General features: G+C 47.5%; 1 protein-coding gene across 2 annotated transcripts; it reads left to right on the forward strand.

Moving 5' to 3' along the window:
* The first annotated feature begins 50,943 nt into the window (after nt 1-50,943).
* Nucleotides 50,944-108,048, forward strand: LOC146197716 (3-hydroxyanthranilate 3,4-dioxygenase-like). Of its 2 annotated transcripts, none has more exons than XM_084599631.1 (5): nt 50,944-51,052; nt 97,697-98,481; nt 100,736-100,986; nt 102,434-102,691; nt 106,937-108,048. In XM_084599631.1, the coding sequence occupies exons 2-5, from the start codon at nt 98,182-98,184 to the stop codon at nt 107,184-107,186; spliced, it is 1,059 nt and encodes a 352-aa protein (XP_084455757.1). In that variant the 5' UTR covers nt 50,944-51,052; nt 97,697-98,181; the 3' UTR covers nt 107,187-108,048. The 2 variants fall into 2 exon arrangements, with proteins under 2 accessions (XP_084455757.1, XP_084455756.1); XM_084599630.1 differs by lacking the exon at nt 50,944-51,052 and adding an exon at nt 85,338-85,460.
* Nucleotides 108,049-144,179: the final 36,131 nt, after the last annotated feature.

Consider the following 144,179-nt stretch of genomic DNA (forward strand, 5'->3'; position numbering starts at 1 on the left):
ATGTCCTATAATTGGTCTTTCTAAATTTGTAGTCACGTGAGTTTCGTCATATTTCACCAGTTTGTTGAAATTTATGGTTGTCATTAAAATTATTACCAGTTACTTCAGGCGTTCCACAAGGAAGTGTACTAGGGCCGTTGTTATTTCTCATATATATAAATACTATTGTTACTGTCATATCCGAACCAGTCCAAATCAGACTCTTTGCTGATAATTGCATTTTGTTCAACGAAATAAATAGCCCTAAAGATGAAATTCTCCTCACCTTCGACCTCCTGAAAATTCACACATGGTGCAGTAATTAGGATTTGCAGCTTAATGCCGCAAAATCTGTTTTTATGAAAATAACCAACAAAAAACTACTACATTCATTTCCATACATCCTCCCATCGCATCCTCTTGTAGAAGTTACAGAATATAAATAACTTGGTGTTACTATTACTAACAATCCAAGTTGGAACAGTCATATTGCCAATACATGCTCATCCTCCTACAGAAAATGTGGCCTTCTTCGCCACAAACTTAAAAATGTTCCTTCCAAGGTAAATCAGTTAGCATACTGCAGCCTGATTATAGACCCAAACTAGAGTATGCTTGCAAAGTCTGGAACTCTTACACCAAGAAGAATATTGTGGCATTGGAGACTATCTAGCGGAAAGCCGTACGCTTCATGTTTTCAAAATACCGCACATCTGACTCTTCCTCCATTTGAATGAATGAAAACTCCATCCCACATTTGCAAATGCGAAGAAAAATTCAGAGGCTAAAATATCTATTTTTGCTAAAAAACAGCAAACTTTCTATGAGCCCAGAACCGTACCTTACGCCCCTTGCAACACGTCCAACAAGACATCATCATGCACAATCTGTAACTCCGTATCAAGCCAAAATCAATGCATTTAAGTATTCTTTTTTCCCTCGTACTGTTGAAGAATGGAACAAGCTGCCTTCTGATGTAATAATGTCCATTGAATCTACTGATACATTGCTGGCGTTTTAACCATAGTCGTGGTTTATATTTGTGTATATTTTCTTGTTATTGTTGAACATATCTCATTGTAATTTTCTTGTTACTTCTGCTTGGTATGTTACTTTTGATGAATACATATTTTACTGCATTGTATACTTTTCGCCCCTCCTGCTAGGGCCCAGTTAGGGCCTGCAGTATTTGGTAAATAAATAAAAATAGAGGTTTTGATGAAAGGCCGGGACTGGAGGAATGTATTCATAGCCAGACCAAAGAGTTTGTACGGTAAGCAGGAAGACGTGCAAATTGATCTCGGGTGGATTTCTACTGCTGCTCGGCGTGAGAAGTGAAGGACCGGGCAAGCTGGCGGCATTCTTCAGCACAAGTTTGCAGCTTGTGAAACAGTCTTGAATTCGGAAGAATCCGGTCTGTATGGGAGAATGGTGTTCACGGTACAAGAGGGCTCAGGCCGTACAGGAGGAAGTATGGCGAGAATCCTGTGGTTGCTTGACTGGCAGAATTATAAGAAAATGTGACGAATGGAAGAACGCGGTTCCCTATTGAAGTGGTCGGAGGCAATATACATTGCCAACATATCGTCCATGTTGCGGTTGAAACGCTGAACCATTCCATTTGTTCGCGGATGGTACGTGGAGGTGGCGCCGTGAACGATTTTGCATTCTCGAAGGACAGCTTCGGCAACTTCAGAAATTATAGCGGGACCACTGTCTTTATATGTATATGTTTATATGTACATATAGCTGTATATGGGGGGGAGGGGGGGGGGGGTAAATACGTTATTCAGCATCTTTACTAACCCCCCACAAATACGTCAAAAGAGGCATATCCTTCTCACTTTCCCGAGTAATCTGCATGCTGACTGCCTCAGGACCACAATCCAGTTACTCTAGTCCAGAAATGCATCCGTGGCAGCGCAATTTCTTGGATTCTGCAATGAATGGTGGGAAAATGCGGCGCGCACTCGGAAAGCTATAGGTTAAATGCGACTAGAGCCGGCATCCATGCTTCCGCAGCTATTAATGCTCGCGTTTTGTGATTTGCACGAAATGAGTATGGGACCACAGAGCGCGTAACTTTTACTCGCAAGTAGTGGGATCGCGTGCACAGCAGAGTGTTTTCATCCATCTTCGTTTGAGAGTTTAATTTTCTGCGCTGCCTCAGGGAACGGTCCGGGGACATACAATCCCGACACAGCCGGGTCTATCGACTGCGCATTTCTTATAATAAAAGCTAATGGATCGCAGGCCATAACCATAATAGGGCGTGATCCACTAACGTCTAGTTTTTGACGGCAAAGTGCAGACTCTGCGCGCTATAACGTGCTCGATGTTGTATGCAGTGCACGGCGCGGGTGCTCAAGTAGGACAATGCTCGGTGCGAGCAATTAATTAGGGGCGGTTCGTTTGCACGCCTGACTGTTAATCAGGACCTGTTTGCTACGTGCGGCCAATAAAAAGAGCTCGCGATCGCCTGCACAGTGGAAAACACACTGGAGCCAAGTAAGGGGATCGTTCACATCGCTCGTTAGGCGGTCGTCGTGCGATGCCGCTTGAAACGTGCGCGGTTCCGAAACAGCCCGACTGATGCCTTCTACGACACACAGCTGAAAACAAGATAATAAGATGAAAGTTCTTTATATAAGAAAGAAAAAAGGATGGACGGCTTGGTGATTTTTCTTTATAGCCGCGGCTTTGTTATATCAAGTCAAGCCAAGTCAGGCCTTCTTTCCCGTATTAAAAGAAGGATTCAGGACAAAAAGCTGTAGAATACAGCCTGATGGGGCACTAGCCACCTTGAATACAATAGCATACGAGCGGTAAGGAAACCGTGAACATTAATCACACGTGCAATAGGCGCATAGAACACGACAAAAAAGAACATCCTACATAACAGCTCGCAGAATTTAGAAATGAACAAAAATATAGTAATATATGTTTAGCAGAAATATAACAGAAAGCCAGATGAGAATTAACAATGTACAGCTGAAACATAAAATCACATTTCAACAAATTATTTCCGAAGCTCAGCTTTGTTATATCCGATTGTGTTTTTATGCATGTGGGTGAGAGGCTGCTAGGCAAACTTTGCTCTTTTCACTGTATAATGAAAGGAAGGGGGTAATGATTTATCGTCTGAATAGAAAAGAAAGAGATGTAGCTAAGACATAGTGCTGTAATACAGTGTCAGTCAATGGGATCTGTCCTCGTAGGCCTTGGTTTGATTCCCATTGACACCCGAGAAGCTTTTCATGTTATTTCATTTCAGGTAAAACAGCTGTTAGCCACATAGACTGACTGAAGAGGGCAATTACAATACGAACTGTGTAAGAGAAGTAACACAATTAAGATCATTTGCTTGCGATGGTTCCTGAAGCATATATGGTTTGTTTTCTGTCTATTTAAAAATGTTGAGTTCCGTGCCAGTTAGTTTATGACCCTGAAGATATTTTGCTGGAATATTTTACGCCCTGAGTAAAAGCCTGAGATATCTGTAGCCACCGTGTCATCTACATATTGGAAGATTATTGATGGAGGTCTCAAAAATCACAGAAAAGACTTAAATACTGAATATCAATGGTGTCAGTGTACTTTCTTGCGGAACAACGAATTTTACAAATTTAAATTCGCTGTATTTTTGTTCTCTGCTAACGCACTGCATTTTCTCCATAAAATACCCGTGAAACCGAAAATGAAACTGTCATTTGGAACCAAAATATTTTAACTCTTCCAACATTATATTCAGATATAATGAATATATCATTATATCTGAAAGGAAGACAGTGTCAATATTCCCTTGGGAAAGAAGAGGAAGAATAGAAGAAGAGGAAGAAGAGATTGGTCACCGCCATGTTTGGACAAGGTTAAGGTCTGCGAGGAAGTGAGTGCCATTTTCCCCCTGGGCAAAGAAGAGGAAAATGAGAAGAAGAGGAAGTTGAGACGTGCCTGAGTGTTGAAGAGGAAGTGTTTTCCGATTCTTCTTACAGTTGGTAGTGTGCGCGTGTGCTGTGTATCTTCTCCTGCGTTTGTGTTTATTTGCGCCACATATCTGAATACGATGATGCACCAACTTGCCCCTCAAGCCGTTATTTTGAGATACCTTCCAACATTAGTTTATTCAGAATCATGTCAAAAGTTTTTAAGTCTCTGAACGGTGCCAGTACAAGGTGCTTATTTCCGGTTGCACATACACGCACAATACTTAAACAAAACTGTAAAACAGTGTACAGTAAGATGGAAGGGAGCTTGCATGCGGCCAAGACCTGACGACTGCTCGGGTTTCTGCTAGATTCCGAAGTAAGCAAGCTGGCCAACAGCCAACAATATATAGGACCTAACGCACAGTTACGACGGCTCGGAGGAAGGTCTCCTGAGCGACCTCAAACAGCGGTACGTTGGTGAGGCAGAAAGGAAATTTCTCCAGCATTATCAGGGGCAGGAAACCCAGGCTCAGATAGCCTGATAAAGCCTGCAGCAGTCAGGGCAGAGATTAAGAAGCTGAAGACAAATTCGGTCATGGGATTGGACATTGTGAGCAACAAGAAGCCCAGAAATGTAGACGAGAGATCAACAGCTGACCTGACAGAATACCTGCAGCAATGCTGGGTAGCGGGCTCAATACCCGAAGAATGGAAGGCAGCGCAGATAAGATTATTCCAAAGCCAGAAAAAAAAAAAACATGTGAACAACCTACGGGCCATCTCATTGACATTCTGCGTGGACCAAAGATGCGAAAGTGATCCTAGGGCTAAAGGTTACCAAAGCATTCGACAAAGGCATGTACACAGCGATTCTGAACAACTGTAAAACCTAATTGTAACGAGAATGTATGAATGCATAAGACATTTCCTAACAGGCCGCTCCGCGGATATCGGCTTTGGACAGAAAGATCTCAAACCAATCATCTTTGGCAACAAAGGAACAACGCAAGGGGCAGAACTATATATCACCGTCGCTATTCAACATCGCCATGTTACGGCTTCCTCAAAGCTTGGAGAAAAAAGAAAATCTCAACCACAAAATCTTCATCCTTAGTATAACGAGAGGAACCGACGTGCAAATTGAAGGCGTGCTGCAAGAGGCTGCGCACGAGATAGAAGACTATCTCAAGGGCGTAAAAAACTATCCAGAAAAATCTGAGCTCTTTATACTGAAGGGAAGCAAACAGACAAGATTTGCATCTTGGTCATGTGGCGGCAAGACAACAGAGGGAACAACGAATCGATCAACAGGTTGGAGGAGACCGCGCAGCCGACAAAACTGATTCGGCGGGTCGGGCATGAGAGTGGCGAGCTTCCTCAGGCTTATCCACGCCTTCGTCATCAGCAAGGTCCCGTACTGCGCCCCACACCAGCGCCTTACCAAATGCGAGAAAGAGGAGCTCGACGGCATCAACAGACAAGTACCCGAATCGCGCTCACTCATGCGGTCTGTACGTTCACGGACAGGCCACTAAAGCTAGGCGTCTCCATAAAATTGGAAGAGATGCCACAAAGATGACGGAATACGGAAGGCTAATGAGGAATATTGCCGCAGACCGCTCAATTTTTAGTGCGTAGCACTACTAGCCACTGTCACGGATTTCGCCGATATCTGTCCGAAGCCGCTCCCTCTCTCTCTCTTTATCTTCGTGAACTTGAAGTGGAGAAAGAGAAGGTGGCGACGCGCGCGTCACGCGGCTCAGCATTGATGACACGGAGCGGCCGCATAGCTGCAGCAGAAGCTGCGCTTTCTCTCTCTGTCCATCCGTCTCTCCGTGAGCTTGAAGAGAAGGAAGCGAAAGTGGCGACGTCCGCATCACGCGACTTAATACTGAGGGAGCGGAGCGTCCGCATGGATGTACCCAGTGAGAGAGTAAGACAGCGAGAGAGGGGCGTGTCAGTTGCAGACGTGGCGGCCATCACTGGGCAGCGTTTCACAATTGTTACTCCGGAGTGAGCAATTGTGTGTCTCTCGTGCGTCCTCAACTTCAGCCTCTCTCCCTTCGCAGCAGTCACTCCTCAGCCTTCACGGACAGCAGGCGATGCACGCGCGGTGCTTCCTGGACCTCGGCTCCGAGCAGCTTGCCGCGCCGTGAAATTGCTTGTGCTTACCTCCGCGCCTTAACTGGCGTTCGCCTTCAAGCGTGTTTCCTTCTCTTTTCTCTCTTTCTCTCCCCCTATGATCCCACCCCAGTCCTTTCGGCATCAGAGCAGTACATTGTAAACAGGTACATTGTGCCTGTTTTCGTTTTCTGAAGGTGGTGTCGGAAAGCTGAGGACGCGGCTGCGCCGCGCGTTTGCTTCGCGTGGCATGGATGAAACCGGGACGTCAGGCACTGCGGCGCTTATTCGCCGTGCTTGACATGCTGAAGTACAACGGTTAATCAGTGCTACGCACCTACTTTGCATTTGATTAACTATGCAAATGGGCCGTATTTTTTGTTTTTCAACAACCGTTAACATGCGGTCTTGTCCTGTGATTGTGGCACATGAACCGACTTTGGACTCTTTGTTCGTTCTCAGTATCGCGAAACGCGCCTTTATCGTTTTCTTTGTCGCGAGAGATTCGCCGAGATTAGACAGGAATGATCGCAGGCGAGCACTACTGTTTCGGCATTATTTCTAATTTTTGCAGTACCCCTTCGCTGGTTGATCTATAGATGTTTCTGCGCCGACGTTACACAGGGCCGAATGCAACGGCCATTCGTACTTCGAAGTCCTATGAGCACGCTCTTATCGCCGAGTTGGTTATTGCTTTTGCGGGCGCAAGCCAGCCCAAATAAATACTTAATTGAAGTACAACAGCAGTCTCGTCATTCGCTGCCTTCGGCATTGTCACGAATACGTGACTACGGGATATTATAAACGCAATCGGCATTAGAACCGAAAGTTGAGCTGATCCAAGGGAAGTGGGGAGGTGTTGTGACCGGGGTTCCGGCCGAGGTACGCGCAGACTCCAGCAGCTGAAAACGGAGGCGTTCCTAGCGGACGCCGGCCAGCGACCGCCGCTAAAGGCAGCGAGGCGGTGGCGACGACGGCGGAGTGACCCTTTGTTTCCGGCTGCGGCGGCCAACCCTCCCCGCCTTCCCTCCTTCGGGACGGAGACGGACTGCCTTTCGGGGCTACCCTTGGCGCCCACGGCTGCGACAGCAGGCAACCGATCCTTGTGCTGAATAGACCAGAGGCACATTGCCAAGCATCATTGACCCCGCTCACCAAATTCTCGAGGCAAGCGGGTGACCTCCTTGGAATTACGCGGGGAAATGACCCCTGCCAACGGGCGACTTCTCGAGCTGTTTCGCCTTGGTACAGAAACTCCATCGCCCGCACAAAATCGTCATGGACATCGAAGAAGTCTGCCTTCGCCGCCGGAAGATGTGTGAGGAGGTTCGAGCACCACCCTCGGCAGTGGGAAGACACCACGAGTGATCACTTGCCCCCACTGATTGTATTATACAGATAAGCTTTGTTTCCCCAGGTAGGGAACTGGGGATAACCAACCATATTGAACTGACGGATTTTGTTTCCTCAGATAGCTCCGTTTTCCTCTTATGACTTCTACCTTCTTCACTATGTAGAAAGTGTTTATAACCGTTCCTTATTGCCTCTCCTCCCTGGCTTTCTTCTGCCTCGATGCATCGTCGCCTCCTGACCCCGCTGCAGTGAAGCTCGCCCCCTGAGCACGACCCACATCAGAGGACATTCCGGTCCACAGTTGGAATAAAATCAACATTCCTCCACCACAGGAAAACATACATCATGCTCATCGCGAAGAAAGGAGAACGGACATGGCTGAAGCATTCGGTGAATATTCGAAGGATGAAAAAACGTACTCTCATCCGGCGCTGCTGAATAAGGGAGGAAAAAAGATAAGGTATAGGCGGCATCCTACGAGGACAAGCAAGTATTACCGTGCAGCACGGTCGGTAATAGCTCCATAGTGACGGCAGAACAAATGCTCTGCATCCACCGTGGTCAGAGTAAGGGACTCAAAGAGCGCAGTAAACAATTGGAACTGTGGCCGAGTCTTTGAGGAGGTAGCAAAAATACTGGAGAAAAACCAAATCGAGGGCCAGATTCTCCTTATCTGGGCCCTCATGAACTACGCTTTGGCAGGGAATGAAGAGCAAACGAGCGGTTCCGAGGTATGACTTTCTGAGCCGGCTCATGTGCCCATTCTAACCCCCACAACTCGGAGAAAGTTAGGCTGTTAGGATAGAACAAGACAGTTCAACAATATAGACTAAGACAGAAGCTATATCCTTAGGCTGATCGAAAACCGAACAAAAAGGAGGAGTTAATTTGTAGGGGGTTACAGACGTGAACATAGACGAATCATAAAATATTAAGCAAAGGCATCGGCGGTAATACTATGGGAAAGGCAAACAATGTAAGGGACATCTAAACATGATATACATGATATGGACATGTATACATTTGAAAAAAAAAACATTCAGAGAGGAACAGAACTTAAGATCCATCGGATGCTCTGATTCCCAGCTCGGACCCGGATAAACAAAAATAAATTATCATTGAAGCCCTGGCAGACACCAGGTCCCAAGGGATTTTGACAGACTCCTAGTCTTGGAGATTAAAACCTCCTCGAATTTGATTGGCGGAATAAAGTTTCTTTTTATCTCTCTCTTTGTGTTGCGCAGCTGACGTAATTTGAAAATTATGAAGACACAGTTGTGTTTCTTCGCTTAACGAAGCCATAATGTGCTCGATTATTTAGGGAGTCTTGTTCGCAAAACGACTGCATGAAAGGTGGACGGACGTGTTTTCCCGAAATGTACGCAAGTGCAGATGTGATAAATATCGGTCTCTAGTTTTCACCCTTTTCGTTCCTTTTTGCATGCAAGTCTTACTACTGTAGTTTTTAGTTCCTATGGAATTGTTTTAGTAACCTTCCTTAGTGGAAAAAAAGAATCTGAGTCCCATTAACATCATGCTGCTTTTCTCATACCAAACTTATACAAATGTCTAAAATCTGATATATTTCTCATTCGTTTAATGATACTTGCATGAGGTGATATGAGATTTGTATGAGGTAGGAACAGCCACATATGAGTTTATTGACATCTCATTCTTTTTCAATAGGGCTCATTTGTATGTTTAGAACAACGCCTAGCAACGGACCAGGACGAATTTTTCTTTACTACGCCGTTTATGAGAAAGTTTTTCTTTGTAGCCGTAAGGCTGCGATTCTGTAGATGTCAGTGAGTAATCCTTATTATGCCTTTTAAAGAGTTGTATTAGAGGTCACTCTTTGGATCTTATTAAATTATGGCTTCATTCTGCATGCTTCTTGGCGCCTGGCAGTCGCGAGCTGTTTTGATTTTATTAGATGCGCCGTCCAGGCAGGAAGAGCAGTTCTAAGCGGCTGACTCCACCGTGGGAAGCAGGGCTCTGATGTGTCCCACCGGCGAATTTTCAGTTCGGAAAGAAGATACCTTTTTGTCCTTTCCGTTCGTCCTACTGAAGGGCAAGCGACCTTCCATGACATCGTTGCCGCCGCTCAGGTGGCCCATCCGATTACTTTGGAGAGCGCAGTATTCCCGGGGAGCTAGTGAAGCCCTATCCACTCCGCATCACAGACTTAAGAGAACGTATACGCCTTTGTCGGCACCGGAAGCGCCCACCACGGCGGCGCCTCTGGAGCTTCTCCTGTTTAAGTCAATGAACGCGCGGAATGCGAAGCAGAGGAACCTTCGCGTCATTCGAGCTTTGTGCATTGCTTAATTATGGAGGACGCTCAATGTTCTTGAACTCAAAACAGAAGGAATGACTGTGAAAAGCTACTGAATAGATTTGGATTTGAAGAGTCATTTTCCGTACCTAGGCCGCCTGAAAGATAAAATAAACCATACTGAAGTGCTCCAATCGCGACAAGGATCTTCAGGGAAGAAGAAACGACAAATACAATGTCACCCGGCCCATGAAACTGAGATAGTCTTTGATACTTCTGTTAACAGGTCTTTCATGACTGCTTGCACTGTTTTGCACGGTGTGCCTTTAAGTTATTTGTGCTGTTCGCTGTGCTCAAATTGTGGATTTGATTTTGAGTGTATTGCAGACCCTCCATTCGCATAAACTTCATTCTAGAAGGAAAAAAAAAAAGGATACCATTAGGACACCGAAAAGAAAGAATTCGAGAAAAGTCTACTGGATCTCGTAGCCGATGGCGTGATGCCGCTTAGCGTTGTCGAAGGCATCGTTTCAAACAGGTTTATTGACAAGCAAATATCTAGAACGCTTCAACCAAATCTCCAGGGGGACAATAACCTGTCGATTGGGTGTGGATGTTATATGGTCATGATGCGACATTATAAAGGGGAATTTTTCAACTGTGTACAAACTTTTATTTTAAAAAGTACGAGATATACGTTTGCAGGCTCTGTGCAGGTGGATTGCAGAGCGAAGTAGACCTCATGTTGAAGACCTCGCCTTCAGAAAGGGATTCGTGAGCCATGGTCTTTCCCGACGAGTGACAATTAATTCCAGTCTCTTTTAAAAAACACCGGTTTATTTCCAGATAAACGCAAAACATTCAATAAAAGGGACATCCAACAAAAGAAACGCCACTGCACTAGAGACATGCTGACGCGCACGACAGTACACTGACAAGGATAAAACCTAACGAGGGTCAGGGCTTTACCGCGGCAAACACAACACACTGAGGCGCGAACAGGGCGAACGACAGGGCCAATGCACTAGCTGCGGCACAACAGATATTGCTCCTCGCGTGGCAGCCACTCACGCGAATACGCCTAGGCCGTTTCTGCAGGCACTCCTTCCATCTTTGTGTCGCCGGCCTTCTTTCCGTCGGCCGTGCACACCCCGTTGTCCCGTGACGCTGGCAGGCAGCTCCGCGGTGGCCTCCCCGCCGGGACGAAAGGCCTCGCGCCTTGCTTCCGACGCACTTAGGTACCATCGTCTCTTCGCTGATAACATCCCGCCCCCAAGATTAGCTGCTCGCTCATGCGCACGCGCGCTGCCCAAGCAAACACAATACAAATAGGAAAACGCGCGCGTTGGTTAAAACACTTAACGGGGCTCTGGAACCCTACAATGTATATGAATAGTCATTGATGAGTGGCGAATTATTTAGCCATAAATAAATAATTTTTATATTGGATATTATGGAGCAATAATACAATGTGGCATTGTATGCGTTAACAGCAAATGTGAAACCCGTTTTTATATTTTTTATTCAGCAGGGTGACTCGAAATAACGAAGGTTAGAGCTACGCATTTGAAAGCTTGTTGAGGTGTCTTTCTGGAGTAGCGAAAAGAAAATAGCGATCTCTGATTCCAAACGCCGCTGCCTAATGGTTTTCGTCGCTCCCTCTGCGCTGCACTGTACTGCGTTGCGTTGGGGCTGCGCTGCTCCGTTGTTTTCCTGATTTTTTTTTTTTTTGGTTTCGTGGGCTGTTTTGTCACTGTGCTGTTTTTTACCTGTTCTGTTATGTCGTCATGCTGATTTTTCCCCTGTGCTGTGTTGTCACTGCGCTATTTTGTGTGCTGGTTCTACGCATGCTGTTTTCTCGCTTGCTGCTATTTCATGACACCCGGCTATAAGAACTGTTATAGCTGTGGCAAATGTTTTTCAGGCGTAGCATGACATTACGAGCAATGCACACCACGAGCTGTGGCATCCATCAGTGTGCCGTGTTCCCACAGATAATAACCGAGCGGGTTACGCGCAGCGATTTCGGTCATTCGTCTTGAAGTGTTGGGCACCGTTACAGATCAGCATACTGAGCGCGATATGCTCAGTGGGGGTCATTGGGCAGATCGTATAAGTACCCTCATTGCGGACCCGTTTATTTTGCTCTGCGAAAGTTCTGATGGAAGAACTATGGCAGCTTCGTTATTTATCATTATAGGACAATTTTGCTTGGTAAAAAAAGAAACCAGAAATGTTATACGTCGGCTTCTACTGGCGCTTTAATGTACACTGCTACACCCTCGATATAACCGTTTCGTCTCATCTTTATGGTGACGTTTGCCTGCAATGCTGAAATTGGAGAGTCGCAATAATCCACAATACAGATTTTGGCGCCTTAAGCAAATGTGAACAGTTGCTACCAGAACTGGGCTAGGTGCCAAGCTCATATCACCCTACGCAGACCACAATACGAGGCAGCATAAAACCGCATGGTATCTTAACTGCATGACGTATTTCGAAGCCGGAGTGGCGCCCAGTGTCTGCTTCAACGGTCTGATTCAAAGCGCCCTTGTGTTGGCATGAAACAACTCAGGTGAGACCGGCTGAAACTGGTGCGGTTATCGCTGCACGGAAAATGTGGTCGGGCTTCCACTTCCTTTGTGACTCCCGCTGCCTCATATGACAGAGGGCAATGAACAAAAAACCTCATTGTATTGTGTTCCGAGCAAAAACTTCACATTACTTGATTACCGGTAAGTCACTCGAGCCAAGTATTTATTCAGGATTTTGAATTGGAAATTTCGAAAGCAGGTGTAAATCTGTCTATAGTTTTCACCAACTAAATAGTTTTCTTGTCATAGGTCCCATGAATGATGAATTTCAGTATTTTATATGCATTACACAGTGCTTCCTGAATGGGTGAACGCTAAAACTTAAAAAGCAGACTGTTTACAGAGCGCTCAAGGTAGCTAACTCAAAAATGAGTTTTTGTTTGCCCGCCCTGTCCGTCAATGAAACAACTGCAGAGACATACGCAGCAGGAAAGAGCTGGACAAAATTCCGGTTCATCTGAAAGTGCGTGAAGCGACACAGATGACCACCGTGCTTAGGGTTTCCGCAAGGAAACGTGTACAGAGGTGGAATGGAGCCTCAGCACGTGTACCGGTGATCATCATTCAACTCTGACAGAGGCAGGGCCAGAAAAAAAAAAGGAATCATGCATACGCTGCTGCAGGTGCGGGCCATGCACGAGCAGTCTGAACCGCGCCTTTCAGGAATTAAGTTATTTCCTCCTGGTAGGATTATTAGCATGCGAAGTTGTTGTGATGCACGCTGTTACGACCGTGCATCATCCGCACTTGCGCGCTCTATTGTTCGCCTGTGGGCATGGATAAGTGCTGTGGATATGTGCTGTTGGTACAAGGGCGCTAAGCGAGCCTGTTTCCAGGAATCCTTTTGTGTAAGCCTGTTTTGCTTTGTGGACACCCTGCAAATGCCAAATTGACCCTGTCAAGAGAACGTCTAGAAAAACACAAAGAAATGTCCCCCTGCGGGAAATAGCCGGAAGTGCTTTCGTTCAATTGTTCACCCTTCCCGTCGAGAAGTGCTATCGTTCAGTGAGGAATGCCTACTGTCCAAAGGAGACTACAGAGTGACACGTCCGCTGACGTACAGGACAAGAAAGGAGCAAGGTGATTACGGCCATTAGAGGATTTCCTGGGAATGCAGGAAAGATTTGCAATTGTTGGAAAGGGACAATGCTGGGAGCCGTATGCGGCGCGCACGTGCACTTGGGTTTCTGAGAAGTAAATCCACTTGCCGGAACCAGCCTATCGATTCTTGGCTGAAGAATAGAAATGTACCTCCTCGCCGTTCCCAAGCTTTTCCCGCCAACAAGTGACCAGGCACAACGAAACAATGCCGGGCCAGTCAGTGCTTCAGACCATCAGTGCAGTGATGTGTTCGATTGGATGCCGATATCTGAGGGGCGTGCCCTGGATTTGGTTGGTCAGCATCTTCAGAGAGGGGCTGGACATAGGGGGTTTTAAGGACGCTGCAGAGCACGAAATGTCGCTCTGAGCCCTGGGTAAACGGCTCATCCAGTCGCTTCTCGCTATGAACTCTTAACGCTTGTCATTTTGCTTATGTACCCTTCTTTTTCGTGTAAATAATCATGTAAATAAGTTTTCTCAAAGTGCCATTAAATCTGCTTGTATATATTTTACCAACTTCGAAGATTCAGTCCTTCTTCAACCCCGAGTCTCTGCACGCTACCAAGTGAAGGCCGGGTCGACTTAGCCCCAGCGTCACGACAACGCCCGACAGGTTTAGAAAGAGAGAGAAAAACTACAGCATTAAAATGCTTGGTCTGTCTTCGAATTAGGCAGTTCTTTTGAGGCTGCAGTTTAGGTGGTATGGTGACAGCCTTACAAATTTTATTTTCTTTCTTTTACTTCGTTGTACTTTATCTGTTTCCCTTTCGAAGTGAGTACTTTATTATGAAATTCCTATTGGTGATCTTCTGTCCATTACGAGCTAAAATATCAGCTCAGTTTTCTCGAGGGCTTTTCATGCAACACTCATTAGCCTGACTACGTAGGGATTTTCACCATCGATCCATGCTGGTTATCGAATCGGGGCCATTTTTTTTTTCAGTTTTCCCCAAGAAATTGATTTGGTCTCTCATAAAAGACTCTTACTCAAGCTCAGTTGAGAATTTACCCTGCTGTACGCTATTACTTTGGTTAAGGAACTTCTGCCTGCTAGACACAAGGGTAAGTTAAAATAATACAACTACAACTCACATACATACATACAATACATACAATACATACATACATACATACATACATACATACATACATACATACATACATACATACATACATACATACATACATACATACATACATACATACATACATACATACATACATACATACATACATACATACATACATACATACATACATACATACATACATACATACATACATACATACATACATACATACATACATACATACATACATACATACATACATACATACATACATACATGTATGTGAGTTGTAGTTGTATTATTTTAACTTACCCTTGTGTCTAGCAGGCAGAAGTTCCTTAACCAAAGTAATAGCGTACAGCAGGGTAAATTCTCAACTGAGCTTGAGTAAGAGTCTTTTATGAGAGACCAAATCAATTTCTTGGGGAAAACTGAAAAAAAAATGGCCCCGATTCGATAACCAGCATGGATCGATGGTGAAAATCTCTACGTAGTCAGGCTAATGAGTGTTGCATGAAAAGCCCTCGACAAAACTGAGCTGATATTTTAGCTCGTAATGGACAGAAGATCACCAATAGGAATTTCATAATAAAGTACTCACTTCGAAAGGGAAACAGATAAGGAACAACGAAGTAAAAGAAAGAAAAGAAAATTTGTAAAGCTGTCACCATACCACCTAAACTGCAGCCTCAAAAGAACTGCCTAATTCGAAGACAGACCAAGGATTTTAATGCTGTAGTTTTTCTCTCTCTTAAGTCATTGAGATGCATTAAATAAAATGGAGACAATATTGCCTGCTCTTCTGCGGTACTCCGTATGTGAGTTGTCAGTTCAGTCGTTCAGTCGTGTCCGACTCTTTGTGACCCTATTGACCATGTCACGCCACGCTTCCAGGTCTCTCACTATCTTCCTAACATCAGATAACTTCATCTGCAGTGCCTCGAGAATGCCATCTAACCATCGCGTTCGCTGCCTACCCCTTCTCCGGCGACCCTCAACCTTTCCCAACATCAAATCTTTCTCCAGCAACTCCTGTCTTCTCATCAGATGTATGGATGCGATAGTTGGACTGTGAAAAAGGCTGACCGCCGAAGAATTGACGCGTTTGAATTGTGGTGCTGGCGAAGACTCTTGAGAGTTCCTTGGACTGCCAGAAGATCAAATAAGTCAATATTGTCGACCATAAACCCTGACTGCTCATTGGAGGGTCAAATTCTAAAGTTAAAGCTCAGCTACTTTGGTCATCTGATGAGAAGAGAGGAGTCGCTGGAGAAAGATTTGATGTTGGGAAAGGTTGAGGGTCGCCGGAGAAGGGGTAGGCAGCGAACGCGATGGTTAGATGGCATTCTCGAGGCACTGCAGATGAAGTTATCTGATGTTAGGAAGATAGTGAGAGACCGGGAAGCGTGACGCGACATGGTCAATAGGGTCACGAAGAGTCGGACACGACTGAACGACTGAACTGACAACTCACATACGGAGTACCGCAGAAGAGCAGGCAATATTGTCTCCATTTTATTTAATGCATCTCAATGACTTATGCAACTCTGTGCCTCCTCAAGTTAGGTTATTTGCTAATGACTGCGTAATATACAGTGTCACTAAGAGAGAAATTTTGTTGCTATGAAGACTGGTCTAGAAGTCTGCTGTCGTTGGGACCCCTACTACAGGCCTCCTGTGGCGCCTGCTGCCCTATGGACCTTGTCGGTTAACCATAGCTGCTATTTTAGGTGCGAGATCGACAGCGCGACTTCCTACTGCACCGGAAGGGGGGGGGGGGGGGAGTTTGATATTAATACTGCTATAGCACTAAAGGTCTCACTCTCCAAAAAAAAACAGATCCGTTCGTGTCACAAAAAATGACAGTTAGTTTACTCTGGGAAAAGGGGAAAATGTGCGGGATGCCTGTTGCCTTTGAGAAGTGTAACAAGTCTCCCATCACTACGCGTCGACTGCAAGAAACGTAGAACACAAAGGCAAGAGAGCAGGCGGGCACTTTTAACAAAGTCGAGTTGCTTTAATATGCGTATAATTAAGAGAAAGCATACGCAAGATGATTCGCGCAATACATTATACTGGACTGAACACTTCCTTTCTCTACATGAGAAGGTTATTCAGAAATATAGCCCTATTCGCCATAAAATCGATCCATATGACGCATGCCGTCACCCAGTTCCAAATGATCGTTTATTCGACTTTGCATCAGTACGCGTTAGCAACATTCGGTCTGGATACAGGATAAAACTTGCACCGCGTCGGCATAACGGGGTTGCCGAAGGATAAACGTAGAGAATGCAAAGTAAAAGGACTCCGCCTGTGTATATATGGCACAGTTTGTGGCTAGTGAAAGGCTCTGCATGGAACTAAATGAATGATTGAAATCACTTCAACGGGTTGGCGGACTGAGTCGGCTTAAGGGGTGTATCGTTGTCAACTCCTATTATGAGACCACGCTTAACACGACCGCCCTCTTAGTAGGAACGCATGCAGCCCAACGTCAAAGCTGCAGCAAGAGAACAAAGTAGTTCTTGTTGAGACATGCCAGATATGGCTTTCATTTTTTGAACCCCCCTTAAAAATAGCCAGCAGCGTTCAACAAATAACTGATGCAGTGGGGCCGCTGTTTCTACAACTCGGATCTATGCTCGCTTTTTTTGGTACGCGGGTCACGAGGTATGCATGTGATGACGAACCGACAAAGCAGCCTTAACATAAGTCTTTTACTTTCGTTTATTTTAGTGCACGGGCCGCGAAAGGCGCACCTCGGCTGCAGCTTATGTGAAGGCGCTACGCAGCGGTGGGAAACATGAGATGCACGCTGGCACGATATGGTAGGCTCTCCCGCACGGAGGTGCAATGCTCGCATAGAGCACCTGTATCTGGATTATACGGCCAGTACACTCATGGACCTTGAAATACGCCGAGCTGAACAGTCATGTTCTTTTACAAAGTTTGACTTAGTACAATAGTGTGTGGAGCGTTGCATTGGCGAAGTCACTCCTGAGGGGTCAGGAGCAACATAAAAACTTCTGCAGACGCGCCTGCATAAGGCTCGATGAAGTTACTTCTACTACGTCGAGAATTTGAGACAGTAGTATTTCTAAATAATTAAATCTTATAGCCCGCTTGTCTAGAAGTAATGCCCTGCGGCAATCTAATTCCAAGAACTTCGGCAACAAAAATTGCCGCATAATCCTGGACCAGACTGCCTGTCTACAATTTTTAACTCGCCTTCCTATTCCTTTCCTATTGAAATTACTGCTTCCGATCTCCTCTTCCTATACTCACTTCAACAGTATGGATAATAATGCTTCTACGTACCACAACCCTCGAAACATTATGCATCATTAAACATGTGCTCTTCATATCCAAGTGAGGTGTAGCTGTGGGTTCGGATGGAGTTGAATGGATTGATCGATCAAGACCCCACTAATACGGATGTGCCGCTTAGGCCGCCACATTTTACTGCTGTTCACAGCTGCCAACCAAATGTCTACGTTTGGCTACATGTGGGTGATAAACACTACATTACCCTCCTTGGGGAAAAGTTAAATATATGAACAGACATTGATTAGGGAAAAACGGAAAACAGTTCACTGCTGAATGCCTCAACAGTCATAAACTCAGTGCAAGAAGTAAGAAAGTTGATTCGGAGGCTTTCTGTTCATCTTTGGGTAGCGTCGATTCTCTGGAGAACTCGGGTGCAAGGCAGGTGGTGCAAGATCTGGCACTGAAGTATGGCTATCTAGATCAGGTGACGGATGAATATCATCACAATAGAGTGATTGCGGTGTTCTGGCTGGTCCTTACGTAAATCAGGAAGCATCTTTGAAAACACTTGACTAGCACGTTATTACTTTATCTCCTCTCGGTGCCTTGATTTGGGATCCATAAACGCTGACAATAGTGTAAGGGTTTGGGTCATAGTACGGAGTAAATTTGTCATGCTTGTCTTGCTTGCACAATGCTCTTTGACCGATAAAGAAGCAATGAGGTTGAGTATGCATCTGTGCATCAGCGGGACATTTATTGTACGCCTTTTTTCTCGAGCATGGTTGATTTCAACCCTGTTAAGTATTTTGCTTCTGAAGGAACCTCAGCGTAACGTGGCCGATTTCTCATTGGTCTACCGAACAATAGTTCATATGGTGATCTTCTTGCTGTCAGGTGTTTTGCAGACCTGTAGGACATCAGAAAAGTGTCGAGTTCTGATTTCCAATCACAGTTATCAAGTTTACTCTTATGAACATGCTTCTTCAACGTTCTCATGAACAGTTCAGCTTCACAATTAGCTTGATGCCATAAAGGTGTGATGCGATGGTGCTGAAGTCCCAATCCTTTTTAGAATGAAGCAAACTCTGCCTTGGAATGGTGGCCCGTTGTCAGTCTTTACCTGTGCAGGATTCCGAACTTGAAAACCAGTGGTCGTAGGGAGGTGAGTACAGAGTTCGCACTTGTGGACTATGACTTGTACCACTGGGTATCGTGAGAATTGTCATCTGCTACCACCATAACGTATTTTACATCTGGGAAAGGATCGCAAAGTCAGCTGACACTTCCTCCCAGGGACAATTGGGTGGTTCAGTGATGATGAATGGTTCTTGCTAGGCTTGGGGAACAGCTGCTTGGCATGGTAGGCACCTTAAAGCTGAAAAAAAAAAATGTTTACAATGTTCTTCATGCCTGAAAACTACCCCTTTACTCTGAATTTTTTTTTTTTTACGATCCCTTGATTACCTTTGTGAGCGAGCAGCCCTGCTTGCTTTTGCAGGTTCGTGGGAAGAACTAGGGAGGTTCCACGAAGGACGATGCCCTCAGGTGTTGTTGTCAGTTCCGTCTTTATTGATGCAAATGGCTTCAGTTCAGCTGACGTCCAGCTGTTGAATTTGGGGTGCTGGATAGTTCTTATATCTAGCTGTAGCTGTTGGTCTGCTTTAGTTTCGTCAGCGACTTCTTGAATCAAGCCTTCTTTGGAATGTTGTGGCGCTCAAGAAAGCTAACACACTTATTTGGCACTTTGTCGATGTGGGCATGCATTTTCATTTCAAGAACTGGATGTCTGGAAAGGTAATCAGAATTGTTGCTATTTCCTGCGGTGTGCTGTACGTCAAACTTGTACTGCTGAATGCGTAGAGCTAAGCGCTAGATGCGGGCAATTGGGGATGGTCTCTGGTTTCCCAGTATGCTCACGGCTTGTGATCAGTCAGCAAAAGGAAGTGAACTCCACAAAGGTAAAGACGAAAGTGTTCCATAGCCCACACAGCTGCGACCATGTCTCGTTTTATTTGGGAGTAGCGGTTTTCGACTGGTGTAAGTGCTCTTCTTGCATAAGGATCACTGCAACGTATTTACTTACAAGCTGTATGGGGATAGCACCCAGTTCATATGAACTTGCATCTACCACCAGTTTTGTTGGTTTAGATGGGTCAAAGTAAGCAAGGGTGGAGGTGTCGGACCATGACTTGCTTTAAGCTCTCAAAAGCATTCTGTTGTCGTTCTGTCCATTCCCATTCAGCATTCTTCAATGTCAGTTCACGTAAAGGTTGCGTGAGGTAAAATTTTTCAGAAATGTTCCCGAGTAGTTGATCATTCCTAGCAAGCTCTTCGTTTCTTGAGGGGACTCTAGTGCTTTTATTAGTAGGAAGGCTGCAATTTTCTTGGGATCAGGACCAACTTCATCTGCTAAAAAAATGAGACCGAAGAAATTCAGTTCTCGTTGATCAAAGTGACACTTCTTTTCATAGAGTGTCAATCTTAGTTCTTGGAGTCGCTGCAGAGCTGCTTTCAAGGATGTGTCATACTCCTGTTTTGTTTGACCGAAGACAAGAATGTCATCACTAACATTCAGGACATTGAGAATGCCTTTGAGCACTTTGCAGATGGTGTTCTGAAATATTTCGGATGCACTATGCCAAAGTCTAGATGTTTGTAACGAAACAAGCCAACACGTGTCGAGAACGTTGTGAGTTGTCTCGAAGCAGGGTCAAGCTCCAACTGGCGATATCCATTCTTCAGGTCAAGGTTGGAGAATACTGTTGCTGCATTCAAGGCAATAATGATGTCACGTGCTGTTGAACACAAATGTTCACGTTGAATGGCAGTATTCACAACACGCATGTTAATGCAGATTCAAATTTGATCCGGCTGATGTGATTTAGGCACAATACACATAGGGGACATCCACGTCGTAGGTCATACGGCTGGCTAATGTGACGTCACGGAAAGCAAACGAGATACTCCTGGGTAGTTGTGTAACAGGGGAGCCAGTGTCGTCCACAAAGAGGTGAATTTGCTGGTCTTTGAGTTTCCAACTCCAATGAACAAATTTGGGAATGTTTCCACAATTTACTTGTCAGCTCGATGCTCATAAACTGGGTGTGTGATTTCGACAAACCCCAGGCTCGACGCTGGTGTGAAGCCTAACAATTTAATCTGCTGAAGAAATGTGTCCGAAGAAATTCAGTTCTCGTTGATGAAAGCGACACTTCTTTTCATCGAGTGCCAACCTAGCTCCTTGGAGTCGCTGCAGAACTGCTTCCAAGGATGCGTCATGCTCCTGTTTTGTTTGACCGACGACAAGAATGTCATCACTAACATTCAGGACATGAGGGTGGTGCACAGTTTCCTGGAATGCCAAAGATGTCTTCTTCGATGCACTTCGCTTTTTATTTCATTGTGATAAAGACTTTGCTAGAAGTTCAAGTAGAGATGTTTCTTTGTATAGGAACACTGATGGATGTTTTCTAGAGACTCACATTTAGGCAGAAGCTCTTGAAGTCATGCTCGCTAACAATGGACCCGGTTGCACCTGGGTCGATTACGGAAGCGACAGATTGTTGACGGTGACAACAACTTTTGGACATGAGCTAGTTTGAGGGGAACTCAAGGCAACAGAAATGTACTCTTCGCTGCTCGAGCTAGAGTCGGTGTCTGCATGCTCTCTAGTACTTCAGCTTTTCCTACAGCACACTGTCTGTGAATTCCTGTTGGGACCACTGGTGTAATCCACGTACGGTTCAGACAATTCTCTTCGTTGACCGCAGAATGGTGCAAAGTGACCAACCTTGTTACATGCAAGGCATGGTTTGAACCATGCAACACAACTTGATCGTCCGCCTTATGAGGACACTTGCCGCCGCAGCTACGACAATCTTCTGATGAGACACGAAGTCGTTGCGGTTCGGAGATCTGTTGTGGCACTGATCGTCCACTTCTTTGGTGTTGGTCATGGTGCTATCCTTCCTCGGGGACTGCGAGTACTGTCGCGTCGCTTTCGTTCTCAGACACATCACCTTCGGCGTCCTCGGGAATTTTTCGCTTGAGTAAGTCCGGTAAAGTAATGGAATGAAGCATGGCATATTTTCGGCGGAGAGATGATGTTGTGGCAAAGATGCTTTGATTTTTTACTTCAAGGTAGACGTTTTCAAAGTTGCAGTGGCGAGATAGCTGCCGGAGGCGCGCGTAGAAGGCGTCCAGTAACCCACCAACGTTTTGCTGAGCTTGACAAAATGTGTAGAATTTGTAGATTGAAAATGTTGAGTTCACTCGCAGAGCAAAATGAGCATCTAGTTTCACTCGTGCGCCATCGTATAGCGGCGTCGATGCGCTCTGTGCAGTTTGGGTTGTGCTTGTGGCCGTTGCAGCTGCAGCTTGCGTAGAGCTGTCAGGGAGTGAGCGAAAGAAGTCGTAGACTTCTTCACCTGCGTAGTTCAGAAGAAAAGCTTCCTTTTGTATATCTGCCTGATATCACAAGCCAAGGAAAAGTTCTCGAACCGTTTTATCCACTTGGTCAATTCGTGACCACATTGTTGTCGCCAGTAGCGCCGAGGTCAAAACTTGGTAACGGTGGGAGCACATGTGTCATTCTTGGGATTGCTAGCTGCCGCTTTCTGCTGAAGAACGATACGACCGATTGACTATTCGCTTGGTACTCACAGATGAGGAAAAGCACTCTTAACTCCATTGTTGTGTTGCTGTTGGTTCGGATGGCGTTGTATTGGTTGATTGAGCAAGACTCCCCTCATACGGATCCATCGCTAAGGTCGCCATGTTTTATTGCTGTTCATAGCCGCCAACGAAATAACTACATTTGGATACATGTGGGTTATAATTACTACACCCGGTAAGCGTTGTCTTGTACAGCGAAGTTTATCCCGCGCAAGACCAAGAACGTAATTCTGCCTGAAAAACACAGGTATAAAACTTAGTGTGAACGACCGTATGTAAGACACTGACGCCGGTCGGCTGAACCATTTCACTGCCTGGTTATCCGACGCTCGAGAAGGGAATGACTCTTGCACAGGCAGCCACAGGTGACAGGCGGCTTCTAAGCCTCGGCTTTCGCTCGACCGGATATCAGTATTCCACACTCAGGAATTGGGCCGTCTGATGGTTCTGGCTGAGAAGACATTCGAAAAGAGCTGCACACACTGTGCCGAGCACAACACAGTATTTTCCAACTGTTTGTGCACTGGTTTCTTCTTGAATATTTACTGCATGCATCGAGGGGCGTGCTTATTCCGTCTGCGCGGCGGACTTAATTATATGTGTGTCCCTTTTACAAGCTAGTTCGTGTTTTGCGACGCGATCACTGAACGCCTCGAATGGCTGTTTGCTTGTTCCTTAATCAGTTCTTTTCTGCGCATTCGAGTTGTCTTTTGACTATACTGGCCTGCTTAGTCCCTAAGTGACTTTTTGTTTTGTATATCCTTGCGAGCATAGTGTAATGTTGGTTTCGTTTACTCTTCGTTGTCATGCCTCATAAAACCCTGTATAACTGACTATAAGAGCGATTGTTTTGTACGTGTTCAAAACTTTAAAACAGTGGTAGTGCTGCGTTTGTGGGACCAGCGAAATGAATAGACGACACCTACCAGTCCTCGAGATTTTCGCTCTTTCCGTTATGTCAGACTTATATGAAATAACCCACATTGGCATCGCGTTACAATTCAGGCATCTTCTTCCCCCCCCCCCCCCCCCCCCCCCCTCCGTCGCGCGTCGAGGGCGAGCATCCAGGTACCCTACTACTCATGAAACCGTGCTGCCATCTTTCGACGCGCGGAAGAAATAAAGAGCCCTAGTTGATGGCCTCCAAGATGGATGTATTCAAGCAGGCCTCTGACGCAGATAAGACGCAGGTCTATGAGGCTGGATTTAAAAGGGCACCGGCGCCAAGATTAAAGCACTTAATGTTCCTCCGTTCCATCAGCTGATAGCCGAAAGAGAGAGAAACAGGGAGATAAACTTTTTTTTATTGAGAATCTGAAATGGTGAGGAGGATAAGATGTGGGGGTGGGTCTTCAATCGGGGCTCTAGAGCCTTTGGCTGCTTTGGCAGCTTCTTTGACTGCATGTGCTCATCAGCTGATTTCTAAGAGGCCAGAATCGACCAGCAGACAGCCCACTGCTTCCGTGAAGCCCATCCCTCACTAGCATATTTAACCTCACATTCCCACGTGCAACGGGTTAGTGAAGGCAGCGATAAAGAAATGGGAGAAAAACACACAAAAAAATTGTGGGGTTTAAGCATGGCTTGAACCTAGTGATAGAGTGAAAACTATTAGTGTTGCAGGTGAATTTTTCTGCGGACACCTGGATTAATGTGCCTCCGTCACAACATTCGAACGAACCTTCTGTCCTAGCGACTCGCTGTTGTCGTTCGCCTCTACCAACTACCGAGTTATCTGACCTCTCATTTTTCTTTTTCTTCTTCCTTTCTCCAACTCCTGGCCCAGCTCTCGGTCTACACCACGTGACAGTGGCTAGGCAACACGGTATACGGCCCATGGTACCACTCCGGTGGCTTGAAAACCTAGCACAGTGTAGCTTTCACTACAAAATTGTCTTGAGCCAAGTTCTCTAGTCGCCTGTTTTACACGGGGATAAAGGTGAAAATTGCAATCACGATGGCTGATGGTGAGTATGTACATATAGGCTAAGTGTGTAATATACTGTAAGGTACGGTACGGTACGGTACGGTACGGTACGGTACGGTATGGTATGGTATGGTATGGTATGGTATGGTATGGTATGGTATGGTATGGTATGGTATGGTGCGGTACGGTACGGCATGGTAGAGTATGGGCTATGATGAGCGCTGCAGGGGAGGGCTTTGGATTTATTGAGACCGGCTTGGGTTTCTTAATGCGTAATAACAACGCACAGCATGGTTGTTCTTATCAAATCATAAATTATCGCTGCTAAAAGGTGTTACAAGATCGAAAAGCGTGGCTACGAAAACATCCCTTAGATAGCAGTAGTCGCTTGTCGCCAGACACGTCTACTCCACACAAGGCTTAGAACGACATGGTGTGCGAGTGATCTAGCGTTAAAAGGTAATATAAACTGAAAAGGCAAAATAAACTCCTGGACTTTTCAATCTCTCACGACAAAGACAAGTGATATCGATAGCTGCACCGCATCTCCTTAACGATGAAACTACCCAGATCTCACTCTCTTCCGAAAATAACAACTGATATCGATATCCGACTACTGTGCCGGAGTACCCGGGTTCAATCCCGACCGCCGGCGACTACATTTATGGAGGCGAAACGAAGTGACGTCCGTGTGCTGTGCAATGTCAGGCACGTTAAAGATCCCCAGGTGGTCGAAATTACTCCAGAGCTCTCCACTACGCCACCCCTTTCTCTCTTTTCGCTTTCACTCACCTTCCGCCTTTCCCTTACGGCGCGGTTCAGGTGTCCACAGAATAAGTGTGACAGATAATGCTTCTTTCCTTTCCTGTGAAGCAGTTATTATATCATTATTATTATTATTATGGCATCAAAAGCTCCACCACACCGCCTTTAACAACTAAACTTGCGCATTAGCAGCGTGTTCAAGCAAATCTATTCGACCCGATTGTGACCTCTCACAACTCTGTACAGAAAGGGCAAGTTGAAAGAAACGATGCTGCCGACCTAATAGCGCAGCATGAACAAGCTGCGCAAAAAAAAGAATTTATTGCATTTTTTTAAGAATTCTCATAGTCGCCGACCCTTAGTGTGAACAAAAGCTTTCATACTCACCCTAAGTGGCCCCGCCGGGGTGGTGCAGTGGTAAGACGCCCGACTACTGTGCCGGAGTTCCCGGGATCGAATCCCGGCCTCGGCGGCTGCGTTTCGATGGAGGCGAAACGAAGTGGCGTCCGTGTGCTGTGCGATGTCAGCGCACGTTAAAGATCCCCAGGTGATCGAAATTACTGCGTAGCCCTCCACTACGGTCCCCCTTTCTCTCTATCCACTTTCACTCCCACCTTCATCCCTTCCCTTACGGCGTGGTTCAGGTGTCCACAGAGCAAGTGTGACAGATACTGCGCCTTTCCCTTCCTATGAACCAACCAACTCACCCTAAGTGTGGACGACCCTTTAAGAAGGACAGACTGGGTTATCGGATCTTGAGTTATAATAAATTATATTAGAGCTGATCACTTTTTCATCATCAGAATATTGAAGACGCGATGGGAAAAAAAACTGCGATGCTTGTTTTTGCGGTATAACTTTAGATGGCAAGCCACTGTAAACAATAACCAGTATACCTGATGCAACAAATTAGGCAGATGCACACGTGTAATTCCAGTCGTTTCTACGCGAAATAATTTTCGTCTCTGCTTTCAGTAAAGCGACGAAATTTGATGAAAAGATGAAGCAAATTGAATACATTCTTGTATATCTGAGTACTTTCCTAATAATCGGCGCAGAGTTTGAGTAAGCAGACCGCATTTTCCTCCTATAAATTCCCCCAAAGCATTCTCTCTCCCGTAACTTAGAATAGACTTAAGCATGAAGTAGTTTTATTACCGGTGTATTACATTGTGCTGCCCAGTCAGCATCTGGCGCTGTGTACCCATCGTAATCGCGCACTCAGCGATTACGATGGGTATCTACAAGAAAGAAGGATGAAGATGAAGCAGCACGTGCACCCGTGTTAAAGATGAAGCACCATACAGGGCTCACAATATTGTTACGGGCGAAGGAAGAAGAAGAGGAAAGTGGCACGGCAGGAGCGCTCGCGCTAGGCCCGCCAACGATTCATTAAACGTCATCTCACGGTCATCAAACATCTTCTGTCTGTCCTCTGTTCTCCTGCTTTCATCGGCTTGCCGCTTCGTAACATTTGGTGGAGGTGCGGGATTCTTCATCATCACCCCCTCATCTTGAACCTAGTGTTTCGGTGCCCTGCGACTTCTTTCGCCGTCGGCTGAAGGTCAGGAGGCATCGCATGATTGTTCCCCAGCCTGACAGACCCAGCAAGACATTGCCGTTCCTCCGCCCCGTCCCCCCGACCCGACCACAAAACACGACAAGAAGAGACTGCCCCGAGACGCCACACATGACCACAAGCCACAAGAAGAGACCTGAACGACCCTACGTGACCCCATTGACCATATGTGCCGACAAAGGAGCCCAAGACACTCTACACTTCAAGACATCCTCCCCTGCCTATGCCATGCGGCGCGTGCCTTGGCCTCCGCCATCGAGTCGTGGCAACGCGTGGCCCGAGAATGTCCTGGGACAAGGTTAATCGGTAATCATCGTGCCGGCAAGCCGTTCTATTCTTCCTTCTTCCTCTTCTTCTTCAAGCATCCAGACACGCCAATCATCATACCATGGAACAATATGTTTCTTGAGAGCGTCATACAATTTTAGCCTTCGTTGTCTTACTGACTTATATGCATGATTTCAAGCGTGAATCTCCAAGCACCGGCGTTCCACTCTCAGGTAACATGGTCTCACTGGGTTGTTTTGGTTGATCCACTCCAAGGGATTTGATGATGAATCGAAGAAAGTCCCAAGAAAAGATTATTACACTGATTGATTTGAGGTAAATTAGGTGCTCAGAGCAGGGCATTGTTATTCTACTTATATTTCGCATTTGGTGTTGTTTGCTTTCTCTAAGCTTTCTTTAGGGAGGGGGAGTTACATTGTTAGACTGTATTTGACAAAAAGTTATTTCCTTTTCTCTCTCTCTATACTCAGAGTTTAATGATTTTATCGCTTTTCAGCTAGTAATTTATGTTAACTTTGTAAAATTACACTTATATTGTGCTGCCAGATGCTCAATGTTAGTGTGCTGGGTGGTTCTATATTACATTGTACCATTATGTGATGAACTTGCCCCCTTGTTTGTATTTTTCAGCTGTCTAACGATGCGATATTTCCTATTTTTAATTCTCGTTTCTCCTTTTCCTGGAAATTCAGCACTTCCGCATTCCTTTTTCGACAATTAAACACAATAAGACATGATTCTGGGGGTTTCATCCCTGAAGGTTTTTGAAAAATAAACCCTGAAAGGGGGATTGCAAGGCTTGCAGTTCAGTTTTCATTTTTGTTCGGCACGAAGGGAGCTTTTCCTTCCTGAATCGATATGCTGAACTCGAAAGCAGCGCTATAGTTTTCAGTAGCTGCTCAGCCTTAAAGAAGTTGTCAGTATGCAGTGCTCGGACAGAAAGGGAACTACTAATGTGGTTACTCAACCCGTAAGGCAGCCGTTGTGTGATTCGCTGGACCCAGAGGGTGCCAGAGAGAAGTTTACTCTGCCTGTAGGCAGCCATCCCTTTCCGAGTAGCTTGGAAGGTCCTTTTCGCCGAAAGTTACGCGGGATAGCATGATAGCACTCGCAGTTATCAGCGGTTGTTTGCACTGTACAATAGTATTTACTTTCTTTTCTAAGTTGTGATGTGATGTTGTTCTATGTTGTGATGTGAGTAAATATCTCACTGCTTGGATAAAATAGCGGTAAGTGTGTGGAATCTTGAGACCCTGAACTGTTTAAAGCTTATCAGAATGTATTTAATAATGAAAAGACGCCTTTTTTTGTTTAAATGTATTTATTAATTTCTACAACTGCCATGATTTCTGCTATGAAATTGTTTGAATATAGTGGCAACTTATTTTGCATTTCCTGTTTGATCAAGCCCCATGTAGGCTGGTCCTAGTGTGTTTGCAGGAGCAGATCCATCTGTGAAGTTTTTAATGTCACAGGTTTTAAGGTTAAAATCAGATATTTTATTGGTAATTCTTGATCTTTTCGCTGAATGTGCAGTCCATCTATTTTTTTAGCCTTTCCGTTTGCTGTGTGCCAATTTCTTGGACATTATTAATGATGTCAAAGGGTTCATTTTTTTTTTTTCATTGTATATATGTACGTGTTTTGTCGATAAAAATAAACAGTTCTAAGCTTGCGCTTCATTCTTGTGTCGTCTTTCACCTGTCTCTGTCTATCAAGTAGCGCAGTATTCCCCAGTATGATGAACCAACTAGCCCCCGTGTTTGCATTGCTTGTTCTTGCAATTTTCCTCAGGGCACGATCTTTCATCCTGAGCTGAGAGAGGTGCCTAGCGTTGATACTGAATCGTTTGGCATTCTCACCGTTTTTCATGCGCATCCTTCAATGTTACGAACGTTCATCAACATAACGCCAAGACATCATCTACACGTATCCTTCACACAATCCGGACATTCCTCACATCTGCACTGCTGTATTCACGGACATTCGCCGCTCAACATTCAATGCCGCCTCCATCCACTGCACTAGCATCGCCGAGGCCGAATGCTTGGCCATTACACTCGCAATTGCACACATCAGTCAGTTGCAGACTCAGCACACCACAATATGCACAGACTCCCAAACAGCATACAGATATCTACTGCGAGGAGCCCTCCCACACTCATCTGCTAAAATATTATCTACTCTACCTACCCCCCCCCCCCCCCCCCCCCCTCCGATACCATCACCATCACATGGGTTCCTGGGCATGAGGACATCCTCGGAAATGAGCGCGCTCATGCGTTTGCCCGAGAACTAAGCTTCCGGGCGCCGGTGGATGTCCTCCCCAAACCTTCATTATACGTCACCATCGAACCTCTTGACTACACTACAATTGTTCAGTACTATCGTCGCTGCCGTGCCACGTTCCCGCCACCACATCCCACGCTTTCTCACATCGACAGCACGTACTGGCGACAACTCCAAACACATTCGTTTCCATCTCCTCAATTTGCCCACATATTTCACCCCACGGACTTCCCACCGTACTGCACCACATGCAACGCCACCCCACCCACCCTCTACCATTACTTACGGGAATGCCCACATCCAATCCGCGTTCCCCCCGTCAAACACCCCACCCCCTCCTCCTGGGAGGCTTCCCTTCTAGCCACGCAACCTGCAGATCAGTTACGGCTGGTCGAGCGGGCTAAGCTAGAAGGAACAGCCAAAGGGCTCCTGGACTAAGAGGTCCTCCTGGGAGTGTTTGCATTTTTTTAATAAAGTTTTTTCCTCCTCCTCCTCCTCCTCAATGGACCCCTCTGGCGAGGGGAGAAGATATGCTGTCCTTGCAACACCACCCTTTCTTCGCACTTTACTCGACCCTGGCAGGACAGTAAACCCCTGCACTTTCCTTTATGCGCAAGAGGTGATGGCACTTCACTCATGCATCGCTTCTCACAGCCTCAATCAGCACCGTACGTAGGCAGCCATGTCCGCCATGCTTTTTAGGCATAAGACCACTTCTATATGATCAATCAGGAGATATTTCTGAATGAACTAATCGCCTACGTAGCGCATACGTACGCACTTATCCGGGTTCGATGGAATCGGCCGATCGCGCAAATGGTTACGGCATTCGATGGTCCATCCAAATTCTGATCTTCTCCTGGATTTTCCTTACTTTGTAAGTGGACACTCCCCAATTATGATAAGAATGATAAGAGAGATGTTTTCTTCACTTCCAAGGAGGTCAATCATGTTTGGCACCACATTAGTACGCTCTGGATTTCAGACTAAAGAAGCACAAGGTCAGCGTTGTTATTTATAGGGCAATAGATGACACAGTCATCTGCGAACATGCGAATGTTAGAACAAATATTAGTAGGGAGATCGTTCACCTATATATAATCGTTTACAGGTATATATAAGAAAATAAAGGGTCCCAGGCTGGTGCCCTGGGGTACCCCGAATATAACAGAATAATAAAGGGATGAGCATTTATTAGCGTGTACGAACTTTTTACTATTAGTGAGCAAGCAGCAAATTCAATTATGAACAAAATCGTTAAGGTTTAGGCGCGAGAGTTTTAGGAAGAGTCGTTCGTGAGGAACGATGGTGTAGCTTAAGTCGTTAGTGAAGAGAGCGTACTGCGTGTCGCAAGATAAACCTTTTAGAAAGCCGTGTTGGTTAGGGTGAAAAAAATTGGCAGACATTACGAATTTTGTTATCTGAGAGAAGATTACGTGTTCCATTAGTTTTGAAGTTAGGCATGTATTAGATATGGAGCGATAATTATGAGGAAAAGATGAACAACCTTTTCTTGGGACTGGAATGACCTTGCCTGTTTTCCAGTCCTGTGGTACAACACCTGATGAAAGAGATTGCTGGAAAATATAAAAGGAATTGATGCTGTATTATTATTATTATTATTATTATTATTATTATTATTATTATTATTATTATTATTATTATTATTATTATTATTATTATTATTATTATTATTATTATTATTATTATTATTATTATTATTATTATTGCACTCTGCATCTGGGTGTCTCTGCTTTGGCAAGGCGTTCCTCTCTTTGTTCGGGCGTATCCGCTGCGTCGGCAGTGGGGTGGCACGCGGCCGCGCACCTGTTCTTCGCTCCGGTTTCCGCACACGGGGAAATACTAGGCTGGGTAGCATAGTGTAGCCCTCGCTACAAAACAAGCAATGGCCCTTTTCACCGTTTTGGATTGTGTCGAAGTACACATCTGCTTCCAGAGGAAAATATATCCAACAAGCATGCCCTCCTGAATACACGGTATTAATTTCTAAAAACTGAATGCAGAATTGTTCTCCTGTAGTTCGAAGGTAAACGCAAAGCCTTTTCTCAGTTGTCTAAACAGGCATAAGATCTCTTCTACACAAATGGTATGCCCCAACGGCTCCTTCCTGCGGACTTTAGGTATGTTGATGACATTGTGGTGATTTTAAGAACTAAGCGTACCTTGACGAATACCACTACTATAGAACAAACCTTATGCCTGTTCAGACATCTAAGGAAAGGCCTTAAGTTCACATTGAACTACCGCACAGCAACTGCTGGCTGTTTTTAGGTATTAATATCAAGTATTCAGGAGGGCATGCTTGTTGGATATATTTTCCTCAGGAATCAGATTCAAGCTTGCCAGCGCATCCCTGAAATATCCCGCTCTATAAGGACGCAAATCAGTGGGCAGAAACCAAGTGCTCGAAATCAATCGACCTGAAGGCAAACTTGGCAGAACAGTCCGGTACTCAACCCCCCTGACATTATAATCCCTGTTACCGCGGCCCGAAACCGCTCCCAGGAAGCTCATGACATGTCCGAACAAGAATCCCTACGCCATGCTGACTGCCTGACAACACGGTAGCACTTCCCCTTGTCTTCCTTTTCTGACTAAATAAATGTTTTGTAATCCAATCTCCTTGTCGAGAAGAAATTGAGGGAAAGAACACAGTGACAGTAACAAAAAAGTAAAAAAAAAATATTGTGGGGGTTTAAGCATGGCTTGAACCAGAGCAAAAGCTGTGAGTGTTGCAGCAAACTTTTTTGCGGACACCAGGATTTCATGTGCCCCCCCCCCCCCCTTTTTTTTTTATTGCCTGACTTCGGTACAATACACAAAACCACTTACAGGGCACAATGAGCGCGCCCGTCACAACGTTCGAACGAACCTTCTGTCCTAGCAACTCGCTGTTGTCGCTCGCCTCTACCAACTACCGAGTCATCTGTCCTCTTCTTCTTCTTTTCAACCATCATCATCTTCTTTTTCTTCTTTCTTCGTTCAACTCCTGGCCCAGCTCTCGGTCTAGGCCTATACCACGTGGTAGTTAATAGGCAACGGCGCACGCGCCGCGGAGCATACGGCATGCGGTGCCACGCCGAGGGCTTGAAAACCTAGCGCAGTGTAACTCTCGCTACAAAAAAAAAAAAATAAAAATAAAAATAAATAAATAAATAAAAACAAATGGCTGTGGTTTAGCTCTGGTTAAACCTGTTCGTATTGCGGAAGCAAGGGCGACGTGGCTACGCTTGATCCGCTTTGTGGTAGCTTGGTTGTGCTTCGGTTTATCGACGTAGACATACAAAATATAGCATGTAGCTTGTTTATTAATCCCAGTGAATATACGCTCTTGTGGTCGGCAAAGTAGTGTGACTTGGTCTCTACTTTGTCGAGGTTGCATGTTGCCTCTGGTGTAGATCTTTGGAGCACCAAGTCCAAACCCAAGTTCCTGCTTGATAAGCCTAGGCTCTGCAGAGGAGGGCTCACACTGGGGAACTCGAGCAGCTAGCCTCGCAGTTGTGTACCTCTCACGGTGTTTCTGCAATCGGGCGGCACGATGTTGAATATTCCGGATGCCGGCTCCGCGGTCTTCACGGCATGACATTTGGGCCATCCCACTGACAACGGGGGATGGATGTACATGCCGTGAAGACCGCGGAGCCGGCATCCGGAATATTCAACACACGTTCTTGGTTTCATGTGCACGTTGCTCCTTCCGTATTTCCTGGCCTTTTCTTTGGCTTTGTTCATAGCGAAACTGATCAACCGGGCCGAAGCAGCACACCCTTTCTGCGAGAGAGGAGCGAGTGTGCGTCATGGCGTTGCTAGGCGACGGAGGAGCAGCTGCTAGGCGAGTCGGCGGCACGAGGCCTTCGTAACTACAGCGCGACAGCGAGCCGTGGCTACCGCGAAGAAACGGTCTAGCAGGCGTAGTGTTGCTTCCGCAACAAAACTGTCTCAGAATATAAGGTATGGCGGGCAACGAAAGCGTTTCGAAATCTGCGCATGCAAAACTGAAAACGAAAGACAACGAATCTCAAGTTATGCGTTGCGCCGTCTAGCGAAGTTGACACGAAACACTCCAGCACAGCAGTTTCGTGCAGCAGAGAGCAGCAAATGACCCTGGAGCCTCAAATTACTCTTGATATAAAGAAAAAAGAGCGCGCGTCATAAACTGCAGAGACATAAAGAAACGAACATGCAGCAACTTAAGCGACAGCAGTAATGCTTTCACATTAGTGCATGCACCCCTGGAAACGTTTCTTTGTGGTCGCATTCCAAAGATGTCCGGCGAGAGGGAAATTCCCCCCACTGGAGGATCTCAATACCCCCCCAGAAGAAAATGCGATTAAAGAAACGGTTTTGTAAAATTCATAGTAACCTAGAATGTACGAGAATTAATCACCGATGACGATATAATCACTAAGCATGACAACAAAGTAGAGAAAATGACATTAAATGAGCAAATAAATACGCGGCAAAGTGTATAGAAAATACCAAGTGAAGATTAGAAGCGAGAAAATTGAAAGCAATTAAGATTGTCTAATACCACTGGGGCCTTAGTAATCACATAATGACGATTAAGCGCCTGTGCATCCTTTTCTCCGCAGTTCGCGTACACCTCAATTTCAACATGAGTATTCGTACACCTCAATTGCAACTTAAATTTAATTTGGGTTTACACAAAGTGAAGATTCATCGTTGTTAACTTCTCCTTTCCGGCATGAGGACAGGGACAAGTCTCTAGGACGTGCCTGTGAAAATCGAAGACGATAGTTTTCTTATTACCAGTTGGGGAAGTCAAAGTCGGCCTTAAGCGAAAAAGTGATGTTATCAATGGAAAACGGGCCTCCAATATGCGCAGATGACTTTTCGGGCGTCCTGAGGAGTCTTGTTAAGCTTGATGACAAGAGCAAGTTTGTAAAGCGGGCCAGCCCCTTCCGCCAGCCGTGCAGGAATTTGGACTGGGGGCCCCTCCAGGACAGGGCAGATTAACTAATACCGAAATAAATGTTTTACGTTGCCATAGGCATCATCATTCCGGGAAATGGGACAATACAGTCAATTTCCGTCACACATTTGTCACAGCGCACCACATGTGCTTCTTAAAAAGTAGGCGGAAAGCGTGCTTCACACATGATGCGGCAGCATGCTCGCGCCAAAGCGCTCACTTGCAACTCCGGAAGTCCCTCTGGCTGTGTTTTTTTTTTTTTCTTTTTCTGTCGACAAAAACAGTGAGTGTGGTGCGACTATGATGGAAATCATAAACCTTTACATCCATGCCATTCGGAGGACCTAACAGCGTTATACATTCGGTGACAAGTGCTGCAGGTCTGACACGGAGACGCTAGGACACGGAGGGCAGCTAATCGACTTTGGCGCAGGTGAATTTCTCGTTATGTTCTTTTTGCAGGGACTTCTATCGGGGCAGCACAGTTGGCCCAGTACGTTGTAGCCTCATAATCGTAGGCAATCCCCTCTTGAACTTGGTTTCGCAGAGACTTCCACTAGGGAGCACAGTGTCGCAGTTGGCGACGTACTATCGGAGTCAAATGAAACGCGAACAGCGGAACGCGTGGCGATAGGCCCAACTGAGGCCGCTTGCCTGTCGTTATCAGAGAGATGCGCGAATTTCCGGTTCGCGAAAGTTTATTTCTATTTTCTATGGCGTTCGTTTTCTGCTTTACCACTGGAGCGCCACATTCATACTTAGCACCGATTACACCGCTTTGATTGTGCTTCCACTGATGCCATGTCAAGTTATCAACATCTGGCTGCGATGCGAACAGCGCAGGCGGCCGACAGGGAACGGTCTGTGCGATACATGACGTTTTTAATCGTTCTTTTTTCTGATAAGCCTCTTTCGCCAGAGAAACCGCGCAGCGGCACTTGCGATCGGTGGTATGTATGAATGTGGCGCGTCAGTGGCAAAGAGAAAAAAAAAAAAAAGAAAACCAAAGAAAATAGAAGCAAACTATCGCGAACCGAAAATTCGTGCATCTCTCTGATAACGACAGGCAGATGGCCTCACTTGGGCCTATCGCCACGTTTTCCGCTGTTCGCGTTTCATTTGACGCCGATAGTATATTGCAGCCGGATACTCTAGAGCTACTTACAGGTTTCAAGAATGTGCCATCTCTGGTCACGTGATTAAAGGAGGTCATAGTCCAAGTAGATGGCAGCCGACAACTCTGGAATGTTCCGCCATTTTCTTGTTGTTTACACAAGTATAACACAGTGCATGGCAACACGTGCGAGCTGCATGCTGATACATTACAAACATTGATTTGAGGCTTACTACAGCATAGTGTGCGTATTCTTCCAAACAGAGATTAGCTGCAAGCCAACCCTTGTCTCGAATCCCTCCATTCTGTGTCTCTTGTCTTACCGGCTACAAAAAAAAAAAAAAAAAAAAAAAAGGAATTTTGTGCCTGCTCGCCGCTTTGCACATGATAATTGGTAGTGCCTGTACGGTACACATGATTGTAAAAGTGAGCGTAGGCCCAGGTGAGCAATGTAATTGACCGAGCAGGGCAAAGTCTGCATCTACTACAGTAGCATGCAATGCAAAAGAGGAAAACAACACCAGTTATTAACAATACCCAGTCGGAAAAAACTACAGAAAATTTTTTGATGTTACGACAGAATTTCTGTGTGGTTTTTGACGGGAAACTTGTTGTGACAACAGAACATTCTGTAGTAACGTCAGAAATTTGTGTAGTTACAACAGAAAATTGCTACAAAACTACAGACAACAGCAATATATTACAGAAAAACTACAGAACTACAATAAATCTTATGGTTACGACAGAACTACAGGATATTTTGTCGTATTTTTGACACAGTTCTGTAGTTTTTTTCGACTGGGAGGCAGCTCCTGTAATAATGCGCTGACATATCGCAGGAGCAAATGAAATACCAAAATCGGCAAGAGGAAGGTGTTCCGGTTGAGTGCCCTACACAGGAGAAGAGAGAAAGGGCGAGGAACACAGTGAAGTTTTCAAATCAGTAGAGCCAGCGGCTCTCAGGAAACAAAGAAGTGCTTTGTATTCCTTGAGGGCTGCCGAATTCTGCGGCCACGGACCGAGGATCTTATATCCTCGGTTAAAGTGCATGTGCGGATCGAGGCGGCCCCTCGCACAACACAGCGCTTGTCTTTCTCTTCCAGGCGCCAAATGCGGTCGCAATATGCTCCCGAGCTAGTACAAGTTCAGCAGCACAGCCGCAGGCGTTCCACATGCGGATCGAATTCGCGGGCTAAACTCTCCACGCAAGCTAATCAACCCCGATTTCTGTACATTGGTGTGATTAACAGCCCGCAGGTCTCCGATGGCAAGTGGAAATTATAATAGTGTCTGAAGACCCGTCCTAATTTTGACGGCCTTGTATGAGCGGTACAGAATCCTCCTCGATCGCCCGATGTTCCAGGCACAGGTGGGCCTGCTCCGCGAAAAAAGGCAGCAATGCTTCCGGTCGTTGGAACAATCAAACGCGTAAAAATTATCTTGTCAGCGCATGGGGATGGTATCAGTGATCTACGAGTATAAATGGGCAGAACAATCATGCCCGCTCTTCCGGAACTCAGTCATATTCTTTTGTCAGCTTCACTTCCGCTAAGCTGTTTCCGCGATCGATGTTTGTTGGACGCCCATCCGCGCTGCTGACTACGCGGCAGCTTGCTTTCCTTCATCGCTGGATGCTTCCCTACGTTGCACCTCCTTTAAGTATTGATGGATCTCCTCCTCCCCGGACCCTTTAACACGGCGGCCTTGTGGTACGGTGGTGGTCGGTAAGAACATTCAGCTAGTGATGGTTTTAGTGTGAAATCATTTCTTGGCTCGAGTGGCTTGGACAGAACTTGTCGTCTGAGCCTATCATCCCTGCGTGTCCGCATGAAGTGACACTTAAAAATATAGTGTCACCACCAGGAATTGAACTACCGTCCGAACAGTCAGCTTACTTGGCCCAGACACGAGTGCACTATATACTATCAGATTCTTTTTTCATACATGGTATTCATTACATGTGGTTACGTAAAGCTTTGCGTAAAGATCTGTATATATACGATCGCCTCAGGCAATCTCCATTTGTGTACTGCAACAAACTCGCACGTTGTGCAGCAACCATATCGTTGTAAGGGTGCCTGGATGCGCGCGCACTCTCCTGCTGTATAGTGAGCATAAAGTTCTATTTGCACCGCTCCTTCATTAAGCCTAGGTACATACATCATACACGTACGTTATTTGACCGAAGTCCGCTAGCATAGTGTCGGGCAAATCCACTAGGAGGCGTGACAAAAACTCGGAATGCTTTCGTATTATTGCACCTAAATAGATTTGAGTGCACCCCTAGAATTTTTAGTTCTGGGATGGAAAGTACCTGCTGTGCGTTCTGGGGGCGGAAGTGTGTGCAGATACGACCACCGGCCTGTCGCCTCGGATGCCTCTAGATTCTGCTGCCACCGCAACGACGTCCCAATTGACTATCATTGCGCCGATAAAGCCATGGCTTGTCACCACGTCGTCGTGGCGCCGCATGCGGTTCCCAGTCTTGTGTGGACTGGTAAATATTATGTCGCCTGGAACCTCAGGCGACATCTCTGCCTTGGCCCTCATCTGTAAGCACCCGAAGCGAGAGATTTCGGCAGGCGCAATATCTCTTTTCTTGGCTGGCACCCCCGCAACTCCAAACCAGTCCCCTATCACCTATTTTTTAACTCCCACTTCTTTGTGCTGTGCTATTGCAGTGAATAGTAAAGATACAGTTGGAATTTGGGTATTGGAAATATTGATATTGGAAATAAATAAATAAAAAAGTTTTGCGCGACCCTCCATACTTCCTTAACCCCCAGCATGACTTTCGAAAATGTGATACAACACTGTGTTGCTGTAATCTGCCTTGCAGTTACTGCACAAGCATCATGTGTGCTGCAATAAGAGGTTTTGCACTGTACCCCTCTGGTTCTTCATAGGCTCCAATCCAGGCTGAAGCAGCAGTATTGCAGTTCACATTATACGAAAACAAGATGGCAGTGGCGTCCTGTGTCTGTAACGAAAATTACTGGTTGATCGAGATAGGTCCCGTGGTCTCGTGATGTTCTACAACCCGGCAAACAACCTGCGCTCGGCCACGTCTTGTGCCCTTGTGATATCTCCTACCTCTAGAGCCATTCAGAGAACCCGCAGTGCCTAATAACATTATTTCAAAGGACACAAGGCTTTACAAAATGAACTCGCAGTTTTTCACACCACTTTACTTGACAGGGAACTTTATTCCTTCATGGCTCGTACGAAAAAAAAAAAAGATAATAATGCCACAAAATATACTTTCTTGTGCTGTACTGTGAAACTTTGCAACTATGACCGATTCGTGAATGTACTTAATGAAATGCGTGCGAATGATGAAGGTAGAACTGATCAATCATGATGGGTTCTGCCCAAGAGCTTTAGAAGGACAGCCCTGCGGCGCTCTTACTATAGAACTCAGCCCAACTCCCTCAACTCCTTTTCGCATTCCTTTTCCTAAGGAAGCAATCATGACGAAGAGTGCGTGGGCAGCAGAATAGATACGTTGAAACATGCGTATATGAAAGTTATAAACCGCATGCCACACAGGGTAGGTAACTCCAAAAACGGGCAGTATGTAGCTCGGTATACCGCCTCTCTAATCTCTTTATGCACATGCGTAGCAGAATCCACCTACCTTTCCGGCTGCATTACAGACATGCTCCGACCCCGGCCACTCGAACCCCCAGGGATATAGAGCGGTCATGCTCTAATTAACGTCCTCAGAAACACCTAGATAATTAAGCAGTTTCTGACTGAATCATTTACACGATGTGGGAATACTGACAATGGACTTTGCATTTATTTTTCTGCTAAAGCATAAATGGACGCATTATTTTTTTACATTCATGAATATTTTATCGGTGCGTTGCCATGGAGTCTCAATACGTCTCAGATCTAGAGTTGTGTGGCATCGATTGTATAGAACGTTCTGGTGTGCAAATTGCAATTATCCGCGAACAGTCGCCCTCGATACTTGATTCTGCCATTAGCGTCATGTATAACAGTAAGCAACTACAGTGGCCCCTTTTCATTCACCAATACTCTATGTTCTGCACGTCAGTCCATCTATATACGAAATCATTGATGTTTATAGCTGCCGCATCTTCTTATCAGTATCGAATGACATACAGTGTCGAACACATTTTAACCTCCAAGAATATGCATTCAGTTTCGGAGGACGTGTGACGATAGCATTCAGCAAGGCGTGCTTAGCAGGGAAATGTTTTCTCGTAGCACATTTTGGTACATTTGATTTAGAGCCGCATTCGAAAAAAATAAAAAAGCTTTCTAATGACACATTCATTTAGACGTATGCATTTAAGAAAGCCAGTTCGAGAAGATCACTGAGCAATAGTCTGACATAACACCAGAACACTACTTTAACACCCTAAGTTAGATACGATCAGCTCCTGCGGCTCTTGATACCTTCATTATGAAAAACCCGAATAGCGTTCAGAGTAGGCTTCACTTACGGTATAGTCAGTTGATGACCACTAGTAATTTGATTAAGCGCAGGTTGTGTATAGGATGAAATACAGACTGTAGAAGTCCGTTAAATAGAGTCATTTTATCAAGATCATTGCTCAGTGATAAATATTTGTTTTTTAAAAATGGAAGCCGTACATTATCTTTATGACATAGCATCGTAAACGCTCTTTATATTATTCGTTCTTACTTTTAAAGTCAGAGAATGGACTCCTAGAATATTTTGTAGCGCTCAAGCAGCTTTTTCTATACTGCTTCGTTTATGTTAGTGTTTAGTTTAGTAAATTTGTTGTCTGATTTACTTTTTAGGCCAGTGAATATGTTCGCTGTCTCTTGCAAATCAAGCAGAGTTGGCAGCTGCTCTGGTAGGCGGCATGGCCGTGCGTTGATTGGGCAGCGGTGTCTGTGAAGTCCAAAGCCATGTGTCATGACCAAGTCGTCAAGTGCTCTGGAAGGTGTTCTTCGGAGTTATGACGTCATCCGCGGGATTTCGACCTCAGCCAAACAACGCATAACAAAGTGCCTGTAAAGAAAGAAAATCACTGTCGCTGAAAGGAAAGGTGCTTCTACACCGCAGATAAGCATTCGTTCAACACATTAGTTTAGATGTCTTACCGACCGCCTCATACCGTAGAGAGCTAGTAAAACATCAGAATTTGCCGTAATACACTTAAAATTAAGACCACTAAAGAGAACATGAAGCAGCCCTCCTAATAGCACTGCTTCTTACCTCTACTATCCCGTAGTATTAAGCAGTACTACTATTTAGCCCTGCTACTTAGTACCACGTAGCACTACTAGTGATGACTGCTAATTGGCAACAAATTCAGATCGTTAATTAGCAACAGTGATAAATGCTCATGCAGCAGTGTAATCACATTAGCGCTACGCATACCTAATCATCCCCGAAGTTTTCCCTCAGAGTATTTAATTAACAAAGCCCCCCATTTAGTAAAATAAATCCTGTAGTCTCCTCATCAACAAAAGTAAATATTCCCGTTGTGTCCTCCCCCCTTTTTTTCTTCCCAAGAAAAAAGAACTCCCTAGGTGAGGATGCGCTGTTCATTTCATTTGACACAACAAAGTCAGTTTTCATGAGCGAAGGCGCTAGGGAACAAGTAGTTTTATGTCTACCTGCGCATCTTTTTGACTTGGAGCTCTGATTCAAGTGTCTCACGCCCATACTCATCTGGTGATTTTATCCTACGACGTGGACTCGCTTCCAGAAGCATCACCGCTGTAGCCATTGTACGAAGGCGTATCAAGTACCACAGTCGTGATGCACCAACCTCCTCATGAAAGCGCAGATGGTGCCGCGACTCGATTGTCGCGAAGCATACCCCACGAAAGCGCCATCCAGAAAGTGTAGAGGCAGCAGTTAGATAAGCTGCGCAATACAACCTAAGAGCACCCCCGTATCTTCGGGAACTCACAGGTTTTTTCAAGGGGCACGTAGAAGCCCTAATCTGGTGTTCGAATTTTTGATGATGAAATTCTTGAACAATCTTTAAGCTGCGCGCAAAAAGGACATAAATTATCTTGAACACATTCAAATAAAGGCGATCACAGTTATTTTACACTTGCAGTGCATATTTTATTTGCTTACAAGCCTAACGATTAAAAATTAAATTCTGCTTGTTTCAGCACACCGTAAGAAAATGAAACTTACTGTTCGGTAAGACCTTTTCACAAGAAATCATCATCAGCCTGACTACTCCCCCTGGAGGGCAACGACCTCTTATATCCCTCCAATAAACCCGGTCCTGTGCCTATAATGTCATTAACGTATGTTTGTTACTTGGGCCATTCAGCATACTTCCTGTCCCTTAACGTCACACCTAGCAGTTATCGTTCCGTGGCTCTTTGAGTGGTCCTCAGTTTAAGTTGAACTTTTTTACGTAGCCTCCACGTCTCTGGCTCAAGGTGAGTACTGGAAGGTGCAGCTGTTATATACTTTCCTTTTGAGTGTGACAAGAAGAAGATACTACTTTATCTTTTTATTTTATTCAGCCTTCCACTATGGAATGATACACAAGGAAAACAAAGCACAGCCAATTTTCGCAAGAAACCTGTTCAAGTACAAGTTACATCCCTAAGACCCTCTGCGAGTCAAATTTGCTTCCTGAATTGATTTCCGAGCTTTTAACTTTAACAGGACAGTGAATGAACATTTCCTTACTTGTAGCTGTCCCGAAATGTTTTTTGTTTGTTCTTGCTAAATTTATTGTAAGCTTTTCTTTTTTGTTTGTTTGTTTTTTGGAAGTGCTTTATGGTTCTCCTGCTTGGGCCTTTCAGGCTTGCAGTATCTTAGATGCCCTTCGCTATCATACGAAAGTTCCCAAAAGAGCACGTGACACGTCCGCGCCGCTGTCTCACTATCGCGCTCGTGTGCACAATGTAGCCTGCTCTGGTCGCGCGGTTTCGCAAGTGTGTGATCCCGAAATGTCTTGTGCTGCAGCGACGACGAGAATGAAACTCTACGAAATTTATAAACTGATTTGGATAATACATTTTATTGGTGCTTGAGGGAGATGCGGGCAGAGAAGACTCAGTTTAATTAAGGACGCCGTAGCGGATGCTTCTGAATAATTTCGACTAATGTCAGTGGAAAGCCTGGAAGCACTGCAGCCAGCGGGCCGCGTGCGGTCAGCATTGAGGTGTTGTCCCTGCCAGAAATGTTCCAGCGTGGCGAGCGCACTCTCGGCTAGGCGAAGGAAACGCCGACATAGCGCGTGTTATGTTCTTCTCAACCGGCGTATTGTTCGTTCTCGTACAATAAAAAGCGGATAAAAATATTGGTAAATGAAAATTGAACGTTGCTTTGAATGAGGATTTAGTAAAGCATTCCTGATTCTGGTGAGGATTCGGGAAAGACTTCAAAACGCCGCACAACAGCTGGGTAAGCTGTAAAGTTTTTTTTTTTTGTTGTTGTTTTTAATCTTAGGGCATGCGCTCAAATCTATATTCCACAACTTAAGAAGCGGGCCAGTATCGTATCATGTTTGCTTTAAAAGCAGCGTGAATGACTAATGAATGAATAAGAGCAGCGCGAAGGCACCTGGCTGTAACGTGCCACCTTGATAAGCTCGCAATAGCCCTGCTTACAAATGGGATGCGTAGAAAAACGTTAGGCTCACTTTTTCTACCTGTTTCTTCCCTCTGTGGGAAGCAGCTGCAAGAGGACGCTGGGACGCAAAGCCATCGTTCCAACTTACGCGGTCAAACGCGCCTTCAGTTCAATTAAACTCGGCTCACGACGACTTGTTCTAGAATTGGTTGGAGGTTATTCACTTTCAGTGATTGCTGCTGGCTAACGTAATAGGACCACAGAAAAAAAAAAACGGAAGTAAACTATCAGCGAAGGCGTTAATTTTAAGGCTAAGCATTTCACAAGATACCAAAAATTGGAGCTCACTCGGGTGTTCACGCACAATGCAGCGCGTTTGCGGTAGAGGCGCACAAGTGCCTTAGGGTTCCGCTACAAAACCACGGATTCCGTTTGCTTTTAAGTTCATAAGAGAAAATGCTACAGTAACTGCATCCTGCTTCAACTTTCTTTTCTGTTAGCGCGGAAAATTAACGTATTGGTTGGTAGCGAATTGGTCCTGCCAATAAGAAAGAACAATGGCAGGGAATTAAACATAATTTCTTAGAAACGTGCAGATGTGCGTTACGCGTTTGCACATTAAGATATATAGTACATTACGCTGAAATGTACCGCTATATAAAATTCTTTTCCTAGGATACATTGACTCTGAGCGGGAATACTCATTAAAAGGGAGCAGCCATCCACATGAGAAACATGTATTACAAAGTGCAGATTTAGTTACGAGCTTCAGCTGGCGATATCACTGTCGAGAAAAAAATAAAAATTCGAGAAAGAGCGTATCAGAAAACGCAGCTGTTAAATATAAGAACGCCGACAGAACGATTTTTATGAGGAGCCGTTGGTAACATCCAGACGGTAAAATGCGGGATAAACTGAAACACTGGCTTACGCTACAGGCGACAATTTCGCACGGCACCTACCTTACATATATGGCCGGGTGCCGTTAGAACAAACTTGTCGCGACGCATGCGATGCACTCACGCAGACTTTCGTTTGCTCGCAATCTTGTGCTGCTGCGCCTGAGGCCACTACGATTCGGCATCCTTTGCAAGTCATATAAACGATGTTGTGAGTGTTTTAGCACATCGAGCGACACTGCTTAAAACTACTTCAAGCACGCGGGACAGCCGCCGCGGAAGCGCCGCGCAACACTCGATTGAATGGACCATTCATGCCGGCGCCAAACCACGTGATCGTAACTGGCCAATAAACGACGCGGCGGCGAAGAGCAAGCAGCTGCGATACTTTCAGAGTCTATTGACTTTAATTTTGACCCCTTGGGGTTCATTGACCTCACACGGGCGCCCTGCTTCTCGCCTCCATTGAAACGCGGCCTGGTTCGACTCTGGGTCCTGCGACTCAGTCGGCTTAACAGTCACACGGCAGGATAGTTTGTGCTCACGGCGGTCTACAAAATTTTCATCGCCGGTTAAAAAAAAACATCCGCGTGTCTATGGAATTTCATAAAAGGGTTTGAGGATACGACCTGATGCCGGTGAACACCTCCGGAAACGCGCTCCCTCACCAGAACAGGATTTGGCCACCATGGTATAGTAATAGGCCGCTACCTACTATGATTACTCCAACAAACCCCTGTCCCTCAGTCCCCAGCCGCTGCGGAGCAACTAAACACGGCGTTGGTCAGTCCTGTAACGCAGCAAATGGTCCTAATATCTGCCTCGCGACAGGCCGCCATTGGGAACTGACCCTGGCAACGTTTAATGCTAGAACCCTAGCCACTGAGACTAATCTATCAGTGCTCTTTGAGGAACTAGCGGGCATGAAATGCGATATCATAGGGCTTAGTGAGGTTAGGAGGCCAAATGATGCGTATAATGGCAGGCATGTACTGTGCCATCGAGGCTTACCGGAGAGACAAGAACTAGGCGTAGGGTTCGTAATAAGAAAGTAATTATTCACTGAGATACGGTTCCTTGTCAATAAGGATACAGCTGGTGATATAGATAAATTATTAAGCATTATTGAGAGGGTGGCACACATCATAATTTTGCTTAGTAAGCGGTATTAACTGAAGATGTTACAGGCCTGCGCGCCTACATGTATTCATGATGGCCAGGAAGTCTAAAGCTTCTACGAAGCTGTAGAATCAACAATAGGGAAGGTAAATACGCAGTACATTGTACTAATGGGCGACTCCTATACCAAGTTAGGGGAAAAACAGAGAAACCAAGCAGAGAATAACTATGGCATCGGTTTTATAAGTAAGGGAGGGGGGAGGGGGTATTAGTTGCAGAGCGCAATACCTTAAGAATTATGATTACCTTTTTCATCAAACGAAATAAACGGGAATGGACAAGGAAAAGCCCTAACGGAGAGACTAAAATTAAATTTACTTCATACTCTGTTACAACCCTGGCATTATGCAGGATGTAGCTAGGTAATCGGAAAGGTGCGATGCAGTAACCACAGGATGGTAAGGTCACGAGTTAGTTTAGATTTGAAGAGGGAACGAAGGATATTAATAAAGAATTTTACCTATGAATTAGCGGTAAGGGGGAAGGCAGAAGAATTCAGGATCTCGCTACAGAATGGATATTCAGCTTTATACCTTAGATTTATTCAGCCTTATTTTACAAGCCATTAGCGGTACTTTCAGAGATATCATTACTTAGTGTGCGATAGAAGTAGGGGATAGGATAGTTAGAGAAGATACCGGATCTAAGCAGACGAAAGATTTGATTAAGAACCCGAAAGCATGAAAGCCTCCAACCCAACAGACAGGATGACAAAGCTATCAAAGGTAATCAGTAGGCGCAAAGTGTCCGACGTAAGGAAGTATAGCATGGAGAAAATCGAGCACGCTCTAAAGAACGAGGGCATTCTTAAACCGGTGAAGAGGAAATTAGGCATATGCGGAAATCAGATGTATGCGCTAAAGGGCATGGCGGGCAATGTCATCACGAATATGAATATGATAGTCAAAGTAGCCGAGGAGTTCTATACTGACTTTACAGTAGTAGTCAGGCGGTAAGCAAGGTGCCATCCTTTTTCATAACAATGACGAGTGGAAGCACGCGATCTGTTGGTTCTGTTACTTTTTTTATGACGCCTTTTGTTTCAATGTCATCAAGCTTATGATTTACCTTAGATGGCAAGGAGAATCTTCCTGGGAGCTACGATACCAGGTATACTGCGTTCCCGTTGAGGGTGATGCTGACCACACCTTGTAGTTGACCAATACCCTTAAAAATATCGGAGTATATGCGTCTAAAGTAGCTTGTGTGCTGCACGGTGGTGAGCCTTTCTTGTCGAAAGCATCCGGCTTGCTACTGCTTAAGTGCACACCACTCAGATGAGTGATCAGCTGTGAGTTTTGGCATGCAGATGCCCCTAAGACTGGGAAAACTTTGCCGGCGACATGGTATGTCAGAGTATGGATCTTGCCTTCCACTAGTGATTTCAGTTTGTACTCACTGAGTATTGGCAGTTATGTGCCATCCGAATTTGAGACTATCACAATGGAAGAGGTGAAATTTGGCTGCTGCTGCTGGCATCTCTTGAGCGTACTTCAATGAATGGCGTCTACATCAGCTCCTGTGTCGAGCTTGAAAACAGAATTCAACCCATTGATGTTAACTGGTTCTGTCCATTTTGCTGCTGCTTGAAGTCTGTGCACTGTCAACATGCCAAGGCACATTCGATGGATGTCCGAAGAGGAGTCTGGTTGGATACCCAACGACGACACTGCACTTCTTGAGGCATGCACTTCCTGATCACACACAAAACATTGTGACCAAACTTGCCACAAGAGTAGCAGTGGCTACCATATGCTGGGCAGTTCCTTGGTGGATTATTGGTTCCACATCTTGAGCCCGTGTGACGAGAAGGCAGTACAGAGTTTTTATGTTGTTGCTGCATGCGATGTGAGCTGGTGCGATGCAGACGGACTTGTTTCGCTTCATGAGCCTAGTTGCAAGATAGGCGATTCACAGTAGTCTCTCCCTGCTTGGCTTCTACTGTACACGAACATGCTGTTTTGAGCTTTAAGTACATTTGCGGGCTGAAATTATTTTCTTCGGGTTCAGTTAGGGCTCTCACATGAGTCGTTCCCATAGGGCATCGTTCCTGATCCGTACATTGATACGGTCGCCGATCATGCGGCTCTCTTGCTGACCGAAGTCGCATTTGAGAGAGAGAGAGAGAGAAAGATAGAGAAGGCAGAGAGGTTAACCAGGAAAGCTTCCGGTTTGCTACCCTGCACTGGGGAAGGGGAATGAGGAGTTTAAAGGAGAAAGATAGAAGAGAATGATAGGAAAGGTAAGGCGGCGAGGAGCACAGTCACAGTTTCTCAATCAAGCACTTATGTGTTTTATGAGAGACACAAGTCGCATTTGCGTGCCTGCAGTTTCAACGTGGTGACGAATTCGTCAATGGTTTGACCCGGCTGCTGCACCACTATGTTAAATAGTGTGCTTGGTTGAGTGACGTTCTTGTGCAGCATATACAAGTCATCAATTTGCTTTATGATAGCCTTCACGGAATCTTCTGCCTAGACCTCCGGAAGCGGTTGCTGGATACGTCATGCTGACGGTCCCAAGACATGGAGGAGAAGTGCTTTTCTTGCGGCGTCAGGCTCAGCTGAATATTCTGTGGAGGTTTCGTAGATCAAAAAGGCTTCGCGCCATTCTTCCCATTCAGTTGCTGTGTTGTCGCCGGGCGTGAACGGCGGTGGCAGTTGTAAAAAGGGACTTAATTGTCATGGCGGTCACGGGCGTTGCGGAGCTGACGGCTGCTGCTCTTGTTACTTCTGGCCCTCTTCTGACACCATGTTATGTCTTGGTATTATAAAAATGGAGTTTATTTAAGGTGGGTGCACAGGCGCACATTGTTGATGCCATTGCTACGTTCTAATTCACAACGAGCCGGTCAAGAGTCTGAGTTAGGTTGCATGATATGCAGGTGGTACTGGGGAGCAGACAATATTTGCATGTAACAGCAGTCCATCGATCACTGGATGACTCAAATCCACGATGCCACTAGAGGCAGACCAAGAAAATTCTGGAAACATACAAGCTGGCTAGGTAAAAAGAATCAAAGAAAGCAGGAACGGGTTCAAGATGACGAGAGAAATTGTTTAAAGGGAGACAACGCTGTGAAATATATTGCATCAATTATAGCCAAGCCATTTAGGAGCGACGAAAGGGCAATCTCCGCAAATCAGCGAGCAACACAAGATAGCCGGATACAAAGCAGCTTAGAACTGACCACTCTAAACTTAAAAAAGGCGGGAAAAATATTCCCATAAGCACCTCTACACGAATAGGTGAAATTCTGATCAGGCAGAATAATGAACTTGGTCCAAGAAGTAAGTAAACTTTGTTAATAGCTTTAGAAACAGTCATAACGAATAAGCAAATTCTGGACAGCTGGCGGCAGAGTAACATGAATTTGATTTGTAAAGGGAAAGAAAACAGCAGGCACATAACGACCTACAGGCCGATTACGATAGCATCTGTTATATCTAGGTTGGCCATGCAGGCGATGAAATTAACGATGAAATCATGGCTATAAAGTAAAAAGATACTCGGGGAACTTCAGAACTAGTTTAGAAATGGTAGACCCTTACAGATGATAGCCTGTTTGTGCTCACCGAATGCATCAAAATAGAGCGGAAAACAGATCTTTGTATTTAGCCTTTCTGGACATAAATGGGGCGTACGACAACGGAAATAGGGAACTCCTGTAGAACATACTGAAAGAAGAAGGTATCGGTCATGATATAATAGATTTTCTACAGGAAATATACCGGGATAACGAAGTAGAAATTACATGGGAAGGGATAAAAAGCGCGGAAGCTGTCAAGGTGTGCAAAGGATTAAGACAAGGTTGTCCTGCATCACCGCTGCTGTTCATGCTTTATATGATAAATATGGAATGGAGGCTACAAGAAAGTAATCTAGGTTTTAACCTGTCATATAGATTAGGCGGAAAGGTCGTAGAGCAGCGACTTCCCGGTTTAATGCATGGAGACGATATTGTGCAGTTAGTAGATAGCCCGGAAGACTTGCAAACTCTTGTTAAGTATTGCGGAGACTTCAATTCTAGCACAGTTAAGTCGGGTCTGATGATTTTCAACGGCTCAACTAATCAGGGTCTTAAAATAAAAGATCATGAAATACCCAGAGCGGCAGATTATAATTAAATTATCTCAGGGTATGGATAAACGAAAGCTTGATATACATCTAAAATCATGAGCAATCACTTAGGGCAAAAGGGCGGATAGGTGCCGGGAGAATGAAGCATAGGGCATTGTGGGGATACAATAGGTATCAGGTGCTGACGGGTATTTGTAAAGGAATTATGGTACCCAGGCGTACTTTCGGAAATGCGGTTTTGTGCTTAAAAGCAGAGGTACAGGCGACATTACAAATAAATCAGAGAGCCATCGGACGATTGGTACTGGGTGCCCACAGCAAACCCACAAATGAGGCGGTACAGGAAAATATGGGTTGTGCAACTTCCGAAGCGCGGGAAGGTCAGAGTAAAATATTACATGAGGAACGCCTGAAGAAATTGGACAGTAACAGATGGGCAGCTAGAGTATTTAAATACCTGTACCTAAAAAGCATTGACTCACAGGGGAGGAAAAGAACTAGGAAACCAACCAGTAAGTATGCTGGTCAGAAGGACTAAGAAATAAAGGGCGTTAAGCAACAGGTGAAAAACACAGAAGGTGAAAATTGGATAAATTCTTTGGAAAAAAATAGAATGTAGAACTATACTTAAAGTGGAAAAGGCAGATCAGGAAGGAAGCTTTCTTTGATAACTCAAGAGGAAGTGCCCTACTTTTTGAAGCTAAATCGAGTGCCTTAGAACACGCAGCTACAAAAAAAAAAATTGCATGAAGATAACACCTGTGCAGTATGTGGCAAATTCATAGAGACAATTGAACATCTTATACTCGAATGTGATGGTATCTATCCGGAAGTCGATGCAGGAGCCGTCACTCTTCCTGAGGTCCCTGGGTGCAGAGATACCAGTGGTCGGGTGAATGAACCTACGGTGGAAGCTAGCAAATAACGATTGCAAGATTGATGGCTTAAATGCAGAAAAGGGAGATAATTTTAATAATGTAGCAACAAAAATTCAATAAATGGCATGATGGTACAGTTAACTGATCTTAAACAATAATAAAGATATAGGGGAAAAACGAGCATGATAACTGCTACCGCCCCGTTTTAAAGGGGACGCTCCTGAATCCATCCATCCATCCATCCATCCATCCATCCATCCATCCATCCATCCATCCATCCATCCATCCATCCATCCATCCATCCATCCATCCATACATCCATCCATCCATCCATCCATCCATCCATCCATCCATCCATCCATCCATCCATCCATACATCCATCCATCCGTCCATCCGTCCATCCATCCGTCCATCCATCGACGGGCGGTCCCTCCACTCCAGCAGTTTTCTTTTATTACCTCCTTGGGATAGATAGATCCGGTATATTTTTGACCACCGGAAAAAGTTTTAGCAATAGGAAGCCCCGAAGGCCCTTGGTTGTGCACGCGATGCCTTGCCCAAGAACATCGCACAACTAAACCTTAAACAGGCCTGGGAAGTTCTTATTTTGATTTATTTTTATTGATTTATTGATTGACTGATTGATTGATTGATTGATTGATTGATTGATTGATTGATTGATTGATTGATTGATTGATTGATTGATTGATTGATTGATTGATTGATTGATTGATTGATTGATTGAATAATTGATTTAATGCACGATCCATTGAATAATATATCGGTTTGTTCATCGACCGATCAGACGACTGTCCGAAAGACGCGTTCGGTTGATGCGCTGACCGCTGACACTAAAAGACAAAGGTTCTAGCGACTTGCTCTGATATCCAAACAATGATAAAGATAGCCACTTTATATATAGCGTGCGAGAATAATCAATTGTCAGCACTACCGGCTTAGTTATCTGAAACGCAGAAGTGAAGTCTCAGCCCTCTGGCGTCGGCAACAAGGTCACAGCAAATTCCTTTTCTTTTCAATCTCGGCAGCGGCCGATAAGGGTGCGGGTGCAGCTGCACAAATGGAAAAAGTATGACTACTCGACCCGCACGAATGCAAGCGCGCTGAGGTGGGCCAGATTCAGGGGCGACGAGGTGTGCTCTGCAGAAACGCCTTGACCGGTAAGTGTGTAATCACTCGACAGCAGTGTGATCTAGACGATGCAGATTCGAGATAATGACAAGGAAAGCAGCACGTTGACACGGGCACGAAAGAATAAGTGACGCGACACCATATCGGCTGCCGTGTTGCCGCGTCTCTTTCTGGAGTCAGCGTAACGCACTTTTTCTCATCATGTTCTTGTATAACGAAACTGTCTTACAGAACTAGTATTGATCAGTTAACATTAGTCGTCCCATGTCTCAGAACTCGTCCGTCTGAAGCCTTGGTTGACAGATAGCACAGGGAAGAGGGGCAAGTTTCCCTCTCCACTGTGAGAAGAAAGGGCTCTGAAGACGGAAGTAGGAAAAGCAGACAAGGCTAGAGAATTGGATGGATTGCGAAGAGTCGAGGGGGCGTACATGAACGCATACAAAGCAAACAAAAAATCATTTTAATGCATTCCTGAAGCAACGGTCGTCTATAATTCTGAGCTTCATCCTCAGCCCAGCGCCACATCACGCACCATTTAACGGCCAGGTGGCTGACGCTGCTCTCATTGGTTCACTCCAGCTACTGCCGAACCCATTCTAAATTAGTGTGAAGGGAGTTTAATCCCAACTAACGCCCGTGTTGAAACGTTATTCATTGCAGGTAATGTAGGACATGTATAAGGACATATCATCGGATCATTGTACAGAAGTCAATTGCACAATTTTAGATCTGTAATCATAACAACTCAGAAAATGCCTCGTTTCACGCACGCATTGTGACGTCCACCCCGCCGCGGTAATGCCGTTGTTAGGATGCTCGACTTCTGTGCCCAAGGATGCGGAATCGAATCCTGACCGCGGCTGCCGCTTTTCGGTGGAGGCGAAAAGCATGGCGCCCGTGTGTTATGCGATATCAGTGCATGTTAAAGAACACAAGGTGGTCGAAATTTCCGGAGTCCTCCACTATGGCTTCTGTTATAACCTGGGTCGCTTTAGGACTTTAAACCCCATAAAACCAAGCAAATTAAATCATTGTGACATCCGCTGGTAATTGAGGATTGATAACTGCTGATCACATAGTCACAGAAGGCAATTAAGACTTTTTACATGCTGTGAATGCGAAATATTTAACGTTGATTAAGGGCTGATTAAGGTGAATTAACATCAGTCTTGTAAATATATTGCAATGACTATCTATAGGGCCACCGCGACCATGTCAGATATCCTAACGACGTACCTCTGAGGCCGATTTTTCGGGACCACTTTTCGCGTTCCTTTGCTATAGGCACAACGCTTTCACTTTATGTTACTGATTACTATGATTTGATCATTTCTGGGCAACTTTCTGCATTCGTCCCCATATTAGGAACGGAACAGGGCGGCAGCAGCGTCCAGAAAATGTGGTCCCGACATATCGGCGTGACGTCACAAAGGCAGTTAGGTGGTCGCAGTTGTTTTATAGGTAATCATGCAGAGTATACGTGTTACGGCTACAAACCCACCTTAATCCGCCCCTTAATCCACTTTATTTCGCATTTTAATCTACCTATTAATCCATTTCAGGCTTTCTCATTCACAGCGCTAAGCAGCCTTAAGTCCCATCCGTAACTTCTTGAATATACAAAAGCTTCCTATTCAGTTACTCACTTTGGGACCTTTCTCTTAATATCCAATTTTGTAACCGGGATGATTACCATTAATAAAATTTCACCTTGATATGTCCTTACGTGAAACGAACAATTGACTAACGTTTACCCCCAACGCAACAAGCGTTCAATATGTCATATTAAGCTCCATGTATACATGTTGTCCTCAACTGAATTTAACCAGGGTTTGAAAGTATACCGTGTTTTCTAGTGAACCCTCCTGAGGGTTGTTGACAGTAGCGTGGCTTAGTTTACAGTATTTTTTAGTTCTGCAAACTTTATTAGCTACCTTTCTAATTATTAGCTTCAATAACAAAGTGCCAATACAGAAGTCTCTCATCGATTTGGAAAACAGATGACTGAAATGCTTGCACCCTGCTTGCGTTTACGCAGCTTTTTTACCGGAATGAAATTGTAACTCGCACCATAGAAAAGTATCGTGTCAAAGCGGCGCCCCTTACACACTGAGGCATATCCCAGGGAAACAGCTGCGCTTTTCTCTGGTCCCCTATGGTTCTCTGCGTGTGCACTGGGCTAGAGAAATTAGCCAGTATCTCGATACGCGATACCCTTCTTTGAGGGCCAGTAAATAAATCTACATATGTCTCCCCTCGCAGCTAAATACTTTGCAAGACTATCTACAACTTTTTTAGCTTTGCTTTGGTTTAATTTGGTTTGGTTTCTAGGGTTCCAAAGGAGACTCAGGCTATGAGAGACGCCGTTGTGGAGGGCTGCATAAATTTCGACCACCTGGGGATCTTTAACGTGCACTGACATCGCACAGCACACTGGCGCCTCGGCTTTTCCCTTCCATTGAAATGCGGCCTCCGCGGCCGGGACTCGATCCCGCGTCCTTCGGAAACAGCTCTCGAGCGCCCTAATCCCTGAGTCACCGTGACGGGTTCTACGTCTTAATTAGCATTTTGTTCCTGAAGCCTATAATCAAATTGTTAGCTTATTTAGTCTTGGCTAGTTATTTAACTTTGGCGAACGAAAAATACTGCAGTCTAGGCCAGGTTACTGTCAATAGCTGTCAGTTTGTTTCAATAGGCTTTGACCATCCGTGTTTTTTAAAAGCTGGGCTTCATTCAGCAGGACACCTCTTAACGCGATTGCGTACTCCATTCACAAGAACATCCAGCGTCGGCGTTGCGAGTGAAAAATCATCAGCAATTGCGCTGACTAGACGTATAGGGTTGCCATACATTACGTCTGGCAGGAGCTGCAAAGTCGGGTATCTCCTTTCGTATGCGAGAGCGAGGCCAGAATCGGCTTGCCAGCAACTTTGCATTTTGAGCCAGACACGTTGCCCTTAGGCCACGCAGACACGTTCATACTGCTTGCACGGTTAAAGCGGAACTTGATATGCATCGTGGTAGGCTACGCTATCGCGTCATATCCTTAAAGGCGGAGCTTAAGTGCCCCCTACAATTTTTATATATTGATATGCATCCTATCCGCATCGGTCATCGAACACATCAGGAACTCGTACTAGTTCGCACGTCTTTCATGCATGGTTACTACGCGAAGAGAGTATACTAGCGCGCACGTTGCCTTTGATGCGGAGCATTGTCGACTCTTTTGATGGCACGAGCTCTCGGCCCATTGGCAGGCCATACGCTGACACAGCGGCAGAATTAATCATAATGTTTTGCTGTGCTTGTCTGAACTCGCACTCATCCCTGAGGCTCTCAACAAACTGCTTGGAGAAAATAAAATACAGGAACGCAACAAGTAAAAGATTAGAATGCAACACTCCATGCACTGACAACATGTACGACGGAAGATAACAGCGACTGAAGCCAAGAACGTGGTGAACGGTTATTTTTTCTTTACACTGGGGCGGGGATTGGAAGGCCGAGAGGTGGTAAATAAATTATCACTTTAGGTATCAAATACTTTTACACAAGAAGCAGGGACATAATAACATGCCTCAATCTGAACACATTTCCTATACGCACGTCGTGTGCTGTGCTCTACCAACTAAGGTACGGAAGCGGTTGTCCACCCTGCTACTTCACAGGGCATGTACATATCTCTGTGACTTGTCAGTGACATGTACAGGGTTTTGCAAATAATGTCAATAATGTTTTTTAATCTTTTTTTTTTATTTATAAGAGCGCTTCGGAATAGCAATGTCAGCGATGGTGCGCATCCGAATAGGAGACTTCGGAAACGGTTTTCAGAGACTGGCCGTAGGAGAAGCTGTGTCTACAAAATTTGCGAACATTTTCAATGAATGCAAACTGCGTTAAAGCTCAACATTGCATTAAAATTTTGTCTATTATTATTTCCAATATGTATCGCTCAACTTATGTATTTCTTGCCCAATATTACTATTGCACGGCCATGAAATTTGTATGAGATTAGAGCAGTTATTCCTCGCGAAATCGACCTAGATGTAAAGCCACCATCGCTCCGACAGTGTGCATTTTGTGTATCTGTGGCCGGCGGAGTCCATACAAATGCATGCATTGTCAGTTTGTTTCCAAGTTTAAGGCGGTTTCTGACGAAGAAAACGTGACCTATGCAATGAATGAGGGGTTTATTGCTTACATATAGTGTTGCTAGTTAGAACAAAAAAAAAAGACGTAGAATTGACCAATGCTTCAAAAAAAAAAAAAAAAAAAACAGATTATGGAAATACACGGCACGTATAATTACCCCTCTCTTGGATTTGGTGATGGCGTTTTGCGTTTTATCGCGCTCATGGCCTGATATTTTCGTTGCGTCGCACTTTCCGGATGACAGCTTATTTGTTCGTAGATCAGGCATGGTATATCAGTGGAGGTGGAAAACACCATTTTTGCCATTTTTCAAAAAGTTGAACATTTGCAGCCCTGCTGCTTGCGCACTGAAACTTTGTTGTGCATTATTCCTTGCTCAATACATTTCTGCCACTTTCGATTCTTGAAGAGCTTAAAAATAATATTTTTCCTTCAGTTTTTTCAGTAAAAAAGTCAAGATTTTGTACCAACAAGAACACTACAGAACAGAGAAAGAATACTTGGGGAAAAAATAGTAACAATAAAAAGGAATAATAATATACATCCGGCAAATGGTTCGAGGAGATTATACAAAGCTCAGTGAAATGCAAGATGAAAAAAAAAAGAAAGATGAACACATGACTAAACACAGAGTAAAAAGCATGACATCAAAAAACAATAGCTAAGACAATTGGCTGTATAAAGTACGATATATGCCTGAGAAGATTGCCCGCACGAAAAATTGTCGTTTAGTTTTTCCCGGAATGATCTGCGATCAGTGCATGATACAATGGTATTGGGCAAAGCATTTCATAGTGCTATTGCGTGTGGGAAAAAAGAACTTAGCGCTAACGTGCGACAGTTGATGCGAGCGATGCTATGATTATGGTTCAGGCGGCTAGACGTCCTGTGTGTGTTGGGGGGGGGGGGGGGGGATAGTTTTGCGTGTGCGGATTATAATAAGAATGATGCAGAGGCGAGCTATGATGCGGAGTCACATGAGCGATGAAATGGAAACGTGGTTTGTTTCAGTGCTGTGACTGGTGTTTCTTGAATAGCAAGATGTTATAAATCAAATGGCGCGATTCTGTACGGCTTCTAGGTCGGCGGCGAGATAAGCTTGAGATGGGTGCCACATGGATGACGCATATTATAATTCCAGGTGAATGAAAGTCATGTATATGCTAGTTTCTTTATTTCAGGGAATGAGGCATTCAAGTTGCGTCGTAGAAAACCGAGTGTACGTGAGGCTTCTGCGAAAATGATTTGAATGTGGGTTACTCATGATAGTGATGGCGTAGATGGAGGCTAATATATTTATAGGATAATGCAGGGTCGACGAAAAATAAACCAATACTATAATGATGCTGATTCACAGTTCGTTTTCTCGTGAACGATTTGCATTTGTAAATGTTCAAGGGAAAGTGGGACTTATTACTGAAAGAGGCGAGTGTGTTAAGATCGGCTTGAAGCAAAGATGAATCGTTGGACGCCCCACTTACCCTGTATATGACACAATCATCTGCAAAAAACCGTAAATACGAGTTTATGCTACAAGGGAGTCTAGCGCCTTCATGGACCCCTGATGTTACAATGGTGAGGGGTGAGTGGCTATCGTTTACGGAAGTGAACTGAGATACTAGGGCACGAAGCATTAAATTGTTGTCACTAAAGGTTTTTGTATTTTTTGTGCAGGTTATATTTTCTCAATTTCAGGCGGCTTGAGGCTCATTAGGTGTTTTCTCCACGATAAATCACATTCGGGAAAATTTTAAAAAGGGCAAGAAAGCGACCAGTTTGATTCCAATTTACAAAAAAAAAATACCATTTTCGATTTTTATTAAATCTCCCTCAACAATTCCTAATATCTCAGAAATAGTATGGACTAAAAGTGTGCTTCGTAATATTGTCTAAAATATAAACATAGATATAAAACTGAGCGCTTGTACTTAAAATGGCCAATTCTGGCCCGAAGCAAACGTTGTTGATGTTGAGACGTTTTTCTGCACCATGCAGGCCTTGTTCCGACAAATATATGCAGCTCTCGAATTTCGTTCTTTCCCCACCTAACTTCCAATTTGGCCAACATTGAAAACTCAAAAATGGACACATTGAATTGGAATTTAAAAGACAACGGCATCTTGGATTTTCATTGAAAACACTTAAATACAATCCTTTGTTCATAAATATCAAGCACTAAACGTATTGCTTTATAGGGAACAAAAATGTAATAATAAATATAGAACTGAGGGCAAGTTTTTATTTTGTAGTTTGCCACAGGCCATCACCTTAAGGAGTAGGCGTCAAAAATTCAATTTTGCTAATATTAGTTACATTTTATCTTATGCAAAATCTAAAGCCTTCTCAGTGCATATAAGTCGTTTTCTGCTTGTTGGCAGGATAGATAATCGTTTAAAATGGAATAAATTCGCTATTTCATTGCGAGAAGAAATTTTGCTGCTTCCTAATTAACCAATCAAATTGGTTGAGGAAAATCTGCCCACGATAAGGTGGACGCTGGTCGATTGATGTATCATCCCTCCTTGGAATGGAAATTCTTCGGGGCCGACGAAGAAGATCTATGCTTGCCCGCTGTCAGCGCAAACTTGAGCGTCCAAACGGCCACGTCTCCGCCGACTGTCATGAGACTCCGGCTCCCCGGTTCTGTCGCCCCAATTCTTTTGACGCCGTTTACCAAGGCAGAGGTCTGTCGCCTGACCGAAGCGGGCGGCGGCGGTTGCGCGACCGCAAAAGGGGCGCCGACCGCTTCCGGACCATCAGAGGAACGGGAAACGGACCGTCGAAGGGAACACGTGCGCGCGACCGATACGCTACGACGAAAGGGATGCCGGCTTGTAAACACGCGCACACACTCTGTCCTGCAGCAACCGGCCGCTCTTCCCATAATTCCATCGGTTTGGCGCCAACTGTCCTAATACCAGACAAGTCGAACCCAACACCTCCCTACAATAACTTACAATGCACTGCTCTGCGGCCGAAAGATCTGGCGTGGGATCAAGGTCTTCCTTGGGTGGGGAGAGGTCCTCATAGGGGGAGAGAAAGAGGGAAGAAAGAGGGAAACGCGCTTGAAGGAGAGCGCCAGTTAAGGTGCGGAGGCTTTACGACGCGGCTCGGAGCTGAGGTCCAGGGAGCAGCGCGCGTGCACGTCTGCTGTCCGTGAAAGCTGGGCTGAGGAGTGACTGATGCGAGGGGATCGACACACGACTTCGTGCTAGTTACACACGCTTGTGCAACGCTGTCCAGTGACGGCCGCCACGTCCGCAACTGACACGCCCCTCGCGTGATACGGACGTCACCACTTTCTCTTCCTCATTTTCAAGTTCATGGAGAGACGGATGGACAGAGAGAAAGAGATGCTTCTGCTACAGCTGTGCGGCCGCTCCGCCTCCTCAATGCTGAGCCGCGCGAGGCGCGCGTAGCTACCTTCTCTTTCTCCACTTCAAGTTCACGAAGAGAGAGAGTGAGCGGCTTCGGATAGACATTGGCGAAATCCGTGATTGCGGCTAGTAGTGCTACGCACTAAAATAAATAAATAAATCTTGTCTCCACCGGGAATCGAACCTCCATCCCTTGGATCCCCGTCCCAGCGCTTTAGCCAACTGCGCCACGCCCCGATTTTTTTCTTTTGTTGCATGGGAAAACTTCCGTGAAAAAAATAAAAAACTACAATTGCTCAAACTTGTTCCTATCTCAAGTTACCGGGCTGCTTGATACGAGCCCGCCATATCCCTAACCCGACACTTAAGCACCATGGAAACATCAAAATTCAGGGAGGCACACACATGCATCTTGATACGGCAGCCAGTTTGGAAGTTTTTCGCATGCAGCATATACACTTCTCACCAAAGCACACTGCTTAAGAAACACGGAATTTGGCGACTGAATAGTCCCATCAGCACAAATAAATCATACGGTACTACAGAGTTTTTGTCAACAGGCCAAAATCTAATAGTATACGGTGTAATTTCAATGTCCTTCTTAAGAAATCGTTGTAGTATGCCCCAAAAAAATACAGCATCTCGACACAGAATAAAGCAATGATCAATTGTCTCGGACACGCTACGCCGACAACAATTCACCGTCCAGGGCAAAAACATCTCCTTGTCATTTGTTTTCGCGTAGACGCGAAAGACAAGGCTAACGACGACGAAGACTGAACTATGCTCGGCCAAGTCGGCAAAAAATTAAACCCGTAATTGTTGCGGAAATTTAGTTTGGCAGAAAATTTGACAACCAATTTAAGGCAGCTCTTATTGTTGAACAGGGTCTATTCTTTGCCGACTTGTCCAAGCATCGTTCAGTCTCCGTCGTCGTTGGCCTTGCCTTTCTGTGCGAGTGATGTAAAAAAAAGCGTGCAGCTTTACACTGCTAGTTACATCCGCATTCACTCTTCGGGCATGTACTGGCCTGATGAGTGACAAATGCGCCGAAGGGCTTGCACACCACGAAAAACAAAAAGACAAAATGGAGAATCGGAGAAGAAACAGCAGTTTAATGTCCGCTCTCGGACGTGATCAAGTAGCAACATGGTGCAGTAAATGGAACAGAAGGCACACGGAACAAGATGGAATATACAGCTCCAGTAATAACACAAAATAGTTTGTCGCATCAGCAGTACGGCCAAGCTTGAAGATGAAAAACACACATAACGAAGCGTGTACTGTTAACACACCTTTTTTTCGTGTGTATAGTTATTTACAAGTTAAATTGTGCACAGCTATGTGCCCACAGAATCAGGGGATACAATTAAAGGAAAACCCGCATGGAAACGAACGCGTGGGAGCCTCCACGGTAATTAATGGCAGCACTCTGTACCAATAGACTATTACATGAAAGCGTATTGTAATTGGTGAAATGACCTGTTTACAAATAGCAGTCAGCTTGCACACATCATGCCAAGGCAATAAGATTCCCATCAACCTATATATTACGCAACTGGAATATATGTATGCCACAAAACAACCCTTCACTAAAAGCGCAATAAAATGTCGGACATCTGAATACAGACCCAAATACTTAGCCTTTGTGCCTGTGTGCTACTTTCGCATGAGCAGCCACGTAACAAAATTTGACTTTCCTTTGCCTCGCAAACCAATGAAGCCTAACTCATGTGAGGAAGGAAAACATTTCATCATATACAGCACCGCGCTGCACACTGCCAATAATTTTGTACTTTTTCATCAAGGATGGATCAAAGAAATGGCTTGACCGATATTGTCTCTAGACACAAGTCTCAATAAAAGCCTTAAAAAGGCCTTCACTCGCACCAAAAATAAGCAAGAAGCTGTTCCCATTATACTCCAATGCCTCTAGCCATAAACAGCAGTGCCTTATCGCAAAGATTCCGCCCCTGCATGGCACAGTATTCCACAAGGCCTTCAAACGTATCGAAAGGTGTGTTGCAGGACTTTTTCTGAATGTAAATATCATCAAACATTTTAGTGCATGCACGCCCGGGTGCCGAAAACGAAGCTCTTTGCTTCTTACTTGTTCAAATATTTAGGAAAAAAAACCTATTTTCAAGAGAACACACCTTCAACCAGAGTTGCAGTGTCGATCCCGACTTATGTTCACATGAAAAGCTGTCCAAATTATCTATAGCCCTTTTGGGATGAAAGTGAAGTTTAAGATTAAATGCTTTGTTGTAGCTGCTGCAAAGGAAACCACAGCGTTTAACGCTGCTGAGTTTCAACCAGTGCAGCATCTGGTTGGTTTGGTTTGTGGGGTTTAACGTCCCAAAGCGACCCAGTGAAGCATCTGATACGATACATATGTGCTTATACTATCTCGGCCAAGTGCCTCTGGCGACGTCGTTGTGCGGACTGCTTAAGTTTCTGGATGCGCTCTTGAAGCAGCTGGTACTTTTTTCGAGGCTGCGGATGTTCCTGGTGGCCGAACGGCAGCCAGCACATGAAGCTGCAAGATGCATTAGAAACAGTTGAAGGAAATGCCTGCCACACTGCATAACATCTGAGGTGAAAACCGAGTAGACACATTGACCAATAACGTGAGAAGTTGGGTGAGTTGGTAGGTATGCATGCTAGACAAGCACGAAAGAACAAACACAGAAGAGAAGACAGCACAGCACAATACATTGACTGAACCTTGCCGCTACCCGTATATCACATGTATAGTATGCATTTTTCAAGCCGGTAATAATCTCTTCTCTAAGCTCATGAATAAGCGCAATAAAAGGAAAATGGACATTTGAAGAAACAGTAATGGATACTTATATTACTGTTCGATGTTGACAATTCACTCAGAACTCGTGCGCTTTATTTAAAGTTTTATACGAGCACTATAATAAAAAGTGCTATAAAGTGCCAGCACGTTTTATTATAGAGTTATTATTAGTTATTACTTTTATGTATTATTGTTATTTATTAAAAACGTAACAAAAACGAGAACTGAGGAACGCTAACGAGGAATTCACAGCATGCTCCTGGGAATGAATGAATGCAAACTGTTATTTTCCACCGAAAAGGGGCCCTCCGTTTCCCGCCCTCGGAACGCAGGCCAGAGGGAGCCCCACAGACTAAGGACTAGTGAAGGTACAGGAGTTCTTCACGGCCTAAGCCGCCAGGCGGATGGCCTGCTGCTGAACGGCGGGGTCTCCGCTCCGCAGCCAAACCTCCCAGGCTTCTCTACTATTAATGTTCATGCCGAAGCCTGAGGAGTCGGCGCATTCCCAAATAACGTGACCTAGTGTGCCTTTTTGGCCGCAATTTTTGCATTTCGAACCTTCTTCCTCCCCGGTCTGTGTCAGGAATGTCCAGACCGGGCAGGTGTAGTTTCCGGCTTGTAACCGCCTCCAAATGTGCGCCTCATTGTTAGAGAGAGACCGATCCGGGGGTGGATAGCTCTTTCGATTTAATTTGTAGAACTCAGCGATTTAATTGTATGTTATGGCACAATCTTTTATTCCCCTGCAGTCGGGCTGTTCAATTGCTGCCCGGTGGTAGAGCTAGCAAGTGTACAGCTTCGTTGCCAGGGACAGATTCATGTGCAGGTATCCACATGACGGAGATTGTTCGATTAATGGGATTAGCAAGGAGGATCCTTTTGGCCTCCTCCGAAACCCTTCCTTTTCCGAAATTCCAGACAGCCGTTTTTATGTCACTAATGACTAATTTTGCCTGCGTGCCAAGCGATCGCTATTGCAACCTCTTCAGCTGTGTTCGTGTCACGAGTGCGTATCGGGGCCGCAATTTTGGATACGCCATTCCCTTCTACTATTGCCGAGACTGCCGCTCCATGCCTTCCGCACGATGCGTCGACATATGCTACGTCTTCGCCTACCTTGTGTTTCATTCTTTTTGCGATAGCTTTTGCTCTTTGTTCTCTACTTTCTTTATTATGTTCCGGGTATATATTTTTCGGCAAAGGTGGTACCCGCAGGAGTTTCCTTGTGTCGGGTGGAATAGATACATTCAAGGATGGTCCTCCCTGTCTCCGTTTGACTTAATCTTTCTAGCTGTGCGATGCGGACAGCCTCAGTTAGCTCTTGCCATTTGTTGTGTATCCCCATTTTTTCCAGCTTCTCCGTCGAGGTGGATACGGGAAGACCTAGCGCTCGCTTGACGCATTTCCTAATTATAGTGTCGATTCTGTAACGTTCAGCTTTCTTCATGTTGAGGAAAGGTGTGGCATAGCATATGCGGCTGATATTACGTAAGCTTGTGTCATCCTCAGTAAACTGCGTTCTTAGAGACCGTGGCCTTTGAGCGCTACTCTTCTGAAGATGCCCGTGACTTGTGCCGCGTAATTCTCCAGTTTCTTTATGGTTTGTGTGTTCTGACCTTTCGCTTGAAAGACCATTCCTAATATTCTGATTTCCTCTACTTAAGGTACCGAGGATTTTCCTACATTTTCTTTGTCTGCTTTATCCTCATTATTTTTAGGGTTGTGTATGAGGGCTCTCAGAGGCGCGAGACGTCATCGCCGTCTCGGCAGCGTCATTTATCAACACTTCTTTTGACATATTCTTTAAATGCAGTCACGTAAATCGCGTAAAACTATGGTCCACGCGCGCCCGAAAAGGAATTTAAATGCTCGCTTGCTCACCTTCCGAGCAAAAATTCCAAAAGCGACGCAGTCAGACGCCGTTGGAGCAGTGCATGCCACCACTTGCCGCGACGGAACGACTCTCCGGAGAAGCGCTGATGCAACACCGTCCGAGAAGCTTTGCACGATATTTACCGCAGCCAAAACAACTACGTGCGCCGACGTCGACACATTAGAAACTACGCTCATGTGTGCCGCTTCCAAATGGCAAGAAGAAGACGCGACGATACGTTTCCTTCATTCGTGTGGCGATGCAACGAAGACACCGCTAAACCGCCATCCTCCCACACGCAAGCCCATCGCGTTCTGGAAGGTTCCGCCGGGTTTACAAGAGCAAGAAATGCCGCTACAAAATAAGACGCACTATAACAGAGGAGGCGATGACTATAATCACGGCCCAATAACTATGCCGCGTTTTTCTACCGATATCTAGAAGCTAAATTTCACTAACATAAAACGTAAAAATGTTACTTCGTTTTTGTTTTTTACTCAGTAGTTCCAATATTCACAAGCCCATTTGAAGATGTCCTTCCAAGCGATTGGCGTCTCTGGCAATGGGTTTCTGTCCCTGTTTGGTGACAAGTTTCGCGACCATGCGATGGTCCTTGGAAGAAATGCAGACACCTCGCCATGAAAGAAGATCCCGAAGTGGTGGCTTGGAAGTTGACCCAGAGGCAGCGATTATACGAGAAGCACAAGGCTGAACGAGCTGCCGAAACGCTAGAAGAGCGGGAAGCTCGCCTCACTGTTGTTGTTGTTGTTGTGGCTGTAGGAAGAAGGAAAAGAAAGTGCACGGACCTGCTACTGGCTCTGTACCTGAGCCACCTCCGCTAACGGAGGCTCTCCCCTGATGGGGTTGGTACAAGTGGGTCACCGCCGCTTGCGGCGGGGGCTAGCCTGGCGCCGAATTTTTATCTGTTCTAGGCCGTCATTGCACACGCCACCGCTGGTGGTGGACGATGGCTGTTGTTGCGGCGCGCGTCTTTCTTTCCCTCTTCCTTTTCTTTCTTCTCTATATTCTCTTCTATCTGCATGAGGCAGCGGAGGTGGCTCAGCTACAGAGCCAGTAACAGGCCCGTGCATTTTAACGCGGTAGCGTTAAGGAGCTCGTGTCGCAGAAAAGCCGGTGTCGTCGGCGTCGTTGGCAGTGAGCGATAAATCCCGGCATGCACGTCATAAATAAACACAGAAGAACCCCTCCTCGCAATGTGCGGCGCTGCCCCGACACGTGGCGCGCCACTCGCCCCTGACGTTTCGCCGTGCACCCTCACGGGTTGTAAAATCAAGCGTCTTTCCTTTCTTTAGATCACTATCTTCGCTCACCCGCTTCTCCCCTTCGGGCCGCGCCGGTACCGGTGCGAGGATGCCCCAATACCCTTGCGTTTAATAAGTTTTCTTGACGAGGTGCAATAAAGCTATCGCGTTCCACTCTTGAAGGCGAAGCTTAAGCGTCCTCCAAATTTTAACGCGGTAGCGTTAAGGAGCTCGTGTCGCAGAAAAGCCGGTGTCGTCGGCGGCGTTGGCCGTGAGCGATAAATCCCGCCATGCACTTCATAAATAAAGAGCAACTTCCAAGATGGGCTGGGTGGGAATCGAACCGAACAGGGTCTCCGGAATGTGAGACGGAGACGCTACCACTCAGCCACGAGTTCGATGCTTGAAAGCGGTACAAAAGCGCTTCTAGTGAATGCGGTGTTGCCTTAGAAACGTGCCGTAGAACGTTATACTGCGGTGTATATCGGTAATTATGAGCATGTTACTTACAGAAGTCGCAGTTACACGAGTAGCGAAGTACGTTTCCGCTACATTTCTTCTGCGCTCTGCGTACATGCAGAGCCATCTTGCGGCAAACACAGAAGAACCCCTCCTCGCAATGTGCGGCGCTGCCCCGATACGTGGCGCGCCACTCGCCCCTGACGTTTCGCCGTGCACCCTCACGGGTTGTACAATCAAGCGTCTTTCCTTTTAGATCACTATCTTCGCTCACCCGCTTCTACCCTTCGGGCCGCGCGGGTACCGGTGCGAGGATGCCCCAATACCCTTGCGTTTAATAAGTTTTCTCGCTCTCTCCCCTTCCAACATCCAGCGTGCGTCACTCGAACAGTGGTGTTTTGGCGACGCGGCTCCTCTTTCCGCTCACAGCGCGATTGCTAGGTGCAGCGTCTGATGCCGGACGCCTCTGACGTGATCGCTGCGCCGTAGCGCTTCTGCTGGGAAAGCGTCCCCTGCGATGTGTGCCGAGCTGCTTCCGAGGAATCATGCTTCTGCGTGCTGCTCCCAAGCGAGATAGAGGACGATCCCATCAAGGCGTCAGCCGCATGATCGCGTCCGCCTTCATGGCGCGTCGCTGCCCGGCTTTCTCCCTCCGAGACACCGAGTTCTTTGGTTCGTTCCGCTTGCTCAGGCGCACTTTTCGTTGCCGCGCCGAACGCTGCGTTGCTCGGCGCTCACCGTGTGATTCGTGAGTGCAAAGTCCGACGCGGGGCGCCTCATCAGTGATTGCTGCGCCATAGCGCATTGTCTTACACTCCTTGGCAGGTCGACGGGTGTTGTATTGCAAGGCCTTGCGCGCTCACTCTTAAGACGCGTGTGATGGAAGCGGCGCAAAAGGTTGTACAGTGCACTTAGAAGTGTTGAGTATGAAAACTATGTCTTTGTGTGACTCAAGAGCATACCGAGCGAAGGAGTGGGCGTGTGATGGAAGCGGCGCAAAAAGTTGTACAGTGCACTTAGAAGTGTTGAGTATGAAAACTATGTCTTTGTGTGACTCAAGAGCATACCAAGCGAAGGAGTGGGCGGTGCGAATTAGGTGCAATAACGCTATCGCGTTCCACTCTTGAAGGCGAAGCTTAAGCGTCCTCCAAATTTTCTTTTCCTTCTTCCTACAGCCACAACAACAACAACAACATCCGCTGCCTCGTGCAGACAGAAGATAAATAGAGAAGAAAGAAAAGGAAGAGGGCAAGAAAGACGGAAGAAAGACGCAACAACAGCCGTCGTCCACCACCGAAACTGTGGCGGGTACAATGACGGCCTACAACAGATAAAAATTCGATGGCTGGCTAGCCCCCGCCGCAAGCGCGTTAACCTACCGTCCCAGCCCCGTAGGGCCAGGAACAGCCACCCTACACCATCTCTACCTCCATCCCGCTCGCTTCTCTAAACGACAGCAAAGTGATGCCGAACCGGCAACTAGCGAACAGTTGTGCAGCAGAAAGGACGAAACAACTCAGCAAAGAGAGGAACGCTCCGCTAAACGGCGACAGCAAGAGGCTAAAAGGTGGATAGTAGCTGCACCTACCAGTAGTGTCAGCAGCCAACAGAGTGACGCCGACGACGCCATGGAAGGAAGACTCACCGGTGTGCAGACTGCACGTTGAAACCTTGTGCATCACTGAACCGTTTCGCTTCGGATATCCAGGCTTAGCCTAAGCTAAGCCATAGCCAATTTTTTCTTGTATGGCCTCTGCGGCCAGCGAGATTCAGGAGTTGAGTCAGGCTGGGCTCGGACTACGTTGGAAAACTCGTTCGCCCACGCGTCGCAAAATGCCCAACCGACCCAGCAATGACGAGGTGCACAGTAGGGCACATATAATAATATTTGAAATAATATTTGGTTCATAGGAAAGGAAAGGCGCTGTGTCTGTCACATGTTCTGTGGACACCTGAGGCGGCGCCGTAAGGGAAGAGAGGAAGGTGGGAGTGAAAGAAGAGAGAGAGGGAGAAAAAGAAAATGTGTAGTGGAGGGCTGCGGAATAATTTCGGCCACCTGGGAGGAGGACAAAACATATTTATTTATATTGCCACCTGGTGTTCCCAAGATTCTGAGGTGGCGTCTGGGAGAAAAAGACGCTGAGAGAGAGAGAGAGAGAGCGAGAAAACCATTTATTGCTCTAAACATTTTTGGTTTTAGCGGCGGGCCGATGTCTTCTTATCTTCGGCATCTTCACAAGGTCGGCGCCCCTATTCCAGGGCACCGCTGAGTCTTGCTGCTTCGCAGGCGTGCGCACCGGTGCCCTTTGGGCCGTGAGCTCGCTGCTAGACAGCAGACCTCCCATTGTTCCGCACTCGGGTAATTTAGTTTGTGGAAGGCTCTGTTTCGTTCGCATTCCCATGTGATGTGGTATAGTGTAGGGGTTGCCCCGCACCACGGAGGGGGCGCTGTGAGCGCGCGAAGCGAGAGGACGTGCAGCGTATCGGCTCCACCAAAGTTTTGGCTGGAGCAACGAAATTTCGACCTCAACCCCATCAAGTCAGCTACGATTGTCTGTGTGAAATTGGCAGCTACCTGTGGACACCACCCGCACACAGGTGGGACTATTAAGGCATTTTTAGGGCCGATCATCACTTGCGTGTCGTGGCGGCGACGCTAGGCCTAACGGCTGCGCCGCAGCCCGGCCGTGGGTGAGTCACCCAACAGCGGCAAGATGGCTCAACAGCTACAACGTGGCTACGACCCGGCCACCATGACCTGGTCAGAGATTTCGGCAACTTCTGCGCCTGATAGCCCGGATTCTGCGCCCATCGAGAACGCGAGGCTATTCAAATTGGTTGAACGCCGCTCCCGCAAGCGGAACGCCAAGAAGGCGGACACCAAGTTGAATGACCCCTCAATAAAGCAAAACGCTGCTGCGCGCGCTGCAGCACTTCACGGCGGGCCCCCACGTTACTCTGGACCCGTTTGGAAACCAAAGCCGCTTCCGCGGCTTCACCCCGAAGACATTGTCATCACCCTGAAGCCCCGGGTGACCGTCGCTCTCAAGGATGTCTTCCAACATGGCGAGCTGGGAGCAGCGTTCGCGGCCTACCTGGGCACCCAGGCCGCAGCATCGCTCAGCCTCCTCCCCACGTGGGAACAAAATCTTATCGTCGCAGGCACCCGACAACCGCACGTCGCTGACAAGCTTCTGCGTGATTTCGAAATTGAGTCACCCAAAGGTCAGCTCCCCATGTACGGCCAATTGAAACTCACTGGTGATGTGTGTCGCGGCGTCATCACCGTAGCAAACTACGAGACCAGTGAGTCACTCCAAAACAAGATCCAGTGGCGTGCTGGAGAGCTTGCCGATATCCGCAAGCTTGGGAAATCAAACGTCGCGGCGCTCACTTTTGTGGGCAAAGTGGTGCCGCGATTTATTCACTATAATTCAGAAGTGACCCTTGTACGTGCGTACAAGCGAACTGTCCCGGCCTGCGTGCGATGCGGTACTGTGGGCCACCGGGCGGACACATGCCCCTGCCCGGACAACGAAAAGTGCGGCCTGTGTGGCCAAACGGTGCCGACCGTCGACGGGGTCAAGGCACCTCATAAATGCAGTCCATCCTGTGCAGTCTGCGGGCAAGCCCACCCTACCAACTCACGTGACTGCACGGGAAAATTTCGCCAGCTCAAGGCACCAGGCCCCAAGGCCAAACGCCGTGAGCCCCCAGCAAAACGGCCGCAGCCAAGGCAACAAGCTCCAGGTGGCAATGGCGGAACGCCGCCTGCTGCTCCTGCCACCGACATCAAAACGCCGCCTGGGAAGAAGAAGGCGCCTCCACCGCCACCGCCCAGCGGCATGGACAAGCACCACTTCCCGGCTCTTAAGACGGGTGGCGCTGCCGGCGCCCGGGCATCCGCGCCCCAACATTGCAAACAGGTGAGCAGCTGGGCGGGGATCGCCTCCTCTTCTACCCAGCCCCCCTCTTCCCCACTCACCGTCTCCGCGCTCGATGCGGAATACAAAAAACAGATTGACGTGCTCCGGGCACAGAATGAAATTTTACTGAACAAAATTCAAAATTTAGAATCAAAATTGGCGTCCGCCGCTCCGAGCTCGCAGAACTCGGACGCGATGGAGAGCGATGCGGAGCTCTCGCCAGCCCTCGTGACAGCGATCTCCGCGATGGAGGAACGCTTATCCTCAAAAATGCAATCTATGATCGAGGCCGTTATGGACCAGATCTTCACCAAGGTCATAACTGCCATACCCGCGGTCGTCTCAAAACACATCTCGGACAACCCCCGCCTCCTCCGTCGGTCGGGGCCCATTAGGGACGTATCCCGTCCTGCAAAATTCAACCGTCGGATCATTGATTCGGACAACGAGGACAGCTGCCCCGCTCCTGCCGCAACCCACTTGGTGCCGCAGGTAGCTGGCTCTGGGGCAGCCACTCCCTCATCCTCCCCTCCAAAAATGTTAAATCATGGCGAGACACCTTAGTCAAAGGCGCTCTTCTACCTCCAATTCGGCCATCTCGACATTAATAACACAATGGAACTGTAGAGGCTTTAAGGACCGCACTAAGCGGGCCAATTTCCGCCTCTACCTTGAAACATTCGAGTCTGTACCAGCCGTGGTTGCCCTCCAGGAGCCAGGCCTAGGCGCCACACTTTCAAATTACACGACGTTCCAACAGGATCCCGCGTCTTGTCTTCTCGTACACAAAGCATGCACAGCCAACTTGGTGGATCTCGATCTCCAACTAGGTTATTCCTATGTAATGGTGACAATCCTACCACTCCGCCGCAGGGACCCGCCATTGCATGTACTCAACGTGTACTGCCCTCCCAAACTCAAGCGTGTGACATTCGCGGACCTCTTCAGCCGCGCGCTAAGAGTAGCGGGTCGCGATCCCCTCCTGATCGTGGGCGACTTTAACGCTCCCAGTCAGCTGTGGGGGTATCGCAAGGAGGAGTCGCGCGGACGTAAGTTGGCGGAACTTGCGTCCACGTTGGGCCTCACCCTCCACACTGACCCGGTCTGCCCAACACGGTTAGGAAACTCCGTGACACGGGATACGTGTCCGGACTTAACCTTCACTCGCAACATAAGACACGCAGACTGGCTCAACACCGAGGAAACCCTCGGTAGTGACCACTGCATCCTTAACATTACAATACACACACGCCCGCTCAAACGTCCCACAACACAAGCCCGTATCCCAGATTGGACGAAATTCAGGCAAAATTTTGACTCACTTGATAACACACCCATTTCCGAGCAGGGCTACTCAGCATGGTCCCAACAGCTGCTGACACACCTTCGCTCGCATGAAACACATATCCAGCTCTCAGAGGCGGTTACGGACGTGGATAACCACCTCCTACACCTCTGGGAAGCCCGTCGCAGCCTCGTCCGCCGTTGGCGACGCCAGAAACACAACAGAAAGCTTAAAGCTCGAATTGCCGAGCTCACCCAGAAAGCGGCTGAGTACGCGGCCCATCTCGCCGACTCCAATTGGGTGGATAGATGCAACACGGCCGCGCGACAAATGTCTAGCCGCAACACATGGAGCCTCTTTCGAGCCCTCATTGACCCAACCCAAACACGAACCGAAACACAGAAACATTTGCAGAGAGCCATGCATGCTTTCTCTGGCAACACTACTCATCTGGCACAGAAACTCCGGGACCAGTATCTGTGTACAGCCCAAGACCCCCGTGGATCATCATACTCTTATGCAGGCAGAGAGAACACAGAGCTGGATCAACTTTTCCAACTCCATGATCTGCGGGCGGCTCTTGCCAAAATGAAACGGGGCACTGCCCCGGGAAGGGATAAGGTCACCGTCAAACTTTTGACGAACCTGCCCGACTCGGCATACCAGTCCCTCCTTGACTACATCAATGCGATTTGGCGCGGGGACACCCCCCTGCCAAGCGACTGGAAAACGGCTCTGGTAACCTTTATTCCTAAATCAGGGAAACCAATTGACACAGATAACCTCCGTCCTATCTCTCTCACCTCCTGTGTGGGCAAACTAATGGAGACGATGGTGCGGGACCGGCTATCTGAATATCTTGAACAAAAACATGTATTCGCAGGCACCATGTTCGGATTCCGCCCACACAGATCCGCTCAAGATGTCCTCCTGCAACTCAATCGGGAAGTCCTTGACCCACTCGAATGCCCCCATAATGACCGGGTAGTACTCGCCTTAGATCTCAAAGGGGCATTTGATAATGTAACACACGAGAATATACTCACCCACCTAAGCCAGACCGACTGTGGTCTCAACACATTCCAATACATCAAGCAATTTCTCACGGATCGTCAGTCCTACATTCGCATCCAAGATAATGAGCATGGTCCTTACCTACTCGGCACGCGGGGAACCCCCCAAGGCGCAGTACTTTCCCCGCTGCTCTTCAATTTGGCTATGATGCACCTGCCTGCCCAGCTCGATGGTGTCACTGGTGTGCAGCATGCCCTGTATGCCGATGACATCACCCTGTGGGCCACGCATGGCAGTATCGGGGACATTGAAACCAGCCTGAAAACAGCGGCGACGATAGTAGACCACTACGCCCGCCGCTGTGGTCTTCAGTGTTCCCCACAAAAATCAGAATTTGTGCACCTCCGCCCCTCGCGAAAGTGCACAACTCAAATCACTCTTTCTTTAGACAGTGGCCCCATACACGAAGCTGACGAGATACGGGTACTCGGACTCTACATACACAAACACAGACGGTCAGACACTACATTGGCCAAACTCCGTAAGGTGGGGGACCAGGTGGGCCGCATGGTCCGCCGGGTTTCAAACAAACGCGGGGGGTTGCGAAGTAAGGATGCCTTGCGGCTGGCAAACGCCTTCGTGACTAGTCGGATTCTATATTCGACACCTTATCTCCACCTACGGAAACAAGAGGAGGATGCCCTTGAGGTTATCCTTCGCAAAATTGTCAAGCGTGCCCTGGACCTCCCCATCACTACTTCAAACAGCCGTCTTATGGCCCTTGGGGTGGTGAATACTTTTCGGGAGCTCCGGGAGGCGCACCTTACAAATCAGTACACGCGTTTGTCGCAAACGGAGTCGGGTCGCCGCCTTCTTGCTCGACTCCATATCCAACACACCACACTCATGGAAGACAGGTTTCGCATCCCAGAATTGTGGAGACGCGCCCTCTGCGTGCGACCTCTGCCAGCGAATATGTCACACGAAGATCATAATGGTCGGCGCTTGGCACGAGCGGAAGCCCTAGCCCGACATTATGGCAACAAAACAGGTGTATACTACGTGTACGCCTCCGGCCCTCACCACGGGGGATGGTACACGGCCGCTGTAGTTCACAACTGCAAAACGGTTAACGGTCTCACCTTCAGAGCCCAAAGTACAACACACGCAGAAGAGGTGGCGATTGCTCTCGCGGCCTCTCATTCCGACTCAAAATACATAATTACCGACTCGCGAGGAGCCTGTCGGAACGTCAGACAAGGCTGGACTCCCTTACTAGCCTATAAAATTTACTTAAACTGCATACGGGATACGGACCCCGCACACCGCTACCTTATATGGGCCCCTGCTCATCAGGGTTTGGCAGGAAACGAGGCAGCAGACGCAGCCGCCCGCGCGCTCTCTCACCGGGCTGTTTTCTCCTCCCTACCCGATCAGGAACCCGATTTTAATCCGGCCTACACCTTCAAAGATATCACGACGTACTATCAAAATTGTCATCGCCTTTATCCCAGCCCATGTAAAGGTCTCAAAAAGGCGGATGAGCGGCTTCTTCTCCGCCTTTTCACCAATACATTGCTGTGCCCGGCAGCCCTAAAACATTTTGACCCCTCCTTTAGTAGCAGCTGCACACACTGTGGAGCGGTGTCTTCTGACATCTATCACATGGTGTGGGCCTGCCCCTCCAACCCGGCTATTCCCCCCATCCCCAACCCAACCCGGGAGAACTGGGAGGCGGTCCTGCTCGGCTGCCACGACTTACAGGCCCAACAAGCCTTAGTCGGACGCGCCCGAGGGCGGCAACCGCCACTGGGGTCCCCAACTAGGGACCTCCACCTAGTGCTTGTAAGGATCGGTCCCTTATGGGTCGATCCAAACATACCTCCTGGCCCTTGTGTAAATAAATGTTCTTACCACCACCACCACCACGGACATGTGTTCCTGTATTGTGTAGGGAACATCTTGTGTAGTATGTATAGATTGTGGAAAGTCCCTGCTTGCAGTCTCCGCCAGCAGACCGCCTCGTGCTGTGTTAATGATGTGTGGGGTGGTGGGTATTTGAATATCCGCCCTCTGTGGCAGTTTAGTATTTCTGTATACGTTGCTTCCACCGTTATGGGGTCCTCCAGGGCTTCTGACTGCCCTGCTCGGTTCGCGATCTCGCGAACTAGGCTGCCCTCGAGTTACCCTCTATCCCGGTGTGTGCCGGTATCTAGAAAATCCTGTGTCTTAAGGTCTTATTTGGAAGCCTTGCTTCGAGGAAGATGCTCAGCGCTTCCTTGCTTATTTTGCCCCGTGTGTAGTTCCTGCATGTTGCTTTGGAGTCTGTTAGGATTATAAGAGACTTGTTCCTACGGTAACCTTCGGCCGCCGCTATAGCTACGGCAGCCTCCTCCCCCTCCGTTACCGTACAGTTTCTTAACGTCGCACTGCTGATTGGTTCCCCCATGTGGTCTACCACGGCTGCCGCGACTCTGAACTTTCTGGTCCTGCGGTCCCATGGGTATAGGGCCGCGTCTGTGCATACTGTATTTTCCATTGTGGCTATAGGTTCCGCTGCACATAGTCTGCCCTGGCCTGCCTTCTAGCGACATGGATGTTGGGATCCATGTTTCTCGGCAGGGGGCTGACATCCAGTGTTTGATGGACCTCGTCTGGAATGGTGGCTGTTTTATCTACGATCCCTTCTACGTCGTGTCCTAATCTCTCTAGGAGCTTGCGGCCGGTGACTGTCTGTTGGAGCCTGACTATTTGCGCACTTAGCTGGGCCTCCGTTAGTTCTTCGAATGTGTTCTTTAGGCCCATTTGTAGCCGCTTTTCATTTGGTGTGTTTCTTGGTAGGTGGAGTGCCGTCTTGTACGCTATTCTTAGCAGCGCCTCCGTCTGTTCTTTGTCTTTCTTGGTCATGCGGTGGTATGGCAACGAGTACGTGACTCAGCTGACTATCAGGCTTCTGACGAGCTTGATCGTGTCGCTTTCCTTCATCCCGCTTCTGTTCTGCGATACCCTCTTTATCATGCGGCTTACTTGTTCTGTTGACGTCTTGAGTAGACTGATTGATTGTGTGGGTACATCTTCTGCTTCCCTGGATCCACATGCCTAGGATGCGTATCGAGTCCCTTTCCGGTATATTTTGGCCTTCTAACCTTACTGTCAGGTCCTCCTTGGTGGGGTTGGACCCTACCCTATGAAGTTCCGACTTCTCCGTGGAACAGGTTAGGCCCCTTTCTCTCACGTACTCTTCTACACATGTTGCTGCTTCCTGCAGTCTCTCTTGCTTTTGTCCTAGCGAGCCTCGATTCGTCTAGACCGTAATGTCGTCGGCGTACATTGCGTGCTGGATGCCATCGATCTTGCTGAGTTTTCTGGCAGGTCCGATCATCGCAATGTTGAAGAGCACTGGTGAGATTACGGATCCTTGCGGCGTGCCCTTTCGTGGGGTGGTGAAGGTGTCGCTTCGCAGGTCTCCCAACCCCACTGTCGCTGTGCGTTCTGATAGGAAGGATCTTACGTAGTCGGGGTCCTCCTTCCGAAATTGGCGTTGTTTAGGCCTTCCATGATGGAAATCACGATAAAGGCAGAGGAGTACGCAATACAACTGGCCAAGCAGGGATGGCAGCAGTTCAGCAGCTCACTGAACGGCACGCTCAGCACGGCCAATACGTGGCGCATACTAAAGGCCCTCATGGACCCAACCAAGACAAAAACAGAAAGTGGCAAGGCAATTCAGAAATTGATCCACCAGTACGACGGAACAGACGAAGAACTGCTAGAAGCAGTCCACATCAAATGCTACGGAAAGGACAACCGCCAGAGCTACGACGGGGAGTACCAAGGGGCGGACAATCCTGCAATGGGCAGGCCGATGACGAGAGAGGAAGTCCAGGCGGCTATAAGCGGGACAACACGAAATACAGCAGCCGGCGCAGACAAGATCAAGAACGCTTTAATTCGCAACCTCAGCGACGAAGTAGTCGACCAGCTCACGGTGTATCTCAACATGCTGTGGGCAGAGCGGATGGTCCCGGAGGAGTGAAAGCACACTGTCGTGGTTATGATACCCAAACCCGGCAAGAAGCTTCAGATAAAGAACCTGAGACCCATTTCCCTCACGTCGTGCCTTGGCAAATTGTACGAGAGAATCGTCACCAGGCGAATCCAACAATATCTAGAGGACGAGGAGCAGTACCCGCACAGCATGTTCGGCTTCCGGGCGAACCTGTCAACGCAAGACGTCCTACTGCAGATCAAGGAAGAAATCATATATACACGGCACCCAGAACTGGCGAAAACATTATCATGGCCCTGGACATCAAAGGGGCCTTCGACAATGTTAGCCACGAAAAGACGCTGAAGTCTGCTCGCGCTCTCTGTGCGGAACGCTGGCTGCTGGTACAGCTTCTCCCTATCTTTTTAGGCAAGTCTAGCCCTATAGTCCGTGACATATTTTGGTGTCGGCGCTGCGTATCGATCCCAGTACATGTCCCGCACACCTCCGCACGCCCAGGACTTAACTCCTGGGCCAGTCGGCACCCCTGTGCACCGTGCTAGCTGGAGGAATCAAGGCCTGCCCCTGAGCACGGGCCATTGGAGTTCAGCACCGCAATCGCCCCTCGACCTGCCATGCAAGCTTCAGTTTACTGCACTTTGCAGAACCCACGACAGCCTCTGCCCTTCCACAGCATTCACACAGAAGACGTTGAAGACTGGCTCGTCCAGTTTGAACGGGTCGCCTCATTAAATCAGTGTGACGACGCCGCCAAGTTAAGAAACATCTTCTTCAGCCTGGAAGATGGCGCTCGTACGTGGTACGAGAACCGAGAAGCCGCCCTGACATCATGGCGCGAGCTCTGCCAACGCATCCTTGAGACCTATACCAGCGCGGATCGGCAAGAACGCGCAGAAAGGGCTTACAGTCTCGAATGCAGATGCCGGATGAGACTGTAAGCACATATGTGGAGGACATGACCCGGCTCTTCCGACGATCAGACCCGGTCATGCCCGAACACAAAAAGGTGCGCCACCTCATGCGCGGCGTTAAAGAAAAAATATTTGCTGGTCTCGTGCGTAATCCACCAAGCACGGTTTCCGGGTTTCTTGCGGAAGCTGTCACAATGGAGCGGATGCTCCAGCAGTGGTCTACCACCTACGACAGAGCGGTACTCACCGCTTCGGTTGCGAAGCCGCTTTCGACCTTCGGGGCCACCCAGAGTCTTCGGGACATCATCCGCTCTGCTTTGCGCGAAGAGCTCCAGACGCTTTTCGGTGTTCCCCAGCCGATGGTCGGCTCTATAGCTGGCCTTTTCCGCGAAGAGCTTCAAGCATTGAGGCCTTCCGTACCATCTGCTGATCCGCCACCTTTTCCCGCGGAGTACCATCGTCCAACGTATGCAGATATGTTGCGACGCCCTGCGCCTACTACGACGCCATTACAGCCGCCCGATCAAGGCTCACTCTATTCGGCACAAACTGAGTCGTACATCGACAACCGACGACCACTCCAGCGGAAGGCGGACCTGTGCCGCGCCCCAAATCGCAAGCGCCTGTACTTCCATTGCGGGGAACCAGGTCATCTGTACCGCCAGTGCCCCTATCGAGACCTGGGACTGCACGGATTTCCCATCAACATGCGTCGCCCCCCACTCGGCCAACGACCTCGTGAGATTTAGGACTACTTATCCCAGCCGCGCATGGCGCCAACTTCCCAGCGACAGTCACGCTCTCCGTCTCCACGTCGACTATCGTCGCAGCCCAGCTCCTCCTGGATGGCACAGCGACGATCACCTAGTCCGCGTCGGAAAAACTAAAGACAGCGACTTCCGGGGGCGAGGCCACTTGCAAGTTGCAATCGACGCGACAAAGACCCCCCGACAACTCGACCTATGAGCGACCGCGACTTGATGGCCTCGACTACAGTTCGTACACATGAAGATAGATTCTCGCTGGATATACCTGTGGTCCTCGATGGCTATAAGGTTAGCGCATTGGTAAAAACTAGCGCTGATTTTTAGATATTAAGCGGGAAGCTAGCGGCGCATCTTAAAAACGTAATGACGCCATGGTCTGGCACGCAGATTTGCACCGCTGGCGGACATGTCGTAACTCCGAGCGGTCAGTGCACTGCGAGAGTCCAAATTCGCAACTCCACGTTTGTTGTCAACTGCCTCGTGATACCTGACTGCTTCCGCGACTGTATTCTTAGTGTAGGTTTTCTCCGGGAGTATGGAGCCATTATCGATCTCCGGAAGCGTACCGTGACATTTTCGACCGAGAAAGCTGCTAATACTGACCCCGAGAATCACCAGCACCGCCGCGCCGCCCTTCGAATTGCCGCCGAAAGCGTTTCTATTCCGCCACGTTCCAGTGTTTTTGTGACTGTTACCTACAACGAACTACGGTGACGGGACGGCGTCGCTGGACAATCAGTCCCTTTTGCTCGCCCATGGCATCACCTCGGCGCGGAGCCTCATACACCTCCGTAACGGCCGATCTGAGCTCCTAGTGACTAACTTCACGAATGAACTCTGTCATCTTTCCCGCGCTACTGCAATCGCATTCGCCGACTCCTTAGCAGACGTTTCTGAATGTTTTGCGTTCGGTGCAGTTGAAAATGGGCGCTCATCCCTTGACCGTCTTGATATTAGTACAGATCTTTCGAAAACGCAGCAGCGCGAACTCCGTTCTCTCCTCCTAGAATACAGCGCTTGTTTCGCGACCTCATCTAAATTCGGCAAGCGCCTCTTGTGAAGCACCGCATAATAACGCCCGACGATGCCCGCCTTATACACCAGCTGCCGTACCGCATCTCAACGACGGAACGTGAAGCGATTCAGACACAGGTTCAGGAGATGCTTTGTGATGGTATCATCCAACCCTCTAACAGCCCATGGTCTTCCCCTGTCGTGCTGGTAAAGAAAAAGGATGGGGCCCTTCGCTTCTGTGTTGATTATAGAAAATTGAACGGCATCACTAAAAAAGACGTTTATTCGCTGCCTCGTATCGACGACTCGCTCGACAGACTACGTTGCGCCCAGTACTTCTCCTCAATCTACTTGAAGAGCGGGTACTGGCAGATTGAGGAGAAGTACTGGGCGCAACATAGTCTGTCATCGCAAAACCACTACCTATCATCCACTGACAAATTGCCTCACGGAGCGAATCAATAAAATGATCGCTGATATGATTGCAATGTACATATACTCCCAGCACAAGACCTGGGACGAGATTCTCCCGTACGTCACATATGCCTACAACACTGCCATACAAGAGACGACGCGTGTTACGCCATTTCGCCTGTTCTACGGACGTGCCGTTCAGACGATGTTGGATGCCATGCTTCCGTGCTGCACTGATGATCATCTTATGCCAGACGCCGAACAGTTTGCTCAGCGCGCCGAGGGAGCGCGTCAACTTGGCCGCATTCACATTCAGCAACAGCAGGACAAGGATATGCGTCGCTACAACCTCCGTCATCGACACGTCACATACCAACCTAGGCAAGTCTAGCCCTGTTGTCCGTGACAATATAGTCAGCAGGGGGTGAGACCCTCCGTCCAGGGTCCTGTTGGCCGTGGCTGCAGTAGCAGCGTGGCGAGCCAGCCATTGGTGGCGCTCCGGGTAGGGGTCCTGCAGGGCGGCCTCCCAGTCTTCCATGCAGGGGTGGGGGAGTGGGCTTAGAGAAGGGGTAACTTGGCACGCCCAAACCAAGTGGTACAGCGTTGCCCGCCCACTCCACCAACTGTGGTTTTCGTGCCTACAACTATGTGCGAGCTTTTCTAACCACCGCATAGGCTCAAAAGACGCCTGTGCAAATTCACTCCATTCGTGGGCGCCGCATACCCAGACAGTGAAATGGCTCGGCCGAGCACACGCGCCAGGCTCTCGCAGACGGCGGAGTCCACAATGAGTTTTGTGCGTGTGTCTTTGGTTCAGAATGTTGTTTGGGCGCCACAACCCACGTGTATATCAATAACACTTATTTGTATATACATAAAGAGCATATTTGTAAGTGTGCATAATTATGCTTGGGTCGTGGCTGTGTATGTAGGATTATCATTCGTACTGTCGAAGTGTGTCTAAGAGCAGGAAATAAGAAGCAGGCAATCTTAGATGGTGATGAAAATCAATAGGAGTAAAAAACGGTAAGCAGGAATTCTTATCCAGGATTACGCGACATCATTTGTCGCTGAATTTCTTTTATTGGGTTGCATTAGATGACATCAAGACAGTATTTCTACACGAGCTAAATCAGCTCTGCAGCAGCTTAATCATCTTCAAAACGTAACGTACCTATCCTCGGCTTCAGACGGTGACTTTCTTAATTATGCATGCAACATATCCACCATGCATGTGCTCAGTCATACCTTGAAAAAGAAAACTAACTGCCCTGTTCTCGGCGTATTTCGAGGCCCACAAGGTACTGGATGTATGATTCAGAGACAGCTGCTCTATACGAACGTTACCGTGTCGGGTTAGCCAGTGCCTGCGCGCACCTAGATTTCCCCAGTTGTCTCATGCCTGAAGCTTAGGTAGTTGCGCTGAATGTTTGGTATCAGCATGATGCCGACGGCGGCCCTGGTAAGCGCGGTCTCATAATGGGAGTTCATAGAGAAACACCCCTTCAGCCGACTCAGTCCCCAAACCCGTTCAAGTGCTTTCAATCAATTGGTTAGTAGCAAGTAGATCATTTCACTGGTCAAAAGCTGTGACATACACCGGGGAAATCGTTTTACTTTGCATTCTCTACATTTCACTTCCGGCATCTCCATTCTGCCAACATGGTGCATCCAGACAGAAAAGTTGCCAATGCGTACTCATGTTCTACCAAATGCGTACTCATGTTCTACCAACCCAATATCTTTAGCCACGAAACGGCTATTTGGAGCTGAGTGACGGCGGGAGTCATCAGACTGAATTTTATGGCAAATAGAGGCGTATTTGTCATTTTGACAGAAACTTTCTCTTGTTGAGAGAGAGAAAAAATTGGCTGTGGCTTAGCTTGGGTAAGCCTGGTGATTGCGAAGCAATACGTGGTACTACTATTGTACCGCTTGTGGTGATACTTGGCTGTGCTATATTCACCATGGTGATGCTCCGGTTATGTTTGCTGTTTATGGCTATGGTGACGCTTGACTTTACTATGTTTAGCTATAGTTTTACAGAACACCTTCATCGGCTTCAGCTCGAGTAGCTTGAGTGAGAGATTTCTCTCGTGCTTTCTCCAAGCGTTTATCTCGTTGTTCGGGTGTCTCTTCAGCACGCCGTTTTCTTCGCTGTTCATTGTACTTCTCTCGATACACACGTTCCTTCTCTAGTCGCTGTTGTCGCTCTTCTGGTGTTTCTTGGGCACGTCGTTGTCGTCTGCTAGCGTTTCATCGCTCCGAACTAGTAGTGCTGCTAATAGATGCACGTTCCAAACTATCGGACAAATTCGTACCTTCCTCTCCTGCTTCTGTCATCGATTCTGCTAACGAAGAAATTGACCACCTTTTCCGCCTAGCTGCTTCTTGCGCTCGTCGCTTGGAAAGCCGTTCTTCTCGCTCTTCTTCTGTTTCTGTGGCTCGCTTTTGCTTCCTTTTTGCAGCCTGCCTAAGCGCTTTGACTGTAGGCGGCATCTCATGGCTTGACGAGAGGAGCGGAGTCAGGCCGTAACTGCCACCGCGCAAGGCGACGATGAGCCCCCGCTCTTACACAGATGGTATGACGTCATGCAGCGCGCAGCGCCACTGGTGAGAGGAGCAGAAGTCAGGCGGTAACTGCCACCGCGCAAGGCGACGGCGCGAGTTGAGCCCTCACTCTTACACAGATGGTATGACGTCAAACAGCCAGGTCACGCTCAAGGTTAAGCGTGGCTGCCACCGCCGCGCCTTTTGACGGGCTGAGGTTGTAGCTAAAGTAGTATTGCTTCGCAATAAAAGTTAAGATCCACATAATGCGTCCCATGAATCGTCTTCCGTACGTTTCCTCTTAACAGCACATCCTAAACCACTTCTACTTTTTTAAACGTCCTCCACCTACTCATTTCTCTTTGGGTTTCCCGTTTTATTATTATTATCTTTTTTTTTTGCAGTCGGCGCGTAGTGATCAGATACGTGCTACTCTTCGCCTTAGTGACCAGCATCCCGATCGGTTTTACCTCTAACACAATATTTCTTGCCATTTCACCTCTGAACCATCTCCCCTCTTCAGCTGACCCCCTCCCTCGTCGCCCCCCCCCCCCCCCCGTGCTGTCCATACTCCCCTAGTTCCCTAGTGACCCCACTGCTTTGATGGTAGCCTGAAAGTCAACGAGACGGATCCACAAGATGCTCGACTTCTGCTTTGAGTGGAGCTGACGCTCTAAAGATTTTGAGGACACCTAAGCTCCGCCTTAGAGGCAGGACGCAATGGTTCCCTCCAGCAGTCTGAAGTTCTCTTTGCATATTTACAGACACATGCATCGTTTATCTTTATTTTTAGTTCTGTATTTACCACGAGACCACATTTAACCATGTCGAAAGTGCCTCGAGGGTTTAGGGGTAGCATATATGGCTCGCGTCCCGCGTGCCACAGGTTTACCAGAATTTTCTCTCAGCGCAATATTTTGTTTTACATATTCTTGCACATCCTAAATACGTTTAATTCTTGCTGAGACCTCCTATTCGCAATTTACCTGATTCTTTTATTCGATTTCAATTCTTCTTGACATTACGGCCCACTCGATCAATCCTTGATTTTCACAACAGGTCAACAAATACAGCACCGGGTTTTCCGCTGCAACGGGATATTCACTGCTGTTGCGTTAAAAGAACATTGTCTGAACGACTTCAGCTGTTTCTTTTGTCGGTTAAGGATCCGGATTCAATCCCGGCTGCGGCGGCGATGGAAGATTGAGAAGGCACCCCTATGCTGCACGATGACAGCACATGTTACCCTGCGTGGCCTAAATTATTTGACTAGTAGAGCGTCTCTACTGGCCCATGTGTCGCTCCTGGACATTAAACCCCACAATTTGCCGTTTCTGATTTGCTCTTCTACTCCACATTCCTTGGCGTAGTCCTCCTCGATCGTCGACGCGGTCGCCGCAGACCCCAGAAAGAGGCGCTCTCAATCGGAGCAGACATGCAGGCGCGCGGCGGCGACGGCAGCGAACCGCTCAGTTCGAGCCGATGCCAGACGCACAGAAGCTACGAGGCCTCCTCTCCTTTCGTAGTGGTGTCACGTCCGCACGGGAACGTCGGTCGCTTGTATACGGCTCGGCCTGCGTCGTGGTGACACAAGACGCCTAGAAAAAAAATAATAATAAGGCATATGGAGGCCTTCTTCCTGCGATCGCGCTTACAAGCCCCCGCGCCGCCCGTCCGTTGCAGCCAATGATCGCGCGCCGGGCAGGGCTCTCATCAATCCGCGTGCTTGGGGTGTTGTGTGTCGTCCCCCGGTACATCACGCCCCGCGCGAGATCATCCATGCATCGGCGCACTACACCGCGACGAATGAAGTGACTGGCGCGCAAGCACGGTGCCCCTAGCCCCCTTCCTCCGAGCCGCCTCTGGTTCACAAGCGACAGGTTAGTTCAACGGAATCACGCGTTTTTACACCAGCCGCGAGCTGCTGAACCTCGCGGTATTCATCATCTCACTGCGAGGAATGGCTGCCCAGGGGGTAGGCTTGAGGCGCAAAACAAAGCGGGCTACCCGCTGAAACAGTTCAGAGCTAACCATCAATGCGGATTGATTGGTTTAACCGAGAGTGGGCGAGCTGCCGACGGACGACAGTGTGCATGCTCTTTGCACCGTGAGAGGGCGCTGTCTATACCTGCCGCATGCGATCCGACTACATAAATCTAAAACACCGCCACTTCCGTGTGTCCCGCCTGCTTAGCGTGCGATTCGACCTCGCTTCTTCTCGGCCTTGTGCTATTGGAGCTAAACCAAGAGAAGAAGCCGGCAAAGAGAAAATGGTACGAACATTCGGGCGAAAGGAATTCATTCACGCCCCTCTACTTCCCCCCTCCCTCCTTTTTTTTTTCATTTACGCAGCACGCTCTAACGAGAGAGACGGGTTAATGCCTACTATTTATTCCAAAGAGAACAGCGTGAGAGCAGGCAAAAGATGGGTCTTCCTCCTTGCTAGTTGCTACGCGCCTAGTCTGTCTTCACTATAATTTTGGATTACGCCGATGAAAAGTCAGCACCTGTTCAAAGCTTAGGCAAAACATTTGTTGAAGAGCCCGGAGGATAATGTATCTTCTTGCATGCACGCAGTTAATTGCGCCGGGTTGTCAATGCTGATGTCAATATGGTACGAAATTAGCGCAAATGAACTTCCGCAGGACACTGCTCCACGCTCTGCCAACGCCTTTACTGAGTGAAAATGGAAATAATTATGTTAATTAAAACCATACGGGTGTTTAAGTGTGGTGCAAATTTTAGAGGTTTTGAGATGCGGTATTTTGGGTTAATCGGTAAACGCGTCACATTACAGCCCTTGCTTTGTTTTGCGCCTCTAGCATTCGTGAGCGGTATAAATCCCGATCTTTGGCGTTCGATCTTTGGCGTTCAATAGTACGATGTGCGAATACACATACACGAAGGACGTTGATATTGTTTTTGTTTTTGTTTTTTAAATATAGGAGTGGTGCCTATTAAACAATATGCTGCGATGGTCCTGAAAGCATTCACAATACAGCGCGCGCACTGCTGTTCTGATGCCCTCTCTGGACCTTTAGCGGCACATATTTCAGCGTGTAAACAAGCAAGCAACTCCCAACAACTTGAATTTGCCAACGAAACGCAACAGGTCGACGACGTAATTCTTCGCGCGCTGATCCTCCTCGGATAGCTCGATCCTGTTGCCGTCATGATCGGAGTTTCATTTCGTCAAAATTGATTCATTAACTGATGTATTATCGATTGAAAATTGATACCTTAGCCTGCATACTCACATCACAGAGATCGGCCTTATCCCCAGACGCAATGTCAAGCGTGAACGCGTATTGGGGCCATATACGCTTTTGCAGATATTTTACGCGAAAAAGCTAGGCGAAATCCCTATATAGAACAATGTAACACACTGTGGCCGATATATTTCGTCTGCCTTAGCACCGAATACGAATTTGAAACCTTTGTAAGCAGTCTAAATAATATGCCAATTAACAATTTAGGCGCGCCGTTTAACGAAAGAGCGCCTACCGCGCGAGAACCATGAACAGCAGATCAACACAAGGCCACAAGACAAAAAAAAAAAACACTCAATGGGTATAACTTGTTGCTTCTTTTCTTCGACAACCTTATTTTAGGTTTGTCCACAGCAAAGGACACAACAGTATGTCAGCATTATCGGCGACAACGAGCATTAACCCTGCCGTCCACGCAACCGCCAATATTATTCTCCTTGCCGCTCCTCGGTTCAGCCACCGTGGGTTCAGCTACCCTTAAACTTGGAGGAAACGCGCACGCCAGTCGCCAGATGGCAGCACTTTTGCATGCCTTGTTATGCGGTGGACAATAGTTAGACGCTGATAGTGCTCATAGCAGCTCTACCCTATTATTTCTCTTTCTCTCTCTTTTTTTTTTCTGTTCTCATTCGGCTAGGGCACATTAATGAGCCCACCCGATACAAAGGATGCAGCCAAAACTCATCATCATCATGATTATCATGGAGGAAGGAAACAAGGTCTACAAACCAAACCCCGCTTCCGAAGCGCGCGCGTGAACGCGAGCGCAGGCGCAAATATCTGTCATGTATACAGATATCTATGCCGCGCTCGCGTCGCATCTGGGGCAAGCGTAGACCGGATCAGCGTACGTTTGTGCGCGCAGGCGCGTAGCGCCTACGCTTAGGAAGCGTCCATGGCGCAGGGCCCACCGCCGACCGATGACAGTCGCGCCGGCCGTGCCTTCCGCAAGCAGTCCGCGCCAGCGATAAACGTCGAATGCTTTGCGGCACTGTCAATAAAACTGCTGAAATTTGTTTTTCTCTTAACGATAATAGGCCCTAGAAAAAGGAATTTCAAAGACGAATGCTTCTTGAGAAATGCTGACCCATACGATGGGAGTTTTTGCTCACAGCCGCATATCAGCGTGCGCTGCGGTGCAGCAAAAATAATCGTTTTCTTTACTACGAAGCAGTGGGGTTGAGAGTAAGGAAGTCTCATGATCGAGTGGCCCATTTACTATAACGCCTCGATGGTCAATTACAAAGTGGCTTCTATGCAGAGCGATCTATATAGGCATAGTGACGATTAGGGAGAAGCAGACAGTCAGAGCACCATCGTTCGCCGTGCTCGCGGGCGGCACCGTTGCGGTAAGATTGCAGCATTCGGTGATGTATGAACTTATCCCTTGTTTGCATGATGCGGCTGGGGCCTGACAACGAGTAGCGTAAACCTCAGACGGGACGGAGTATCGGGCGCCTCGACGTAGCGCGCCGCAGCCTGCATGCTGCTGCCGAGTGAACTCGAAGATTGTACAAAAGCGCCGTCGCGCGTCATTCTGTACACTGCGCATTTTATGTGCTGCTTTTGAGACTGGTTTCAGTGTACAATGGGTAAATGTGGTTCGAGTGGTCCAGATGGTGCGCCTTTCGTGCTCGGACGCCGACGTGCACCTGAATCCCGCCCACAGACGCCGTTATTTTCTAGGTTAAAAGCGCTAACACAGATCGAAAAGCTCAGTTGGCGGTAAGCGCGATTAGCGGCATGACTGCTGTTTGGTCTGCCGCATCGGCCTACCGCGGCTTCGCGTAACCACGGTTGACTCGTGCACAGAACATATCGAGTTCTCTAATGGCTTGTTCACACTTGAGCATTCGGCGGCGCGAGCGAGCGAAATCCGCTGCCGCCAACACGCTCCTTCGTTTACACTTATGAGCCGCTTCGACTGCGAGCTCCCGTTTACCCTGGCCTGACCGCTCGACTGCAGCTACGTACGCCACGAAAAGCATACATATGCTCAGTGCCGAAGGAAAAACGCATTATCATTCAATCCTGCGCTAAATCATGGCACATCTGACCCACGTACTTTGGCAACAAGAACTTCAACGTGCTATTTGCAGGCATCGTAAACAAAAGGGGCATACTTGTCGCTCATACCAAGGACAGCGTCAATTTTATTCCAAATGCCATTCTTCCCCTATTGCATCCTTCCCTATTGCGCTGGTCGCCTGGCGAAAAAAGGACCTCGGATAAAAAGTCAACACTAAACAGTAACGATGTTGCAAATATTATGTGTATAACTTTTTGTACCTTCCTTCTCGCACAATGCAGTACTTGAAGGACATACGCAAGCTTTGCAAACAAAACTATCTTACAGACCTGTGCCCTAGCAAACACTAAGAGTTCCCTCCCCATCCAAGCCTGTGTTTGTCGACGAATAGGTACGATTTGTGAATCCCAGTAGGCTGCGCTACTGCGAACTTGGTGCAGCGGAACCCCTAAGTACTGAAGAGGACTACAGTGCCACCATATGCCTCCAACCTGGCCTGGTCTAGGGCCCCAATGGCCCAACCAAAAGCATTTGGATTTATCTAAATTAGGAGCCGCGCCTGATACATCGCAGAACTGTTCAGTCAAGTGTAAAGCCTCAAGTACACTCTTTTTGTCAGAACGAAAGAGGGCGACATCGTTCGTGTAGGCTAAAATCTTAACTTCGCATTGAGCCAGAGAGAAGCCACGGATGGCTGCACTGTTAATTATACTGAGACAGAGGGGTTCCAGATATAAGGCAAAAACATTGGAAACAGTGGACATCCTTGACGAACAGATGATTCCAGTGGTATTGGTTTCGTTAGCTCCTGATTAACAATTAGTCTTCTATACGAGTTCATATAGCACAGCCTTATACCTTTGAGCAAAACGTCCCCAATGTTTGCATGCTCCAAGACCGCGAAGAAGAAATTGTGCCGAACTATCAAACGCCTTCGCCAGGTCAATTTGAATCAGAGCTACTTGGCCTATCTCATCTGATACTGTCTCGATTACTGAACGTGCAATATGGATGTGTGTTTGAATACTGCGCCCTCTGATACCACATGCCTGATGCGAACCTATCAAGTCCATAATGACCAGCTGCAGACGACAACAAAGGACCTCGGCAAAAATTTTGTAATCAACATCACAGAGGGAAATTGGACGATATCCTTCAACAGTTTGAAGCGATTAGTATCTTTGCTTTTGGGAATTAATATTATGTGGCCTGAATAGAAAGTGGGAGGCCGGAAACCCACATCATAAGATGCTTGGAAAACTTCCATCAAAACAGGCGTTAGGCAAGGCGAAAATGTTTTATAGAATTCGCTAGTAATACCATTTGGGCCATGAGAGTTTTGGCTCTGATGGTCTGAAATGGCTCATTTAATTTCGTCCAAAGTGATGGGTCCCTCTACTACAGCACACTTCTCATCGTCTAGTCGAGGAAAGTTCTCAAGTAAGGATTTGTAATCGGAACCCTGATTTGGATCTTCACCACTGCCGAACAGCTTTCGATAATACTCATAGAAAGCAGCAAGAATACTAGGAGCATCACTGTATGTGCAATCACCATACAGAATTTCCAATATTTCCTTCGTAAGAGCATTCTCTCTTTCATCACTCAGGGCCCGACGTGGAGGTTGTGAAGGTTGCTCGTCAAGAAACCTTCCAGTCCTAGATCTTATCAGGGCCCCCGTGTATCTTTCCGTCGCAAATTGTTGAAGCTCTGCCTTTACGTTTTCATTTCATTTCATTTATTTTACCCTCAAGGCCCGAGGGCATTTAAGAGGGGAGTGGTAGGATACAATAGATATATATACAGTGCATAGATATGCAGTTATGCGCAGGGTGTTACAATTCTACGTTATTAATTTCTTCAACATAGGCACCCGGGCTAACCCTCTCTAGCTCATGTAGCTCAGTTAGAGTGCACCCAAGCTCACGAAGGTGGTGTCTGTTCAGGAACGCGATTCTTGAAGAGGCTTCAATTGTCAAGTTTTTGGTCTCCTGTTTAAACACGTCCCAGTTTTGAAAAACTGATAGATCATGGCGTGATCATATGTCTTTCAAACAAGTAGGTACAGCACGCTTAATGATTTCATCTGAGAGCAGAAAGTTATTCATCTTCCACGGCTCCCACCGAGGATGAAGTATGTGCCGACTGTACCTCCCTACCTAAACAGACACCATACAATGGTCACTGAAGATGGGCCGCACCCAGTAACCAAACACATTTGCTAAAGTGTCTGCAGAAACAAATTCTCTCAAAGCGGGCATTAGAGGAGAACTGAAAATGAGTGAACTGAATGCTGTCACGTTTTTCCTGCCCACATCCACAAGAATATATTCACAAGCCAAATCGTTAAGTAATGCAGCACTAGGGTCATATCCATTACATAACACTGATTGGTCCTCATCCCTACAAACACAATTAAAATCTCCTAACAATATAATTTTGCGATCTGTGCAAAAATGGTTAACTAATGACAAAAACAAATGTCTTCTACCTCGCTGCTTTACGGGGGCGTAAACACAAATAATTCGCCACTGCACACTTGAGATTGTGAGGTCACAGCATACAAGTCGCCCCTCGTTCTCTATGCAATAAGACATGGCTGTCATCTCTAGCGTTTTGGCCAGGAATAGCATACATCCTCCGGACAAGCCTCTAGCGTGGCTAACAATGTTATATCCCGGCAAAAACGTACGGCTTGAGAGCAGCATCCGTCTCTTCATCAGAGGACAACTTTGTTTCCTGAATTGCTGCTACAGACACACTCCATTTCTTTAAAAGATGCCTTAACTGCTCCTGCCTCCGACGATTACACATACCCCTGACTTAAGGGTAGCGACTTGATATGCTGCGACGCTAGCCATTTTTGGTACGAGCCCTTTTAAACATCATCCCCTGGAATGGGGTGACCCGCCAGCAAATTGGCGGCCTTTCGGGCAGACATTGCCCTCCTCTTAAACGTCACCCTTCCCGTGGCCTCTACACAGTGTGCCTTCGGGCCAGCACCATCGATACACACCTCATCATCTGCGGGACGCTTCAAAGGCACTGTGCTGCTCATGTCCTCCTCTGAGGCACTCAAGGCTTCGGCCCACGAACCTGAATGGAGCACATCGTTCGCTGCCACACTGACAGCCGACAGAGAACCAGACGCGCCCGAGAACGGCGCCACACACGACTCACTGTTACCCTCTAACGACGAAGGAAGATAGGCGAGCATCCACTGGCAGTATCTTCTCCATTGGCTTTACAGGAGGCATATCCAGACGTCCTTCAGTGACAGGTGGTTCTTGTGCAGCAAGCACAGCACTCTTAGTGGCACTCACAGGTGGGCCCGGGTCCGGCGGTTTTGGCTTTTGGCTCCGGAGACTATGGTCTTGATGGCAGTCAAGAAAGAAACGCTTTTCAAGAAAAAAACCTTCAAGAAAAAAAGCGTGGCGAAGCTTCAAAACTGGCAAGCGCAGCAGCGAGGACACTATTTTGCTGGCAACTAAATCCTATTTGTGTGTAAACATTTCGGGAAGCGTTGCGATGACTGAGGGCTCGCTTTGCTTCAGTGCAAGAAGGAGCGCAAAAGCTTGAGAAACACGCAAAGTATTATGCATTACAAGCACTCTGTTGTTTTTTTCGTCGCTTGGTAAATTACTCTCCTCGTCGTTTTATTTATTTCGGCTGTAGCTGTCACCTATTGTGAGCCGATGGTCGATTGTGACATGCTGGCCCCTGAGAGATGCTAACCGGTCGACGCCGCGGGCCGCGCCGGCTTAACTTTCGGCGGAAAAAATCCGGCGGCGAGAATCGGTCCTGGACCATTTTGGCTTTCCGCCGAGATTTCCGGCAGATTCTCCCCCGCGGCGGCGGAATTCGCTCGCTCTCGCCACGCCCAGCGAGCAGCGAAGCTCACCCTGTGAGAAGGAAGAAAGATGGACCTCTTCTTTCTCGTCTGCTAGTAGCACAAGACCTTTCTAGAGCAATTAACGTCTTTCATATCCTATCCTATCCTATCCTATCGCCCGACGGAGCGCACTCGACGCCTGGCGTCGGAAAAAACGCGCGCCGCTGCCGATTGGGTCCTGCCAGATATTTGACGCACGGGCAGCGCTGCGTCCTCTCAAATCAGAAGCTGCTGCAGACGCGAGCCAATAGAAGCGCGGAAAGCTGGCATTTCCGTTTTGAGCGGCCGCTGTGAACATGGTCGACGAGGTGTGCGGCATTTTGGCCACAGAAATGTGATTATCGTGAAGATAAAGGATTTATCAAAACACGGATCGTCGCTTTTTTGTGAGTATACGACCTACTCGCGGACCGTAATGTATGTGTTTTCCCCCTGAAGTGAAATATTAAAAAAAAAAAAATTAAAGAACCATGCCACTGGTATACGCGCGGGCATTCCGAGATATCTTCATTCGTTCTAGCACGCAAAATCCTTGTGCGACCTAGATACGCTTTCTACATTTAGCACAGTAGCGTTGGAATGCGCCCTTTCACGATTTTAATACAAGGGACAGCGTCGCTTCTTTCACGTGCCTATCTCTGCGGTTATTTCCGCTCTCTGATGCATTTGCTTTCGCCTCGAGGGATCCGCGGCGGCGCTCGCGCCGCTTCGTCGTTCCATGTATCTCGAGCATAGGCGTCGCGTCAGCGCGGCACTTTCCGACGCGCGAAAATCTCGCAGAAAAACGTCGCATGTATTCCAGAACATGCGGCAGACGACGGGGCGTCGAATTATGTCGTCATCGGTAGCGCCGGTTGTCAGATCAGCAAGTTGTTCACGAGGTAATGAAAATACTAGTTTTAAAAATATCTGCATCTCCAACGAAGCTGAAACTTAGATGTTTAGTTGCTTGCCACATCAATATGCGATAAGCAGATTCTAATCCAAAATTGGTGTCACGACCATTGCATTAAGGGGATGTGTTTATTCCTCCTTATACCCCTGTCACACAGTTTGTCGTCAGGATTGCGTTCGAACGAAATGAGTAATAGGAAAACGAATGGTTGCATTATATAGATGAAAACACCTCGTTCGGGAAAATTTTGGTTCATGCAGAATAATTAGTTAATTATTTAGAGCCAATTAAGCCAATTAAACGTCGGGAATGTCGTGCCACCAATGACAGGATTACGCTCGAAAGAAACAAATGATAAGAAAACAAATGCTTGCATTAGATAAAGGATAAAAAAATCTCGTAGGGGGGGAAAATGTGGTGTATGCAGAAAGTTAATTAATTAGAGCCAATTAAGTCATTCAGACGTCGGGTATACTGTGTCACCAGCGGCAGGATTACATTCGAACGAAACAAGTGATAAGAAAACGAATGGCTTCATTAGATAGAGGATGAAAAAATCTCGTTGGGAAAACATTTGGTGCATGCAGAGTAATTAGTTGCTTATTTAGCTAATTAAGTCATTCAGACGATGAAATAGCCAACGGAGCAATGTCGACGTCCAAGGACAGTCACGTGGTACCCAACTTCCATAGGGTGTTACGACATAGTATGACGTCACAAACTAAAGCCTCTTCTTCCGTGTCAGCTCTTTCTTCCACAAAGATTACTTACGCATTCCCCCATGTGGATGCCGCAGTGATCTCAAAAGTTTTGACCGAGCCGTCAGCGTTGATTTGTTCGTTCTCCACCGGTAGTTGGTGCTTCGCCTGCGCCGCACGTGCGCAAATGGACGTCAGCCACATGGACCATGCTGGTATCGTGACGTCATCCGTAGCTGTTCGTTTTCAACTACTTGTGCAGCACTTGTGCCCTGCCCTTTGCACTCTTCACCTTGCTCCGCAACTGTGGCGTGTTTGTGGCGGCGTGATCGTGGACTCAGATAACGACAACGAGGCGTGAACCAGGGAACCTGTCCCAGCTATCGGCTCTGTGAGGGGAATTACGTGTCACTCCGTTAAGACACAAGGCTGGCCGCATAATAGACGCTTTTCACCGGCGAAGAGAAAATCAGCAACGCGCCAAGTAAGGCGCAATTTCCTCCGCCGCGGGCTTCGAAGCCAGTTAGTTGTCTCCTCGATTATTTGGCGAGTACTAGTCCGACCATGAAAAGACCACAAATTAGCCTGCGTCAAATTATATGTACCGAATTATATTTCGCACTGTATAGTGAGTATTATGGCCACGGCCATCCGACGTGGATATTAAGTCCCGATTTAACAACTTCAGCGTTTACGAATGTGCCTGCATGACTTGGGATCCAAGAGGCCGGTGGGTTTAATTCCCATTCACATATCAAATGACAAGCCTGCGTTGGCAGCTCCTGCCAAATTGGCCATGACATATTTTCTCGTGACGTCACACAGCCCGACGACCAATCAGTGGCCGGCCATGTCACCCACCTGCCAACTACTACCTACCATGGACATGAATGCGCGTGGTTTTCTGGAGAACGCGACTTTCACGCTGCTGTATACGCATTACGCTACCTGCCGCATCCTCACTGAGCTTTGGGCTTACATAACGACAGCGTAAAAACGCAGTGGAATTCTGTTCACGCAGTGGCTAATGTTTGCTTACTGAAAAGCATCAAGCTCAGTCTCGTTTTCTACGCTTAAGACGATGGGCACCTTCTTTGCAAGTATGCCAATATACATTTCATGACGTTCAAGTACAATCCTGAAGAGACAAAAAGAGACTGTATGCGCGTCGACATCGGTAACCGTACATGCCGTCAGAGGGAGTTATATGCGAGACTCATCTCAGGGATCTAGAAGATCCGCCGTTTATAGAAGGCTACGTCTGGGAAGGGTGCAACAGAACGAAAACGGAAAAAAAGGGTGGAGGGGTAGGTATGTTGATACTCCAGGGAACAAATTGGCAAAGAAATAAATCATCTTGTAAAGAACATATCTGGGTTTCAGGAACAATTGCCGGCATAAGGACATGGCTAGGGGTAGTTTATTTAGGAACAGGACATCAATGCAGGCAAGAAAACAGGGATCTTGTTGAATGTCTCTGTGACGATATAAGCCAGTTTGGAAACGGGGCCAATATTATTCTACTGGGGGACATGAACGGCCACATCGACGATCTGGATGGATACACGGATTGTAACGGGAAGCTAATGCTAGATTTCTGTGAGCGACACGATCTAGTTATAGTAAATAGAGAAACAAAATGTGAAGGCCAAATCACGTGGGAGTTCCGCAACATGCGACCATTGACTATTGTCTAACGTCGCAGGAAATTTATAGCAAGGTCACAAAAATGGAAATAGACGAAGAAGGGGAGTGTAGTCTGGGAAGTGATCATAAACGTATTAGTCTGCAGATGGGGCCATTGATGAAAAGAGAAATGGAACTTAGACAAAACGTAAACGCAAAATTAAACGACGATCAAATAGCGCAGATAGCAGCAAACATAGAGGAAGCAATAGAGAAAAGCCCCATGGAAGACTGGGATTATGAACAGGTAGAACTACTCATAAGGAGGAAAATTCAGACGGTTAAAGTAGCAAACCGCTGGAATGGAAAGAGGAAGCCACGGAGCTGGTGGAATAAGGAAATCAGGGAAGCTATTGAACAACGACGGGCTGCTTCAAGGGAACACCGAATGGCAAAGAAAGCACAGGTATCTCAGGAGGAAATCGACCAAAAATGGGAATCATATCGACAAAAGAAATTTCAGGTGCAGGCCCTCGTCCAAAGTAAAATAAAGCAGTCCACCGATCGCTGGATGGCTGACATACACGATGCCTCTAGAGACGGAGCAAGAAAATTCTGGAACCATATAAGCTGGCTAGGGAAGAAGAATGAAAGAAAGCAGGATCGGATTCAAGATAACGAAGGAAATTGTTTAAAGGGAGACAACGCAGTGAACTACATTACATCAGTTGTAGCCGAGTCATTTAGGAGCGACTATAGGGTAATCTCCGCAAATCAGGAAGCAACACAAGGTAGCAGAATACAAAGCAGCTTAGAGCTGACCAATCTAAACTGGAAAAAGGCAGAAAAAAATATTCCTAAATACACATCTACAGGAATAGATGGAATTCCAATCAAGCTGATTAACGAACTCGGTACAAAAAGTAAGGAAACGTTGTTAAAAGCTCTGGAAACAGTCATAACGAATAAGCAAATTCCAGACAGCTGGCGGCAGTGTAAAATGAGTTTGATTTATAAAGGGAAAGGAGACAGGATGCACATCAAATCCTACAGGCCGATTACCATAACATCTGTTATGTACAGGTTAGCCATGCAGGCGGTGAAATTAAAGGTGCAAGCATGGGTTGAAAGTAACAAGATACTCGGAGAACTTCAGAACGGCTTTAGAAATAGCAGGCGCTTAGATGATAGCCTGTTCGTGCTTACCCAATGCATCGAAATATATAAAGTAGATAATAGACCTTTGTACTCGGCCTTCCTGGACATAAACGGGGCGTACGACAACGTAAACCGGGAACACCTGTAGAACATATTAAAAGAAGGTATCGGTTATGAGATAATAGAGTAAATAGAGTTCCTACAGGAAATATACCGGGATAACAAAGTAGAAATTACGTGGGAAGGGATAAGAAGTACGGAGGATGTCAAAGTATGCAAAGGATTAAGACAAGGCTGTCCTCTATCACCGGTGCTGTTCATGCTTTATATGATAAACCTGGAACGGAGGATACAAGACAGTAACCTAGGTTTTAACCTTTCATATAGATTAGGTGGAAAGGCGGTAGAGCAGCGCCTCCCCGGTTTGATGTAAGCAGACGATATTGTGCTGCTAGCTGAGAGTCTGGAAGAATTGCAAACTCTAGTTAAGTATTGCGGAGACGAATGGGGCGCTCTAGGCTTCAGTTTCAGCGCAGATAAGTCAGGTCTGATGATTTTCAACGGCTCAACTGATCAGGGTCTTACAATACAAGGCCATGAAATACCTAGAGTAGCAGAATATAAATATCTGGGGGTATGGGTAAACGAAGGATTGGCATACATTGGAAAGCATGAGCAATCACTTAAGGCCAAAGGGCGAAGGAATGCCGGGATAATGAAGCATAAGGTATTGTGGGGATACAATAGGTATGAGGTTTTGAGGGGTATTTGGAAAGGAATTATGGTGCCCAGACTTACTTCCGGAAATGCGGTTTTGCGCCTAAAATCAGAGGTACAGTCGACATTAGATATAAAATCAGAGACCCGTTGGACGATTAGCACTAGGTGCCCAAGGCAAAACTACAAATGAGGCGGTACAGGGCGATATGGGCTGGGCATCTTTCGAAGTACGGGAAGCTCAGAGTAAATTATTATATGAGGAACGCCTGAGGAAATTGGACAGTAACAGATGGGTAGCTAAAGTATTTAAATACCTGTACTTAAAAAGCGTTGACTCACAATGGAGGAAAAGAACTAGGAAACTAACTAGTAAGTATGCTAGTCACAAGGACGGAGAAATAAAGAGCATTAAGCAACAGGTGAAAAACACAGAAGGTAAAAATTGGATAAATTCGATGGAAAAGAAACAGAGTGTGGAATTATACCGAAAGTGGAAAATACAGATCAGGAAGGAAGATTTCTTTGATAACTCAAGAGGCAGTGCCCTACATTTTGAAGCTAGATCAGGGTGCCTTAGAACACGCAGCTACAAAAAGAAATTTAACAATGGAGATGACGCATGTGCTGTATGTGCAAACTCCAGTGAAACAATTGACCATATTATACTCGAATGTTATGGTATCCATCCGGAAGTTGATGCAGGCGCAATCACTGTTCCTGAAGCTTTGGGGTTTAGAGATAACAGTGACCGGGTGAATAAACCGGCGGTGGAAACTAGCAAAAAACGACTGGAAGATTGGTGGCTTAAAAGCAGAGAAGTGACATAATGTTAGTAATGTAGGAACAAAAATTTAATAAATAGAATGATGGTTTAGTTAACCAATCTAAATCAATAATTAAGATATAGGGAGAAAAATGAGCATCATAGCTACTGCTACCACCCCGTTTCAAAGGGGACGCTCCTATATTCCATTCATCCATCGATCCATCTGAATGCCGCAGCAGATCACCCATTCGTCTGTTTAGCATAGGAAAGGTATTAAGTGAGATACTAGTAGGAGAGGTATAAAATATTAAAAATGCACACATGTACAGAATTCAGATTGCCGACTAATACAGGTACTTCATCCGGCGTGACGCATACAAAGCTGTTATATGAAACCGCTAACACACACTATCACATAATTTTAGCCGCTTTATTTCAACGCTGCGTTCCCTCTCCTGCGGTTATATTTACAGTAAGTGTTTGTTTTCTCCCAGCGCAAATTTCATGTTCGCATAGTTACGATGTGACAACAGCGTCAGATAAGGACTGCCACGAAAATGCTGTAAAATTCAATATTATACCTACTCACTACATTTTAATACATATTATATTATATAGGTATATATTATCGTAAGATGGCATGCGGGTCCGCTAGCCGGCTTGCGGGTGCGGTGGGAAGGCCACGGGTTGGGCAGAAGTCTAAGAACTAGTGCAGTGTCTTGATGCAGCTTCCCAGTAAAACAACAAATGCCCCTTTTCTGCATTACTCGCCCTTCCTGCTTGAAATAAGCGCACCCGCATGCGATGGGCAGAACGTCCCACTTTTCTTTGGCTCGAACCCGCGTTGTCGGCAACGTTGTCGTTCACTATCCCGGTGCTACTCTACGAACGACAGCAAGTGGATGGTTGGTTGTTTTGTGGGGTTTAACGTCCCAAGGCGTCTCAGGCTATGAGAGACGCTGTAGTGGAGGACTCCGGAAATTTCGACCACATGGGGTTCTTTAACGTGCACTGACATCGCACAGCACACGGGCGCTTTGCTTTTCGCCTCCACCTAAAAGCGGCCGCCGAGGCCGGGATTCGATCCCGCTTCCTTGGGAACAATAGTCGAGCGCTGTAACCACCGCGCCACCTCGGCGGGGTTCCTGCAAGTGGAATATAAGCTTTTCGTGGAGTGACGCTCCGGCAATTATCATTTCAATTTGCCAAAATGAATGCCTTTTATTCTCGTGTGAAGCAATACCGCGGCTTGCACTTGTCCGCCAACGCAACGCAGCAGCGTGCCGAACTTTTCGATTCAGTTTTATCAGCAAGCAGCGCCTCTCAAAACTTTTGGGACTGACGTGTAGGAACTGCGACAAGCGTTTTTACACTTGTCAGCTCATTCCGTTCTGATCTTATTCCGATCATGAGTTCGTTGTATGCCGCTCTCAATCTGCTCTACTTCAAATTATATTCTGATTTCATTTCTATTCGTAATCGCTGTAACTATTTGTCCCGCCTGTCCCTCTTTTCCCTTACAAGTGGAGAAAAAAACACCCTAACAGCACCTTCCAAAGTTGGCAGGTATAGTGGATGACAGGTGGACGCTTCACACTGACGCCGGACTCATTTGCCTTCATGGCACCCCGCATCAGAAGGCACAAACTCCCATTGATTTATTTCGTGTCACAGTAGTGAAGTTTTCAAACTTTGTCATGTTTAACACTCAGCTGCAAAATGGTACAGCACGGGCAGTTAATTACTGTGTGCTATATACATATTATTTACACATATGTCTTTCCATTCTTTGTGTACGCAGTACCGTTTCTTACAAGTGCCCCCAAGTCAACCCAGGAGCTTGGCAAGGTTCACCGTCGGTGCCGTTGATACATCGACGCAAAGCAAAACACTGTCTGTTGAAGCAAATCCTGCAAACGACGGAAGCAGCAGAAGATCGAAGTATTTCCTATTCGGCTTTCTAGGGAGCTTTGGAGCAGCGAAATAAAAGGGAGAGCTCGAGACCAGACAGCCCCGAGACAACTGGCGCACGTGATAGAATGACTACTGTGCCTCCTTGCGAGCATTCCTGTTGACTAAAACATATCTCACTGAGCTTCTAGCAAGGAGACAAGCACATTCCCACAATCTCCCAGACATCCGCGATAGTGGAACCCGCCCAAAACCAAACAACAAGGTCCCACGGCGTGTGCCACGGCACAACCGGTGCTTTTCGGAGACCCTGAAGAAACAACTTAATTGTCACCGGCACGACGCGTATCTTTGCGCTGTAAGCCTGAGGCCATAATGATAGCGACGGCTACCATAAACGGGCCGTTCGTGCCCCAGAGGACTCCACCAGGACGAGGTACGACCGCATCGACGAAGTTGCAACAGAAGCACCCGTATCGTCGGTCGCCGCCAGCACAGACAAGGCGAAGGTACATTGTCGACGCTAAGGGCACACTTCGAGCAAGGAAGCAGAAAGCGCCGCCCGTCGCTATGGGTGCCATCAAGTACAACGTAGAGCAGTGGGTTGATGCCAACAAAACCTACTTCCTGCCGCCCATCTGCAACAAGATGATGCACAGCGACGGCCAGCTCAAGGTCAGTGGGAACATGAAAGGTAAAGGTGGAAGGGACCTCAGATGGATGGCCAATGTGTGGCAATATTACTGTCGCGAGGACACCCTATAGCCTATGCTGGCTTTTGAAAGCTGTATTATGGGGGTTATAGAGAAACACTGTTGCAAGCTTCCAAGAGAAAAGCGCTACTGACTCTCTGTGCTCGTCAAGGAAAAACAAAATATAACTATTACACACCTTGGCTTTTAAGTTACAGCCAACCATTGCTGTTTATTATTTATTAATTTGCACAATATTGCGGACCAAAACGGTCCAAGCAGGATGGTACATGCATTTGTTAACAAACATTATTGTTCGGGAACAAAAATAATAATATATTAGATTACATTAACACAAGTAGTCAGTTACAGAGAAAGTACATTGTTAGGAAGAACATGCCGCGATCATAGCCACAAAAACGAGGATGCACTCAGTAATGCTGATCATAATAACCGTTTTTAACCGTAAAGACACATGAATAGGAGGTCACAGCAGTAAATTAAGAAGAGGTGAATCTTGAGGCAAGGAATTCCAATCAGAAATTGTTTAGAGGACGCACGAAATTTGAACAAATTAGTACGGGCAAACATTAGCTTGACGCTATGAATATGTTATGTCTGGGTCTTTTTCAAAGTAGTCATGTGGCTGAATGCCTAGATTTTGTAAATACAGAGAGCGAAAAAAAAAATGAAGCCGGACAGCCTTTCTTCTTTCAGCCAATGGCTCGAGGGCTGCTTGCTGTAACGCAAGCGGTATGTACCACGCGGTAGCCTAAAATTCCCTGTATTACTATATAACCAAACAACGCTTATTTCCGGCCAATTCTTCCTGCAGCATATTGAGAAAAAAAACAACAACGTTGTCCCTTAAAATGTCAAAACCTTCGTAAAGATTCGCTTGCCGCCAATTTTGACTCCTTAAAATCTCAAGACAAAAATGCAAACTCAGAAAAGACCACCCCTCTAGCGTTACAGAATGTACATGGTTTGAACTGAAAACAAAACGGGGACGTTTCGGAAAAAGGAGACCAGCAGGCATAGCCACGACATGACACTGCTGTAGAAAAGTCGGGATTCCTCAATAAAACAAGTTGAGATGATTGCATGCTTGTGAGGGAGACTGCGCAGGATACTTCCGTCTATTCTGTCCCGACTGAAGCAAAATATTCGCTTATCTAAGGTGTGAGAAACACTTTGACGTCTGGCGTGGACAAGCTAACGCCGTCAATACAAAGCGAAGGATCGGCCTGACCGTATGTAGACTTACGGCAGTCCATCGTGTCTATTCTAAAGATATGTAACACCTATAACAAAACAGAACTGCGCGAAGGCAGCGGGACAAGAAGACACGAATACACACACACGCACACAAAGCGCAGTGTGTGTGTGTGTGTGTGTGTGTGTGTGTGTGTGTGTGTGTGTGTGTGTGTGTGTGTGTGTGTGTGTGTGTGTGTGTGTGTGTGTGTGTGTGTGTGTGTGTGTGTGTGTGTGTGTGTGTGTGTGTGTGTGTGTGTGTGTGTGTGTGTGTGTGTGTGTGTGTGTGTGTGTGTGTGTGTGTGTGTGTGTGTGTGTGTGTGTGTGTGTGTGTGTGTGTGTGTGTGTGTGTGTGTGTGTGTGTGTGTGTGTGTGTGTGTGTGTGTGTGTGTGTGTGTGTGTGTGTGTGTGTGTGTGTGTGTGTGTGTGTGTGTGTGTGTGTGTGTGTGTGTGTGTGTGTGTGTGTGTGTGTGTGTGTGTGTGTGTGTGTGTGTGTGTGTGTGTGTGTGTGTGTGTGTGTGTGTGTGTGTGTGTGTGTGTGTGTGTGTGTGTGTGTGTGTGTGTGTGTGTGTGTGTGTGTGTGTGTGTGTGTGTGTGTGTGTGTGTGTGTGTGTGTGTGTGTGTGTGTGTGTGTGTGTGTGTGTGTGTGTGTGTGTGTGTGTGTGTGTGTGTGTGTGTGTGTGTGTGTGTGTGTGTGTGTGTGTGTGTGTGTGTGTGTGTGTGTGTGTGTGTGTGTGTGTGTGTGTGTGTGTGTGTGTGTGTGTGTGTGTGTGTGTGTGTGTGTGTGTGTGTGTGTGTGTGTGTGTGTGTGTGTGTGTGTGTGTGTGTGTGTGTGTGTGTGTGTGTGTGTGTGTGTGTGTGTGTGTGTGTGTGTGTGTGTCTTGTCCCGTTGCCTTCGCGCAGTTCTGTTTTGTTATAACCATGAACCGACATCACGTCTTAATGGATATGTAACACCTCGTGTTAAAGGCGTGGCGGTGCAGGTGTTCTACGTGGGCGGCCCCAACGTGCGTCCAGACTACCACCTGGAAGAAGGCGAAGAACTCTTTTATATGCTCCGCGGGGATATGCTGCTCAAGGTGGTCGAGCATGGTCGCGCCAAAGACGTGGTGATCCGTGAGGGGGAGGTCTTCCTACTGCCCGGCAGGATACCCCACTCGCCCCAGCGGAAGGCCGACACAGTGGGGCTCGTCATCGAGCGGGAGCGGACGCCCCAGGAGCTAGACTGCATGAGGTATGGAAAAGCGAACGTCCACGGCCACGGCGACATTTCCCACCATAAAAGAGAACTTCAGCACGTCATAACTTACAACTTTTCTACTGAGCTAACCGGAGAACATCAAGGGTTAAGGCACCCGTTGCTCCGATTTAGATGAACCTCTGTATTGAAAGGAAGTTAAACTGTAGTGAATTTTAGGTGAATACGAGGAATTTACGTTTTAGGCTATAGCAACTGACTGTGTATGCCTATTAACATCAGAGTTGCGCTGATTGACTAGCATTCTGCACAGTGATTGCAGCGCCAACAAACGAGACATTCAGACCGAACAGCTGCCAGAACATGCGCTGAGATGATGGACAAGCTTAATTTATAGTCACTCACGTCCAACGTTACCACAGTTGTCAAAGAACGCCTCTCGGTATTTTCCTAACTTTATGACCTTGGTGCACGATAGCCTTAGTAGCTTATCCGCCACAAAAACCAACGCAACCAACCAGGCTCTTGGTATTTGGAGTGATGACGAAACGTTGTTCAAACAAGCGACACCATTAATTTTTTTTTTTTTTTGAAAGAGTTACTTGTAACTCGGCTATGAATATGCACGTTCTAAATAACGCTTGAAACCATCGCGGCATTATTGAGTGCCACCACATCGTAAATGCCCAAAATGTTGGCGTCTGGAATTATCGATTCAATGTTAAGCATTTCTCTCGGGATGAAGCAGAAGTCCCTACCTTGACGCTGGACACCCTATTCGCCGCAATGTATTGTGTGATATCTGATATCTGATGTAATATCTGTGTGAAGTGAGATTGGACATGAATAACGCAGGCTTCTATCCGGTGTTTCGTTACAGAAAAGTGAGTGTTGAGGCAACTTGGAGAGTGCTGCAGAAAAACGTGGGGCAGAATATGAGGTGAAAAGGGAGCAGGGCGAGCCCCGGGAGGCTTAGGCAGGGGCGGCATTCTGTAAGGACCGATGAGCCGAACGAATGCCATCAAGGCTAAATTTGCCGACCTTCAATTACAGTCCAGTGAATGCTATAAAATTAGTAATATATTGTCCAAGCAATGTTCAACTATGCGGCAATAGTTTTAAAGTCCCTGCCAAGCGTAATTTATTTCGGAGTGCGGAGGGCAAGGCGCCAGGATATTCGTTTGTGCAAGGAAGTGGGAGACAACTTTTCATGCCCTGTAGCAGCGCTTCCCAGGAGCATAACAAAATGACCAAAATGAAAAAGACAGAGCGTGCGCGCTGCGTTCTCAGGAAACATCCCCGCTGCGATGTGGCCCGGCAAATTTTCACTGATGGCGCCTGTTGTCAGTGAATGATCAAGAGCAGCAGCATACCATAACGAATCGGCTAAACGTATTGGCGTACTTCGTGCCAACTACGATAGAAGAGACCGCACGGTGCGAATGACGCGGGCTACCAAACACATGTGGCATGCGAAACCCAGGTTCTATCTGGATGAAAAATGCCAAGGAGTGCTGTACGAACGGTGGCTGCACTGCAACGACCTTACCGAGGGACTGGCCGACCTGCTTCACGAGTACATGGGCTCCGAGGAGCGGCGCACCGGGAAACCAGGCCCAAACTCCTTCTTGAGGAAGCCCGCCTACGAGCCGGACAGCCGCGTGGCCCTGGACGAGCCCTTCAGCCTCGACCAGTGGATAAACGAACACAGGGCCGAGCTGGACCGAGATGGCGGCAAGAGGTGAGTGACTCGGTAAAGTACACTATCTACTAGCAGTTACTAAATGTTCTCTAAACTTACCTAGCGCTAAGTTTAGAGTTACATAGTAAAATTACTAAGAGAGAAATCCTCGTTTTGCCTTACCAGCACTCGGGCAGGGGGCAGAAACTTGGAAGCAAACAAAATGACGTCAGATTAAATTTCAGGCAGCACAGCTAGGTACGGAAAAAAAAATGATCAAGAGACCAGAGTGGGGCGGGGAAAAAACAAAAGTTAATGAGCTCAAATTAAGAGGACGTGAAGATGGACAGGCCTAAATACGGAGAAGAGCTGGATAGCTGATCATTCAGTTGGGCGGCGGATTCCAGGCAACGTCGCTGCACGAAGAGAAGAAAGTAAGATGGGCGTGTGAAATGAAATCTAGAAAACCTGCTGACATATATGTGGTCGCAGCGGGTAGAGGAGGAGGCCAAATTGAAATCAGTGCCAGAGGCCTTCGTTCTGGGGTTGAAGCTTATATCATATAGCGTACTAGCACCGCCGTATACGGTGAATAAGATATGTAGCTGCATTAACTGCTACTGTACGCGAAATGTGGCTAAGAAAACTTGGCGACAGTAACGCGTGTGAAGTATCAGTATCAGTGAAGTCCACTTCTCGTTACTGCTGACGTCGCGGAATAACTGAGCTGCCTAAGTCGCTAACAGCTTGCTTTTGTTTTAATCATGCGGTTTTACGTCCCAAAGTGACTCAGGCTATGAGAAACGCTCTAGTGAAGGGCTCCAAAAAGTTTCGATCACCTGGGGTTCTGTAACGTGAACTGACATCGCACAGCACACGGGCGCCTTGCAATTCGCCCCCATCGAAAAGCGGCCGGAGTTGGATACCGCGTTCTTGTGCACATCAGTCGAGCGTTTTAACTACTACGCCACCGGGGCGGGGCTCACTAAAAATTAAGCCATCGGTTGCGCTACTCCCGGTTATTCCTTCTTTTTCAGAACGAAGAAATGTGAAACTCGCTATTAACCACATCGCTGCTTGTACGTGCGCTGTGCAATTGCGTAACATAGCACAGATTTCATCGCCGTATTAGTATCATCAACCTTATCACTTTGGAATCATGCGAACAGCTGACCAATGGAATAGAACATGTTGCTTTGTGAATTCGTGGGCTTTTGAAATATCGGCCTAAAAGGAGATCCTCTTAAAGAGAGGAAAGCAGCATAGCGACCGCTGTCATTTCTTCGCCTCGAATGGCAACAAATAAAACTATGTAATTTTCAGCAAGGTATAATTCCCCCCTTACCCACTCGCCCCCTCTTTATCGGCCACGTTTCTCAAGGCTTACGACGTCATCTTCAGTCGTCGCCGTACTATGTTTGCAGCACAGGCAAGACAAGAATGTAAGGAAATAAGAAGTACGCAAGGCTCTGAACGTGCAACAGCCGCTCGCTGCGACGAATTGATGTGTAGTTTTGTATTTGAATTTGATTTTTGGCCCTGCATAATCATCATCAGCTAGACTGCTGCGTACAACGTGAGACCCATGTTAATGCTCTTCGTTTATACTTACCCTGGGCATGGGAACCCCAGCAAGCCATGTTTGTTTATCACCGTTAAGTCTATCACGGTACTTTATGAGCGGCATCAGAGACTTTATTAGCGGTCAAATCGAGACACGTGCGCTTCCGTCAAGCATACATAGGGCAACTAACTATTCGACGTGAGCGCCGATGCCAGCCACGTCTGCTGGTAAGAAGGAGTCGATGCGGCCGGGTAATGCAGATGGTTTGTTTAATGTCTTCGGGCTATTCGAGACATCGTAGTGGAGGACTCCAGAAGTCTCAACTGCCCGGGGTTCTTTAATGTGCACTGACATCGCACAGTACACGGCTCTGTTTTTCGCATCCATTGAAAAAACAGCCGCAGCGGCAAGAAATTGATCCCGCGTCCTTGGGTTCACTGAGTCGAGCGACCTAACCACTAAGCCGCCGCGGAAAAACTAGAAACGGATAGACGTAGAACAAGCCAAATTTAGATGTTCAGTGTTCGCGTATGAGCAGTTCCATGGCAAGCTGGGGTGTGTTGGAGGTAATATCTGCAGGGAAATGCTGCATGTGAGTGCAGTTTGTTGCTTCTGGTGCCTCGTCATTTCGTGTTTACAATATGTTGTATAGTTGGACGCATCAAAGTGAAGTATAGACGCACCAAAATTATGTACGCGTGTTTTACTCTTTAGAATAGTGCACAGAGCAATTGTATACATGAGTTACGACGTGGAATTCTACTACGCTAGGTAGATAATATTACCAATGTTTTTTTTTTGTTTTTTTTCTAGTGCCATTTCAGCTCCAACCACTTAAAGAGGGTTGTAATGTCATACACGGGCTGCGGTCAATGATTCGTGAAAGAAGTTCGGTAGATTTAGGCACGGTTAAACAGACGGTCGCGCGAAATCGTCACGGCGTTCCGGTTGAACGATTACGGTCAGCCTTGCAGCCCGCTCTTCCCGTGTTACGACAGCCCTCACCATCTGCCCCTCACGTTAGGATGCCGTCCCTAGGTGCCGTTCGAGTGAATGGTGGGCAAGGGAAGATAGGTGGCCGCTGCGTGAGAACGGCTCGCGTCACAGTTGATATATGGTGACCAGGGATGCGGTAGACAGTTGCTATGGCAATGGCTGGACCAACCGAGCTCCGATCATACACAACATGACCTTGAGGAGGGGCACAGCTGGATGAGTGCTTCCGCACTAAAAACTTGAGGGGTCACTTAGGCTCCGTTTTTAAGGGCATCAGTTGAATCACTAAGGCGCATTTTTGCGGCTCTCTGCTCGAGGTGTCGCGCGTGGCCCATCTGGAAAGTTCCTTGCCATCGCCTGAATGAAAAGCTGGGCGAAAAAGTGGCACTGACGGCGTTAGTTAGTAATTAGCAGTAGTAAGCGTAGTTAGTAAGTTTAAATGAACACAAAAATGGGGGAACACTTAAGCTCCACCTTTAAGTTTATGACGCTCCCATAGAGGATCCTCGTTCGCGTGCACACACTCTAATGTGTGCTCTAATGTATGCCTCACGCATTCGCATCACCGTGGAGTCGTGAGCTGTGAAGACCGCCCGTTTCAGCCAAGCCGTTTAAGAACGTGCCTGCGTGGCCCACACGAGCGTTCGGCCACCCTCACAAAGAAGCAGCTCTTGCCAGCTCGGCCATGTCGTGTGGTCTTGTAACGTCACGCCGACCACTCAGTGCCTGGCCGTGTCACCTTCCAGAGGCATGCCGGTGATTTTCAGCTCACAACGTCCACGCTAAAGCCGCGTTTTAAAGAGTGTAGGGACTTTTAAGATTAAAAACTGTCATTAATACATTCGACCTGAGAAGATTGCGCCCGCGAATTTATTTTTACTTACACGGACCTCCTCATCTAGTTCATTCAGGTATGTCGAGTAGCCTACGAGGTGCCCTAATAATTTTAAAGCGACAGCGTTAAGGGCACCGAAAATCCGGCGTCGGCGGCCTGCGTTGTGAGCGAAAAACAGGTGACATGGCCGAGCACTAACTGGACATGACGTTTGGCAGGAGCTACCAACTCGGATCCTTTAACACGAAATTCCGGAACACGGAACTCTTAGGAGTGAAATCAGAATCAGCCTGCCAGGACCCTTCACGTTACCCCTAGGCAGACAGGCTCGTACGGCTTCGTTAAAGCGGGTCTTTATAACATATGCTGGTAGCCTACGCTATCGCGTCACACCCTTAAAGGCCTAAGTGTCCCCCATAATTTTTCACCTATTTCGACTTCCTCATTCCGTTCCTTCTTCGGAACGCCCCGCGAGTCTCGTTTCGTCTGTTCTGACCTCCTTATCACTTCATTCAGAGCAACTTCCGTTCTACACCGTCCTCACTCCATTGCAGGTAATACCAATGCCGCCAAAGCCAGCCAATGGGAGCATGAGAGGGGCTGTTTTTTTTTTTTTTTCATTTTAACAAAAGCACGGAAACATGATTATGCTTATCCTGGCGACTGAGGATTGGGCGAGTCATTTTTGTCACCGCCAACCTCCGCATGGGTTCCCGCACTCGGTATCTTTTTTCATTCACTTGCCTGTCTGTACCTAATACGTACCTAGCAGGGCTGTTATTTAACCGTCTAACATATGATGAAGCCAATTCAACATTAGCTGTATCCTTCGTGTGCATAAGAAAGGCGCCATGGCCGAAAAGTGAGCATGTTACCCATGATAGGCGTTTCGACGTTTCGCATTACGCAGGGACCTATTCGGAAAAGGCCGCCAGTCGACAATCGTGGTTCTGGGTCGAGGAGTGCACTCGACGCAGTGCCCCGGCACGGAGACTTTCCTGTGGCAGATCGCGGGGTCAGCCAGCGTTGACGTAGCCGGCGCCACGTTCAACCTGGCCGCCAACGACACGCTGCTCGTACCTGCTCCAGGACGATACACGCTGGCCAACCAACTCGGCGGCCGCACCCTCGCCACCAGTATGGCACCCAAGAGCGATTGATCAACCACATGTTCCTACACTTAGTGGACCAGCCTAAAACTGAACTCACCAGAGCGGAACACGTTTCGAATAAGAAAAAGAGTTAGGTAAAATTCATCGCCGAAACACTCTGGACATCGCGATTGAAGGGCCAAAGCGAAAGGAGTTGCAAAAGATCTTCAAAATGCGAAACACCAGTGCGGACTGAGTAAAACAAATATCTGCTATGAAAACCGGGCTTTTGCCATATCTACCCAACATACATGCAAGGATTGCTTGGGAGCTACTCAAACTTAAAAGCTGGGAAGAAAAGGCTGTTCAAATATGCGGACTAAGATCCAGAGCATGCCATGTGCACGATACCTGTAGAAATGGCAACTGGAAAACGAGGCCTGTGCGCAAAATGCTTTCTTTAGCATTATGCTTCAAAAGACTCTGTACAGTCTCATAACCCTATTTGATTGTAGCAGTTTGAAACAAAACATCTGTCTTGCTAAAGGATCTTGCCCGTTTGTTCATACATGAATAAATACAGACAAGAAAAAATTGAATCAGGTGAAAGTTCTCGTAAATGAATAAATCAGTTTTTTTTTTTTTTTACTTTTCATTGCGATTTTCAGGCTGTTCTTTTTTTTTGGGGGGGGGGGGGGAGGGGGAGGCACTAAATTGCACTTTTTAAAGAGCATTTGCTCTTGAAACTTCTTATTTCCAAGGTCGCGTATGTCTGATATGAAGGTCAAACTGTGGCGAAGCAGCACTAAAATAGATATCATGTGATCATACTAAGGCACATAGCAACAGAGAGCGCATAGTGCTTCCACTAATAACCATACCTTCGATTTTTTGTATGTACATAAGCAATAAAGGAGACGTTGGTGCCGCATAGCGGCTCTGACTACTATTTCACCAGCTCATATGAACCACTTGATTTGACGATATACAGTTTAGCATAACATAAAATATACACTACTACACAACATTACACAAACACAAAGCAGTATACAACATATAAAACAAAGTACAGGTGTCAGGGCAAGCAAACCTGATGAGCGGTATAAACTCTGTAATTCGCGTAAATGTGTAACTCTGTACAGAACAGTTCAGAATACAATGTGCACAAAAGATATGAAGAAACAAGGGAAAAAAATATAGCTTATTTGCGGTATACACAGCAAAGTAAACAACAAAACTGCTAAAGCACTCACCAACAAAAAATGAATGCTTGTTTGCGCAAATAAGACAAAATCAAATAACATTACATTAATGCACTCGATCACAGAGAGGTAGGAACTCAAAACAATGATTAAGCAAGATTTACTAAACTAATAGTTCCCAAGGACGCCAATGTCCTCAAGGAATAATATAAACGCCACAAGTGCGCTTCTTCAGTGCATACGTCGGCCACGGGCCTAATAGATTTTTAAGACTTAAAGGTCTTTTGTCAAGAGCACTCAAGTCTTTCTTCAGTCGAGACATGAAGTTGTCATGCACCCGGTAATCGAATAATAGAGGAGCCACATCTTCATTTTCATGCCCCCCCCCCCCCCACACACACACACACACACACACACACACACACACACACACACACACACACACACACACACACACACACACACACACACACACACACACACACACACACACACACACACACACACACACACACACACACACACACACACACACACACACACACGCACGCACGCACGCACGCACGCACGCACGCACGCACGCACGCACGCACGCACGCACGCACGCACGCACACACACACACACACACACACACACACACACACACACACACACACACACACACACACACACACACACACACACACACACACACACACACACACACACACACACACACACACACACACACACACACACACACACACACACACACACACACACACACACACACACACACACACACACACACACACACACACACACACACACACACACACACACACACACACACACACACACACACACACACACACACACACACACACACACACACACACACACACACACACACACACACACACACACACACACACACACACACACACACACACACACACACACACACACACACACGATATGTGAGCTGTCTGCGGGGCCAATTCTTGAAGATAGAGTAAGCAGTTCCCGAACGTGAGCGGTGAAGGAGCGTTTCTAAATTTCGCTCATAGATGTCGGAATATTAAACCGCAACAATACATGAATGAAATATATATCAAATTTTTATGGTTTGGTTCAAACTGCATCTTTTCGTTCATTTCACTACGTATATGTACTTCAAAAAAGAGCGCATTGCGCCTCTCGCGAAAGGCCAAAAATGATGGCATTGGAGTGTACTTTCCTAGACGCCACATCCGCCTCTGTGTTTCCAGGAATAATGCAATGTCCAGATATCCATAGGAAAACTATAATATGCTGCTTCTTTGTAGCCTTGGAAATTTTTGACAACTTGGTATTTCAGTCGAGCCTTCCACAGTATGGAACTAGAGTTGTCAAGAGATTTCTGTGCAGAATGAGATTCGCTAAAGATTATCCACATAAGCGGGTCATGCCCCAATGAGATTCCTTATATATGTGCCAGTATATTGGCCATCAAATTAGGATCACCCCAATGACCACCATTTGGATAAAATTTGGGGGTCGGTCGGGTTGGTGAACATGGCGGATCTTTGTGCGACCATTACGGCCGAACTAATTGTCCTGTAAGGTTCCGGATGGTGTCAAACGATTTCTCTCGTTGAAATGCAATACCCGATATAACGAATAAATGTTCCGGATATAGCGAATGTGTTTGTAATTCGCAATATTAGTACCCAATCCACACAGTAGATGGCGCTGGCTGTGTATCGGAAGTGTATCGTGGACAGTTGACAGCCGTGTCATTGGACGCGTGTTCCATCCCTCCTCCGATTGTACGTGGCTACCGGAAGCTTCCGAAGCGTCAAATAGATTAGTTCTTCCTTTTATTAACATTATTTCATTTTCAGATAGATTAGGTGCAGCCTAAAAAATAGACTTTAGCTCTTTGTCCTAATGGCCTGGTTTTTCGTGCCGGCAGCCAGGTTTTCTCGGCGTTCATTCTTTAACTATTTTGTTTATATAAATACTTTTTTTCTAGGCTACTGGCATTCGCAGAATTGATTTTAACGCCTGTTTGCCAGTCGTTTCTTGTGTCTTCGTTTGGCAGTTTATATATTCTAAGAATTCGTAATAGATATAGTTCAGTCGATACATGCTTAAGATGTGCAATCAAAAGAAGGAAAAGTGTCCTCAGTGTGAGGCGCAGGTTTATCTCAAGGAAACGCGTTTTGACTCTGTAGGTGAAGCGGAAGGCAGCGACATTTTGTGTCGGTGTTGCGTGCTGAGTCCGCGCCTAGATAGATTTGATCAAGAAAGGAGCAGTTCAGTGTCTCGTGCGGGTGATTTACAAAATGAAGTACGTTTGTTAGGGGCAGAAAATCAGAAACTGCTTGGACAACTTCCTCAAACTGAAAAAACAAAATGGCCGACTTTATCCTTGGAACCAACGAGGACGAACATTCCAGCGCGGGCCACGTGGCTGGTACCAGCCCTGGCATGGAAGGCGTAAGCAAAGTAGATCAGGCGGATTTTGCCCTTGGAAACAACGAGGATGAACATTCCAGTGCGGGCAACGTGGCAAGGACCAGCACTGGCATGGAAGGCATAAGCAAAGTAGGTCAGGCGGATCCGAACCGACAGAGTTATTTAGAAGCAGCTACTAAGAAGCCGGAAAAAAAAGGAAGAAGTAAGGAAGAATGAAAATCCCAGAGAGAAGGACACATATAACCGAAAGCAGGAGCCAACAGTTGGGAGAGGAAGAGAGAAGGCCCAGGTGCTTATCGCCGGAGATTCTAACATGAGCAGGTGCAAGCGAGATATCTTGGAACGTGTAAACGGTGATAAGCGAGTGTTAGTTGGAGCCTTCCCAGGGAGCACAATTAGGGCAGTGCTGAAAGAGAGTATAAATAGGCTGTTGAAAAATTCCGCAGAGCGCAGTATGGTGATAGTAGCCGCGGGGCTAAACGATGTCCTAAATGGTGACGCTGCAGGAGTGGTGGAAAGTTTAGCTAAGGGAGTTGATATCAGGGAGATAGCACAGCAAGCGCAGATAGTTGTGTGCACAGTACCGGAGGTGCTAGTATTGAACGGAAAGCTGGAAAAGGACGTGGTGACAGCTAATCAGGACATAAGAAAGTTAAGCCTGGAGAAGCGTTTCGAAGTGGTTGAGGTAAACAGGGGGGGCTCATAAAGCAGGTTTTGGTAGGGCTTTTCAGCGAGATGGCATTCATTTTAACAGAAGGGTGGGAGCGGAGATCGCCTGGCGCCTGGCAGGCAGGGCTGTAGCTTTTTTAGGGGGTAAGCGAAGACTCCGTGCACAGAGGTAGTTAGAAGTGAAGCAGACGAAAGTGTAATAACGGAGGCTGAGCCCCAAAAATTGGCAAGGAGGAGGTCGAGAAAGAAAAGTACAAAAAATAAATTTAACACTAGGATCAGCTACATAAACATACAAGGAGGTAGAAAAAGAGCGAAATGGCTAGAGATAGAACAGCAGTTGAAGGGTGACAAAATAGGTGTGTACGCTCTTTGCGAGACTCATCTCAGGGATCTAGAAGATCCGCCGTTTATAGAAGGCTACGTCTGGAAAGGGTGCAACAGAACGAGAACGGAAAAAAAGGATGGAGGGGTAGGTATGTTGATACATCATCATCATCATCAGCCTGACTATACCCACTGCAGGGCGAAGGCCTCTCCCATATTTCTCCACTTAACCCGCTTCTGTGCTAGCTGCATCCACTTGACCCCTGCGAACTTCTTAACCTCATCCGCCCACCTAACTTTCTGCCGCCCCTTGCTACGCTTTCCTTCTCTTGGAATCCAGTTTGTTACCCTAAGCGACCATCGGTTATCCTCTCTTCGCCCTACATGTCCTGCCCATGCCCATTTCTTCTTCTTAATTTCCGCTAGAATGTCGGTAACTTGAGTTATTTCTCTGACCCACTCTGCACGCTTCCTATCTCTTAATGTTACCCCTACCATTTTTCGTCCCATAGCCCTCTGGGTTGTCCTCCACTTAAATAGATATGTTCGCGTATGTTGATACACCTGGGAACAAATTGGCAAATAATTAAATCATCTTGTAAAGTGCATATCTTGGTTTCAGGAACAATTGCCGGCATAAGGACATGGCTAGGAGTAGTTTATTTAGCAACAGGACATCAATACCGGCAAGAAAACAAGGACCTTTTTGAATGTCTCAGTGACGATATAAGCCAGTTTGGAAACGGGGCCAATATTATTCTGCTGGGGGACTTGAATGGCCACATCGACGATCTGGATGGATAAACGGATTGTAACGGGCAGCTAATGCTAGATTTCTGTGAGCGACACGATATAGTTATAGTAAATCGAGAAACAAAATGTGAAGGCCAAATCACGTGGGAATTCCGCAACAGGCAGACGGCCATTGACTACTGTCTAATGTCGCAGGAAATTTATAGCAAGGTCACAAAAAAAGGAAATAGACGAAGAAGGGGAGTGTAGTCTGGGAAGTGATCACAAACGTATTAGTCTGCAGATGGGGCCCTTGATGAAAAGACAAATGGAACTTAGACAAAAAGTAAACGCAAAATTTAATGACGATCAAATAGCGAAGATAGCAGCAGACATAGAGGAAGCAATAGAGAAAAGCCCCATTGAAGACTGGGATTATGAACAGGTAGAACTACTCATAAGGAAGAAAATTAAGGAGGTTAAAGTAGCAAACCGCTGGAATGGAAAGAGGAAGCCACGGAGCTGGTGGAATAAGGAAATCAGGGAAGCTATTGAACGACGACGGGCTGCATCAAGAGAACACCGAATAGCAAAGAAAGCACCGGTATCTCAGTAGGAAATCGACCAAAAATGGGAATCATATCGACAAAAGAAACTTGAGGTACATGCCCTCGTCCAAAGTAAAATAAGGCAGTCCACCGATCGCTGGATGGCTGACATACACGATGCCTCTACAGGCGGAGCAAGAAAATTCTGGAACCATATAAGCTGGCTAGGGAACAAGAATCAAAGAAAGCAGGATCGGATTCAAGATAACGAGGAAAATTGTTTAAACGGAGACAACGCAGTGAACTACATTACATCAGTTATAGCCGAGTAATTTAAGAGCGACGATAGGGTAATCTCCGCAAATCAGGAAGCAACACAAGGTAGCAGACTAGAACAGACCCATCTAAACTGGAAAAAGGCAGAAAAAAAATATTCCTAAAAACACATCTACAGGAATAGATGAAATTCCGATCAAGCTGATTAATGAACTTGCTCCAAAAAGTAAGGAAACGTTGTTAAAAGCTCACAGTGATAACGAATAAGCAAATTCCGGACAGCTGGCGGCAGAGCAAAATGAATTTGATTTATAAAGGGAAAGGAAAAAGGATGCAAATAAAATCCTACAGGGCGATTATCATAACAGCTGTTATGTACAGGTTGGCCAAGCAGGCAGTGAAATTAAAGGTTCAAGCATGGGTAGAAAGTAACAAGATACTCGGAGAACTTCAGAACGGCTTTAGAAATGTAGGCGCTTAGATGATAGCCTGTTCGTGCTTACCCAATGCATCGAAATATATAAAGTGGAAAATAGACATTTGTATTTGGCCTTCCTGGACATAAACGGGGCGTACGACAACGTAAACCGGGAACCCCTGTAGAACATATTAAAAGAAGGTATCGGTTATGAGATTATAGAGTAAATAGAGTTCTTACAGGAAATATACCGGGATAACAAAGTAGAAATTACATGGGAAGGGATAAGAAGTACGGAAGATGTCAAAGTATGCAAAAGGATTAAGACAAGGCTATCCTCTATCACCGCTGCTGTTCATGCTTTATATGATAAACCTGGAACAGAGGATACAAGACAGTAACCTAGGTTTTAACCTGTCATATAGATTAGATGGAAAGGCGGTAGAGCAGCGTCTCCCCGGTGTGATGCATGCAGACGATATTGTGCTGCTAGCTGAGAGTCTGGAAGAATTGCAAACTCTAGTTAAGTATTGCGGAGACGAAGGGGATGCTCTAGGCTTCAGTTTTAGTTCAGTTAAGTCGGATCTGATGATTTTCAACGGCTCAACTGATCAGGGTCTTAAAATACAAGACTATGAAATACCCAGAGTAGCAGAATATAAATATCTGGGGTACGGGTAAACGAAGGATTGGCATACATTGGAAAGTATGAGCAATCACTTAAGGCCAAAGGGCGAAGGAATGCCGGGATAATGAAGCATAGGGCATTGTGGGGGTACAGCAGGTATGAGGTTTTGAGGGGTATTTGGAAAGGAATTATTGTGCCCGGTCTTACTTTCGGAAATGCGGTTTTGTGCCTAAAATCAGAGGTACAGTCGACATTAGAAATAAATCAGAGAGCCGTTGGACGATTAGCACTAGGTGTCCAAGGCAAAACCACAAATGAGGCGGTACAGGGAGATATGGGCTGGCCATCTTTCGAAGTACGGGAAGCTCAGAGTAAAATATTATATGAGGAGCTAAAGTATTTATAAATACCTGTACTTAAAAAAGCGTTGACTCACAATAGAGGAAAAGAACTAGGAAACTAACTAGTAAGTATGCTAGTCACAAGGACGGAGAAATAAAGAGCATTAAGCAACAGGTGAAAAACACGGAAGGTAAAAATTGGATAAATTCGATGGAAAAGAAACAGAGTATGGAATTATACCGAAAGTGGAAAATGCAGATCAGGAAGGAAGCTTCCTTTGATAACTCAAGAGGCAGTGCCCTACTTTTTGAAGCTAGATCAGGGTGCCTTAGAACACATAGCTACAAAAAGAAATTTAACAATGAAGATGACGCACGTGCTGTATGTGGTAACTCCAATGAAACAATTGACCATATTATACTCGAATGTAATGGTATCCATCCGGAAGTCGATGCAGGCGCAGTCACTGTTCCTGAAGCTCTGGGGTTTACAGATACCAGTGGCCGGGTGAATAAACCGGCGGTGGAAATTAGCAAAAAAACGACTGGAAGGTTGGTGGCTTAAAAGCAGAGAAGTGACGTAATGTTAGTAATATAGAAACAAAAATTTAATAAACAGAATGACGGTTTAGTTAACCAATCTAAATCAATAATTAAGATAAAGAAAGAATAATGGGCATGATAGCTACTGCTACCACCCCGTTTCAAAGGGGACGCTCCTATGTTCCATCCATCCACCCAAGTAATGGGCGGCAGTATGATACGGCTCACGTGGGATGTGACTGTCCGTGGCTGTTTCGTTTGTAGTTCCCGTGAGCGCGCTTTTTTACATCGCTTTTACATCGAAGTTTTCATCGCCGGGTGTCGATGACGTGTTCGTAGCCAGGACGGGGCTTGCAGTACTTGCGGCGTGGGCGACGAGATGCCTGAGCTTTAGTCCTTCAGTCGAGCCGTGCAAGGCCTATCGTTGTTGCGGCGGTGACAAGGTGACAAGGAGGCGTGTGGTGCCATCTGTGAGCCAGGTGGCTAGTACACCTTTGCACGGCCACGGCCGGTCTCGAGGGAGAGAGCGCTTCTTTTCTCTTACGGCCTCTCCAATGGGGTCTGTTTCCACCGCCCGCCGAGCCTCGGTGGGGTCGCCACCGCCCCACTGCTGCTCCTCCGCTACAGCCGTTCACGCGCAAGGGAAACGCGCGCTCGCTTTCAGCTTCGCCCGCGTCAGTTTCAACCGGCAGGTCCTGACATTTCGCCCCTTATGGTTTATACAAAGTCCGTCATCAACATCGAAGATTTATCGTGTACGAGGAATAAAATACAGTCAACAATCCGCTCACGCGCGCGCTCGGTCGAATGAAGCTTCGGTTACACTTCAACATTTTTTACCCCTAAGTTTTGTACAAAAATAAATTTACCAGGCTATGCAATCTGCCTTTGAATGTTTTAAGCAGGTGTAGCGCGACCTCACGTGAGTGCATGGTGAACTGTTGGGGGAAGATTCTGTCAACCGCTACCGTCTTCATTTAGATCAGAAGAGGCACCGGCAAAAATTCATGGCGAGTCTCAGATTCAGAGTAAAGAACAAAAATTTACTCATATAGTAAAAATTTCACTTGTCTAGTGGAGTGGGCTGTTCTAGCTTCGTTCAAAACATATCAGTCGGTTGAAAGACCGTAGATGTATATGTAGTCTCGCGACTACTTTTAATCAAGGATATGGGCATAAACAGTTACGCAGAATCGAAAAGAGCGGCAAACAATAAAAAAATTGTCCTTCAAAGTTACACATTGCACTATATATTCATCAATTCATCAAAATGCGACCTGCGTCTAGAAAATTCAGGCTCAAAATCTTCCTGCACAGCTTGTGCACATAAGTTGGCCTCTCGGTCTTCTTTGTCACTTTCCTGGAATAATTAATTGAGAAAAATTCTGAGAAATTTTTCAAATATCAAAGAAGCGGACCTAATAACATAGCTGTTGTCGATTCCTTTCGGGCAACTCAGAGTTGAATTCTGAAATGCTGACTGAATCAGGATCTTAAGTACTTCGAGAACATTTGTGTGTAGTAGGTGCACGGCAGCTTTTTCGAAAAAAAAAAAAAAAAAGCTTGCCCAATAGGGCAGCAAGCTCTGGTTTCGGATAATGCAGTCCACTAGAACATTGTCCTCGTAGAAGAGCGTACTACATGAGGCTGCTTCTTTCGCTAGTTTCAAGAAGAATAGCGTAAGCGTCACACCCGAAGTTGATTAACTAAACGATATATCCATGCGACGTACGGTGAACCGGAATATGTTACAGTGGGAAATGGGATGGTAGGAGATGCCATCACATCCTTCAGTGCCGTGATTTTGCTCTCAGATGAAACGTCCGTCTTGACAATGTAGTCATGTGCCGCTAGCTGTTACGGCCCTCGCATCTAGCATATGTCATTCCCTTCCGCACAGTAACCTTACTTTCCCGAAGAGAGCCTCAATGGGTCGCTATATAAGGCTTGAAATGAGTCTTCAGTTTCTTGCATACTTTCGATATAGCAGGTGAACTCATTTGTGTCACTGCATCGAGTATTACCTTCATCATTTATTGGCCTTTTTTTACCACTTCGAGCACAAGTGGTGTCATGAATATCAAACCATTTTTTGTTTTCATAATAAGCATAATATCATGTGAAAATTTCATTAAAACTGTTGATTTGCAAAATTAAAATAATGTTTATAATGCCATACATTGCCTAATATATGAATTGCTATAACATTTAAAACTCAACCCTACAACGTTTACTTTGACTGTTATACTAATACTTATATCATGCAAGCATTTTGCAATACACATTACATTTTTATGAAATTATTTTCATCTTCGGTGCTACATGAATGTTTTCGCATCTAGCGCTGAAAGACGGTTTTGCTGTTGCAGACGAGTTGCTGTCATGTTAGCCTTGAAGAAGCTTCGATGTGATCACTGCTCATTCAGTTTTCTTTTTGTTCCTATTCTTGCACAGGCTTGGGGAAAATTCGGATTAAAATTGACAAAAGTAGCTATCATGCCGCAATGTATGCCATGCTTGTCGAACGTTTGCTGAACGACAGTGTTTTTTATATCCGTTCACGTGTGGTACGTTGACGATATGCCGCTGCAGCATCTACCTTCTGTGCTCTTTAATTTCGGTGCTGCACTCACCACGAAACTAGCGAGCGACAGCGCGAAACCAGGCAAAAGCCACCCGCCGCCGCTGAAGCAGACGCGGAGCGAACAGTGAGCAGGTCGCGCCCCTTGCGGTGGCGTAGAGCGTAACTCAAGGAGAAAAGTTCCCATTGTTCCCGCGGCGATTGAGAAGGCCGTAAGAAAGAGTGCGCGCTTCTCTTCTCTTACGGCCTCTCCAATGGGGTCTGTTAGTCGCGCAGGTCGCGCTCCTTGCGGCGGCGGAGAGCGCAACTCAAGGAGAAACGTTCCCATTGTTCCCGCGGCAATTGAGAAGGTCTTAAGTAAGAGCGCGCGCTCTCCTTCGGCGATTGAGATGGCACGGCCGGTCTCGGGGGAAAGCGCGCCCTCTTTCTTACGGCCTTCTCAATCGCTGTGAGGTATGGGCTGATTTGGCCTGAGCGCGGTAACGTAAGGAGTGCTGAAGATTTGTTGTGCGCTTGTACTTGGCTTAATCAGCCGTTTTGCACCCTAAAATGTACACCTCAGTTATGTGAAACAACACCATATATATATATATATATATATATATATATATATATATATATATATATATATATATATATAGACATGGATTGCTTGTTACTAATGGGCCAGAGTTAAATTCAAACAGGGTGTCACACAACTTTCCCGATTATCTATTTTATTCCAACAGTTTCGGACGGTGGACCGTCCTTCTTCAAGGTAGAATTGAGTACCTCAATTCTACCTTGAAGAAGGACGGTCCACCGTCCGAAACTGTTGGAATAAAATAGATAATCGGGAAAGTTGTGTGACACCCTGTTTGAATATATATATATATATATATATAGTCGTGCCCCGTTAATATGGGCGACCCGAATTATGGACAGTTTTTCTGGGGACGAAACCTTTTCAATGTATTTATCCCTCGTTAATTTGGAAACTCGCTGTCCGGACAATGGGCAGGGAAAGAATGCACGCGCCCCACTTGGGCCCATGTATTTTTGTATCGTTAATATGGACAGTGCTTAAAAAAAAAATTACCGACGATTACGTTACTTCCTAATGCGAAATTTGAGCGCAGCAAATAAGCTGTTTCACCTTTTCGATAGATTGAGGCAAAGAAATCGAGCAACACATGTATGCGCTATCACAGAATATTTTTTTTTTTATTTTTCACGCGTATTCCTTTAACAAAGACTCCCTTCTCGGCGGCGGCGATGAGCTTCTGCTTCAGCCTCGCTTACACCTGGTTGCTCTCGACGGTGGCGATGAGCCTCCACTTCGGCGGTGCGAACGGCAGGGTCTTCTCGACGGCGGCGATGAGCTTCTGCTTCAGCCTCGCTTACTGCTCTGGATTCTGGCGGCGACGGCGCTGCTTTAGCAGCAGCAGCAGCAAGCAGCAGCAAGCAGCAGCAAGCAGCAGCAAGCAGCAGCAAGCAGCAGCAGCAGCAGCAGCAGCAGCAGCAGCAGCAGCAGCAGCAGCAGCAGCAGCAGCAGCAGCAGCAGCAGCAGCAGCAGCAGCAGCAGCAGCAGCAGCAGCAGCAGCAGCAGCAGCAGCAGCAGCAGCAGCAGCAGCAGCAGCAGCAGCAGCAGCAGCAGCAGCAGCAGCAGCAGCAGCAGCAGCAGCAGCAGCAGCAGCAGCAGCAGCAGCAGCAGCAGCAGCAGCAGCAGCAGCAGCAGCAGCAGCAGCAGCAGCAGCAGCAGCAGCAGCAGCAGCAGCAGCAGCAGCAGCAGCAGCAGCAGCAGCAGCAGCAGCAGCAGCAGCAGCAGCAGCAGCAGCAGCAGCAGCAGCAGCAGCAGCAGCAGCAGCAGCAGCAGCAGCAGCAGCAGCAGCAGCAGCAGCAGCAGCAGCAGCAGCAGCAGCAGCAGCAGCAGCAGCAGCAGCAGCAGCAGCAGCAGCAGCAGCAGCAGCAGCAGCAGCAGCAGCAGCAGCAGCAGCAGCAGCAGCAGCAGCAGCAGCAGCAGCAGCAGCAGCAGCAGCAGCAGCAGCAGCAGCAGCAGCAGCAGCAGCAGCAGCAGCAGCAGCAGCAGCAGCAGCAGCAGCAGCAGCAGCAGCAGCAGCAGCAGCAGCAGCAGCAGCAGCAGCAGCAGCAGCAGCAGCAGCAGCAGCAGCAGCAGCAGCAGCAGCAGCAGCAGCAGCAGCAGCAGCAGCAGCAGCAGCAGCAGCAGCAGCAGCAGCAGCAGCAGCAGCAGCAGCAGCAGCAGCAGCAGCAGCAGCAGCAGCAGCAGCAGCAGCAGCAGCAGCAGCAGCAGCAGCAGCAGCAGCAGCAGCAGCAGCAGCAGCAGCAGCAGCAGCAGAGGCAAAGAAATCGAGCAACACATGTATGCGCTATCACAGAATATTTTTTTTTTTATTTTTCACGCGTATTCCTTTAACAAAGACTCCCTTCTCGGCGGCGGCGATGAGCTTCTGCTTCAGCCTCGCTTACACCTGGTTGCTCTCGACGGTGGCGATGAGCCTCCACTTCGGCGGTGCGAACGGCAGGGTCTTCTCGACGGCGGCGATGAGCTTCTGCTTCAGCCTCGCTTACTGCTCTGGATTCTGGCGGCGACGGCGCTGCTTTAGCAGCAGCAGCAGCAAGCAGCAGCAAGCAGCAGCAAGCAGCAGCAAGCAGCAGCAAGCAGCAGCAGCAGCAGCAGCAGCAGCAGCAGCAGCAGCAGCAGCAGCAGCTGCTGCTGCTGCTGCTGCTGCTGCTGCTGCTGCTGCTGCTGCTGCTGCTGCTGCTGCTGCTGCTGCTGCTGCTGCTGCTGCTGCTGCTGCTGCTGCTGCTGCTGCTGCTGCTGCTGCTGCTGCTGCTGCTGCTGCTGCTGCTGCTGCTGCTGCTGCTGCTGCTGCTGCTGCTGCTGCTGCTGCTGCTGCTGCTGCTGCTGCTGCTGCTGCTGCTGCTGCTGCTGCTGCTGCTGCTGCTGCTGCTGCTGCTGCTGCTGCTGCTGCTGCTGCTGCTGCTGCTGCTGCTGCTGCTGCTGCTGCTGCTGCTGCTGCTGCTGCTGCTGCTGCTGCTGCTGCTGCTGCTGCTGCTGCTGCTGCTGCTGCTGCTGCTGCTGCTGCTGCTGCTGCTGCTGCTGCTGCTGCTGCTGCTGCTGCTGCTGCTGCTGCTGCTGCTGCTGCTGCTGCTGCTGCTGCTGCTGCTGCTGCTGCTGCTGCTGCTGCTGCTGCTGCTGCTGCTGCTGCTGCTGCTGCTGCTGCTGCTGCTGCTGCTGCTGCTGCTGCTGCTGCTGCTGCTGCTGCTGCTGCTGCTGCTGCTGCTGCTGCTGCTGCTGCTGCTGCTGCTGCTGCTGCTGCTGCTGCTGCTGCTGCTGCTGCTGCTGCTGCTGCTGCTGCTGCTGCTGCTGCTGCTGCTGCTGCTGCTGCTGCTGCTGCTGCTGCTGCTGCTGCTGCTGCTGCTGCTGCTGCTGCTGCTGCTGCTGCTGCTGCTGCTGCTGCTGCTGCTGCTGCTGCTGCTGCTGCTGCTGCTGCTGCTGCTGCTGCTGCTGCTGCTGCTGCTGCTGCTGCTGCTGCTGCTGCTGCTGCTGCTGCTGCTGCTGCTGCTGCTGCTGCTGCTGCTGCTGCTGCTGCTGCTGCTGCTGCTGCTGCTGCTGCTGCTGCTGCTGCTGCTGCTGCTGCTGCTGCTGCTGCTGCTGCTGCTGCTGCTGCTGCTGCTGCTGCTGCTGCTGCTGCTGCTGCTGCTGCTGCTGCTGCTGCTGCTGCTGCTGCTGCTGCTGCTGCTGCTGCTGCTGCTGCTGCTGCTGCTGCTGCTGCTGCTGCTGCTGCTGCTGCTGCTGCTGCTGCTGCTGCTGCTGCTGCTGCTGCTGCTGCTGCTGCTGCTGCTGCTGCTGCTGCTGCTGCTGCTGCTGCTGCTGCTGCTGCTGCTGCTGCTGCTGCTGCTGCTGCTGCTGCTGCTGCTGCTGCTGCTGCTGCTGCTGCTGCTGCTGCTGCTGCTGCTGCTGCTGCTGCTGCTGCTGCTGCTGCTGCTGCTGCTGCTGCTGCTGCTGCTGCTGCTGCTGCTGCTGCTGCTGCTGCTGCTGCTGCTGCTGCTGCTGCTGCTGCTGCTGCTGCTGCTGCTGCTGCTGCTGCTGCTGCTGCTGCTGCTGCTGCTGCTGCTGCTGCTGCTGCTGCTGCTGCTGCTGCTGCTGCTGCTGCTGCTGCTGCTGCTGCTGCTGCTGCTGCTGCTGCTGCTGCTGCTGCTGCTGCTGCTGCTGCTGCTGCTGCTGCTGCTGCTGCTGCTGCTGCTGCTGCTGCTGCTGCTGCTGCTGCTGCTGCTGCTGCTGCTGCTGCTGCTGCTGCTGCTGCTGCTGCTGCTGCTGCTGCTGCTGCTGCTGCTGCTGCTGCTGCTGCTGCTGCTGCTGCTGCTGCTGCTGCTGCTGCTGCTGCTGCTGCTGCTGCTGCTGCTGCTGCTGCTGCTGCTGCTGCTGCTGCTGCTGCTGCTGCTGCTGCTGCTGCTGCTGCTGCTGCTGCTGCTGCTGCTGCTGCTGCTGCTGCTGCTGCTGCTGCTGCTGCTGCTGCTGCTGCTGCTGCTGCTGCTGCTGCTGCTGCTGCTGCTGCTGCTGCTGCTGCTGCTGCTGCTGCTGCTGCTGCTGCTGCTGCTGCTGCTGCTGCTGCTGCTGCTGCTGCTGCTGCTGCTGCTGCTGCTGCTGCTGCTGCTGCTGCTGCTGCTGCTGCTGCTGCTGCTGCTGCTGCTGCTGCTGCTGCTGCTGCTGCTGCTGCTGCTGCTGCTGCTGCTGCTGCTGCTGCTGCTGCTGCTGCTGCTGCTGCTGCTGCTGCTGCTGCTGCTGCTGCTGCTGCTGCTGCTGCTGCTGCTGCTGCTGCTGCTGCTGCTGCTGCTGCTGCTGCTGCTGCTGCTGCTGCTGCTGCTGCTGCTGCTGCTGCTGCTGCTGCTGCTGCTGCTGCTGCTGCTGCTGCTGCTGCTGCTGCTGCTGCTGCTGCTGCTGCTGCTGCTGCTGCTGCTGCTGCTGCTGCTGCTGCTGCTGCTGCTGCTGCTGCTGCTGCTGCTGCTGCTGCTGCTGCTGCTGCTGCTGCTGCTGCTGCTGCTGCTGCTGCTGCTGCTGCTGCTGCTGCTGCTGCTGCTGCTGCTGCTGCTGCTGCTGCTGCTGCTGCTGCTGCTGCTGCTGCTGCTGCTGCTGCTGCTGCTGCTGCTGCTGCTGCTGCTGCTGCTGCTGCTGCTGCTGCTGCTGCTGCTGCTGCTGCTGCTGCTGCTGCTGCTGCTGCTGCTGCTGCTGCTGCTGCTGCTGCTGCTGCTGCTGCTGCTGCTGCTGCTGCTGCTGCTGCTGCTGCTGCTGCTGCTGCTGCTGCTGCTGCTGCTGCTGCTGCTGCTGCTGCTGCTGCTGCTGCTGCTGCTGCTGCTGCTGCTGCTGCTGCTGCTGCTGCTGCTGCTGCTGCTGCTGCTGCTGCTGCTGCTGCTGCTGCTGCTGCTGCTGCTGCTGCTGCTGCTGCTGCTGCTGCTGCTGCTGCTGCTGCTGCTGCTGCTGCTGCTGCTGCTGCTGCTGCTGCTGCTGCTGCTGCTGCTGCTGCTGCTGCTGCTGCTGCTGCTGCTGCTGCTGCTGCTGCTGCTGCTGCTGCTGCTGCTGCTGCTGCTGCTGCTGCTGCTGCTGCTGCTGCTGCTGCTGCTGCTGCTGCTGCTGCTGCTGCTGCTGCTGCTGCTGCTGCTGCTGCTGCTGCTGCTGCTGCTGCTGCTGCTGCTGCTGCTGCTGCTGCTGCTGCTGCTGCTGCTGCTGCTGCTGCTGCTGCTGCTGCTGCTGCTGCTGCTGCTGCTGCTGCTGCTGCTGCTGCTGCTGCTGCTGCTGCTGCTGCTGCTGCTGCTGCTGCTGCTGCTGCTGCTGCTGCTGCTGCTGCTGCTGCTGCTGCTGCTGCTGCTGCTGCTGCTGCTGCTGCTGCTGCTGCTGCTGCTGCTGCTGCTGCTGCTGCTGCTGCTGCTGCTGCTGCTGCTGCTGCTGCTGCTGCTGCTGCTGCTGCTGCTGCTGCTGCTGCTGCTGCTGCTGCTGCTGCTGCTGCTGCTGCTGCTGCTGCTGCTGCTGCTGCTGCTGCTGCTGCTGCTGCTGCTGCTGCTGCTGCTGCTGCTGCTGCTGCTGCTGCTGCTGCTGCTGCTGCTGCTGCTGCTGCTGCTGCTGCTGCTGCTGCTGCTGCTGCTGCTGCTGCTGCTGCTGCTGCTGCTGCTGCTGCTGCTGCTGCTGCTGCTGCTGCTGCTGCTGCTGCTGCTGCTGCTGCTGCTGCTGCTGCTGCTGCTGCTGCTGCTGCTGCTGCTATTTTGGTTAAATCTGGCTTAAATCTGGCTAAATTTCAGAAAATTACTATTCTGACGTGAAAACTCTTCTCATAGACGCTAGACATGATGAAACTGACGTCAGGCACACAGCGCCAACTGGTAGTTTTTAAACAAGACGCAGACCAGACAAAGATATCTTGAGAGAAAGAAGGAAACACCTGAAAAGAGAGAGGAGGATGCAATACAAGGCGCCACTTAGAGGGTGTTGGCTGTTGAGACTCGCCGCCTCTGCCTCCATGAAGCACAGTGCTGCCATGGAGCTTCCTCCATGTCTGCCTCAGCGGGAAAAAGAAAAAGCTCAAAAGTAAAGAGGCGAGGCGATGCGGCTGATGCGCCGGCACAGCTTCTGACTGGTGTCGCCTATCGCGCAGCGCTCCGATGAGCATCGAAGTCGCATGTGTGTACACATTCCTATTAAAACTCTTAACGTTCCCTGCGCGGTGAACATACGGCGCCTGGAATCGACTGTCTGATTCGACTCTCTTTGCGGATCATGCGCGGTCGGCGCCGAGCGGATGAAAGAGACCAAGAGGCCCACCGCCGGTCGAGTCGCGGACTGAAGATATCGCCTGGACAGTCATTAAACCTTTCATAACGCTCCCTTCATAGGCCTCTGTGTACGCGCAAAAAGTAGATAAAAGTCCAGTCTTTGCGTGTTTACAGAGGAGTCATGCATTCGCAGCTCGTCTTTTCTTAGCGCGCAAGCCTTAACGCTTTGTGAAAACTAGGTCTGCCTAAATTATCAGAATCGAAACCTGGGCACATTTATCATTCGTTATTCGTCAGTTAGCACTTGTCATGCGTAGCTGCCTGCAGAAAACCATGTCTTGAAAGCTGTGTTTATTTTTTACAATAATAGGGCTACCAATAAATGTGTTATATATCCAAAATATAAAATAAAAATTCCTGGGAAAAAATCTAGCTACTTTTAGCTACTTTCACGTTGCCATCTAGCTACTTTTGCTCACCGACATTTGGCAACACTGGTATGCAGTCACGTTATCTTGACTCTCTAGCGGCGTCAGCGGCATCCAGCGGTATCAGTCGGTCGCTGCTAGCGCTGGGGGGATGAAAGGGGGGCGGAGCTGGTTACGAGGCCGACGCCGACGCGAAACCCAGGAACGGACGCCAAAGAGCTGCGCTCTAATAAAAAGCAGAGGAGTCCGAACGCAAGTTAAAGAAGGGCGCGCCGCCCGCGAACCTACGCGACAACCGATACGGGCGGGATGCCTGAACGAGTCCTGTCGGGTTGGAAAGAACCAAAGCGGGCGTGTCGCCGTTTTCTTTTTTTTTTGCGGGGGGGGGGGGGGGGGCAGCACAAGAGTAGAGAGGAACGTACACAGTTAACCGAGGGTCAGCGTAAGAAAGACCCCGAAAGGGGGGAACCCGGAGATTTCTGGGTGCAGCGGAAGTGCCGCCGCAGTGGCGGTTGGAACTGAAGTTTTCTTTCCCAAAGCGCAATGTGTGTTCCATGAACCCGTTAACGCTTTTCGCTGACAGTTAAGACACACTCACAAAGTAGAGCGACAAAAGAAAGGCGGCGTACGAACACGCAACCGGCACCGGGCGTCCCATCCTGGACGCGCTTCCCTCTCACGCTCCTGGTTTTCGTCCCTGTTGCGCTGCCGAACTGCCAAACTTTGCACACTAGGCGGTCCGCATGTCTGCTTCGCTTTGAGTCAACGATGCGGCCTTGACAAGGTCTGAGCTCTTCGTAGTCGGCTAGCCGTCGTTCTAAACTGTACTTCAGCTTGCAGTGTTTGTTTTATAGGAACACATAAAACGGCGCCAAGAAGATGGGATGGTCGGTAGCCCTCTGCATAGCAGCTTCCCAGCTTGACTCCCTTCCTTCCTTACAGAAACAGTACAAGGCAAAAAAAGAAAGAATCAGAAGAACGGAAAGGCAGAAAGGTTAAATAGGCAAAAAAGTGCAAAGCATCAGGAGCCTGTAACCCTCAACTTGAGTGTGGCTTTTGACATGGCGGGTGTTAAACGCAAAAGAACAGAGCTGAACGTAGGCGCGAAGAAATCTGTGAATACAGTAAAACACGTTGTTGGGCTAGTTGGTGCATTGCATGAAGTAAGACTAACCGGCCAAGAAGACGCACACAGGAAAAATCGACACAGAAAGAAAGAGGCTGGCCTCTTTCTTTGTGTCGATTTTTCCTGTGTGCGTCTTCTTGGCCGGTTAGTCTTACTTCATGCTGTTAATACAAGTGGCAAAAGCCATCTCAGTCAATCCAAGCCGCGAGGGACTAGTATCGACAGCTCAGCTGTTTCCTCGCCTCAGGAGAATCTCAAGCAGCTACTTAGCGGCTACTTAGCTCAGGGGAGAGGCCATTTTGGAATTGGCGCGGTGAGTAGAGAATCAGATGTTGATTCATCAGCCAGTGAGGAGTTCGTGCTCGAAAGTTCGACCAACACAAAGCCCAACATCACGGATGTCATGGTAAGCGAGTCGCTTCAGACTGCACTACAATTTTTCGAAGAGAACAATGACAAGGATAATGCACTCAAAATTGCCGGTGTTCTGTGAAATTTTGAGTCCAGTGCGCACCGTTATGTACAAAAGCAGTCGTTAATTACAATTCTTTTTTCTCAATAAAATCTTTTTCGTTTTTATTCATGACTCGTTATTTTGGATGACTCGCTTTATGGACAGTTTTGGTCGGAAACCGAAGTGTCCATAGTAACGAGGCGCGAAAGTATATATATATATATATATGTGTGTGTGTGTGTGTGTGTGTGTGTGTGTGTGTGTGTGTGTGTGTGTGTGTGTGTGTGTGTGTGTGTGTGTGTGTGTGTGTGTGTGTGTGTGTGTGTGTGTGTGTGTGTGTGTGTGTGTGTGTGTGTGTGTGTGTGTGTGTGTGTGTGTGTGTGTGTGTGTGTGTGTGTGTGTGTGTGTGTGTGTGTGTGTGTGTGTGTGTGTGTGTGTGTGTGTGTGTGTGTGTGTGTGCGTGCGTGCGTGCGTGCGTGCGTGCGTGCGTGCGTGCGTGCGTGCGCGTGCGTGCGTGTGTGTGTGTGTGTGTGTGTGTGTGTGTGTGTGTGTGTGTGTGTGTGTGTGCGTGTGTGTGTGTGACGCACAATTGTTTGTCCGCAAGATAAGTACCATCTTGTATAATTTCACAGCCTAATTCCAAACATCAACGTTTACACACAAGATGCTCTCATTAAAGTTATTTGCTTTCTGCCCCTACAAACCTGCATGTTTGTGAGCGCGCGTGTGTGCAAATAACTGGTGCGCAGGTACTCAATATATTTGCGGCCCCGCATAAGGTCAGTACTCTTGCACGTTTTCATTGTAGTGAGGAAGCAAGCCAGCGCGCTGCGAAGAAGCAGACTCGCGACTCGAAGTCCCTGCGTCGCTTCGAATACCAGCTCTAACCCCGCCAGACCACCGGAAGAAAGAGAATGAAAGCAAAAGACTGCGAACGCACAGAATCTGCGCTCACTCGTTCCCCCAAGGGAGGAAAATTCTGTTTTTCTGCTGCCCATAGGGACCGGACAGCTTAGGGTGCCTTGATGTAGCGCGCCGGTGTACGGCGGCGCTGGTATCGAGGCACCCTAGGACAGCTTAAGGTGGCGGTTCCACGGTCGCCATCTTGGCAGTAGTTCAGATTCTGCCACCAGGCTACGCCACTAATCCATGACTGAGAACGTTAGAATTGAGAGCATGACTGAGAGCATTAGAACGAGTTGGACGGCCCGGATCTACCAGCTCGAAAAAAAGTTCGGATTTTTCAAGGACCCCGTAGCGGCAGAAACGGCTGGAAAGTGGGCTGCCGAAGTGCGGGAGCGAGTGGTGGAAGCCGAACGCCTACAGTGGTGCGCCAGCATGGAAGGCAAGGCCACCCTGACTCTGTATACCGGAACCACAAGCGGAACATAGCTCAGGAGCATCGATACGACAACAGCGTCGGCAGTGCTCTGCTCTTTGAAGCAAGAGCAGGAGCCCTTAAAACGCTTGCCCACCGTAGCCGGTACGATGAGACTATATATTACATGCACATTGTGTCGGCTGTGCGGTGCCTAATCCGGTGCCTAATGGAGCACGTAGTGCTGCGGTGCCTCAAAACATTGCTCCCAGAGGGCGCTACACTCGCGCAGGCACTCTTTTTGAAGCTAGATCAGGGGGCCTTAGAACACACAGCTACAAAAAAGTTTAACAATGGAGATGACGCAGGTGCTGTATGTGGAAACTCCAGTGAAACAATTGACCATATTATACTCGAATGAAATGGTATTCATCCGGAAGTTGATGCAGGCGCAATCACTGTTCCTAATGCTCTGGGGTTTAGAGATAACAGTGGCCGGGTGAATAAACCGGCGGTGGAAACTAGCAAAAAACGGCTGGAAGATTGGTGGCTTAAAAGCAGAGAAGTGACATAATGTTAGTAATGTAGGAGCAAAATTTAATAAATAGAATGATGGTTTAGTGAACAATTCTAAATCAATAATTAAGATATATGGAGAAAAATGAGCATGATAGCTACTGCTACCACCCCGTTTCAAAGGGGACGCCCCTATATTCCATCCATCCATCCATCCGCTCGATTTTGATCCGCCGGACTGTCTTCCGGGTGGTGGCGAGAGTGGCGCGAACAGAACTCCCTTCGTGCAGGCGTCCAAAAGGAGACTCACGGAGTGGTGGACAGCAATACGCAAGCCGTAATTTGTGTGTGTGTGTGTGTGTGTGTGTGTGTGTGTGTGTGTGTGTGTGTGTGTGTGTGTGTGTGTGTGTGTGTGTGTGTGTGTGTGTGTGTGTGTGTGTGTGTGTGTGTGTGTGTGTGTGTGTGTGTGTGTGTGTGTGTGTGTGTGTGTGTGTGTGTGTGTGTGTGTGTGTGTGTGTGTGTGTGTGTGTGTGTGTGTGTGTGTGTGTGTGTGTGTGTGTGTGTGTGTGTGTGTGTGTGTGTGTGTGTGTGCGTGTGTGTGGTGTTGTGTCTACGGTACTTTGTATTGTTTATGAATTTTTTTTTTACGACTGCGGCGCCAACATGGTGCCCGCCCGATACGAAGGGCAGAGTCAATAAATCATCATCATCATCATGAGGAATTGAGTACCCAGCAACCCAGCCCTCTCGACTTGCGCTGCCTGAAGGCTTTTCTTGTGTTGCTGCGCGGACTTTGAAAAGTTTTTGCGGCTCCACATCAGTGTCCAGGCAGAGAAGGGGAGGACTTTTGTCCCCATCCTGCGCAGCATGGGCTGCCCCATTGAACTCCCCTCTTCGCCCCACCGCACCACTACTTTGAACAATACGCGCCCCGAAAATGGGACAAGAGCCTACCCTCTCCTAATAGTTTTTGCAGCACAGCGAAAGGCAGAGGCACCCCAGCTGGTCCAACCAGGATCACGCGTACAATAGGCAATTGTGCTCCTAAGCGCCTCTCGCCCCCCCCCCCCCCCCAAATTGGCGGGGGTGACAGTAGGAGCACAATTCTCTATTATAGTGCCCACAGGCTAGAGGCACTTAGGAGCACAATTGAAAGGGCTCCTCTGCCTTTCGCAGTGCTGCAGATATATTGTGAGACGAAGTATAGTTTCCGCTGTAGAGCCACGAACCCGATTGCTCCTACCCGCCGAGCGTGAGGGGGTTGGACTAAAGGTTGGACTGGACTGCAGTAGGCTAGCTTGACTGAACACAAATAAAACAGGGTGTCAACATGATTGCACAGTGCAGGCTTAGTACGAGTGAAAAGGAAAAGCGAATGGCATAATTTCTGCAGACTTCGTCAATGAACCTTAGTTGAAGTCGGCGCCTGTCTTGTGTTCTTTTGATCCTCGTCTTTAGGGCTGTGCAATCGAGTGATCATTAGCGAGCTTTAGAATACGGCGACCCGTCCGTAAGTGGGATAGAGTAATAGCGGAGCGTGCGCACTATAATAGAGAGTTGTGCTCCTACTGTCACCCGCGCTATTACCCTGTCCCCCTAAGCGGTAGGGGTACCATATTCTAAACCTCCCTATTGTTGATGCCATAGATATAGTAGGGATCGGAACACTCCTTGACTGGAGTGGAAGCTGCCAGCTCTTGCGGTCAACAGAAATTTGCTTTATCAAACGTGATTACAAATATGATAACGTAGCTATAATATTAGCTGAACTTTACTCAACAGTCGCCCTTGTTTATTTTTTGTTCGTGCTTGTCCAATCTTGGAAACTAGAGCTGGTAAGTTACAATGTGCAAATAAGTGAATGATTGCCCATTTTTTCCTTTTGAGATGAATCGATATTTCGAAATAGATGTGAAATCCACCAAGAGGATATGTATCGCGCAGGAGGCCGGCATGTATTCATGTTCTCTTCGGCACTGAGCAGGCGCATTCACACTAAACTATGTGGGAAATGGGGGAAGGGGAGAGGGGGTTGTAAAGGAAGGTTGCCAGAAGAAAGGACCTAACGGGGACAGTTTTGTAGGCGCTTATGGCGGCCACTTCCCCACTCCCAATTGGATGCTCCGCAGAGTCCTTACTTTATTTATTCGCTCGCTCGCTCGTGTGTGTGTGTGTGTGTGTGTGTGTGTGTGTGTGTCTGTGTGTGTGTCTGTGTGTGTGTGTGTGTGTGTGTGTGTGTGTGTGTGTGTGTGTGTGTGTGTGTGTGTGTGTGTGTGTGTGTGTGTGTGTGTGTGTGTGTGTGTGTGTGTGTGTGTGTGTGTGTGTCTGTGTGTGTGTGTGTGTGTGTGTGTGTGGTTGGTTGGTTGGTTTGTGGGGTTTAACGTCCCAAAGCAACTCAGGCTATGAGAGACGCCGTAGTGGAGGACTCCGGAAATTTCGACCACCTGTGTGTGTGTGTGTGTGTGTGTGTGTGTGTGTGTGTGTGTGTGTGTGTGTGTGTGTGTGTGTGTGTGTGTGTGTGTGTGTGTGTGTGTGTGTGTGTGTGTGTGTGTGTGTGTGTGCGTGTGCGTGCGTGCGTGCGTGCGTGCGTGCGTGCGTGCGTGTGTGTGTGCGTGCGTGCGTGCGTGCGTGTGTGTGTGTGTGTGTGTGTGTGCGCGCGCGCGTGTGCGCGCACGAAATTAAAGGAACACAGTATTTTCAGGCAATTAGAATAAAATTTTAACAATCAATCTCCTAGAAACATTTTTCTCCTGCAGAATTTCACTCGACACTGAAATCTGATGTGAAAAGTAGCATGCATGGAAGACGCTGACCTGTCCTGCAGCAGCTTCCCGTGATGATGCATGCACTTTCTGAACCAATATATTGGGTTATTATATTGTTACGTACTCAGTACGTAACGGGGGTGTTTATTGGTAGTCTAAAGCGCTGCGAGTCACGCAAGGAACACCAGCACACACCACTGTGTCTTCCGTTTCTTCGTCTTCTCTCTAGCCTCTTCTTCCTATCCTGACGCCCCGAAGCACGTGACACTTCCCCCCTCGCAGACGAAGCCCCAGGACAAGCAGTTTAAGAAAGGTGCCGGGGATGGAACCTTTTTAGTCGAGCGACATGCACCACCTGGGTCCGCGTGAGCATCGGCCACTTTCGGTGCGGCGTGAAATCACATAGTTCACGTCACTCAGGCGCTCCAAAACGACAAAAGGGCCGCTATAACGAAACAGCAGCTTTTGGGCTAAACCACGCTTGCGCAGCGGCGTCCACAGCAACACTAAATCACCGGGCACATAAGAGACATGTGGGCGTCGGTTGTCATAACGCTCCTTCAAACGTTCCTGTGAGTGTAGGATGCGGAGGCGGGCAACGCGGCGAGCTTCTTCGGCTCGACATAAAGTAGTGGCGATAGAAGGCTCATTGTGGAGGGAGAAAGGAAGGATGGTATCAAGAGTACTGCGGGGAACTCGAGCATACAGGAGGTAAAACGGACTGTAGCCAGTCGTCTCATGCTGTGCAGTGTTATAAGCGAATGTAATAAAAGGGAGGATTTCATCCCAGTTCTTGTGATGAGAGTCCACGTACATCGCCAACATAGTGGTCAGAGTGCGGTTGGTCCGTTCAACAAGTCCATTCGATTGCGGGTGATACGGCGTTGTATGACGGTAATCGCAGGTGCATAGACGAAGGAGTTCTTCAATAACTTCAGCAGTAAATTGGCGCCCACGGTCACTGATCAGAACTCGAGGAGGGCCATGGCGCAGGACGAGAAATCGCAGAAGAAATAGGGATACTTCGTAAGCAGTGGCTGAGGGTATTGCAGCTGTTTCTGAATATCGAGTGAGATGGTCAACACATACCACTATCCACCGGTTACCATTAGAAGATCGCGGAAAAGGACCCAAGAGGTCGATGCCCACCTGCTCAAAGGGTGTGCTCGGAGGCGCAATAGGGTGCAGCGGTCCAGGTGGACGGGAAGTAGGGAGCTTGTACTGCTGGCACTTGACACAACTGGCTGCATAGCGCTGAATGACTTGACGCATTTTCGGCCAGTAAAAGCGTTCCTGTGTGCGATGTATAGGTCCGGGCGACACCCAAGTGGCCCGACGTGGTATCGTCGTGCATCATTTCAAGAACGGGAATGCGGAGGTTTTCCGGCACGACGAGGAGAAAACGTGCACCTCCGGGGTTGAAATTCTTCTTGTAAAGTAGGCCGGCACGAACGCAGAAACGCGCATCTCTTGAATCATGAGCGGCAGAGAAGAGCGGTGCCAAAGTCTGATCGTTGCGTTGTTCTGTCTGGAACAGTTGAGGGTCAGGAAAGGTTGCCGAGATAGGCGCAAGGTAGTCATCAAAGTTGTCATCATCACTACCAGTTGATGAAAGCGGCAAGCGTGACAGACAGTCAGCGTCAGCATGTTGGCGGCCGCTTTTGTATGCCACAGTGAAGTTAAACTCTTGCAACCGCAATGCCCATCGAGCGAGCCGGCCGCAAGGGTCACGAAGATTTACGAGCCAACAGAGCGAATGGTGGTCAGTGACGATGGTAAAAACATTGCCATATAGGTAGGAACGGAATCGTTGCACCGCAAAAACTACTGCGAGGCACTCCTGTTCAGTAACGGTGTAGTTGCGCTCCGCCTTGCTCAACGAACGACTAGCATAAGCTATCACGTGCTGATCGGTGCCATGACGCTGGATGAGCACAGCACCAATACCTACGCCATTGTCCTTTATCTCTTCTGTGAAACAATCCCAGCTGGTAAGCGAGTCTTCATGATTATCAAACCAAACTAGGGCAGTGCCTTCCAAGAAGAACACTACGTTCGCTAGTTTAACGGTCGCGTCCCAACGATTGTACCGGCTCACCCGCTCGTAGTTGGTTAGCCACTCGTCGACGTCCTCGTCAGGTTTTCCACCAAATGTGCGCGGCTCGCGGTAGTGCTGCCAGTTGCTCACCGCAGGTGTTGTTCGGTCAGCGTCGCCGTCTTGAGCCATGTTAGATGGTAGGGGTGGCAAACCAGCGAGCCGGCGGCTTCGTCGAAGACAACGGGGATCCGTGTTGATCTACCCCGCACCTCCACCACAACTGTTACGTACTCAGTACGTAACCGGGGTGTTTATTGGTAGTCTAAAGCGCTGCGAGTCACGCAAGGAACACCAGCACACACCACTGTGTCTTCCGTTTCTTCGTCTTCTCTCTAGCCTCTTCTTCCTATCCTGACGCCCCGAAGCACGTGACAATATATTATTAGCTATTATTTTTTTATATTAGCTTGGAGCCTGACTTTATTGTACTCATTTCACAGGGCACACACACGTATGCAACAAGTATACTTTAGTATTGAGCCCGCCTTTCGGCTTCATGTGTTGGTAGTAAATAATTTCGTAATGTAGCACTTACTTGTACCGTCTTTGCCAAAAGTAACCAGGCTGCCTGTTCCGCTTCTCAGACGGGTAGTAGAGAATTCGTAGCAATTCTGAAGCTGTAAATCTGTGCAAATTAAAGGCGCACTCCTGTCCTCACTTATTAATAAGTTTTGATCCTCAGGAAGTCTATGTTGGCTTTAGAATACAAGCGACAAGCAAAACATGCAGCCTGGTTACTTTTGGCAAAGACGGTACATTCACATATGCAACATAATAATCAGAGGTCAATTTTTACTCCATGCAAGAGCGCCCATGCTTACTAAATGTTTGCCTGCAAATGCCAAACGATTAGACGCATCGATCAGATTGCGTTCTGTCAGATTTGGCATGTGCTATAATTTGTGTATTTTTCCATACCAATGCAGTACAGTGGTTTTGCTTCATGTGGTCAAACGGAAGCACGTTCTTTGTATGCTTCGAAATTCTCACATGCTTCTGTCACTTTTGCTAACATGATCGGGCACCTTTCAGAGCACAGGAAGTCGAGTTGCTTCAAAACAAGGTTCAAATATAAAGTCAACAAATTGGGCGTTGAGACGGCGGGTGAGTGGACGCCTGGGTGACACGGTATGTACCTTACTCGAGATAAGGGCCCCATTCTTTTGGAAACGCTCTGCCTGCCGACGGGCTTTTAGAGCGTTAGCTCTGTTGCTCACTTGCGCGAGTGGCGCGTTTTTCTAAGAATCGTAAACAGTGCCATCACCATAGCAACATCGCCGTCTTCGTTGTGCCCAGCCAAACTGGACCGAATGCTCCACGCCCCCGGCCACAGCGGCAAAGCGCAGTAGAGGGCGATACTAGGCAGGTATAGCATTATAGCAAAAATGAACGCCGAACCAGCTTCCCTGCCGAATGCATCAACGGTTTACCGTAGACGCCGTAATGCTTCGGACAATCCGCGGTATATCCCCCTTCACAAAGCGGAATTAGCTAGGAAGAGGACGGGACATCATGCACATATAAAATAAATAAAATAAGCGCAAATAAAAGCATCAAACGGGAAACTGATTCAGTGTTTTCTATCATAAAAAATAAATACATATAGGGCCACTGATCAAGTCGAAGTATTTGAAGAAGATATAAACGAATGCTTTTTGTCTGATTTATCCATTGTGAACAACGAAGCTGTAAGGCTTCCGAAACGTTAGTACGTTTTCGTGAAACTTTGACTTTTTTTTTTTTTTTTTTTCGAAGCGTTTGCCACAAGGCATAAGTTGAGAAAGGGGGAATGGGATGCAGGAGATAGAAAGTTAAAAGAAGGAGTGTAGTCCAGTTGTGCTTATGAATTCGAGAAGGTTGGCAGTATAGCGATTGTCCATTGTCCATTTGTCATAATCACTATCGCGATTCCACCGCAGGCCCACCTTCATGATACATAAATATACAGGGTCAGTGACCCTGTATATTTTTTATGCCACCACCTGATCAGACTGCATTTCGTCGAACTCTTGATTACAGTGGTTTCTTCATTTGAGCTAAAGCTCGACATTCGGTTCAGCAGCGTTGAGCCTCATCGTTTTTTTTTTTTTCTTTTCGATTTTTAGTGAAGGGAATGACGGAAACGTAGTGACAAAACCCGATTCAACATTACATGTTTGTATTGAAGAAGCTTCACATGGCTGTTTTCTACTTGCCCATTCACACAACATTCGGAAAAAAAAAACAAAACAAGAAACATGACTGAAACGCTGGTGATTATCTTCGGCCGCCCACTACATCATTTTTTCTCCTTTTCTTTGGAGCCTGCACTGCTTGCGCTATATAGGAACTTCAGTGGGAAGGTTGAAGAGGCATGCTTGTGCATGTTCAGGTTTTCAAGTTGCACTTGGCAGAATGTCGAAACATTTTATCTGTACCAGTAAAGTGGCAGAGAGTGCAAGTATGCGTGCAATTTCTGCTAGGGAGACGCTCTTTGAAATTATATTCCCGGCCGCCATATTCACGGCGCGTGCAAATGTCCGCCGCCGAAGTCGCACCCCCATTCCCCAGCCGGTGAGTTAAAAGTCCTTCTTACCTAGCCTTGCCCTTCCAAGGAATACCTTGTTGATGTATAGCTAGCCGGCATGCTCTGTATTATTTGCAAGTGCAATAAATAGCATTGGAGTATTAACTATGTGTCGTCCCCGTCCTTTGTACCCTTTGTTCCCTCCGCGGGTCGCCAGCGAGGACGCTGCACCTGCGGAGTAGGAGCGGGGCGGAAGACCGTCCCCCTTTAAACCCCACAGTGATAAAAGCGCGGCGCGAGGGGCGCTCCAAGAGGGGCTTTATCCAAGACTACAAGCAACTACGACCCTGCCAACCATTTTTCTTCCTCCCTCGGCTGCGGCGGCTAAGTCAAATTTATTCACACTTTTGTAACATTTGTTTTTCCTGTCCTGCCTAAGATATGCAAAATAAACAAACAGCAATGCAGTTGGGCTGATACCAGTAAATAAACTACACTTTAGCAGCCGATGCATTCTTTATCATGTGTGCAGAGCGAAGCAGAATTTTAGTATTTCTTTTACCGTTTCTATCTTTGTTCTGAACTCGTAAAATCTTCATATCATGCAATAAATTTATGCGGCCCGTAACCTCTTATCCTCATTTGATAATTTCCATAGCATCAAGTTTTATTTTATCTTTGAGGGTTTGCATGATACCGACCCTCTAACGAGTGTAAGACTGACTCGATAATAAGAATGCAGAAATTTCGCGTTGTCTGGATGTATCTCTAGCTACTAGGTTGAAATTATGACAGCACTGTTCTTTGAATTGCTCATTCCGCTTAGTCGTTTCTGAGGAAGGAAAGAGGCCTCCTTTGTTCGTCGGTTTCCCCATGTTAGCGGCTATTCGCTTCTCGAGCGAGGCAGCCCCATGAGCAGAAAGATGCCTGCTTTTGCCAAACACAAGCATATATCGTGTGTGTTACTAAAAAAGCTAGAAACAATAACGAAAGCCACTACTTGTACTGGACAAGAAGCACGTTTTGTTCGCCAGGGTACAGTGTTCATTGTAGCCGGGGCGCACCTCAGCTGCACGCGCGAGAGTCTTAGCTGGCAACGTTTCGGCACACAAACAGTATGAAACACTTAATTCAAGGCGATAAATAAATCTCAAAGCAAGCAAGTGTACATTTGTCAAGGGACCATTTTCAAGTAGCGCTACTGCGCATGCGCGAAGCACCTGCACCTCAATTCGACCCGACCACTCGACCCGACTCGCCAGTGTTAACCTCTCTCGCCCGATGGAAAGGACAGGGCAGAGGGAAAACGTAGAAGCACAATACCCTCTCGTAAATACCCCTCGATTCAGGGTGTTTGTGGCGCCATCCTCGTAATTTTTCTGAACTGCGACGTTTTAGTGCACATAAAATTGCATAGATGGCGCCACCTACTACATATATTATACGTAGCTCTGTTATTCCATTAATATTTGCTTTTTGTACACTTTGTAGTTGATAATTGTTAGCGGTTGAATAAAGGAACGAAAGCCCGAACCTTCAAGTTATATTCGCCAGAAACAAACAAGCCATGGAGCATTTCAATCATGCTTAAAATACTTCATGAAGACCTCGCGCGCTTCAAGTGAACCACGAAAAAATTAGCTGAAATCACCCTGACAGTGCACATTCCTTGAAAGTCGTAGAACAAAACCGATGCTTATCCTCTGACAGCAAGGTCTAAAGTTTTTCCACGCGAAATTTCAGCACAGATAAAAACTTATTACTTGAACAGTTTAGCATTTACTTTTAGCCATTTTACAAAAAACGCTAAGTTTGATCACAAATAACGTTTACACTAAATGAAGCAGACAGATGATATTTTCAGGAAAAAGCGAACTATGTACAACCTTCAACTGCGCAAAAAATCTCCGCAGCAGAATGCATATCTTGAAAGTTATTGTATGTATAATTACCTGTTTTATACACTTTTCACAGGCACGTGGCTAATAAACTATGCGATACACAGTAATAAAAATGCTTAACTTTGTTCATTAACATCTAATCTGAAAACACCTCGAACGGTTTTTTTCTAGGTGCAAAAGATATTGCACAATTTTGCTTTTCCCGAGACAAGTAGAGCTGAAAAGCCGTTTCTTACCTTTGTGTTTTCCTTTACAGCTTAAACATCGTTGCAGCTATTTATAAACCAAATGCACCACTAGAAAGGAGAGGAAATAAACTTTACAAATATATTAAAGTTAAATTTATAAACTAAACGAGTGAGGCGCAATGGGCGTATGAATATCACCAAAAATGTCGTCTCTTCCCCGCTGGAGTGGCCTCTCAGCGCATTGGAGCGTGCTCTTTGTCGTTGGTTTGTGTGAAAATTGGAAATCATAAGGTTTAGATGACGTTGTGCGTGAATATATCCTCAAGAGAACATAAAGTTGGGCTAGTTGTGTGAATATGTCCATTGAAATGAAGTCTCGCCAAACAAGGCTGGCGAAACGTGGTGCGTTGTTGGCTCCACTGGCAGCTACGCAAACTCGTCGGACGCTTTTTAGTCGATTCATTTCTACGGGTTTCCACAGAAGCATGAGTGGCGTGTGACCCAAGCATGGTTCCTTGAAAGGCAAAGACATGAATCTACCTATATGGTTACTGCGTGGTCATGGAAAGGGCCGAATTTTTAAAATTCCGCTTGCTACCGGATGCTCTGTGCCTTCTGTTCCCCAGGAGTGACGGCACGAGAGTCTCGGAGTCGAAGCCGCACTTCTTCATCTGTAGTCACTTTATTGACAATTGAAAATCGAAGTAACCCAACAGCGTAAGTTACAACGCTTGCATTTTCCCGCCTGTTTACAAGAAAACCCCAGCACGGAAAAAGAAAAGCAGCTCCACCATCGTCGTTCGGGCTGCGTTACGATCTTCAGTGATGGGCAGAGACAATGTTTGTGCAGCTACTTTCGCTGACATAGTCAAAGATAATTTACTTTTTTCTCTCAACAGAAAGAGCAGATAAGAGACATGAACAATTCCTATTACCATGATCTTGTCATTTTTCCTCTTTTCGTTTGTCAACCAATGAAAATGCACTGAGAGCTCTGCGTTGATACTCTTTGAATTTGTTAACATCTGCTTGTGGCATGACCATTTCGCCTAATAAAATCACTCATTTAACAGCTCAATCAATACCGTATGGTCACAAAATCTGCTATCGGCTTCATATAAAAGTCGAACAAGAAAAAAAAAAACAACTTAATTTGTGGAAACGAGCATAAACGTAGCATTTTTTTTTTTTTCGCATTCACGTTGCACCTGACACGGCTTTACGTATTTTCTCTGCAGCGCCCATTTCCTGGCCCGCCTAAATACATGTGTTTCTCATCGGCGTTTTAGTGAACGTGAGATTTCCTGATTGTGGCGTAGTAAGACAAGACCGTTTTACCTCTCTCGGAAATTGCTTTTATGGCCAATGTAAACAGATTTAGCAGTACGGCAAACTGCTGTGACAAAGTTGTAAAAGGAATGGCTTTTAGTTATCTGGATTCCTTTACGTGCAAACAGAAAACTACCTACATGGTCGTGTCCCCTCACACTCATCAGGTATTGAGGTCAGCTAGGTATCAGCCCCGCAAGTTCGTGGTACGCTGAGAAAGTAGAACACCTTAGCGAATGAGCCATCAGAGGGATTCATTTAACAATAGAATGCTCTCTTAGTTGTCGGTGGCTTATCCTACAACACATCACACTGTGTGTGTGTGTGTGTGTGTGTGTGTGTGTGTGTGTGTGTGTGTGTGTGTGTGTGTGTGTGTGTGTGTGTGTGTGTGTGTGTGTGTGTGTGTGTGTGTGTGTGTGCGTGCGTGCGCGTGTGTGTGCGTGTGCGTGTGCGCGTGTGTGTGTGTGTGTGTGTGTGTGTGTGTGTGTGTGTGTGTGTGTGTGTGTGTGTGTGTGTGTGTGTTTTCGATTGTATTTAACAGTTTGGCAGTATTGGTTCGTTCGAAACCCGATGTGGTCAATCGAATTGAACTTCCTGCGCTGAGAGAAGGCCTAAATAAGCAAAAGCCAAATACTACCGAGATCTCTCTATGCATAGCATAATATTTTCTAAGTCAATTATATGTAGCAGCTCCGACGTGTTCATCAAGAGCATTGTCGTATCTGTAAAAATGATGCTGAGGTGGTATTACTCATTTGGCTTATATTATGATTAAGTTTGATAGTCTCAAGGCCGGGTTCAGTGAGCTATTGTAGCGTAACTGTGCAGGAAGTCCTGGAAGTATATGTGTGTTTGCTATTCCAACCATAAATAGGATCCTACTTTTGTCTTGCTTGTTTATTTTTCTCCTTTTACAGCTCTCGTTGCAAGGTTGAAACTGAAGTGTCAAATGCTATTATTCTACTCTGAATCGTTTGAGCATGGCTATTACCAAAAAAGATCGATGCAGGATCTTTTTCATTTTACATGAACGCTGATCATTACAATTACCACTACTACGGCGCCACGGCTACACCGCTCGGCGGTATTTGATCTTCAGGTAGGTTTCGACTAGACCTAATATAAGATGAACGCGCAGTACAGGCGCAATTCCCGTCTTCGTAGTCGTCTTAACAAGTGCCTAACGAAGGTGTTCCTAGCGCATGGTGAAATCACGCGCGCGGCATTTTCGAGTATATAACAGAAATACCATGCGCCGAGTGGTTTAAAAAAAAAACACGCACGCCCTGTTGAGGACGGCCTTTTTCTTTTTCAAGATTTCGCGGTCAAAAAATACTCCTTGCGATTACTCAAAGCAGCTCAAATCTCTCAAAGCCACACCGCAAAACGACGGGTAGGTACAAGATCAAAAACGCCTCGCAGACCGGAAACGACTGCGCCTCTCAGCTGCCTCGGCACTCCGCTGCTTCGGCACTCCGCCGCGGGCGGCGCTGTTCCGCCGAGGCGACGGTGGCGCCATACAACGGGCGCCCGGTCCCTATTGTCATGTCAACAGTGCTTGGAGCCATGGGGGAGGGGAGAAGATTGTGTTGGGGAAGGAGCCATGGCATAGACAAAACAAACTGCCGCGAGCGCTTCCTCTTACAATGAAAAAAAAAAAAAAAAAGGACTCCGCGAGATACGCGTACGTGACGTGTAGGCTACGTCATTCTTGAGTCATGTGATTGCGCATCGACGATCTGCAAAAGCATTGTTTCCCGTGTGAATGTTCGCCGCGGACGGGCGGAACCCGGATCGTGACCGATCGCTTCGCTATTCGGTCACGATCCTGTAAGACGAAGAGCAAGTGCAGTGTGACGAATGCGGCAGGTGGGCATACCTGGAACAAACAGTTTGACGACTTGAAGGCTGCAACGTCGAGTGTCTCCGAGTGTAGGCTGTGCGTCGCACTGGAGGAGATGCGGAAGTTGAGGGCTACGGACACAGAGATTGGAACACTGCGGGGAGTGGCTCAGGAGCTACAGGATCAATTCCGGGTCCTGCAAAGTAAATCCACTCAAGGATGCGACTCCGTTACAGCGGCGGCCTCCGAGGACCAGGCGGCCATCCCCCCGATCGGGGCCACGCAGCCCAACGGACTGAAGGTACAGGAGCACGCACCACCTAACACCGAAGTAGAGGGCCAAGCGAAAGAGAGCCCCCGAACTGGGCAGTCAGACGCGAACCTGTCACGACCCCCAATAACGGACAAGGCGAACCACGGCCGGTCTCGAGGGAGAGCGCGCTTCTCTTCTCTTACGGCCTCTCCAGTGGGGTCTGTTTCCACCGCCCGCCGCGCCTTGGTGGGGTCGCCACCGCCCCACTACTGCTAGAGTGCCTCGATTGCAACGCCGCCGTCCAGGGTGGAGACAACCTCGCCGACGCCGCCATTTTGAAGCACACGGGATCCGCTGCGCTAACATGTGTAACGGCGCCGTTCTTGATTTCAGCGCTTCAGAGTGCTTTGAGTTGAATTGTTTTTTTTTTTTCTATCAGTATCGCACTGCGTGGAATTTCATTCTCAATAGCCATTTTACACATCGGATTGTCGAATACGTAATTGTACGACTTAATTTATCGGCCGCAAGTGGCCGAGCTTGTGCGGCTGTGGGATTGGAAAACCTGTTACTATTTAACAGATCCTTTCGCCAGCATGTTCTGCTGCCCTGTGCGGGTTGAAGAAATCATCGTATTGTTTTTCACATGGCCTTTTTTTTTTATCCATAGTTTTGTTGACAGCCGCTCGCGCCCTGCGGTTGGATTTGCTTTCTTTGCGCGGGCTGTTTCTCTTTTATGAGCTCGCAGAAACTGATGTCGGTCTCTTTCTAATCATTCGAAGTGAAAATGCGAGTTGTTTGGCCGTATATTGCTTACAGGGAGCAATTACATCTGTTTACAGGCAGACGCTGGTATATACTAATGATGCGTGAACTTCAGTATACGAACGCTGCGACAGCGGTTTTTATTTTTTTCTCGGCTTCTTCGAAAACCGACTTCTCTAGTTGTTGATAGCATACATGATTAAGTAAGGTTTTCACTCGTTTCGTTTTCCTCCTGGGCGCCCATTCGCCGGAAGTCCGTGAACTTGCATGTCGAGTTCGCTTGCACCATGGATATATGCAGCGGTTGCTCGACTGCTATTCCTCTGCTTCATTTTATTCATGGCGATCTGTAGTGATTATGAAACTATGCATGTGAACCTACACAAATGATAATCTGAGGTCATCATAAACTATAGATGCTGTTTTCTGAAAATTTTAAATCCGAAATTAAGAGTAATCGACTTCAAAAAATCATTCATTGCAAAAATAAAGCGACCATAAAGGGTTTGATTAAAAAAGCTGCGTTATTTTGGCTGTGCCTGAACTACATTTTCTGATCGGGTACTGAACAGTTAGGCTGCTGTAAAGATAAATGCAAGACGCCTAAAAGTTGATGTTTATTGCTGATGCAGACAAGTATGTAACGTAACTTATCAAACTCACCCCTAGCAGACAGTAAAGACAACAAAGCCGAATACGATGCGAATTTGAAAAGGCGTAGCTTGTTGATCCAGTTGACGCCTGGTACGTGAAAAATAAAAACAGCCGAAACGACATGTTCATAATGAAAACAAGTACACCGGTTGACGCTGGAAACACCACTGATTTTTTTTTTCATGAAATTTTATTTTGTGCTTCCAGCGCCGCCCCTGTACTCTTATGAACGCGTCGTTTCCGCTGTTTTTTTTTTGTTTTTTTTTTACATAGAATTTAAATCATTTTTCTAATGTTGAGTGCAGTCGAACATGGAAAAAAATTCAAACTGTAATATAAATTACCGAGCCGGAAGGACATATATATTGTGTATGTATAGTCGATTGTAACTCTTGTAGAAAAGATATGAAAGCAAAGCGTGAAAAGAGATGCAAATCACGAATTATGTAACAAACTTAGAGCAAACATTTTTTTATGTGCGCAGTGTGAAAGCATTCGCAGCAATAATGAAAATGAAAAAAAAAAAAAGGAAAGACATCAACCACGAACTAGCGAGCAAGAAAGACTGGTAAATTTGATGTGTAGAGTGTGGTATAACAGTTAAAGCACTCTACACCAAGCTGACATCAGCACAGTATAGCTGCCATAATAGTCGTCACAATCCTCAAATTCGCTTAGCCGGCCTCTGCACCAACAGTTGAGGAGGAGCTGCTGTCTTCCTTTCCAGGAGGTGTACATTAGCAGGCCGTCTCGCAGAGAGTTTACTCGGCTTCTGTTGAGCTGAATAAATAATTAAAAACAAATGCTGTTGTTTCGAATCACTGGAAATTGAGGAAATTATGCTCTCCACTAACATCTATAGTAAAAGAGCGTGGTAAAAGCTCTGAAATTTAACAGACGGCGTCCATCCTATCAATTTATCTCCAAACTCGTCCTCATCAAAGTGCTACTAAGGAATTATAAAACACCAAGCGTGATTAGTAAGGTTAATTTAAAGTCATACAAAGAAATACTTTGAAAAATATTATCCAAAGTAATGAAGAAAACGTTTTCATAAAAATTTTGCTGAACATTACCGAACCTCGCATATTTATAAACAATGCGCAGTATACGACAGATGTCGATCCAGAAAACCCAGGAAAAATTTGAGTAATATAATGCGTGTTGACGGCATGTTTACATATGTCACATCATGCTTAAGCATTTTGCTCCGCAACATAATAGAAAGCACGGCAATGAATGAACAGCGCGTTTATCGTGTTGCAAATATATACCCGCAAACAAAATTTCGCTACATCGCTTGCGATTACAACGGTGCAATACGTACTTATCTAAAGAAATAAGCTAGGAGCCTTGACTTGAGATCCGCGAGACATCGCTACCAAAAAGCATCTTCATTCGACTCTAGCTATGACACTACGCGAATAGAAAAACAATGTTTAAAA

The sequence above is a fragment of the Amblyomma maculatum genome, chromosome 3 (assembly GCF_055883805.1).
Source record: "Amblyomma maculatum isolate TAMU_Amacu chromosome 3, ASM5588380v1, whole genome shotgun sequence".
Classification (NCBI taxonomy): Eukaryota; Metazoa; Arthropoda; class Arachnida; order Ixodida; family Ixodidae; genus Amblyomma; species Amblyomma maculatum.

Bases quoted from the DNA above. Each gene is read 5' to 3' on its own strand.
- LOC146197716 (XM_084599631.1), top strand. From the start codon at position 98,182: ATGATAGCGACGGCTACCATAAACGGGCCGTTCGTGCCCCAGAGGACT. The intron at 98,482-100,735 runs GTCAGTGGGAAC...GTGGCGGTGCAG, and splicing joins ACAGCGACGGCCAGCTCAAG to GTGTTCTACGTGGGCGGCCC. The intron at 102,692-106,936 runs GTGAGTGACTCG...CGCATTACGCAG, and splicing joins GACCGAGATGGCGGCAAGAG to GGACCTATTCGGAAAAGGCC.